General features: G+C 40.8%; 9 protein-coding genes across 28 annotated transcripts in view; 6 read left to right on the top strand and 3 right to left on the bottom strand.

The window, feature by feature from the left end:
* Nucleotides 1-3,730, bottom strand: part of cdca4 (cell division cycle associated 4) — a 6,338-nt gene extending 2,608 nt beyond the window's left edge. Inside the window, exons 1-3 of one of the 2 annotated variants that reach the window (XM_040042097.1) lie at nt 3,449-3,730; nt 342-479; nt 1-5 (exon numbers count right to left, since the gene is read on the bottom strand). The exon at nt 1-5 is cut by the window's left edge and continues 2,608 nt beyond it. The gene's annotated coding sequence lies outside the window, so the exon portion shown is untranslated. The remainder of the gene's footprint in view (nt 6-341; nt 480-3,448) is intronic. The other variant, XM_040042096.1, reaches the window with a different exon arrangement.
* Nucleotides 3,731-10,169: 6,439 nt separating this feature from the next.
* ahsa1b (AHA1, activator of heat shock protein ATPase homolog 1b) lies at nt 10,170-17,560 on the top strand. The gene is made up of 9 exons (XM_040042528.1): nt 10,170-10,415; nt 13,185-13,375; nt 13,771-13,853; nt 13,948-14,065; nt 15,300-15,391; nt 15,775-15,903; nt 16,020-16,121; nt 16,247-16,298; nt 16,614-17,560. Exons 1-9 carry the CDS (start codon nt 10,336-10,338, stop codon nt 16,784-16,786), a joined length of 1,020 nt encoding a protein of 339 aa, XP_039898462.1. The 5' UTR covers nt 10,170-10,335; the 3' UTR covers nt 16,787-17,560.
* Nucleotides 17,508-23,166, bottom strand: LOC120740283 (dr1-associated corepressor). Of its 2 annotated transcripts, none has more exons than XR_005697347.1 (6): nt 22,134-23,165; nt 21,526-21,598; nt 21,020-21,113; nt 18,985-19,098; nt 18,774-18,874; nt 17,508-18,400 (listed from the first exon to the last, which is right to left on the bottom strand). XR_005697347.1 is itself a non-coding variant. In XM_040042529.1 (6 exons), the coding sequence occupies exons 1-6, from the start codon at nt 22,173-22,175 to the stop codon at nt 18,374-18,376; spliced, it is 432 nt and encodes a 143-aa protein (XP_039898463.1). In that variant the 5' UTR covers nt 22,176-23,166; the 3' UTR covers nt 17,508-18,373. The 2 variants fall into 2 exon arrangements, 1 of the variants encoding a protein (XP_039898463.1); XM_040042529.1 differs by having other exon boundaries at nt 19,004-19,098; nt 22,134-23,166.
* A 3,999-nt stretch (nt 23,167-27,165) lies between these two features.
* larp1b (La ribonucleoprotein 1B) lies at nt 27,166-55,380 on the top strand. 5 transcript variants are annotated; one of them, XM_040041837.1, is made up of 20 exons: nt 27,166-27,984; nt 30,297-30,358; nt 31,767-31,823; nt 34,097-34,322; nt 36,187-36,360; nt 37,077-37,202; nt 37,358-37,526; nt 39,332-39,476; nt 39,790-39,967; nt 40,733-40,920; nt 41,222-41,296; nt 41,768-42,127; nt 46,054-46,165; nt 46,402-46,571; nt 46,941-47,047; nt 47,974-48,134; nt 48,289-48,433; nt 49,170-49,279; nt 51,622-51,749; nt 52,058-55,380. In XM_040041837.1, exons 1-20 carry the CDS (start codon nt 27,612-27,614, stop codon nt 52,328-52,330), a joined length of 3,339 nt encoding a protein of 1,112 aa, XP_039897771.1. In that variant the 5' UTR covers nt 27,166-27,611; the 3' UTR covers nt 52,331-55,380. The 5 variants fall into 5 exon arrangements, with proteins under 5 accessions (XP_039897771.1, XP_039897769.1, XP_039897768.1 ...); XM_040041835.1 differs by having other exon boundaries at nt 46,051-46,165; nt 46,405-46,571; XM_040041834.1 differs by having other exon boundaries at nt 46,051-46,165.
* Nucleotides 55,381-56,301: 921 nt separating this feature from the next.
* Nucleotides 56,302-62,980, top strand: pgrmc2 (progesterone receptor membrane component 2). The gene is made up of 3 exons (XM_040041548.1): nt 56,302-56,760; nt 59,227-59,382; nt 61,225-62,980. Exons 1-3 carry the CDS (start codon nt 56,418-56,420, stop codon nt 61,320-61,322), a joined length of 597 nt encoding a protein of 198 aa, XP_039897482.1. The 5' UTR covers nt 56,302-56,417; the 3' UTR covers nt 61,323-62,980.
* Nucleotides 62,981-64,558: 1,578 nt separating this feature from the next.
* Nucleotides 64,559-72,335, top strand: asmt2 (acetylserotonin O-methyltransferase 2). 2 transcript variants are annotated; one of them, XM_040041547.1, is made up of 9 exons: nt 64,560-65,343; nt 65,438-65,528; nt 65,727-65,901; nt 66,294-66,423; nt 66,590-66,658; nt 66,739-66,857; nt 67,629-67,766; nt 68,250-68,372; nt 69,300-72,335. In XM_040041547.1, exons 2-9 carry the CDS (start codon nt 65,448-65,450, stop codon nt 69,509-69,511), a joined length of 1,047 nt encoding a protein of 348 aa, XP_039897481.1. In that variant the 5' UTR covers nt 64,560-65,343; nt 65,438-65,447; the 3' UTR covers nt 69,512-72,335. The 2 variants fall into 2 exon arrangements, with proteins under 2 accessions (XP_039897480.1, XP_039897481.1); XM_040041546.1 differs by having other exon boundaries at nt 64,559-65,528.
* A 548-nt stretch (nt 72,336-72,883) lies between these two features.
* On the top strand, nt 72,884-86,213 carry jade1 (jade family PHD finger 1). Of its 9 annotated transcripts, none has more exons than XM_040041536.1 (12): nt 72,884-73,033; nt 74,663-74,745; nt 75,024-75,218; nt 75,746-75,813; nt 76,493-76,650; nt 77,927-78,111; nt 79,004-79,215; nt 79,696-79,863; nt 80,143-80,259; nt 81,322-81,915; nt 83,517-83,634; nt 84,318-86,213. In XM_040041536.1, the coding sequence occupies exons 2-12, from the start codon at nt 74,670-74,672 to the stop codon at nt 85,361-85,363; spliced, it is 2,937 nt and encodes a 978-aa protein (XP_039897470.1). In that variant the 5' UTR covers nt 72,884-73,033; nt 74,663-74,669; the 3' UTR covers nt 85,364-86,213. The 9 variants fall into 9 exon arrangements, with proteins under 9 accessions (XP_039897470.1, XP_039897474.1, XP_039897475.1 ...); XM_040041540.1 differs by having other exon boundaries at nt 72,885-73,033; nt 75,024-75,161; XM_040041538.1 differs by lacking the exon at nt 72,884-73,033 and adding an exon at nt 73,043-73,221.
* A 1,576-nt stretch (nt 86,214-87,789) lies between these two features.
* nsd2 (nuclear receptor binding SET domain protein 2) lies at nt 87,790-101,995 on the bottom strand. Of its 3 annotated transcripts, none has more exons than XM_040041533.1 (22): nt 101,808-101,995; nt 99,682-100,322; nt 99,300-99,468; nt 99,041-99,204; nt 98,416-98,649; nt 97,956-98,175; nt 97,450-97,556; nt 97,154-97,268; nt 96,903-97,018; nt 96,581-96,670; nt 96,358-96,484; nt 96,049-96,249; nt 95,325-95,504; nt 93,940-94,096; nt 93,634-93,836; nt 93,140-93,243; nt 92,456-92,725; nt 92,115-92,231; nt 91,654-91,795; nt 91,448-91,554; nt 91,145-91,343; nt 87,790-90,696 (listed from the first exon to the last, which is right to left on the bottom strand). In XM_040041533.1, the coding sequence occupies exons 2-22, from the start codon at nt 100,291-100,293 to the stop codon at nt 90,392-90,394; spliced, it is 3,939 nt and encodes a 1,312-aa protein (XP_039897467.1). In that variant the 5' UTR covers nt 100,294-100,322; nt 101,808-101,995; the 3' UTR covers nt 87,790-90,391. The 3 variants fall into 3 exon arrangements, with proteins under 3 accessions (XP_039897467.1, XP_039897469.1, XP_039897468.1); XM_040041535.1 differs by lacking the exon at nt 101,808-101,995 and adding an exon at nt 100,787-101,092; XM_040041534.1 differs by lacking the exon at nt 101,808-101,995 and adding an exon at nt 100,498-100,634.
* A 3,018-nt stretch (nt 101,996-105,013) lies between these two features.
* letm1 (leucine zipper-EF-hand containing transmembrane protein 1) lies at nt 105,014-129,354 on the top strand. 3 transcript variants are annotated; one of them, XM_040041737.1, is made up of 15 exons: nt 105,014-105,371; nt 109,630-109,687; nt 109,918-110,410; nt 114,448-114,591; nt 115,348-115,485; nt 115,789-115,992; nt 116,120-116,239; nt 116,412-116,543; nt 116,662-116,820; nt 117,257-117,385; nt 118,645-118,779; nt 118,980-119,173; nt 121,333-121,365; nt 121,946-122,102; nt 124,393-129,354. In XM_040041737.1, exons 1-15 carry the CDS (start codon nt 105,287-105,289, stop codon nt 124,543-124,545), a joined length of 2,334 nt encoding a protein of 777 aa, XP_039897671.1. In that variant the 5' UTR covers nt 105,014-105,286; the 3' UTR covers nt 124,546-129,354. The 3 variants fall into 3 exon arrangements, with proteins under 3 accessions (XP_039897671.1, XP_039897674.1, XP_039897673.1); XM_040041740.1 differs by lacking the exon at nt 121,333-121,365 and having other exon boundaries at nt 105,015-105,371; nt 121,964-122,102; XM_040041739.1 differs by lacking the exon at nt 121,333-121,365 and having other exon boundaries at nt 105,016-105,371.
* Nucleotides 129,355-140,475: the final 11,121 nt, after the last annotated feature.

Raw genomic sequence — 140,475 nt, 5'->3', positions numbered from 1 at the left:
TCTCTCTTTTGTGAAGGCGAGGAGACAAAAAAGAAAAAAAATCAGTGAGAAACACAATGGCACCACTTGCTTAAATATTAAGAAATGTGCCACACAGACAAACACAAAATGTGTACTGCTGTCAATGTCACTAGCTAAAATAGTTAAAAAGATTAAGTGCCATGTAATTAATTATGTAAATGTGTGATGTCATGAGGCTATGTGGTGTAACATTTGTGTGGACATGAGGGAGCTAGGGCTACAATCTGCTGAACTGCAGCTGTGACTTTACAAATAAACTACAGGCTTACTCTACAGTAAACAAATAATTGTTGTAGTTTTTTTCTTAAAGTTTGCTATACCTTTCCTGTTGAGAGGCACAGGCAATAGCAATGCAGCTTGGTCCCGGCTGCAACGCTTCAAGTACTTTTGTACGAGCGACAAGCAGCTTTTGTTCAGCACCATTTCTGCCCATTTTAGGCCAGTCTGAGGCAAGACTCCTGCTGGGCGGAACAACCACACTTTTAACAGACCACTGAGCCACCGAAAATAGCATGGTTACCGACTAAATGCGGACACTGCATCAAAGTAAGCACAGACTACAGAGACCTCTGTCAGAAAACAAAAACAGCACTCAAGTTAATTAGTGCATTTATTTTCTTTCCCCCACTGCCACCTGTGATCAAGAAAATCAAAAAGATATCCTAATCAATAAGGGTGCTTTTCAAGGGGGTAAAAGTGACAAGGATATGGAAAGTAACAGCATTTACAATTCACAGTACAATGTACCACCATGAGCCACTAATATTTACAAGGGATATCAGGTTTCCAGGTCTACGCACGCGACGCTTCAAAAACTAGCAGAACAAGATTTTCACTTTCTCTTCACTGAGGAGGGGAAGAAAAGCACAGTCAACTTCCTCATTAAATACCACTTCAACACACACATGTCTTACAGGAACAAAACAATACTCCCGCTAATGTTAAAAGGCCCCTCTGACTCCCAAAAATAAATGGGATGCAAGTGAATAGGAGACTGAGCTCCAAACAGCAGCCTGTGGCATTTAATTTTCCATCAGACAGAAAAACAGTATGCGCAGTGTCCGGCTGTCTCCTCTGTGTTAAACCTGTGGGCAGGGCATTTGGGTCAATGATTCCAGTTGCTTCAAATTTCTATTTGTGATATACATTTTTTTAAAAGGGAAAAAAAGAAAACACAAAATTTTAAAAATCAGTACAATGAAAAACAACACTGATTCATGTTTAGCGTTAGGATTCACAGGGCACAATTCACAGAGAGGGTTGGATCACTTTACAGAAATTTCCTGTTTTTCAGGAACTAGGAATCAAAAAGAAACTACCATGCCCAAGACACTGCTGTTACTGTCATAAATCATCTCTACACCAAATTATCATTTTTATTTTAGGATGCCAGGCCAAACTAAGGCCCATAATCTGTGCAAATTACATATTTTAACATTGACACAGTGTGTAGTCAGGGGTGTTGTGCAATAGCATACTGACAAAAACTAGTAAAACAACAACCTTGTGAGTTCACATTTAATAGAAAAGTATACATCTAAATTGCTGATCAATCAGATCACCACATTTTCAAAAAGTTACAATCCATGCCAAAAGGAAAAAATAAAGAGAAGTGGCTCGTAAGTACAATTAAAGGCTTGGGAGCCTGGAGGTCTTTGAGTCCTCGTAATCATAGAATAACATTTCCTGACAGTGGACAGAATAAAGGGGGGAAAAGGTAATTTATGAAGATACCCGGAGATCTAAAATGAAAAGGGTGAGAAAACGATTACGGACGTATGTTGTCTTCTTATGTGGTGCAATAATACTGGCCCCTGTTAAATAAGAGACACTAGAGAGAACTACCTCCTTAAAGAAAAAAAAAAAAAGTAGAAAAATAAAAGGAAAAAAAAGACATTAAATAGAAACAGGAAGAACTACAACCTGAGAGACGGATCACTGCACACAGAAGAGAAAACAGTTTTGGACATGACAACTTTTTTTTTTTTTTTTAACATTTATACTGATAATTGTTTTCGAACACCCTATAGTTTAGCATTTTTAGAGCTTAAGGATTCTACTCTGAAATTAGAATTACATTCCTGAAAACAATAAGAAAAACAGCCATTCATATATAGGTCATATGTAAAATAAGACTGAAAGCGAGTTATGTCCTAACCAGTCTGATCAGTCATCTGTAGCAGGCAACATACACAGTGCGTTGTGTTTTTCCACTGTGGGACATGTAAACAACTACAATCTCATACAATCAATTCCCTAAATGTTCTTACATTTTAACCACTTAAAACACTTTCAATCAAGATAATATTGACAGATAACCTAACATGAGCACTAAATAACAACCAAACTCCTGATAATAACATCTCGATCTGCAAGTGAACATTTTTTAAAAAGATTTACTTACTTTACCAATAAGAATGTATTGATTTTAAAACCCAAAGTGATCTGCTACAGACGCTTAATTTTAATGACTGATATCGAGCTCATACTCAGTTAAATAGTATTCATTTACACCTGCACATTAATGTTGATGTATTTCAGAGCATTAAACTTAGTCGCACATTTTTTAACACGATTTCACAAAAATGCTGACATATGTGGTGTTCAAAAACTTCTCACATATCAGGAAATAAGTGCGGGGGGGGGGAGACAATCACCTCGTGTAAATCAGTACTTTATTCTGATGCTGACATTACAGTTGTATTTACGTCAGACAGACAATGTCACTAAACTGGATTTAAAACAGTTTAAATACATTCACTAAACTAAGTGTTTTCTACTTTGCTAGGAAGCAGAAGCCAAACAAAATTCAGCCCCGTTTTACGTCAATGGTTCTTAGCATGGCCCATCCCCCACCACTTTCACAGCCTGCTGTACTAAATGAATAAACACATTTTTAAAAAGCACTGCTTACATTTTTCCCACTTCCCTCTCAAATACATAGTGCTACCACTGCCAGTCGCCAAATTAAAACCGCTAGAATAGCTGTAAAAAGCGACGGAGAGTTTCTGGCCGTGACTACCGCATGCTTTTGTCTTTTCAGCATCAGAGCTACCGAGCGACAATGAGGCCATTTTGCGCTAGTAGCTAACAGTTAGCCGGCCGGCTATGCTACAGACGGAATTTACACTTCTGGGTTGCCGCTAGCTAGCATAAAATGTTCCGTGAAAAAAAATGCCTCCAAGGAGGCACAAAACCCTCGGCATTCGTTTGGAAACTTCCTCTTACATAAAACGAATGCTAGCGAACGTAAAGCTAATTAGCTAAAAGCGCCCACCCACCCACAGTCCGCGGTCCTTCCTCCTTTCTAGCCAAAAACAAGAGTTTTCGCCACGGCGGGGCTGTTAAGTTCCCCAAAAACAACACACGGTCACCCGGGTGGCTGGTTAAAAACACTATCGTCGGGTGCTTGAGTAGCCGTACTCACCTCGTGTTTGTGTTAATTTAATTCCCGTCTCGGTCATAGGATCGACAGCAGAGAAAGCGGAGATCAGGTTCAGATGAGATCATTCATGCCACGGCTTCAAAAACTGAACTACCTCTGTCCTGCTGCTGCTGCGGAGCGGACGACAGGAGGGGAAGGAAGGGAGGGGGAGGGGAGCCGACAAAAGCCAGCCATATGCCTGGGATTCCTCTCTAATGATTTCTCCCTGCTTTTCTCTCCTACTAATGCTTTAACAAACAAGCCAAAGCCCGATGCTGGCTTCAAGAACAAGATGTAGAAGATCTGATGATGTTCTGGTTACTCTTTGTGTATTGACGCTGCGTTTACCGCTGGCCTTTTTAACAAGAAAAGCAATCTGTGGTGAGGGGAATTATACCCAGTCATGGAAAGTGACTAAGAAACACGAATTTACTCCGATACGTGCCTAGTAACTAGTATGTATGAGGTTGTCGTGACATTTAGGTGTTATGCCTTTTGTTTATAGCCAACTATTTTACTTCTGATTTCACTGTCTTTATCTGACAGTTGCAACTACCAGTTTACTGAAACATATAAAAGGCTGGCGACAAACCTTTTGGCTTTTATTGTGCAGGAACTTAGAAATCACATATGATCTTAAGTTGTTTAACTGAATTAGTTTAATACTTTAAGAGGTAAAATGACATAATACTTATTCAAACAAACATAAATTAGAACGAAATCCCTACAAGAGAATGCAATATTGTTTAGCAAAACATCATTTTTCTGTGTTTGTACTTTGTTAATTATCTTATAACCTTTTTACTCACTGTATGAATTATGAGCACTTACACTGTGGATTCAACCTCCAGTAATACTACAGTTCTACACTTACACAAATATCAAAACGCAACCCAGTTTATTAATAAATAATAAAAATAGAAAATGCTTAATAGAAAATTGTAACAAGAAACCGATTATTCTATTTATATAATATTAAAAAATAGTCTTTAACCACTCCTAATTTCTTTATATTTTGTTAGGGAAATGGGAAATAGGTGACATGAGTTATTGAAAATTGTGCAAATACAAATATAGCTCATACAACAAAAACTGAATGTGAACAATCCTAATCAACTTAGAAGTCAATATTTGGTAAGACCACTTTTATTCTTCAGCACAGCCTAAAATCTCTTAGGCAAACTTTCTTGTGATTTCATTAAGTAGGAATGAGAATAATCAGGAATAGTTCTCTAGGCTTCTTCAAGGGTACTCAAAGCTCTTCTTTGGCTGCCTATCGTTCTGTTTCCTGTAAAGATGATCCCACACTGCTTCAACAATGTTGAAGCCAATCCAGCACTGATAGTGTTCCACAGTGCGTTGCCACCGATTTTCAATTATTCTGTAAATTGTCATACGTTAGCCCTTTCTTCCTGTTTCCTTCCTTAAGAATGGCTTCATGATTGTCACCCTACCATTGAGACCGTTTCTGATGAGGCTTTGGCAAACTGTAGACGGATCAACTAAAGTGCCAGATATGTTTCTCAGGTCCTTTGTCATGTCTTTGCTGATTTTTTCCCATTTCTTTCAATCTGACACTTCTTTTTTTGTTTTCATATTCCACTTGTCTAGTTTCCTCAAATATTTTAATGTCACTTCTTTGATATGCCACCTTTTTAGCTAAAACTGCTTTTTTAATGCCTGTGATACTGTATGATACTATGGCATTTTACACTTAAAGCTGCAATGTAAAATTGGTTATGTGTATAGAAAACAGTGGCTGAGCCCATCAGTTAGATGGGTTTATATGTTTGAATTGTCGGTTTTCTTGTCAAATAATAAGTCAGGTGTTAAGCACCTTAACAAGGAATAAAACATTCTTCTGAAAATAGTCAGGTACAAGGAGCGGACTGAAAATGAAAGAAGAATTTGCTTCAGAAAGTCAGAAGAACTATTGCTCAAGACCAGTTTATGAAAATAACAAGAATGTCTGGCTTCTTGGAAGTGAAATGAGGGGTGGCTCAATACTGTTGCACAGTACTGTATTTATTTATTTTTAAATGAAATAATTCTTCTTTTTTAATTTGATGCCACTGAAAAAAGCTGTGAAACAGCCACTAAAGGCACCTGGTGGAACATCTCTCTATACTAATTAGGTTTGTTGGCAGCGGGTCAGTAACATGACTGGGTTTAAAAACACTGCCACACATGCAGACTGAGCCTCTGGTAGTTGTGGTCAGAACTAACACACCACATTTTGGGTAATAGTGCGTGGATCTTACCCAGTGAGGTGTAAACATGGTTTATACATGTTATGTCTGTTGAGACCGCAATAATAAAATCATTTTGCTCAACCCCGAACAGTTACTCTGCTTTATTTTGAATGGCACTGGTCCATTATGAGTCAAATTTGAATAAAGCCTTTGAATAAAGTTCAAATGGTGTCAACTGATTTAGATAGTAAAATAACAGAAACCATAGTTTTACACTTAATACATGGCAAAAAAGGTTTATACTTGTTGAGTCCCTGCATGCTCTGTTTTCAACAAGTCAAACAAACAAAATTCATCTAAGCTTTTTCCTTTTGGTGGTGAGGGGCACAAAAGGACTTGCTTTTGCTTATGCTCGTATTTTCTTAAAATGGTAAAGAAACCATTCTGGTGGGGTAACAAGAAGTCAGCTGGTTTCAGTAGCTGATCGAACCGCTTTTAACCCTTTGTAGTTGGGTCTAATTTAACTCAGTGCAACATTTTTTCTTATTTTCACCTTTTCTGTCTTGTTTATGCGGACAGACACTTAAAAGAAATGTCTTTGGTAATATATTGTATTGATAACCTGTGGAAAATTTTCCATTCACTGGAAATTGTAATGCAATGACAGACAAATGCAAAGAACACTGAGTTTTATACTTTCCCTGTGTACTAAAGAAATCAGAGATCTGATTACAAACTGCGACAGACTGGCGACCTGTCCAGGGTGTACCCCGCCTCTCGCCCTATGACAGCTGGGATAGGCTCCAGCACCCCCTGCGACCCTGAAAAGGATAAGCGGAAGCGAATGGATGGATGATTACAAATCCATAATAAGTCCAGAAAAAGACAATAAAGTCAAGTTCAAATATGATCACATGTGATTTTCCATCTCACTAGAGATCACTTTGATAAGAACGCTGCATGAACAGTCTTTTAGAATTGTGTATTTTGCTCATTGAGGGTTGTTTTTTAAGCTTCTAAACTGCAGGTTTAATAAGAAGTTAAACTGCACTTTGTTTATATCTTCCCAAATCAGTAGCAGCCACATTGGGAGGCTTTTCATTAGTGTTTTTTAAGACCCTTTAATTCTGATTGGTGTAATTACCAGTAATTATCATCGCTAATGATGCTTATTACCTCTGCCTCTGGATGTTTTCATTTGCAGCAATGGTAATTAGTTTATCTACGTCCCTGTTACCAGTACCTAGACAGACTTTTAAATCCTCGAGCCTCCAACATCTAGCTACTGATCTGTAACCTTTTTGGAACAATTATTAGACTTGACACAAAAAACAGAAGGTGGGGCTACTTTTTGGATAAGACAGATAATAAGAGTTAATTTAACTTATTAGAGGATATAACTTATTATTAAGTTACATACCAAACGCCAACTTTAGCAAGGTACACCTTGCTAGTCCCAGGTTAGCCCACTTTTGCTATAAAAACTGTTTTAATTCTTCGTGGCACTAATCCAAAATGGTGCTGGAAAATTTCCTCTGAGATATTGGTGCATATTGAAGTGACAGTATCACACAGTTGCTGTTCATTTATCGGCTGCGTGTCACCACAACTACCTCTCAAAGGTGCCCTATTATCACAATTTTTGGAAGAATATTATTAACCAAAATGGATAGTTTATCTAGATTTATATATCCAGCTTACTCTTTATCAATATCAAATAAAGTTATTAAAACAATTAATAGCTTGAATTTTAATTTTATTTGGAGGAATAAGTGCCATTATATATCTAAAGATGATTTGGTTAAACCATACATTGAACGTGGTGGAAATGCAATTGACTTTGATATAATGAATGGTGTTTTGAAACTTATATGGTTAAAATCCTTCCTAAATAATCCACACTCCATTTGGTTTTTTATACCAAGTAAGGTCTTTAACACATTGGGGGGTATCGATTTTCTCCTAAAGTGTGACTTTGAAATTACTAAGCTACCTGTTAAACTCTCTGAATTCCATAAACAGGTCCTTCTTTATTGGAAAATGTTATTTAAACATAATTTCACTCCACATAATAGCCCAATTTGGAACAATTGATATATACTGACAAATAGAAAATCTATTTTTATTCAAGATTGGTTATCAAAAGGTGTTTGGGCAATTGCCCATTTTGTAGATGAGGAAGGACATGTTCTAGGACATCAAGATTTTTGCCAAAAATTTAATATCCAATGTTCTAAAAGTAAATTTAATCGGGTTATAAAATCCATTCCATTGTCACTTAAAAACATAGTTGTAAATTATATAATATATTCTGACATCTCCCCCAAGTTAAGGCAATTATATATAGATGGTTTTCGGTTTTGTGATGTTAAATGCAATAATAAGTTTCTAAGATCTTCATTAAGGAGTCTTTATTCTCCAAATTTACTTAGACGTAATTACATATTTAAAAGATTTCCAAAGGGAAGAAATTGAAAGAATAAGAACTGATTATATCACCTTCCCTATCCCTCCCAAAGGGAAAGAAGTCCAATTTAAAATTTTGAATAAAATTTACCTGACAAATAGACTCCTTGGTGATAGATTCAAAATAGAAACTGGTAATTGTGTATTTTGTAAAACAGAAGAGGAGGATTTGGACCATCTATTCTTTTTATGCAATTTTATAAAAATATTTTGGTTGGATTTTCATACCTGGCTTTATTCCAGTGGGATTCAAATTACCCCATTTACCTTAAATATGATAATGTTTGGAGTGTTTTTGAAAGAAAAGAAAGCTAATTATGGTGTTAATGTGTTATTAATCTTGTGCAAACAATTTATACATAAATGTCGTTTTTTAAGACCAAACCAACACTAGCTTACTGGAAAAACAACTTAAACCTGTTGGTTAAATCTTTGACTTTAGGTAAAAAGAAAAAGGCTGCTTTTTTGTTTCCTTTGTGGAAGATTTTGACTTAGTGAGTTAATAATCTGTTAAATTATGTGACCCTATCTTTATATTTTCTTTTTCCTATATATTAAAGTTGCTAATATGTAAGGAATGTCTATTCTCTGAATGTGTAATATATGGTGCATTTTGTTTGTATGTTAATTTTACTAATATAAAAAAAAAAAGGTGCCCTATCGGATTTGGTCACTGTGGAAGCCGTTTGAGTACAGTGAACTCACTTTCACGTACAAAAAAAACCTGTTTGAGATGAGTTTTGCAACATGGTTCATGATCCTGGTGGATGCTGCCGCCAGAAGCGGTCATAGAGTGAGGAACATGGTCAACAATACTCAGGTAGGCTGTGACTTTTACATTATGCTCAGCTGATATTAAGAGGCCCAAAGTGTGCCAATAAGTTATGCACCATGCCATTAGACCTCCAAGACGGATCCATGTATTCATGTTGTTTCTGAAAGTTGCAGCAGAAATCGAGACTCATCGGACCAGGCAGGATTTTTCCAATCTTTAATTGTGCATTGTTGATGCGCCTGTGTGAACTGTAGCCTGAGTTTGCTGTTCTTGCTGCTATGAAATTTATGAAATATTCAGTCTGTGTCTACATGCCTAAATGCATTGAGTTGCTATGTGATTAGATAGCCATGTTACTGAGCAGCTGAATGGTAAATGGCCTGTATTTATATAGCGCTTTTCTAGTCCCTAAGGACCACAAAGCGCTTTACACATCCAGTCATCCACCCATTCACACACACATTCACACACTGGTGATGGCAAGCTACATTGTAGCCACAGCCACCCTGGGGCGCACTGACAGAGGCGAGGCTGCCGGACACTGGCGCCACCGGGCCCTCTGACCACCACCAGTAGGCAACGGGTGAAGTGTCTGGTGAGTGGACACCAGCCATTTCTTTTTAACTCACAGCAAAGGGAACATACCTAAATAAAAGCTCATGCTATACTCACTCAAACTCTAGGTGAGAATCTGCTGACATGGACTTAATCCCTCACGGTCTTCCACTCATTTTTATAATCACTGTCTAATATCACAGGTTTTTACTTCAAGATATGTAAAATGTTTAGGCCATGCCATCAGAAGTTTCACTAAGAGTTGTTTTCATAATTAATCAGTTATTTTGTCCAAAAATTGCCCCATAGCTGTGAAAAGTCTCCATTTTCATAAACCTGAGGGTGAGGCCTTAATTTGTCTTCCCCTTGCAAACAGCCAAGAACAGACAAAAGAAGTACATCCTTAAAATTAAAAACAAAAACAATGGAACATTTACAAATTTTGTGTGGTTGGTTTAAAAAAAAATGCTTGTAAAAGTAATTTGTATGAGTAGTTCATGTGAGCCTGGCAGAATGAAGCGTTTCTTTAGGAAAAAACAAACATTTGAAATGGAAAATAAAAACAAGGCTTTTCGAAGTTCATCTATCTGTGTATGTATTTACTTAGTTATTTGCTTACCTACTTATTTTATTTTTGTAGTTCCAGAAGTCTGCATTCCTAACGCGGAACTATTCTTCAGACTTCCGGCAAAGGGGGGGACATTTTTTTACCTCCTTCCACAACGTTCCGTTTCCAGCATTTTCTGTGCTCGGCGAGTAAACGCAGGAGCACCGCTTGAGAGCCCGCAGCAGCCAGAGGCTTCTAGAAACAGCGTGCGCATCGGTGGATAGTCACCGGCAGACACCTGCTCTCTGCTTTTAACCTTACACAGTTAAACGTTTCTTATTATTTATTCAACAAAATGGCGAAGTGGGGAGAAGGAGACCCTCGTTGGATTGTAGAGGAGAGAGCTGATGCGACTAATGTCAACAATTGGCATTGGTAAGATCTAATGAAAGGACATTGGTTTTTAGCTGTTAGCCTAATGCTAACACGACACACCGAGCTCCTGTTAGTATCAAACTGTAGTTTATATGTTTAGATTTGGATCAAGTAAGGTTAGGTCATTATTTTGTCTGTAGCCGGCCTCAAGTATTGAGGTATATAAAAGTTTGAAACAATTAGGCGAGCTAACATTGCAGGCGTTCTTAAGTTAGCTTCGCCTGTAGCTAGCCGCTGAAGCTTCAAATGCATGTGTAACGGCTTTTAACATCAGTAGCGTTAAAATGCAGCATGACTAATTGTATCTACTGCAGTATTCTGGTGTAGTAACAAGCTTTATAGTCTCTCGCATTTGGTAAGTTTACGGTTACCAATGTTTCATCGGTTACACCAGAACACGTGTGGTAGCCCCAATTACAACGTGACTGCACTTTTTATAACTGCCCTACGCAAAATAATACGAATGAATTCATAGTTTGTAAATATGGCATTTGTTCGTCTTCTGTAATGATCCCGGAGCATTTGATTACAGGCTTTTCTCTGTAGCAGCCATACTCATTACTAGCAAGGGGCGCTGTCACCAGTCAACTAGAATGTGGTTCTGAGATTTGTCACTTAAGCCGGTCTGTGCCCACCTTCCCAGCTGTGGTGACCTCCAAAAATACATTTGTATCTAGCAGAGGATTAGAAAGCTGATGTCAGAGGCCATCTGACTGGGTGATCCAATTGTGACGTCCTGAGTAGTTACCAGTAATGTACACTTTACAACTGTACACAACAACTGTACACAGTTGTTGTTGTTGTTTTTTGTTTGATCTCCCCCTTTTGTGTTATGAAGATAAAGAACCCTTCCCACTATATATTGTTTTTAACACATTCAACTAGTGCATAATGAGTGGCCATATAGGGTGAATCTGATTCAGTCATGTGAGGAGAGGTTCCAGTAGGAAAGGCATCTGGTGTAAAGCCTCTGCCAAATTAAACATGTGGAGCTTCCCGCTGTGGCAACTCCTTGTGAATAAGAGAGCAGATCCAAGTACCATGATCTTCCTCTTGTTAGTTTACAATTGATGTGACTGAGCAGGTAAATCTTGGCCAGTCTAGCCTCACATTTGCCAAACGACCAGTGTCAAACAGACATATGTTTGATGACATGTCAGTGCATCTCATGTTTGGGATTCAGAAAACAAATTTCCCAGTTGAGTATGACTGCAAACACTTTGAAAATACATTGGGAAGAAGTAGAGCTGGGCGATATGAGATTTTTTCATATCACGATATGTTTTTTTCATTTCAGACGATAACGATATCTATCACGATATAAGCCAAATAACTATATTTGTAAGATTTAAATGTGCCGTTGCTCACAAGTAAAATGTGAAATAATCAGCAGCTTGTTTTTATTTAAATATTTATTTCCCATGATAAGTTCATCCATTAAGCGGACGCGAATGGATGGATGAAGTTCAACAGGGTAGATGTACTTAAGGAACATGAGACTTTTTCAGATAAATAAAGGCAAATATTGCAAACTACACAAAAGGCAGCCGCTAAAGTGTTTAAGTTTCAAAATAGAACAAACGAAACAGACTAAATTGTCAATTCCACTTAGAAACAAAATATTAATTCTAAAAATAAATCTTAGTTTGTTTTATAGAAGAACAGACAAAACTGACTAACTTTTGTCAATATCAAATAAACTGAGAACTAAAAGGAAATTCTCAATCTCTCCTTGTTGTATAGCTTAGCTTTTCAAACAGTTTTAACAGTTACTTTAGTCTGACAAAAGCCGAATGACGAATTAGCGCTTCCAGTCAGAGACTGAGGCTACGTCCACACGTACACGGGTATTTTTGAAAACGGAGATTTTCCGTTTTCGTTTTAAAAAATAATCCCGTCCACACATAAAAGCAGAAATGAAGGAAAACGCTGCTATGAACATGCCAAAGCAGCAGGTGGCGCTAGATTCCTAACCGTGCAGAAATGTTGGCCAATCAGAAGTCTAGAAGCCTCGGTGGGAAAAAGTAAACAAAGCTGGGGCATAGAAGCAGAACCGAGTCGTATGTGTGGAGGGACAGTAACTGTGTGTATATGTAAGCATTTAAACACTGCAGAGAGTAGAATTAACAGTACTGTAGAAATTCATTTCACCGAAACAATAACGTGGCGCACAGTGTGACGCATGCACCAGTTTATTGTATTTCCAGACTTGCTTTCGGCACAATTTACAGTGCACGCTACTCTGTTTTTTGTCAGACTTGAAATAGCCGAAATACCTTCACACTAGGAACGTCTATGGTTCTTCCGTTCGACAATCTCTCCGGCATTGAAACCATCATCTGTTTTCTCTTCGGTAACCTTCGGTCACGCTCGGTTGATTTTTCTAGTCGACACACTCATTTCCTCCATTATCCGGGCGGCACGGCGGCTGGCTGCTTCCCAAACAAATACACATGTGCGGCTTGGCACTTGTGCTGTACGTAACAAGTCACGCGACGTGACGCTGCGGCTGTGATTGGTTCGGCTCTGCGCTACTTAATTTGGATTGGCTGACCTTTTTTAAGAGGACAAGAGCGGCGAGGTCTATCGCGATAGTTTAATTTCTCTATCGAGTAAAAGTTATATCGCGATACATATCGTTATCGTTCTATCGCCCAGCTCTAGGAAGAAGGCTTGTAAAGTGCACAATCCTTAGTTAAGGTGTTGGGGTTTTTTGTTCCCTGTTCGGATGTGCTCCCTTATCTTTGTGGTCTCTGCTGGACTTTGCAGGACGGAAAGAGATGCAACAAACTGGTCATCAGATAAGTTAAAATCTCTGCTTCTTGGATTGAGCGTGGAGAATGAGGAGGGAACGTGTGAAGTGACAGAAGTCAGCAAGGTGGAAGGAGAGGCCTCGATTAATAACCGCAAAGGGAAACTTATTTTCTTTTATGAGTGGAACGTGAAAGCTACTTGGACTGGTAAGTAGAAAACTAGCATTATTGTTTGTTTCATTTAAGGCAGTAGTTTGGTTTTAATTGTATCTCTGAAACTGGTCGTTTGGCTGCTAACAGTGGCAGTTACCGTCATTGCTTCCAGACTATAATTTAGCAGGCACTGAGACTTAATCAGCATTGTGCCAGCTTGTTTGCAAACATCTTGAATGCAGGGCATGATCTCTTATATGGTGAAGTTTTGCAGCTCAGCCTTAACAGGTAGATTTTTATATCTAATAGGGGGAAAAAGCTTCAGTGGCTTATAGAGAAGAGTGACTGAGCTAATATGTTGCATTTTTATTATCGTTACTAAAATAGGAGGCAGGTTTGAAGAGGCTTTGAATCTTTGCTGACATGTTTATTCTTTTTTGTTTGAACAGGAAAGTCAAAAGCAGGAGTCGAGTATAAAGGAACAATTGAAGTTCCAAACCTGTCTGATGAAAATGACATGGAGGATCTTGATGTAAGTTTCACCAAAGCACATGTGCACACTGATTCAGGCTGGCTGGAAGGTGGAGGAAGAGTTTACAGAGTTTACTTTCCTGTGTCGTGTCCAGATTTCTGTATCGTTGAACAAAGATGAACCCGACACGCTGCTGATGAACCTGATGAAAACGAAAGGAGTGGATAAATTCCGCGACGCATTGCAGAGCTACGTTGGGTTCTTAAAAACAGGTGAGCTAACGAACAGCAAATTTCTCCCAGAGCCTAATTGCTGAACACATTGAGATTATGCGTGATTGTAAATCATTAAACTCTTTTTGGGTAGAATTTGCGTTAAGAGTTTGCCAGATTCAGTTTAGGTTAAAGAAAAGGGTCAAATGCTTACCGTATTTTCCGGACTACAAAGCGCACCTGAATATTAGCCGCACAAGCTAAAATCAGGGGAAAATCCTGTTTTGTACATACATTAGCCGCACCTGACTTAAAGCCGCAGGTGTTTCAATGTTGACTTATCATGTCAGAGAATATGCACAAAGGGAATTGTCAGGAAAGAGACGGCTGTTTGGAGACACACCCCTTTTATTAATATTTTGAAAAACAAGTTATGGGTACATATTTGCATAACTTTTTAGGTATATGTACAAGTACCGGTAATTACAAGTACGAAACATGTACTGTGCTTCATAAACGAGTAACAAATGTAGTACATAACAATAACCTACAGCACACCAGAAAAATAGATTCAGCCTACGTTTTAGGCTCAGGTGCAGCGACACGGCTTTAACAAGAAGAAAAGTCAGTCATTCACCACCATCTTTCTCTTCTTCCTGCGCACTAAAACCACCAAAGTCCTCTTCTCCAGTGTCGGATACGAACAGGCTCAGGATGACTTCGTCATCCACTCTCAGCTTCTTTCCTTCGTTGTCACTTTCAAAACCAAACAAATCCTCGTTGTCAGTGTCAGAGTCGAACACCCTCAGAAGGGCCGTGGCGGTGTCCTCCTCTCCATCATGCAGCAGTCCAGCCCTTCGAAATCCGTTGGTGATCATGGATGTTTTCACACTTTTCCACGCTGTCAGAATCCACTGGTGGATGGTTGCTTTTCGCAAGTTTATCGCCGCTCGTCATCCACGCCTCGCGTAGCACTACTTTGAAGTTTGTTTTTCGTGCTACTTCGTACGGCACTACGTTGCCTGCGGATGGACATGTGACCAACATACCACTCTTGAACCCCGATACTGTGTGTCTGATCACATGCCCTTCCGCCAGGCAACGTAGTGCCGTACAAGAGCGGAACAAACAAAACAAATCGTCTTACGATATCACAAAAATCATGGACAATCCATAGAAAAGCCGCACCTGACTAAAAGCCGCAGGGTTCAAAGCTTGTGCAAAAAGTAGCGGCTTATAGCCCGAAAATTGCGGTATATTTATACAAATTCTTCTTTCTTTTTTTTAATTGCAGAATTCACACAGGGGATGATCCTACCCACAGCCAATGGTGTGGCCAAACCACAGTCCACATCACAGTCCAAAGCTAAGCTGGATAAAACTGAGGTTGGTGCACATCAATCACATAGTAAAGATTTTGGACTTTGACACTCACTTTGTCCCCATTTTATTTACTCTGATACCCGAAGCAGTGTTAAGCCTGCTTTCTGTGGTTAAATTCCCACCATTCAGTTGTTGTTCATGTCAGATTACGTGGAAGGTTTAAAGCAGTTTCTAGTTACTAGAGGTGGGAATCACCATACATTGTAACAAAATATCGATTTCTGCTGTCCCTGTATCGATACATTATTAGCAAACAAAATATCACGTCAAAAAGTTACGTCAAAAATTATGACGTTTCTGCAGAAGTCTAAACCAGGCTTTAGTTATGGCACATAAACTGATAAACTGATCCGTGCTCACCAGACTTCTATGCTTGTGTGGAACAGATTTCCTCCTCTGCCAGCACAGCCACTCCCGTCAACACCGGCGTCAAGATCCCCACCTGTAAATTTACACTGAAAGAAACGTTTCTCACCTCACCAGCTGAACTCTACAGGGTCTTTCTGAACAAAGAGGTGAGCCTCAGCTGTGTGTTTGATTGGAAACCCAGGCTGTGGTTGTGTCTTGTTAAGTCTTTCAGTAAAAATGGACTTTGCTTCTTTTGATTTTGGGGCTTCTTGTCAATAAACAGATGGTTCAGGCGTTCACGCGCGGTTCAGCCACAGTGGATGGAGAGAAGGGCGGAAAGTTTCGTCTGCTAGATGGAAATATTCTGGGCGAGTTCACAGAGCTGGTGAGTCTGATCTATGACATTTAAAAATAAGCATTTGTGTATATGAATCATTTACTTGACTGTACTGCACCACATTAACGTCACTTTACCTGAGTAAATTCTAACACAAGTCCTCTTGCTTTCAGGTTCCAGATGAGAAAATAGTTATGAAGTGGCGGTATAACACCTGGCCCTGTGGTAGGTTTCTTTCTATTTTTCAGTATGTGGGAACAGTGCTTACTATCATACAACAAATTGGACCATTTAAATTCAAATTTGAAAAAAATGTACTAGTATAGATTAATTCAAACACATAAACTGTGAAATAATAATTGCACAGCAGTGGTTTGTGTTATGGCTCAATAAAAAGGTCAGCTTTTCATTCACCTACTATAATTTTATCCTCATCTGTAGCTCACTTCAGGGTCAAAAATTATCTCCTCGGATCGCTCTTCCTTTTATGCTATCGTGCTTTTATAGTTAAAAGTATGGATTTATTTTTTTTTGCCACAGAGCACTACGCCACGATCACAATGACGTTCTTGGACCGGAGCAGCGAGACAGAGCTGAAGGTGGAGTATCGAGGCGTCCCAAACAGCCAGGAGGAGCAGACGAAAGAGGGCTGGAAGAGATACTACTTCGAATCTATTAAACAGACATTTGGCTACGGAGCACGGCTCTTCTGAAAACTGTGTACTGTAGTGCTGTTTTGTTTTGGTTTTCTTTCCTGTTTTGGATTTTTAATCTTTTGTCCTTCGATCTCTGGCACATCCGACTGTAAACTCAGAGCACGACTTAACAGAAGAGACAGCATAAGTGAGGCCAATCCATCACCTCTCTGTGTGTAAATGTTTTCTTTTCTGAGCATATTTAAAATCAATCTTTGTTTTTGTTCCCCCTCCTTCAGTATTTGGATCAGTTGTTCAAAGGAGAATGAATGGACCGTGCCTTTGGGACTCGGGATAAATAATGGATTGAATAAAACAAAGGGATCTATCGCACCACTACTTCAAATTGGCCTCCACGTCTATAAATATGTAATTATTGCAGGAGATAAACAGAAATGTTTTCTTTTATTTGAAAAACAATGTTTAAAAAATGAATGTTTATTTTTTACTTGTATTGCTCATTTTGAGTCATTGTAGTGAAGATGCATGTTTTCATTTCAAACTGCCCCCCATGTGGAAGAATGACGTCCGATCACCTGCAGCGGAGCAGGACTGTACTCCAGCTTGTTCCTCTGAGACTAGATTTGATGCTCATTACAAGTGTAGCGTCTGTCAGCGTGGATCAGCAGGAGGAACATTAGCGAACCTCATCAGTGCTGGGACATGGAAACCGTCTCACCTCCTCATGCAGGTCACTGCGTAGCAACTGAAGAGAGATGTTTTTGCTTTATTTGGTTTCAAAATGTTTAAAAAAAAAAAAAAAAAATCCAGTAAAAATAACCTTTCAGAACAGAGTGCATCTATTTATTCCTCATTTCACGCCATCACAGTGTAAAAAGGTTAGTTTACTGGAATAAACCAATCCCTATATGCTTGCGACTTGTTTTTATTCAACTTCTTTACATTCGAACTATCTGGAGATTCCAATTATTTATTTACATAAGTTATTTATTTTCATATATGCAAAAATCTTTAAAACTTTTAATTTACAAGTGCTCTAAAAATAGACACCACAAAGGCCACTATTTCTTAAAATAAGCACTTAGTTTGGTTTTAAAGATTGCTGCACATCCTACCGGAAAACAAAAACAAGCAAAAAATAAAGTAATACACGGTGAAAGCATCTAATTCGTATCAAAGAATATACATCTTCAAAATACAGTAAAAAAAAAAAAAAAAAAAAGAGCTGCACACTGTCTAAAAGTGTTCCAGAATAATCTCAAAACTCAATATTGTAATCTAAATAGCATCATTATTCAAGCATGTACTGCTCTACAAACACAATTTCCTAATCAGCAAGAAGAAGGAAAAAAAATCTACAACTCAGTGCAAACTTCCACAAAAGATTCAAGTGATCCTAAAATATATCTGCTCCAAACAAAGATCCCTTATCCTCCCAAGAAAAGGAACTCTTTATTTACCCAAAAGCTGGACTTGAGCTAACGAAACAACTTGTACGTAGACGTCAGCTGAAGTATTGTGATTACTTAGCCTCACTTATTTGTGACCAAGATCCAGGACAGCAGAGACAAAAGACAAATGTAAGGAGACATAATGAAATGAGGCGCTGCTGTGACTCCACAGCGGCTTCCGCTGGTTGCACAGTCATAAGCAGATGTAGAGCTCCGACTCCTGGAAGGAGGAGAGGAAATGATTGACTAACTGAAACAAGAAGGGGTATTAACATGTCCGCAAAGTTCATAAGCTCTTAGTAACCAAGGTAACTGATAAGAATTTGTTCTCCGTCTTCACCCTTTCACCCACGGATCACCACAACCGTTCTCTAGACAAGACAAACACTGCTGAGGTAAGAAGTACTCTACACTTTTTCAGAGTAAAATTATCACTATGGCCTCAAGGGGGCGCTGCTGCAGCTTTTAGCATGCAACACAAAAGTGTCCACTACTGCCTGAGTGTCAGAAACACAAGTACACACATTCTGAGAGCTGATTGGTTCGGTTTGCATGTTAGTTGGAGTAAGATTTTGTTTTTAGTTACTACGTACGCTGGCATTCGAGTCGTTGTCAAGTGAGTCGAGGCTACCTTGCGGAGCCATTTCCTCCACTTCAGGTGGTTTTTTTAACAGAAACTTCATGCTGTTTGTTCCTTGAAACAAAGAAAAGGTCAATTATCATAAGAATTTAATAATGTTGAGGGCATTTGGAGGCTTTTTAAGAAGGAATTAGTTACATTGACATTAAAGGTACACTCTCTACCTGTATAAAGGCCACATACTCATGCTTCTGTTGTCCTTCTGGCTTGTAGGCGTGGTTTGTGCTACCAAGTCTTTGAGAAAATGGAAGAGCTTTTCTGACTCTATGCATTGCTTCCTATAAAAGCACAAAATGTAATACATTATATGCCAACTTTTCATATACATGCATCTAAACGACATGCTAAAGAGAAAAAAAGCAAACAAACTGACAGTATATTGATTTAATTTTTTTTTTTTTGTTAAATATTCAATTTATTTTATTGGGGATAACTAATGTTAACAGCCTAGGAACTGTTTTAAAAACAACAGCATACAGTATTCTTGATTCTTGAGCCACCGCTGGTTCTTTATATTAAAAAAAACAGACTTTCTTATAATTTCTTATAAAATGGTCCAGAACAATAACTCCCCAAGCTTTCTGAAGGTCTTTCAAAGTTTTTCTTCAAACATTGGCCTCTTTTTCACTAACTTTCAGTCCAGTCCTTGTACCTGAATATTTTTATAGGAATGGTTTTTGTTTATGCTACTTAACATTGACCTATGAACCTTAAAAGGCCACCTAACTAAAGTAAGACGACCCATTTTTGTCTCATCCTTAACAAATAGGGTGGTGGGGGTGGGGGTCATTAAAGACCTGGCACAGGACCTAAAAGATGCATGTGAACCTTCAGCTGATCCATCTCTGTTTTGCTCAAGCCTCATCAGAAATGATCTCAGTGGAATGGTGGCTGTCAAGAAGCCATTAGTAAGGAAGGGAAACAGAGGAAAAAGGCTGAGGTATGCCAAAATATACAAAAACGCGACTGAAAATCTGGCAACAATGGCAAAGTGACACAACATTTGAAATTTTTGGTTCAAATTGTTGTCAAGCAGTATGGAAGAGTTCAGGAGAAAGGCACAACATGTCTGTTTGCAGCCATCTGTAAAACATGGTAGAGGTTCTGCCAAGTTTGAAAAGCAATGCCCGCATCACTGGCTGCAGGATCATGTGATCCCCAGCATCACTGGCTACCAACACGTGAAGCTACCATCAGATTTTGATCCACCATGCAAAAACAAAGTATCTAATTGGCAGAATTTCATTTGTCAGCATGACCATACACACTTCCAATGCAGTAAAAGCATACCTGGACAGAAAAACACACAGTGGGACAATATCAGTCATGGATTGGCCTCCCAAGACTCTGGACCTCAAAATCAGTGAAGCAATCTTGGATTGTCATCACAGAGATCACAACAAAAGGCAGCCAACATCGAAAGAAGAGCTTTGAATGTCCTTCAAAAATCCTGGAGAACTATTCCCACTTAATGAAATGACAGAGATTTCAGGCTGTGTTGAAGAATGAAGGTCCTCGTACCAAATATCGATTTTCACGGTTGTTAAAAATGTACAAACTCTATGTTTTATAAGTATTTCGGTGCATGTTTCAATAAATCGCTGCATCTGTTTTCCATTTTCCTAGCAAAGTATAAAGAAGTAAGAGGTGGATCAAGATTGTTGCACAGTACTGTAACCTGTTCAGTCATTTTTTTAGTTGAAATTTGTGAGGAACCTCGTGCATAGTAAGTCTGAATGAATGCTGTCATATTCAGTCAGATATGAACAAGATTATAATTGCACGTATGTCTTCTTCATCTTCACAAAAGACAGTTTGCACGCCTGCAGCAGTCGAAGGTGCGCATAGATCTCGTGAAAATATCTGCCTCACTTACACTCATAATATTTCTCTTCCAGTGTGAAGACCTAAAGCACTGCTTTCAGAGATGAGGACAGAAAGTGAAACAGGTCATGTGAACCAGACTCACTGACAATAGGAGCTGGCTTTAGTTTATTGCTTCCAGCTGTTTTTGGAAGTCTTTCATCTAAATGTTCTTCTGTTAGCATAGAGTGTTGCATGCATTTATGCACAGGGCACAACACTGGTGATTTCATTAATTACGTCTACATATACCATCATTTTAGCATCATGGATGGATTAGTCTTGATTAATTCATAATCTCATATACTTGAGCTCAAATAACAAAGTCTTACTTACATGTGAGCCACAGACACAACAGCGCTGAGCTTGGACTCTGTAATCACGCAGGTTTTGATCAGCAGAGACTTCAGGAATATCTCTAAGGCCCGAGCTTATTGATGCAGTATGGGATTTCACAGCTCTACAACACTTTCAGCATGTATTTACATACTTGCTTTACATAATACAGTTACCATTTAACACTAGCTAACATCAAATATCCACACCATCACAGCAGAAAACAGTTCCTATCACCTGGAGGGATGAATCTTAGTGCAATAAACGGAACAATTTATTGTTGAGCCATTGTGTGTATTCGCTTTAATCAGCCTAAATTAATGTTTAATTCAGCCTACCCAATATCCAATACCTAAAACAACAAGATTCATTAGGACAGTTTATTTATTTTGCTAAGCGATTGGCACTTGAACGCAACTGACTTTAACTCCCAGCAAGTGCCTCAGGAGAAGCTGGAAGAAGATGCTGCTTCGGCAAAGCGCTGAGCTTTGACTCATAAAGGATACATATGATTACAGGAACTGCCATCGCCATCCGGCCCACCTCAGCGTCCTTCTGCATGATTTTTTTGATGCGCCTCTGGCAACAATATCAAAGAGTTTACAGCTGTTCAAGCAATTGGAAGTTACGGTGCATTGAGGAGCACTGAGTAAACTGCATGTAACTGATGAAATAACTGTTAATAGCAGCTGAAGGTGTTTTTTTTAATGGTTCATATGTGAAAAACAATGTGTGACATGTATGTACCAACTATTTATACTACAAAATAGGCCTACATACATTTCATTAAAAAGGAAAACAAGTTTCCCAACCACAACATAAAAAAATGGAAGGAACAGAAAGCACAAAGTCCTGCAAACTCGTATTCATTGAAAAAACATCGAAACACCTTCTATAATGGTACCGTTTTTTGTTGTTGTTTTTTTAACGAGTAAGTAATTTAGCCTAGTAGAGCTAAAGCATTTTTATTAACATATCTCCTAGTTTGCTAGGCTAGCTCGCTAATAAACATGATTTCCAGCAGTCTTTGAATGCAACAGTTGTCACACGACTACAGTTACCCGTTAGCTCGTTTGGCAGCTTTAATTTTCCACATTATTCCACATTTACTCACAGCAGGGAAGCGTACGTTATATCTTCTCTTCTGTCCGGACATTTTCGTCGCTTTAATCCGCGCCGCTCGAACACAGTTTTCATATTTTTACCGCAAATCGCTGCTTCGTCCATATGTTTACCTTCAGCAGGAAGAACCCCGCAAAAAAATGCCCCAGAAAAGAAAAAACACACACCTGAGGTCAACCTGTCCTGACCCCGACAATGACGTCATCACACTGGCGCGTTAACAAATATGCTAAAAATGGTTTTAAAAAAATTCAAAACGTTAACTATTTAGGACTTTAAATACCATTGATGTCAGTTCAAATGTATTTATATAGTACCAGTTCACAACAACATTCTCAGCAAGACGCTTTACGTTGTCAGGTAAAGACCTTACAATATTAGAAACAAAGTCCAATAATCAGATGGCCCCCTATGAGCAAGCTCTTGGCGACAGTGGGAAGGAAAAACTCATTTTTAAAAGCACAAAACCTCCAGCAGAACCAGGTTTAGGGGTTGGGGTGATTGGAAAGAGATAAGAACAGCGTGAGACAGGACAAAACACACACATGGGAGAAAAAGCCCGAGTTTAATCATCGCTAATGATCAAATTCAATCGAGTTGGATAAACACTTGGAGAGGGAAGAAAGACAAATAAAGTAGAAACACTCAATCCATGGGATATGGGAAGGCCTCAGCAGCCTAGGCCTATTCCAGTATAATCAAGAGATGGTTCAGGGTCACCTTATCCAACACTAATTATAATCTTTATCAAAAACCAAAATTTTAAGCCTAACCTTAAAAGTAGAGAGGGTGTCCAAAAAGTCCAAACTGGAAGCTGGTTCAACAGAAGAGGGCCTGAAAGCTGCCTCTGTCAGGATAATGGGACAAATGTATAATGGGACAAATGACGCCTAAAGGACATATCCTGTCAGCAATAACTCCAACATTCCTCACAATGTTACTGTTACTTAACATAGCCATTATTTGATTTATATTGGAATTCATCTATTTATTCATTAATATTACCTACAGCTAACATGACAAATTAAAAAATAAAAGCATGTCCTGTAGGCTGCTTTTCAGATTTTGCAGCATTTAGGCCATATATAGGGCCCTCCCCTGCACCACTATGTGCGATTAAGAAAATGAGTGGATGTATGAATTTTGCATTTACTATATTACTGCATGAAAACATCCACATTAATCATGTTAAGTACACAAATAAAGAAATACATATTATTAAATAAGAAGATTTCAAGTTTTTCTGTTGTGGCCACAGGATATTTTTAACACTGAAAGTCCTCTTACATAAGTTCACATTTTAAAGCTGGCCATTTTGCTTTTTTAATACTTCACACAGTTTTTGTTTGCATTCACGCACCATCTGCTGGACTGAAGACCACCCGGAAAACACGGATGTTTTCATTTGCTTGCGGTGACATATTGATCTTCAGCAGAGTATCACTCTGCCTGGACCACTCTGGCTTCACTAATGACTGCAAAGGTTAATCAGATAAGGTTAATCAGTACTCACTGAAAAAGATTATGTAAGACTAATAAAGCATCGACACCAGCAGGACAACTGTTATCTTTACTTTATGCATGCATGTTCTTTTTTTAAACATATTTGTGCCAACTGGTGGTAATTGGTGCATTTTTCATTAACACTTCTAGTCTCAACTAGTTTAGATTTTAACCATTTATAACCTGGGACATTTTTTTTCATGTAGCACCTTTATGGAAAAGGAGAAAAATATAACCAGCCATTATTTCAATTCAAATATATCAACAGGATTTTGGAATAAAAGCATCTTTCTGCTTCTAAGCATTTTATTTGTAGTACTTTTCTTACATACAATTTTAGATCATAAAATATAAAGGTTAAGTAAGGGATGTCAAACTCATTTTAGATCGTGGGCCACACACAGTACAGTCAGCCCACTTTGAGTTTGAACGACTGAAACTCACCTTTCTGACAATGTAAAGAAGTTTAAATGCACGTTTAATCCCTGACATAGATTATATAAGAAAAAGTGCAATTTCAGCTGTAAATCTAAGTGCTATCGAAATGACAAAGAAATGCTGCTGAAGTAAATGAAAGAAATTACACAACTCTTTTGCAAAATTACAGAAACTTCATGGTAGCTCATTGCCCAGAAAGATTTTTTTAATGTAAACTCATTGTAAATAAGAAAAAAGAAAAGAAAAAAGAATTGTAGGTATTGAAAAAACAGGAATGTTGTTTATTTATTACTTTGGTATATTATGAATTGCCATGTGTGAGATCTTTATCAGAGAAAAAGTTGTAAAAGGTATGAAAATACAGTTAAAAGTCCAAAGTTTATGCCCTCCTTTACAGTTTTTGACTCTATCCAATGGGCCAGATTCCTGAGCCAATTCTGGCCCTCGGGCCTTATGTTTCACACCCCTGGTTTAGGCCGTCTGCAGTCAAACAAATAAATCCAATTTTCTGCTGATGTGACTGCCTCGCCATTAATGAGTGAACTAAAAAAAAACTTAAAATAATATTCACTGCATCTTGATGCATTCTCGATCATCCAGGTAAGTAAATCTCCAAAAGCTGATTCTGTTCATCTGGACGTAGCGTGCAGATAACGCTACGTCCAGATGAACAGAATCAACTTTTGGAGAATATTCACTGCATTCTTATAAAATAACATTGCCCCTCAGCCCATAAAATGCCCTGCAACCTGGCATGTTGCAGACCTGGGATTGATTTTCTGCTGAGATGTGCAGATAAATATCTCAACCCTAATTCAGGAAGTGTGGCCTAACAACATTAAAATCAGTTACACTGCCTGATAAAGGTGCATGCCATTGAATATTTATGTGTGGTGGTTGCGGGGAGAGCAAACAAAACAGCCTCCAGTGTGTTTGAGGGTTGAACTTAAGAATCTTGCAGGTGGGGATCTGAGTTTTTGTTTCCCCTCAAGGAATCAACTTGAGTCTTTCCACAGAGAGGAATTTACAGCCACTGTAACTGTAACACTGACTATACAAGAGAGGGAAAAGAAGAGAAATAAACCCAGCCCTGCCAGGACCATGACAAATAGTAATATCTGGCATATTTAGCCAGCTTAGAGTGCTGAGTTCATTATACATTCATAGCACATCATAACAGAATGGAAAAAGTAGTGTTATGTAACGCCACCTGGTGGACAGCTTTTGTGTAGAATAAAGACTCAACAGAGGGATTGGAATCCCACAACTCTGAGTTTTGTTCACTTGAAAAGTTGTAGTACTCGAGACACAAACGAGAGAAATTTAAAAAAAAAAAGCCTTCTGTGTTGGTTTGCAGGACCCTGACACGTGGAGCTCAGTCAGTGCATCTTGGAGCATCAGGCCAGTCTACCCGGCCCATTCAGAGGTGGCTATCTTAGTCCTTTCACATTTCTCAGATTGCCCATACTGGATTCCTCTCCTTGACTCCTATCCTTAACCCCCTTTGTACTTCCCACCAGTGATGCAGGCAGAGGAGAGAGGAGTGGAGTCAGCAGGCCTTTGACAAAATAAGAGCACCTCTCTTCAACGCTTCATTTTAAAGCAATTTCAGTTAAATATGATCTTTGGCTCAACTGCATTATAGCTTATTGTCGTTGTTTTTTATTTTATTAGCCCAACTACATCTGCATTTTATGATGTAGCAATGTTAATAGGGTGTTATATTTTCTGGGCAACTTTCAATTCAATTCACAGCACAGTGCAATTAGAAAAGACATGACACTTTTTATTAATGCACACAGAAACAGTGAAGGGCAGACAGATTGGTCATGCTACATAATTGAAACAACATCTGTGTGCTACACTTCGTTCATACACTGAAGGTGAAAACGCTTCTGAAGAGAGTGCATTCATACGTCCTGTGTTACAGCTCCTCCTGCATCGTCTTTTTCCTCTTTCCAGGTGATGAGTATGCAAAAATCAGGAAATGTGAACGCAAGGCCTTAAGTTTTGCTCACTTTCAATCCACCAAGATCTGTGTTAGCAGTTCAGTTGGTTTCCCCACCACACTGATGTAGTAATGCATAGTAAAGCAGCCCCAACCAAAGATTATGTGTTTGCAGAAGAGCATCTCTGAATGTACAACATGTAAAACCTTGAAGCAGATGGCCTACAGCAGCAGCAGAAGACCACACCAGAAACCACTCCTGTCACACAAGAACAAGTTTTGACTTCTGCTGCAATATTCACATGGTAGGCTCAGAAATTAGGCATTTACAGCATTTCATCCTGCAGCTGTGGTTCTGACTGATGGTGATATGGTGGTGTGTGCATTTTTGGGCTCCTTAGTACCAACTGGACATTGCTTAAGTGCCACAGCCCAAGTTTTGCTGCTGAGCATTTCCGTCCCTTTATGACCACAGTGTCTCATCTTCTGATGCCTGCTTCCAGCATGTTAATATGCCATATCACAAAGCCCAGATGATTTCAAAGGGGTTTCTTGATCATGACAATGAGTTTACTGTAATCAAATGGCCTCCACAGTCACCTGATCAATAGAAAACAATCACCCAAACTTTATTTATGAAGCACATTTCATACAAGTTGGAACATGGACAGGAAGTTTAATGCCCACCGAGCTACAGAAACGATCCAATAATTAAAAATTTATGAGTTGTTGTAAAATGATTGGCAAAAAATAAAGACACCAAATCACTCAAAATAAAGAGATTGAACAAAACCTGCTATACAGTTTATGTCAGAACAGTAAAGTACGGGAATGCCGGTGAGCGAAAGAAAGAAATTATACAGTTTTCCTAAAGATATAATACCTACTTTCATTTTACCTTCATGTTCTTTTTGATAAATATTTGAACAAGTGTGTCAAGTGTAGATTCTTTTCACTGAAAAAAAACAACTAAATCCATCACTGCTATTTTGTGACATAGTTGCCCTTGATGGTTTGATTTAATAGATCAAACCAACAACATTTCACATTTATTCCATATTATATAGTTTTTAAAGTGACATAAATTAATGATAAAAAATTTGCTGCATTACCAGTACGTAGCCGCTGGGGGCACCAGAGTCACTGTTTACAGCGTAGCTCCACGAGCTCCTGGCTGGTAGCGTGGAGTTGGAACCAGAGAGGAGGTCGCTGTAGTAGTTTTGTTTTAAAGAAAAAGTTACAGAAACTCGTTGGAGACAGAATAGAGTGTGAGTGGTTTACATGGTGACAAACTACAAACTCAGAGGTAATTATTTGTTCATACGAAACAGTCAATTAGAGTGAAAAACAACAACGTTTAGTTCGGGCTCGCTGACTTCTGCATGGTCGCTAGCTAGCTAGGACTTAGCTCCAAGAGCTACTTGGCTAGCTGGCTAGCGAGGTCCAGCCCAGAAGTTGTTTACTTCAACTTGTGGATGTGGTCACCCCTTGAGCTTTTCACGACTTTTCTTGGGGATAAGAGAGCAAGGACTAACAATTCACACTGGATTTAACACTGTGCGCTGTTAGGAAACTAGCAGGATGTCCACAGAGGTTGAGTGTGCTCAGGTTGACTCGGGTTTGACAGCGGCCAACCCGAGCGGAGTGGTGGAGAAGAACCAAAACACGTCCCAGGATGCTCACTTGGACAAAGGACAAGATCAGGGGCAGAAAGTCTTAGAAAAACAACTAGCGGACAGCCACGACTCCGGGGCTCCCAAGAGCCCAGCGGATATAGAAAAGGAAAGCAAAGAAAACTGTAAAGAAAACGACCAAAGTAGTAACGCTGACTCGGCTGTTGAGACGGTGAAGAAGAAAGTTGTTGAAGCGCCTCCGCCGAAAGTCAACCCGTGGACTAAAAGGACCACGGGCAGAGTGCCGGTCAGCAGCACCAACTCTAGCTCTCAAGACAAAGGTGAGACGGATTTGGAAAAAAATCATGTATTAAGACAGATTCAACATTGCAATATGGTAACAGCTGGCCACACAGCTCCCTCTGCAGCCGCAGCTATTAAACACGTTTTTTGCTTTGCAGCATTTTAGCAGCTTCACTGCAGAGAAATCAACATTAATCTTTGCTGCACATCCCTGACATATCTCATTTAGGCTCATTTAGAGTTGAATGGAGTGCATAACTTAAATGTCAGAGCGGTCGAGAGATGTTGATGGGAGCATACTGCCCCATCCCCCTCTGTGCTCGGATTGCTCCGTAGCACCACGTGTTGATTGCTGACAACTGCTACTTCTTTTAGCCACCACCAGCTAACTCTCGTGCTGCTTTCCCCCTCTTGATCGAGGGTCAGAGCTGGTGTCTGTGAAGTGAAAGCACACGAAAACCTGAATGTGGGACGTAATCATTCTTAATGTCGCGCATACATGCTTGACACTGTAAAAACAAACAAATAAATAAGTAAGCGCCAAGACAGCCTGGCTAACTGTTCCTGCTGCTCTACAGCACGTTTTGCATGTCCAATGGCCTGGCTGTCTGCAGTTCCTCCCACCGGCCAGCCAGCTCCTCACTGTCACTAGTAAAAGTATCAGAATAAAGTGGCTGAACAGGTGATAAGATAAAACGGGACAGGGTTGTAATCTAATGATTGTATTTAATTTTTGAAACAATCGAACAATTATGAGTGATACCAGTATCACTGGTATTGTTTTAGTAAAAAAGAAATTGACTTAATAAGTCACTTGAGCCAAGTCTGGAAATCATTGATAAGCTTCAAGTATTTTTGATATTAAAAAATAATAGATAAAAAAAAGTGAGGTTTGCAAATGGAGCTACATTTAATTTGTCAATTGATTAAAAAAAATCTAAACATTCCTTCATTCCTATTCATTTCAAAGTGACACAAATGGGTCATTTTTTGTGTCATGAATTTTTTTGCCTGATTGCTGATCATTTCTTAAAATCTATTTCGTATTTATTATTTAATTTACTCATGTAATGTGGCAACCATAACAAGTACACATAACTGTACACAGCACAGGGCACACAAAAACAATGAGAAGAAAGAAAACCCATACTCAGGCAAAATACAGAATCAAATAACACCCTAAAAATGCACAGAAGAGTTTAAGCTTTATAAGACAGTGATCTTTTTGTGCATTTAAAGCTACAGCTAAAAGGCATTTAGTTGACGAATAACAATACTGAAGTAGCAGGCCACTGATGGTACACATAAGGTTTAACTGATTCCTCTTAGTGTTAGTAATAAATTAACCTGAAGACATCAACTTTGATGCTGAAAGCTTGTATTAAAAATGGGTGTGGGTGGGGGTAGTAAAGCTTAAGATATTTGGAGGTTTAGAAGGTAGGAAAAGTTTAGTTGAAAGAAGCCATCAAGGCGTTGTGGGGTATGTAGGGTTCATGGCCGGCAATGAGGAGTAAAATTAAACACAAGTCTGTCTGTAATCTGTTTTCTAGCTCTGCTTCTGTTAATCAGATATCACAACTGAATGCATTACCTTTCTATCTATAACATACAATCAGTTGATCATTTCAGTATCAACAGTTCATTTGATTGACTCATGAGGCTGCTGATTGGTCACTGAGTGATTGCATTTATTTTATCGTACTCGTGACAGTCGACTCTGAAATACAGCTTTCTTGAGTTCAGACCGTTCAGCTAAATTTGAGTTGTGAATGTGTGTCAGAGCGCAGAGCAACCAGGAGGGAGCTATATTTTAAGCGCACGACTCTTGCAAGACCACAGGCATCATTTTACAGCGTCACTGTACAACCAGTCTCGTGGGTGGATGTCTGAAGGCTCATTCAGGCATACACCCATTCATATGGAAGCCTCGTCCCTGTTTCTCTTATCAATCTGACCATCCACTGTCGAGCTGATAGGAGCTGTCAGGCTGCAGTGGGCCACTCCCAGGACACAGCAGCCTGCAGAGACGCAGCCACATACCGCTGGTGCTGCCTGTGCACAAAACACCCTCAACAAGTCGTGTCACTTAGTCCGTTGGGGGGAGCACATTTATTCTTTCTGTACTGACAGAAATATCCGATGGTGTTCAAACACAGCAGAGCAGCGCATGCAAGAGTAGATAACTTGACTTTTTAACTGCAGTGTTGAGCAACCTTTCTCAATCGGAAACTTCCTCAAAGCTCTTCTTAAATTCAGAGAGTTGAAAAGGACTGAACCCCTTTGGATCTAGCCCTGTCCTGTCTCTCAAACATAATGACCTCACTCTCGGTTATTGATTGTGTATCCGCAGATCAGCAAAATGCTCCGAAAGTCGTCCGCGCCACCAAGCCCAGAACGAGAAAAATCAGCAAGGTAATCCTTTTTTTTTTACGTTTCTATCCTTTTCTTTAATGTCCATAGTTGCTCACATCTTACTAATTATTTCCACAGCAAAGTAACCACAAAGTGTTGTTGAATGTCTCGGCTAATATAAAGAGTGATGTTTTTGCTTGTAGTCTTTTCTTCCTGGCAAATAAACCACTATAAAATGATTACATGTTCACATTGCGTTGCCTGTGGATTTTCGTAGGTACTGACATTTAGAATGGGAAATAACCATCTGCTGATAGCCTGACCGTTAGCCGGTTTAAGCTGCTGACCTGTGGTTTTTGTTTGCTTTTCCAACCAGTTTTCCCACTGCAGTTACTTGAAGTTCACATTTAGAAGGGATTTAGATTATATGAAGATAATATCATATATAAAATGGTCATGTTTATTGACCAAAAAAAATACATATTATGATTGTTAAGCAGGGGAAGCGTTTAGTAGTGCATCCGCCCAGTGGATCTTTAATTCCACTGAGGATTGATACACTGTGTTTTTAATACCCAGTTTATGTGCTTAAAGTGTGACATACTATCTTATCTAGTCATGCTTTTGCCACATATTGTGGGCTTTTATGTAACCTGGGGAATTATAATGCAACCTGCAGACCTTTCCTCATCAGGGTCATAGTCACAGTTCTACAGGACCCCATATTATCATTACTACACAGTTACTGAATGTTGTCTGGTAGTCATGCACATAATAAGCAAACTGATGTTAAATACATCGAATCACCGAGCCTGGTCCCTTCATATGTGTTTAGAAAAATGTAACAAGTAGTTTCATAACTTTAAATAGTATTTCTCGCACGCTCGGTTTCTGTGTTCACCACTCTTTACATATGAATAGAGTTCTGTGTTTTGTTTTTGCTCTGCTTATGATCTGTTACCTCTAATGACTGCTACTCCTTTTGTCGTATCGTGTCTGAAAAACAATAATTTGGGATGAACTGGAACAGAAGCTTTTTCGGTCAGTACTCATGCATTAGAGCAGGGGTTGTTTAAAAGCCTGAATCCCTTTAGGATAAAGTTAGTTGACTTTCTGTTTGATGCGCTTCATATCGTAGAATGGCTATGGTTAGAGAAATCAGCATTTGAGTTTGTGTTTATTTTTTCTGCCCACCATACTCATCACTTCTGGAGTGTGTACCCTTTGTCTGCCTAACCTTGATCCCATATCAGTTTCCCCAAATTTATGGAATTTTCAGCAGTGGAAATTGACTCACTATGTTTATCACGGTTGTTTGCAGTTTTTCCCCGCACACACAGAGCACTGACCCCCTTTTTCTCTATGCTGGGCACTTCAGTGCTACCTGCTCACCCAAAAAGCAAATGAAAACATTCCTGATCATTATATCATCCTTTGAAACCTGACAGTCTTTCTTCCTCTTTCACAGTCAAGTGACTTCAGTGACATCACTAACTGGCCTACGCCTGGAGAACTGGCCAAAGAGGTATGATATGTGTGAATGCAACTTCTTTTACAAGCAATGAAAGCTTGTTTTCTGGTGCTTCTACTAGCCGCGTCAAAGATGGATTTATTTTTCTAATTTCTGCTCACTAGGTGGAGCGCTAGAAGCATTCTGAAGTGTTCAGGGTGTAGCTTTGCAGAGGGCTGGTGCAGGTTTTTAAAAAGGGGCTGTCTTATAAAATGTAAAAAGGTATTCTGGTTTTGATCTCACATGGTCAGATGTGTGATGGTGGGGATTATTTAGAACCTGATAAAGCTGAAACAGGTCTTCAGCTGACTGTGAAAATTTTTAAACTCACCTCAGGTTTAGAGCTGGGCGATATGAGATTTTTTCATATCACGATATGTTTTTTTCATTTCAGACGATAACGATATCTATCACGATATAAGCCAAATAACTATATTTGTAAGATTTAAATGTGCCGTTGCTCACAAGTAAAATGTGAAATAATCAGCAGCTTGTTTTTATTTAAATATTTATTTCCCATAATAAGTTCATCCATTAAGCGGACGCGAATGGATGGATGAAGTTCAACAGGGTAGATGTACTTAAGGAACATGAGACTTTTTCAGATAAATAAAGGCAAATATTGCAAACTACACAAAAGGCAGCCGCTAAAGTGTTTAAGTTTCAAAATAGAACAAACGAAACAGACTAAATTGTCAATTCCACTTAGAAACAAAATATTAATTCTAAAAATAAATCTTAGTTTGTTTTATAGAAGAACAGACAAAACTTTGTCAATATCAAATAAACTGAGAACTAAAAGGAAATTCTCAATCTCTCCTTGTTGTATAGCTTAGCTTTTCAAACAGTTTTAACAGTTACTTTAGTCTGACAAAAGCCGAATGACGAATTAGCGCTTCCAGTCAGAGACTGAGGCTACGTCCACACGTACACGGGTATTTTTGAAAACGGAGATTTTCCGTTTTCGTTTTAAAAAATAATCCCGTCCACACATAAAAGCAGAAATGAAGGAAAACGCTGCTATGAACATGCCAAAGCAGCAGGTGGCGCTAGATTCCTAACCGTGCAGAAATGTTGGCCAATCAGAAGTCTAGAAGCCTCGGTGGGAAAAAGTAAACAAAGCTGGGGCATAGAAGCAGAACCGAGTCGTATGTGTGGAGGGACAGTAACTGTGTGTATATGTAAGCATTTAAACACTGCAGAGAGTAGAATTAACAGTACTGTAGAAATTCATTTCACCGAAACAATAACGTGGCGCACAGTGTGACGCATGCACCAGTTTATTGTATTTCCAGACTTGCTTTCGGCACAATTTACAGTGCACGCTACTCTGTTTTTTGTCAGACTTGAAATAGCCGAAATACCTTCACACTACGGAACTTCTCTGGCTCTTCCGTTCGACAATCTCTCCGGCATTGAAACCATCATCTGTTTTCTCTTCGGTAACCTTCGGTCACGCTCGGTTGATTTTTCTAGTCGGCACACTCATTTCCTCCATTACCCGGGCGGCACGGCGGCTGGCTGCTTCCCAAACAAATACACATGTGCGGCTTGGCACTTGTGCTGTACGTAACAAGTCACGCGACGTGACGCTGCGGCTGTGATTGGTTCGGCTCTGCGCTACTTAATTTGGATTGGCTGACCTTTTTTTTTTTTTTTTTTTTTTTTTTTTTTTTAAGAGGACAAGAGCGGCGAGGTCTATCGCGATAGTTTAATTTCTCTATCGAGTAAAAGTTATATCGCGATACATATCGTTATCGTTCTATCGCCCAGCTCTACTCAGGTTCTTCTAACAACTACTTCAGGTTTTGTAAGGTACAGGCGACAGCGGTGAAAATATAACTAACTAAAGGGACTCTAGATTTTTCCTTTTCCTCAATCTCTGCTGATTCTCCAGCACTTAATCTTCAGTATAGTTCAAGATCTGATGAATTCAGAAAACTTAAAAATATCAGGAAATATTTAAAAATCTTCAAATGTAAAGTTTGATTAACTGGAGAAGCACCTGATGTGTTTTTCATCACGAAGAATATTTAAGTTATTAAAAATGTTGTCATTGTCACAGTGTTGGAAATGAGGTGCTTGTTTCTGCCAGTTGTGTAGTTTTTTTTTTAAGCCTTAAGATTAAACTTGATCTGCATCTAAAATAATGCATTGTATATTTTCTTACTTGTGCAAAGAATTCAAGTCCACAGAGCAGGAAACATAGTAGTAAAAGCCCACAAAATTGAAATTGTTCTATAAAGGTGTGACTAACAGCTGGTATTTTCCCCCCTTTAAAATTTTAGCAACAACAAAATGTCCTCAACAACAATGGAAAGAAGCCTCCCTCTTTGCGCAGAGATAAGGAGAAGAAAAGAGAGCGACCGGAGAGAAAATCTGAGAGCAGCCATGATGGAGGTGAGAGCAAAGAGAACCAGGAGGCTCAGGTGGAGCCGATGGGAGAGCTGACCAAAGACGAAGAGTCAAAAGCAGGACAGGACGCCAAGAGTGCCAACCTGAGGAAGAGAGGAGGTATGGGAGAGCAAGTCGTTGATGAGATGAAGCTTTGTCTCTCTCTCTTTCTCTCTCTCTTAAATGGTTTGGATAAGGCTAATGACAGCGGCTACAATCCTGATTGATTCTGATTCACACACATTTCATCACCGTCTTGTGAAGTTATTCATCTCCAGAATGTGGTTTTTTTTCATACAGATGTTTCTTGAGTTCCAAATTTGGAGATGCATATTTTTCACTCGACTGTGATGATTTGTATTTTTTAGCATGTCTGTAACTGTATTAACTGTGATTGCTGGCTGGTGAAGACTGGTGCATGCTCTGCTGTGATTATCTTACGTGTTTCTCTTCCAATGATCCACTCCTACATTGTAAACATCACAGGCACCAATCTTTGTGGAAGCCATTCAGAGATAAGCACCTTCATTAACTCCTCGATGTCTAAACTAGAAGCGAAAAGTTTTGTTTCTAAATAAAAGAAAAGACATTTTTAAACTATGTTTTGACCTAATATAGCGTTTAAATCAGCTGCCAAACTTTAATAATTTAAAATTTGAAGTGTAGTGTAGGAGTGAACATTAAACAAAATGCCTGAATCACATTGTTAATAAGAACTTTACAAGACTATGTAGAAGTAATTGACACAAATGTTCTATAGAGATGCAAAAAGCTGCTAAATGAAGCAACAAAATCTCAGACCTAGAGACAAACCAGTGACTGTGTGGCAACCACCAGTTGCAAGGGAAACAGTTTTTCCCCCATCCAGTTGACAAGAGCTTGCTGGAGATTGATGACAGTTGCCATTGTTGTGAAATCGATTTGCTAAAGCACCAGTCACACAGGCCTAGAGACCAAATACCTACTCCATGAACAGCTATAGTTGAAATTTCTCTAAAATCCTAAACTTTATAATTTCTTGCATGCACATAATCTGCAAGAGTTGTTCTTCATATTGGATGATTGATAACCACCGGTCACAAGGGAATAATGTGGATTCTCCGATCCAATGGTGAGTGGTCCTTGGAGTTTCCTGGCAGTCACTAGGTCAAATCGGTTAACACCCTAATAACACCCAAAACCTAACTCTGATTACTTTGATCAGTAGTCCATAGTTTGCATGCTGGTCTGTAAAAACTCGCTAACCCATCAGTAGTAAAATTTGAAAAAGTGCAACGCAAATCAGAAACAGAAAACCTCGTCGAAGCTGTGCCTTTTGAACCCTGTTGGTTGAAGCACTGAGGCGCAACTTAAACTCTGAAGGCAAACGCTCTCTGTTCCCGGTTTGTGTTGCACTTTTGTGTTCCACAGTTAGAAAGTAATTGGCAGGTGGGGATCATACTTTCTGCGTCTGCGTGTCCGCTACAGTTTACTTGAGTCCCAGTAACCTAAATGTCATTATCAGGCAGTCAGTGTGACGGTCTGTGTGGATGGGCTATGCCTGCCTGGTTTTTTGGGGGGTTTTTGCAACCACACGTACTTGGAGAATTGACATTACAGCCACAACGTCACAACTGGACACGACTAGTCTCTAGGCCTGTGTGACTGAGGCATTATTCACTGAAGCTACAGCGTCTCACATCCAAAATGGCAAACAAGTTAATGTCACATGGTTTGCAGTTATGTGGCTACAAAACCTGAATACAGAGCATTAGTACAAAAACCCTAGAAGCTATGGGTACATGAGAATAAAGACTTTTAAGTCCTTTATTTGCTAAACAAACCTGGAATATGATTAAGTAGTCATTCATTGCTATGATGAAAGGTTTACGCTGCAGTTTTAGTCACCATGCAGCTTTATTTCTGGATTTGATCTTTTTTATTTCCCCCCCCCCCTTGGACCAAAACTCTACAAGCTTTGTTTTCGGTGTGCAATCATCGTTAGGTAACAAACGTAAGTGGGTTTCTCTGCCGCTGGAGGAAGTGTCCCGGGATGATGATGCCAAGACGCCCGGCAGGGGCCCAGCACGCTCAGACACAGAGCCCATCGATGACTCATCTGACCTCACGTCGCCTAATCAAACGCTCCATAATAACAGGGCGCATGATAGCACCAGGAGTAAGTGGCCACGAGCTCACTGTTTACTGTTCACGCCTTCAGTCTTTTTCTTTCTTCCTCTCTTCGCTGGGCTGGCTTTGCTCTTTATTTCTCTGGTATCTTTTTAACATTTGCTCAGCAAGCTGCCATCTGTCTTTAGTGTCCACATGGCTTTTTTCCTACTGCATGGCTCAATGAAAGCATGACTTTTTTTTTTAATTTGGCGAATATCTTGCATCAGATGGATGATTTAAAGCTTCTTTGACATTTATTCTCATACAAATTGCCAACAAAACCAAATGTTTGTAATTTTTCCTGCAAATAAAAACAAATATTTCAAACCTTCAAAGGTTTCAGATCTCTGCAACGAGAACAGGCTGCTGCTGCTTGTCATAAAGCTGTTGAGCTAACTGGATGTTGGTGGACATTTTTATGTTTTTATTATCTGTGCTGACAGTAGTCCTTCTAGTTTAGATGATCTGGCTGTTATTAGGGTTTATTTACAACTTGTTTTTATATTGAAGCTTTAGACAGTTACAAAATATTATTGATTACAATCCTTTAAATTTACTTACAGACGAGTACGATTTAAATAAAAAAGCAGTTTACTTACTTTGAGTTTCTTGTTCAACTCAACTTCTTAGTAGTTTTAAATCGAAAAGTTTAATAATGCCCTTCAGCGGTACATGGAAGAAGTTGTAGGCTTTGATCATGAGTGTATGTTTTCCTGTTCATAGGTTGGCGAAGAGAGCCGCGGGACTATGGCGACGATGCTACAAGCATTCGGAGCGACGGTGGGAGTGTTCGTGGAGGAATACGAGGAAGAGGGAAGGGACGTGGACGCGGAAGAGGTCGTGGGCGAGGTGCAGACTAGTGTTTTTCATTCATTGCCACACATAAATTGGAAGCAGAATCATCAGCAATGCAATTTCTGTCAAAGACAAGAAAATCCAGCTTTTTGAAGTGTTCTCTCTCCTTGATATGCCATTATTTGTTCCTTCTGTTCTTTTGTTTTTAGGACGATATGAATACCCGCTCAACTTTGGAGACTCTCAGTCATCTGATGGTTCTGCTCAGGCCCCCGCAGAGTTTGGCACCAACATGGTTTACTACTACAATGATGGCAACAAATTCCAGATGTACACGGTGGATGAAAAGCTTCTTAAGGAATACATCAAACGGCAAATGTAAGAATTTAATACCTGGAAAAAATATTGTCCTATCTTATGGAGGCTCTTATTACTTTTTACTATTAATAGCTCGATGTTCCAGCTTCATGAAGCATACTTCAAATTAAAAAAAAAAAATTGGTTATTTTAAGCAATGACATATTTTTTTCCGGATTAAGTAGAAGGTTGTAAAAATCAGGTCATTTTGTAGTTTGCATTTCTCAAACAAATACCAGAGCAGGTCCAAATATGCAGCACAATCCATTCGCCAATTTTAGCACCCCAACCTGAGACATGTTAGTTGAACTAATAGTATTCCTTCAAGATGGGAATGCAACATGGAGTGTGGCAAAAGATGTTTGCTGCCTCTAAAATTTGGAACAGCTACAAACAAAATGGGTAGGTTACATGAGGAACACGCATGGGTAGATCATAGTGAAATCCAAAGCATCAGGACGGAAAACGCAGAAAAATGCACAACAACAAAAAAATGGATAGAAATACGAGGCAGTGTTTGTGGCAGAACTGAAAGGAATGTGCTGAACGAAACGGAAAAGCCAAAAAGAAAACCAGTGCAAGCACCTAAACGGAAGAAAACAATATGACAGGAGGTTTAACGAGAATGAACTGTGGACGATGGGACGAAAGTGATGATCTGCTGCTGAGATGATGCTAAACTTCTGTCTGCTGCTGTTCCAGTGAAACGCATCCAGATGATTGAAGAAAATATTCCATACAGATACATTTTCCTTTTCAGTTTGTCTCTCTTTATATGAATAATCACATTTTCATAGTCAGTAATGACATTTAGGCACCGTTAAAGCTAAATTTCCTGTTCTTCCTTCCCTTGTGTAACATAGTAAGTGAAGTGTTTTCTGATTTTGTTGTTCTCTTATTTCCTCAAAACATTTCCTCGAGTATCCTTTTAAAAGTCACTCAGTTTAAGACCATAAATTCATTAAGGTCTGTCTTTATTTCTGTAGTGCATTTTTCATACCAGTGTAATCAAAAATAACGTCTGAAAGAGATGAGATAGAAACGGCTATAGAAGAGGGGTGAGGATGTCTCAGTACATGTATGATAGGCAGTGATCTGGGTTCAGGGTGGCCTGCAGGGGGCAGTGTCCACTGCTTGTCTGCCTGACACTTTTGGCCTCATTGCTGTTCAGACTGGAGGGTGAGGTGAAATGCTAAATATAGTCTGAGTGATTTGAAGGGGACAGGAGATGAATTATACCCAGGAGTGACCGGGGAAAAAACTGTTAGAGGGTGAGAAGGGGAGGAAGAAGGGGTGAGGGAGGATAGAGAGGCCACTCTTGTCTTCTCCTTTCTCATCTCACTCAGCGTTATTCAGGCTGCTCACTCAGCCGACGTTACTCTGGCTGCTTGCCGCCCGCAGGGTGGGCACTAAAGTGTGCCATGGTGATTTCAAATAGTGTGACAGGCAGTCAGCAGGGAGCTCTTCCAGTCTAGATATGGTGCTAAAGTCAGACTATGTCTTTTTTTTGGTAAGGATTATAAAAGAAATTATGATTTCTTAATATATATTTTTTTATACTTCTTTGTATTGGTGACTTACAGGTTTCTACCTCAATACTAGACTGAAATGTTTCTGTAACACAGAGTATTGTAAATTCTTTGGGAATAGTTCCTGATTCCTGAAATCAATGGAGCCTCAGGGACACAGGCACAAATTTGCCAGCTTCACTATAATACTTCAAAATGGGCAATCTGCTCCTTTACGGATCTCCTTTATGGACTGTTAAACAACTTTGTTTCGTTTGTGCTGGTGATTAAATGTATTATGTTGTCCTTCCTTTTCAGTGAGTACTACTTTAGCCTCCACAATCTGGAGCGAGACTTCTTCCTGAGGAGAAAAATGGACGCGCAGGGTTTCCTCCCCATCTCCCTCATCGCCAGCTTCCACAGAGTGCAGGCCCTCACCACTGACGTCAGCCTCATCATTGAGGTAGCATCACATCATCAGTGTAAATGCTGCGTGTGCTCAGGCTGTAAAGCTTGTTTCTTGTCACATCAGTGTTTGTTTTGTCGGTTAGTTTTTAACTTCTAATCGTGCTAAGTTTGACATTTGTAGAGATGGTAGCAGTGAAGGACTATGAGAAGTCATGGAGTGCTACTTTTCATGACAAATGAAATGTTTTAAAAATAAGTGTGTGTGTAATTATTTATTTTTTATCAATGCTAAACTAAAAGTTCTTATATTCTTAACTACATGCCTTGACTTTAATGCTTGGCTCTGGTATCTATCTTGCATTTTGAAGGCTCTGAAGAGCAGCACAGAGGTGGAGCTGGTTGATGAAAGGATCCGCTGTAAAACGGACCCTGAGCGTTGGCCGATTCCCACCCCTACCACCGTTGGTTCCCCTCGCACCGACTTCTCCCAGCTCATTAACTGTCCTGAGTTTGTTCCTCGACAGACCCTCAATGCCACAAACTCCGGTCAGTATCCTAATGATATCCTCTCAGCAAATCTCATGATGTAGATGCATAATGTGTATCCAAAACCCCATATATATAGAATGTTAGCGCTTTGGGCTGTCGTGTCCCTTTGCTATACAAAAATTAAGTTCTATTTAAAGAGCACCGCTAAGCGGCCCCTTTGACACTGGGTGAACTATGAACACACAGTTTATTTTGACTCGGTTTTCGCCAACCTACTGCCCCAAATATTCAGTTGAGCAGCAAATGTGGATTAAACGCAGCTGGAAGGCACCACAAACATGACATTGCTGGAACATTTTACTAAATGAGCCTACATATTTGGGAGCAATGGCTGCAGAAGCACAAAATCACAGTGGATAGAGAGACAGTAGACAGACTGGCTTTGAAATCATGAGATTTGTTGACGGTGTAAAAAAAGGATCATCTGCATGCTTGAATGATTAATTCAGTCTAATTATTTTTATTTTATTTTTCCATGCTAAATTAAACATCCATATTTATGATTTTTTTTTTTTTTTTTAAATTTAATAATTAAGATGATGCTGTCTGGAAGTCATAAAAACTGGATTTGATGGACACTTTGTAAACAAGCTGACAAAGCTGCCATTAGTCATCAAAAACAGTTCAGTTTCTCTAACATCAGTTATTGTTGAGTTGTTGGTATTGAGATTAAACGCACGGTTTTATGTTGCGTTGAGCTTTTTGGTTTTTTACTCTGTACAAGGTTGACTGAGTGTCTGTGTTATGTGTCGGGGTTTTCAGCTTCATCACCTGTGAAGGCGGCTCCTCCTGATCCCGTGCAGCCTCAGGACTCCCCTGACCCTGGCTCCTCCAGCCAGGAATCTCTACCGGCCACAGATGACTCCAAAGATGCCCTCGCCCCCAAGCCCGACCCTGACGCTTGGATCCAGGTTGAGAAACGTCATAGGCAGCCCTCTGCAAAAGCAAAGGTAGTGAGTGCACAAAGGTGAAACGGGCCACTCCCCTCATGCCTGGGGTTGCTTTAATTTTGAGTATGTTATTATGGTAACTGGTAGAAATTATGGCCATAACAATCAGAACTAGAAGGGCACACGCATGCTTCACTCCTTCATCAGGTTTCATTAAATTAAAAGTTTTCAAACATATTTTCCATCTTTCATCCCTTCCATTGTCTCTCATTTGTTACTACGTCATAATGCTTGTCTTCTCCTTTCCTCTGTGTTTACTGTCAACACCTTTCGCCCATCTCCTCCATCTTTTTCCTGGCAGTATGTCAGTGATGAAGTGTGCATTGCCGGCTCTTCTCTCTCCACATCGCTCCAGCCTCACTGCCTTTCCTCTGCAGTTGAGTATTTCCTCCAGCACTCACTCATCCAAGCTTGTCCTCTGCCATTTCTTCCATGTGCTTCTTTTTTACTTAAATATTGCATGTCTGTTTCTTTACTTCACAAATGAACTCGATAGGGGATTAGTTATACCGTGTTACAGCTAAGTCCTTCACAAAGTTATAATTCTGATTTTATGCTTTAGAGAGACGGTGGCGATGAACCTTGTGGTTGTTTTTGGAGTGTGCAGTGGGTGATGCTGATGAACCGAATTGGATTATTCACAGATGTATTTCTGTTATTTATTATAACATTAATAATAGAAATGCGTGTAAGAAACATTGTATTAATGATGGATCAGTATAACTCTGGACTGTTTGTTGGACTGTAATTGGATGGCTTAATCACATTTATTATGTGTTTACACCTCGTTTCCAGCAGGTCTTGTCTGTTCCTTTGTTAATGGCTGTGTATTCACTGTGTTGTCTAGGGGGATAGTAAAACGCCTCCTCCCAGCCAGCAGCCTCCTCCACAGGCAGAGCCCGACCAGGAGGAGCTGGACTTCATGTTCGATGAGGAAATGGAGCAGATGGCGGCCAGGAAGAACAAGTTCACAGACTGTTTAGATGAGGACGACTCGGACTATGAGCTGGATGACCAGGATGTGAACAAGATCCTCATCGTCACCCAGACTCCACCCTACATCCGTAAGCATCCTGGTGGGGATCGGACAGGTAACCATGAGTCCCGAGCTAAAATTACTGCCGACCTGGCCAAAGCCATCAACGACGGGCTGTACTACTACGAACAGGACCTGTGGAAGGGGGAGGAGCCAATCGAGTGCATCAAGGTAAGATGAATGTGAAAATCATACTGTACGCGTTACGTTAATGGTGGATTTTAAAGTCTTAAAGGCTAGACTGTAATACACTCGTATAGCATCAGTGAGCGCTGTATATTTTATCAATTTTAAAAGTTTATAGATGACTGAAATACCACACCAAATACTCAAACTCCCTTTTTTAAAAAAAATCAAAATAAAGTCATTATCTTCTAGAAGATGATGTATGGATCAAATATAGGGAAAATTATTTTTACCTGCTGGACATACAGACGGCCTTTATTTTTAGATCAGTACGCAGCCTTTTCTGCTTGGAACTGACAGCTAATAAAAAAGTCTTACACTCATCATGTAGCGTGTTGGAGCAGGTCTGCCAGAGAGCGGTTAAAAAAAAAAACTGCACTGACACTAGAAAAGAAACACCCAGTACAGACGTGCACATACAGCACACAGCGTGGCAAATCATGCCTGAACAAACCAGCCTTTGCATCTCGCTGCTATTCACAGAATATTGCTCAAGTTTCGTATGTGTTTGCATATTTCAGTTCTAACGTAACATCCATGGAAACATTGACTCTAACTTGATTTTAGACGTTGAAACTGCTTTGCAGTTATTAGGCAATACTCTGGATCATGCTAAGTTAGCTGTCTCATTATCATTCCAGGATTTGTGCTAAGCCTGTTTTGGTGTTGCATGGATGAATTCTTCTGAATTTCTCTGGTGTAGTGGGCTTTATATGGTGATCACATTTAAACTTTATAGTCTGAAATTATTTAGACTTAACACTCGAGTCCAAAAGGTCTAATTGGACTTTGTAATGAGGTTGTTACCAAAACTGAGAATTAATTAAATAAGAACTTTAATTGTAATATTTACAAATTTTAAAGGGTAAGAAAACCTGGTGTGCATCAAGCCATCACCATCCCATCCAGTTATTCAGTCACCATCGCTGTCACAATGTTTGATGGCTTGGAATTCGACATATTTATGCATTATTGAAGGCTATCCAAGTGCGCCCACCCTGCTCTGTGGAATAGGAGGGTCTTTGAGAAGTTAATACAGATCAGGCTATACTACGTATGCACACCCAGTGGGTAGAAACGATAGACTCAGCAAACCTGGAGCCCAGACTTCTTTGATATAAACTGTTAGGTAGTTGGAGCAAAAATACCCCGAAAGGCACAAACAACTGTGTCAGCATCCTTCTGTTAACTTCCAGCCTTTATATTTTTTAAATAGGTGAGGAGTTGTCAAAGAAGAAATAAGTGTTTTTATTGGTCCAAAGTGCTGACTTAGAAAGTCACCATAAACGTTTGTATTATCAGCGAATCCTCCGTTTCCGCCAGATTTGATTTTGAAGAATTTATCCAGGAGAGTTTTCTTGTGTTTCCACAGCTCACAAGTCCTGCTTTAACTTTTGCGTTTTATGCATTGTGTTCTAATTCTAGCAGTTATAACAGTGTTATAGCCACACCTGACATATGGCACAATATACATGTACCATATTGTTCTTTTAAATTGTGTTTTAAATTGTATTGTGATCAGACCACTGATATGGAAATCACTAACAAATTAACTAGATGACACAGCAGACTGCCACATGATGGATCAGAAATCTAATGCTGGGCTGAAAAATGAGTCTGTGTATGTTTGCATTGTAACCATTTGACCAGGGTCCTTAAAACCACACAAAGCACTCTGCTATGGTTGCATTAGGGCTCATATCTCATAACCATTACTGTCTGCACCACCTCTTCAGTGATGATCATTGTGAAGTTGCATTGTCTTACATTTCTTTCTTATACAGCAGGAAACACAATTGCACATACTAGAGTGGATATATAGACGGTATATGATTGAATGATGCTGCGGAGCATTGGGGTAGCCCTTGGTTGCTTTCAACTGTAGGTTTCCTTTAAAGCGTAAGCACTACTGGCACTCATGCCACTTTGACATGAAGACATTGTGACAGAGCTGTTAAACCTCACACCGTGCAGAGGAGGGACAAAAATAAATGCACCATTTACTGTCCACTATACAAGCCTCCAGACTACAGTTGCTTCCAGAGCTCAGCGACCTCCTTTTCTGCTGCCTCTTCTGTGGATACAGTGCATGTACAAACTCTTGACTATAGGTCACACAGCATTATGCAAGCCTTACATTAGAACAGAACTATAGCACAGCACCAGTGTATATTCAGGTTTTACAACACTACAGCATCGTATAATGTTGATGGCCAAACGTCAGTAGCAGGTCACCATAAATCACATCATCAGTTTAAATCACTTTGATCCCATTGATCAGCATAGATGATGTAACCTTCAGTTACATGGAAGTGGATCAGTAGGTGAAAAGAAACTTTTATGGATTCAGAACAGAAATGTCTGCTTGTTTTTTACCAGCATATGAAGGGTGTTCTCGTAGTGGAAGAAAAAACAGAAGCAGACTTAAATCATTTGAAGATGTTTAATGTGGAAACACATTAAAAAATCTTAATTAATAGCTTAGAAGTGCGATTGTTTTCTTAAATCCATATAAAATGCATGCTGGCCAAAGTAATTTAGTTTGTAATTTGCAAGAAGTAGGCTTGTTAATGTTATTTTGGTGAACTGATACATTTCTTGATAGCATGTTTTGCCTATTAAGAGACACGGCCACTTTCCTAGAGCGTAAGGGGGGTTTGAAAGGCTTATTTTATCAGGTCAACTGTTCCAAATAAATTTGAGGTGCATGTTAGAAAGTGGGTCTATGATTTGCGTGCATGCGTATGTAAAATTTGAATTAAATGAGCATTAAATTATCATTGACTTTTCTGTAATCACTTACAAGAAAAACTGATGTCAACATTTCTATTAGTGGAGAAAAGTCTCTGTAGTATTAGTAACAGGACAGAAGGAGCACGATGAGGAGTTGATGCACGGGCTGTGGAGAAGTGTTGGGTCAGAAGGTCTACAAAGGGGAACTGAAAGGAGAAAGTAGGAGTCATTAGTTGACCTTTAATACCAAACAGTTTAGAGCAGCAGGTTAAACATCAAGAACTCTCACACACTGCCACCTCATCACTGGCAGCGTCAGAGCCGTCCACAACTCACAAAGACAAAAACATATCTGTTACACTCAGCAAGAATCATTTAATCCTGCATCTGTCAACAAACTGGGGCTGTAAAATCAGAGCAGAAGTGAAAGCTTGCTGGTATAACGGTGACCAAAATGACAAATGAAGCCAACCACAAAAGCAGAATCAACTATAAGAATCTTTATTCAAGCTGCTCTGTGAAGACGTTTTCAACGGGGTCAGCTCATTCATGGGCTCAAGGGCTGGTCAATAAATAAAGCATGTGGGAAATGTTTTGCCTGAGCACACATGCACCAAGGCCACCTGCATATTTTTCTTCCCCCTCTGTCTGGTGCTGACGTGTAAAGTACAAAGTCTGCGACACATGTGCTGTGTGTCACACAGGCCTGCATGGCTGCAGCTGCTGGTGTGTGAGTGTTTTTTACCACCATAGTGAAGTGTTATCAGTTTAAACAGCCTGTAACGGCCAAATGTAGTATCTGAGGGGAAGTGCAGAAATCCTTTTATTGATTAATTTGACTTAAAATTGAGATTTGTCACTAGGAAATCAACTAAATAAGAAGATTGTTTTCAGGGCTGCAGTGAATTGCTTTGTGTTGGATCAGTAATTATATTACTTTGTTTAAGAGCTTAAAAAATATCAGCCTCCAGCTCATCTCTTATGCTTTTTGTTACCTTATCAACAGGATCATTTGTTTTATCTGTGTTCGGTTCAAAGTGCAGCATTTATTGTTGTTTTTCTGCTTGGATAAAAGATGATGATCTCAAGGCCGTGTTAAAGGAGTGTAAATGGTGATGATCAGTGGTCATCTAACTCTTCTTTTTTTCCCCTTTTGTCACATTTCTGCTCCCCAGCAGGAAGTGGAGAACTTCAAGAAGCTGAACGTCATCAGTAAAGATGAGTTCGACACTCTCACCCCCAAAGCGCCCGTTGACCCAAACCAGGAAGTCCCATCTCTTCCCATGCCAGGTGGGGTTTGTAGAGTTGTGGTGAAGCAGGTTTCATATGAGCGAGCATCTTGTGTGCTACCTTCTGCAGTTTAAACCACACCCCTCTCACACTGCGGTGCTAGTGTAGGATGTGATTTTGTTTGTATTATGGGCTTTTTTTTGTGCATTGTAGACATAAAGATGGTAGATATTCAGATAATTACCTGACAGTAAATATAAATTGATAACTTTTTGGGGGAATGATGGGCTTCTCAGCAGACAGTGGAGCAGAGTTGGCTCGTTCTGTGCCCACAACGGTCCCACAGTCGCCCAGAGCTCACCAACCCCGGACCCCCAGAACCCCTCGCACCCCCGGACGCCAGGACCCCAACAAGACACCACGTTTCTACCCCGTGATGAAGGAGACCGGCACCATCGATGGACAGGTAAGCTCTCGGTGTCCGTACATACAAGGAGTAGCAAAGCTCCTCTTTATCTGCCAGACTACAGATCAACAGATGGATTGATGTCTGTCAGCAGGCCTGCTGGTGAAACTTTTCCTTTCCCTTGTTTGTTTGTTTGTCCTCACTCTTTTTTTCACATGTGCATAACGGTAAGAGTGTGGCCACTCCTACAAATACAAACAGTGGCTGCCGGTTTTCTATTTGTGGTATCACATTGGTTTAAAAGATCAAATATGTAAATACTGAATGAATATATCATTCATGAAACATACAAAGTAAACTAAAAATGTCAGGCAGCACAGCCGCCCTGTGCCTCATTTAACCAGTGTCCTGTCCTGATGTTTGTTCCAGACGCCCAGGAAGAAGAAGACCAGCCACAGTTCGAACCCTCCCCAGGAGGCTCACATAGGCTGGGTGATGGACTCTCGCGAACACCGACCGCGCTCTGCGTCCATCAGGTCTGACTTTTTCATTTGAGTGTAATTTGGTTTTTTGCTCATTTGGCCGACGGACCAGTTAGCATCCCAGTACAAGGACCGCTGCTCCTCCTACGGTCAGAGTTGAGTCAAACGTGGGGTGGCTGTGGCTCAGGTGGTAGAGCAGATCAGCTACTGATCGGAAGGTCGGTGGTTCGATCCTTGGCTTCCCCAGTCTGCATGCCAAATATCCTTGGGCAAGTTACTAACCCCAGGTTGCCCTCCGATGCGTTCATCGGAGTATGAATGTAGTTTAGTTTGCACTTGTGTTTAGAAGTGCTTGTATGAGTGGGTGTGAATAGGTGAATGTGGCATGTTGTATAGAGCGCTTTGAGTACTCCGGGAGAGTAGAAAAGCGCTATATAAGAATCAGTCAATTTACCATTTACAATCGCCACCTGATGAGTCTCCAGGTCAAAGTCACGTTTGTTGTTTTGTGGGAACTAAATAGAGAAGTGTTTCATGAGCCGGATGAGCTGCCATGTCAGTGACATTTTCTTTGTTATGGCTGCATTGATGGTGTCTCACAGGTGACGAGCAAAAAGTAGAACCCACAAGGAGCGCTTCCTCATTTCGCCCTGCCAGTCATTCTCCATTATATGTCAAGCAGTTGTTCTGCTTGACATATAATCCTTTTTATGAAAAGAAGTTGGTGCTAATGTGATTTACACAAAGTTTTTTAAAAAAATCAACTTTTGGTGGGGAACGTTCGAGCCTAATTCCACACTTTGTTTTGGGGGTTTTGTTGTCATTGGCTCATTATCACTTCAAACAGAAATGAGACAAAAATCCTGCTTTTTGTTTTGTTAGTCTAGATTTGTTTTTGTAAGGTTTATCTAATAAACTGGCAGCTAAATGTTTCCCCGTTGCCTCTCAAACATCTTTTTTTTTCCTCCATCCTTCCACAGCAGCTCCAATGCCTCTCCATCAGAAGGAGCCCCGCTATCAGGAAGTTACGGCTGTACCCCTCAGTCATTGCCCAAATTTTGGCATCCATCCCATGAGCTGCTGAGGGACAATGGCTTCACTCAACAGGGATACCACAAGTACCGCCGACGGTGCCTTAATGGTACAGAGACCTCTAAAAACCTCCACAAATACTGCTTCTAAGTACTCCTCAGCTCTAGTACACCATCACGTACTCAAAGCTTTGAGAAAGCAAGATGAAAACAAGATGAAATGGTCACCTTCTCTGTTTCCTGTTCTTGAATTTTTCCCTTCAGAGCGAAAACGGTTGGGGATCGGCCAATCTCAGGAGATGAACACTCTGTTCAGGTTCTGGTCCTTCTTCCTCAGGGACAACTTCAACAGGAAGATGTATGAGGAGTTCAAACAGTATGCTGTAGAAGATGCCAAAGACAACTACAGGTGAGGCGGACATTTAAATCCTGAGCTCTGTGTCTGTGCCCTAGGGATAAGAAGTAAATGTCATTCATTAATGAAGCAAACAGCAAACACAGACTGCTTTGTTTGTGTCACTTATCCACAATTACAACCACACCCTAAAAAACGCCCTGAAGTGTTTTTTGTGTTTGTGTCTCACATAGTGGTGATAGTGACTCTGGAATAACAAGCCACTTCCACAGATTGAAAGACTTATTGATGTTATTCAAGAATTGGAGCGCCTGCAGGTTTAAGCAGTGTCATTGTTCGATAGCATGAGGTTAAAGGTGAACACTGCTTCTGTTGTGACTCTAGAGGGCTTTTTATACACCAGTCAAACCTAAATTCTTGTTTAAAGACGTGGGTAGCTCAGCCCTGCCTGTTGAAGTGAAAGTGCCTGTAGTGTAAGAGTGTAGCAGCCTCAATGTCTCTTCCTGCTGGAGCTCACCCTGTCTGAACCAGAAACCAGTATACTTGTCTGTCTGGTTCCTCTGACAGCTTCAATTACAGCTGTAAATAAATCACAAGAGAATGGAATCCATTGTTGTGAAATGTTGGAGATGCAACTGCTTCGCTGTCAGCGCTGCATTTTCACCCAGCCATTTTCTCACAGTGCATCATTATGTGCACACACTAACGTCTATAAGCAAGGTTTGAAGCTCGGTGATATTTGTTTGCATGTAACTCAGAGTGAAAGGAAGTGTTTGTTGTGTCCCTGCAGGTACGGATTGGAGTGTCTGTTCAGATACTACAGCTACGGTTTGGAGAAGAGATTCAGATTAGATCTCTTCAAAGACTTTCAAGAAGAGACCCTCAGAGACTTTGAGAAAGGTAATAAACATGAAATGTAAACAGGCTCTCCCAAATGTCAGCTGCTGCTTTCACTAATGTAGCAGATTCTTCTGAATAAATCCCATATTCAGTGATCGAGTGTATGAGTGTGGGAAGTTAACTCTCTGGGGTCCAGAGAGTCTTGTTTGGTATCTTTTTTTTTTTTTTCAGCACAACCTCAAATACCTGAAATTTTAGTTATTTTTTCATTTTGGCATACTATATTAGCACAATTGATCTAAATTCAGACAAAAAATTTAAAATTTAAGTAGAAAAAAGTTATTTTTTACTGTAAAACCCACAAACATGTTTAACGAATCATTTTCATAACTTGAAATGCAAATAGAAATTGTACATTTCTAAAAATTATGCACAAGTTTTGCAAACAACAAAGTTATATGGTACTATTTACCTAAAAATGCAGCCAAGGCCTCAGGCGTTTTTATATAACCATTTAAATCTATTTACAGAACAATCAGGTGTTCTACAACAAATAAGAAGACACACAAATTATTTGTGCCAGTCCAAAAAATAGTTTTTGTTAAGTATAAGACAGAGGAGAACACCACAGGCCTAAACCCTGCAGGTCTGACAGCAGGAGGTGCATCAGTCCAGTTTTCCATGTGGGAACAGCGTTTACACTGGAATCTGCCTTTAGTGGCTTTTTTGGAGCAAATGTGACATTCAGCAGTATAACTGACACACAATACAAAATAATAACTACACAACACACTAACTCTAGCCTCCAAACACGCTAAACATCACTAATGTCTCCCATATGAAAACTCGCTCTCTCTCTTTCTTTCGCTCCCCGTCCCCTTCTCCCTAAACAACCAAGTGCCACATGTTGCTATATCATTTTTTTGATTGGCTGACATTATAAACTTCAACACCAATAGGGAAGGGGTGTTTTTTCTTTTTCTTTTTTCACTCTTTTTTTCTTCCCGCTGTAAACCCCCAGCGGGTTAATAAATGCTTCATAAAAACACCAAAATTCTAAACATTCTATTAATATATTCAGTATTTACATATAATTAAATATAAAAATGCTAAAGAAGGCCAACATGTGACTTAGCTTTGGTTCACTTGACCCTCTCAGTTTAATGTGGAATTGTGTAAAGAGAAGAGGGCATTAATGTAGTTCTCTCAGTCCATTTCAACACTGACTCAGTGAAGCAAACAAACTGTGGTTGTTTTTGTTTAGACTCAACCAATCTTTATAAAACATTCTGCTACAGTACATGTGGCGTGTATTCCCTCTTACCTAACCCCTAATAGTATTTGTTATATTAATTTTATGAAAATGCAAGTAGCCGGTATTAGCAGACTAAATGAAAAGAGCTGGCTTTCAGATCAAAGTAGATCTGAGCTGTTTAAATCGGCTAGTTTGGATTCCGATTCTTGCAAGCACTCAAGATTGACTTCAGTTTTACTCAAAGACTTTTAGAGTCTTTTAGAGAGTTTTTAATTTTTAATGTGATTACAGATAAGTTTACCTGCAGCATGTTTCCAACACATTTAATGAGAGAAGCCCTTGTTTAAAAAGCTACACTGAGCGTGCAAGCATGTCTGCATACCGACAGATACAGAATGAAAATCTAAAACCTACATGCAGTCTTTACCCAACAAATATCTGATGGAACCACATAGCAAGGAGGTTAAAGACCCAACTGATATCTCACTGTTAAGTCTGTTTTTGCTCCCCCTCCATTTCCTGTGACTGCTCTACTCACAGTGTAGCAGTAAACGCTATACATAGCGTTAGAATAGGGCTCCAATTCTTAAGCCCCTTTTGCATTAGTACCTACTCAGATCGCCTCACCACAGTTCACCACAGTTTTTTAAGGGTTTTGCATTAGGTCATAGTACCTGGTACTTCTTTAGTACCTGCTCAGCCAAGCGATCCAAGCAGGAGGACTGCATGTCACCAATTGGCTGGTCAGTGGCATCATGAGAGCGCCTCGTTCATGAAACTCAAAACTGCCATTTTTCCAGCGTGGTCCTCGATTCTGATGAAAAGCCCCAGACACAGAGTATATATACAGATACATCCTTGCCTCGACGTTCACTTTTATTGTAGCACTAACGTTGCATTTAATTATGTCACAGGACACTCGGACGCATTGCTATGACAATGACCATGCACATTAGGAGGTACAAAATTGGAATGGAAAAGCAGTTAATCCAGTGGTTCCCAAACTTTTTTTTTGGCTAGGCCCCCCTTTGTTTTTCTTCTTTTGATACAAGTTGACTAGAAAAATGTCCCCTACATTTAGGCATTTGAATTTTACCTAGAATTCAACACTGAATGAAACTGCTCTTCCTTGCATTTCCCTTTCCAGGCCAGCTGTATGGACTAGAGAAGTTCTGGGCCTTTTTGAAATATTCAAAGATAAAGAACCAGCCTATTGATCCGAAGCTGCAGGAACACCTCTCGCAGTTCAAGAACTTGGAGGACTTCAGGGTGGTGGTGAGTGTCTGCTGGCTACAAGTTTGAAAGGATGCTTCATGTTATCTCCACACTAGAGTGCTCTTTACCTGCAAGTTTTATTGGTCTAAATGAATTATTAACGAAAAGAGAAGCTAGCATATCCTCATATAAAATTATTCTAACATCATTATTTCATACTGAAACACTAACAGACTCGGAGCTGCTCAGTCTGCGCCTGCAGTCATAGAACTGTATCATCTGGTCTCAGCAAAAATGAACAATTCTCGTGAGTGATCTATTGTCCCACGCGTAGTTACGCTTTGTTTTCTTGTGGTGACTCTCTGCAGCCCCCGATAGGAGACGATGGCAGCAGGAGGAGGCGTACCTCGTCCTCGGCTGGGGATGAAGGGAGGCGTCGGAGACATCCTTCCAACACTACCTCAAAGCCCGCGCAGGCCTCCAAATCCTCCAGCACTTCAGCTGAGTCTGCCTCAGCCTCCGCCGCTGCACAGACCACACCCAAAGACAAAGCCCAGAAAGCAGCAGCGACAACATCTGCACAGGGCAAGAAGACAGAAGCCAGAGCCGGGAAGAAGGAAAGTGGTGCACCAAATAAATGAAGCTCCCCTCCCGTAAGCGTGGGTTTGAAAAGAAGCAAAGTGGGGCGGCTGCAGCGCTCATTCATTTCAGAGGCAAACTGCTTGGGTGTGAAGAGAGACTGAGCGTGGTTGATCCAATTTGATTGTTTTTATCAGTGCATTTCATTTAAAAGCAAGCATAGGCAGCGAGCTTGAATGTGTTCACCTGACAGCTCATAACGTTTACAAAAATAAATGCATTCCCTGCATTTTGCCTTTTCAGATGCCAAACTATTCAACAAATACTTTGATTTCAACAATATGTAAGCCGCGCTGGTCTATATAGGGCTGTTAAACTGTGATTCTAAGTTGCCAAGATAACAGACACTGCACACAGTGTGACTAATCTGATACAGCAGGATGTCGGACGTTTTCTCATTAAGTAAAATAGTCCACATTCTGCTTTTTTAAAAGTCTTCCTAATTGATTATTTGGGATTCAGATGTGTTTAAAAATGAAAACAGTTGCAGGTTTGTTTGTTTCTTTTATTTTCTGAGGATGTAAACTTCTGTTTTTATCATGACAATCAAAGTTGAGTCTTAAAGTGCCCATATTATCATTTTATTTTGGGGGGTCTGCTAGATTAGGTTTACATGTTTTACCCCATTCTGTCCATTATTGCAGCACCGTCTGTCTGTAAGGCTCTGCTTTTAGCTCCTTTCTGTCCGGAAAAGCACAGTCTCTTGGAATTTGGCTCCATTAATGCAGTACATGTGATCATGGAGAGTTAAAGAAACAAGCGTGATCGTAACATACACCATGCTAACACTAAACCATAGACAGTATAAGAGAAGGATGCAACTTTTAGCTCTAAAGAGTGAAGCCAGTGTGGAAGTGTTTTATCTCTTTAACCCTTTAAAGCCTACTAGAAGTAACCCTTGATGCTCATGTCGGAGCCGAGTGGTTCCTATCGTATTTCATGCCTGCTTATAGAACAAGATGACTGGGTGAGCAATAGACGGTAGTGAGGTTGGTCTCTGCTTATGCAGCTACCCTCGGAGAAACCCGCAAACTATTGTAATGGTCGTCAAACCACGTCTTTATTGATATGTACTGAGGTATCAGACCTCAAATGTTGTCTTTATGAGGAAAAGAGCAAAAACTATTTGTTTTAAATAGTCACCAGGGGGCGATACCTGTGGCTGCAAAAACATATGGTCCTATAGAAGTCTAATGGAAAAGAGCCCTTGGATTTGACCAGTGAAAACACTTTCCTCAATCACCCGGTTAAAGAAATCCCAGAAGGTTGAATGTGTTCATCTGGAGGTAGCATTTTTTCTGTGGGAAAAATGTCTCATCCCTCATCCAGGATGGAGAAAGTCACTTGGATGAATGAAGATAATCAACTTTCTAGGACTTTCCTGACGAACTCACAGTGTCAGTTGTTTATTTTGGGTCATGTTGAATACAAAATTAGGTGATAAAGTTATTCACTCATTCACAAGGTGTCACCACAGCGGGTCGTTCCACATGTTTGATTTGACAGATTTTTACACCGGGTGCCGTTCCTGAAGCGACCGCAAAGAGATTTGTGTCTCCTCTCAGAATTGAAACTGAGATCTTCCACTTATTAGTTAAATGAGGTAAACCACTGTTGTAAATTTTGGTCGTGCTACGTTTCAGAAAGGAGGATTATCCAGGGTTTGCTCACTTGTAGGTGACATCACAGTGCACATAGTAATATTGCTTGCTTCATCAGGCTGTTAGTCATTCACACTCAGGTCCCCTTAGAATTCTTTTCTTCTGGCTTCCTTGATACTCTTCCACAACAATGACAAAAGAGCCACATTAAACCTGCTAAAAAGAACTGTTGCTTTTCTGGGGAGATGTTTAGCAAAGTGTAACCATACTTGTGAATGTTCAGCTCTGTCTTTCATTGGCATCAGTCTGTGTTTGTGCTGCATGGTGCTGCTGAGAGAGCTCGTACCGCTCCCACACAGGCTCTTCATCATGGAGAAATGTTTATTGTTATTGCAATTTAGAAAGGGAGTGGCTGAGATCAAATATTGTTGTGTTCATGCTATTGCCGTTTAGGGCATTGACTGTGAGCTCAGTGACTCACAAAGATGCACTAACGCCGTGCACAGTCATAACCTGTGCGTGCCTGTCCGTTAAAAGTGACCGCTACTCATGTGTGGTCACATTACGCCTGTAAGATTTTAGTCTGAGATTTTACTGAGAAGTGAAAAGGTGCTCTTTCACACATGAAGCTAACATGTTCAGATACTGTCAGATTAATGGAAACTGGGGGGGGATGGTTGACTGACTACAGCTACAAGGTGGACATTGTTACAAGTCATGGAAAAAAGCCTAGACTGTAAAAGAGGCATTTCAAGTAGTTCATCAGGAGTGAGGACTATTACAGACTAAAGTATAGAGGACAAACCAAAAAAAAAAAAAACATAATAGGGGCACTTAAAATTAGTGAAGGACTCGCACCAAAGCTGCTGCTCCATAACAATGTTTTTACTCTCTGACAGACATTGCAGCTAAACTACAATGTTTTAGTTTTTGTTTAATTTACAGCCTGCAAAAATTCATTTGGGACACTTGACGTCCCATTTTACAACCAGAAGTAGTATAATTTATTTTTATTTTTCCATGTATTTGATGGATGGAATAGTCTTAGGTAAGCATTGCAGTTCTTAATTGCTTTTTGCTATTGAATAAAATAAAAATGTTTTAAAAAAAAAAAAAAGTTTCTGCTGGAATAATGGGTGTGAGCTAGCATCATAAAACTACAGTATATTTTAGCTTGAAGTTTATATTTTGTTTGAGGCTTGGTGCTCTAGAGCACTTTAATGATTAACTTTCCTTTTATTTCACCAATGAACTTAAAATGTGTTTTAGAGCTGACTTTAACGGGGAAAAAATGTAAATACTATAAAAAATCATTTTGCCATTATTCATTTGATTTTTGAGAAGTGATTTGTTTTATTGGTAGTGTGGTGTTGAGTGTGTTTTTAGGGTAAAGCAGTGCATGTTGATGAATTGTAAAATGCAAAAAAATATAAAATACTGATTGTACAAAATTGTGTTTGTGTGATCTGTCCTACTTTATCTCTCCGACTCCCCTACCTCTATTGGGTTTGTGCTTTTTTTTTTTTTTTTCACTGCCAAGTCGCCTATCCTGATAAGCTAGTTTTTGTTGTCAAATCACAGCTCACACCTTTTAACAGCCTAAAGAAGCAATTCATACTGAAAAGTGTGTGCATGAGTTCGGGAAAAAGCAAAAACAGAACAGCTCCAAAGGAATCCAAAGACACCCTGTGACTTAACGTCAGAAAGTCCAATATTGAGGAATTGTCAGAAATCATTTCCCATGCAGTTTTGACTGCTAACAGTCATGGATTGGCCTCCCCACAGTCTGGATCTCTAGCTTATTGACTATTGACATACAGCATTTAAATATGAGCTTTGAATGTTCTTCAAGAAGCCAGGAGAACTATTCCTGAAGACTACTTAAAGAAATGACAAGAAAGCTGCCTAAGAGAGAATTGACCTCACAGCCCATTGTTCATTCAGTGGGCTGGTTTCAATCATTGTGCAAAGGTACTGTTTAAAAGGTTGGGGAAACCTGCAGTTGGCTGGGACTGAAGAAGTCACTTAGAAGAGTGATAAGACGTTTTTCCCACTGAAAACGCTACGTCCAGATGAACAGAATCAACTTTTTGGGGGTGCCTAAGAGAGTTCAGGCTATACTGAAAAATAAAGGTGATTATAACAAATATTCACTTTCAAGCTCATTAAAATTGTACAAACTCTGCTGTTGCCTTATAATTTGTGTGTGTGTGTGTGTGTGTGTGTATATATATATATATATATATATATATATATATATATATATATATATATATATATATATATATATATATTTGTACTATTTTCAAACATTTTCTATCCGCTGACACAAGGACACTGAAGATCTTGGGGCTCCTGTGGAGCAGTCGCTTTCATTTTTGCCTAGCCGTAGCAGCAGCAGCAACGCTGAACCCTCGCTCAACTAGTGGTTCCCGACAGGACGTGAACGCGGCATTGGCCAGGGGCGGGTAGGCGCTAACCGTGCAGTATGGCGGACGATGGAGACAGTTCGAGCGGACCAGTTGACACAAGCGGTGGGCAGGGGGCAGCGGAGGAGTCGGACGGGCTTGGCCTCGGAGGGATGTTGCTGAATATCAGTATTTTAGTTCTAGTAGCGGTGGTCTGTCTGGTGGTCTACCGACGGTGGGGCAAACGGCTATACTCATACGCGGCCCAGGGCGACGAGGCCTCGGCGCTTCCCAAGATGAGGAGACGGGACTTCACTCTGGAGCAGCTGCGGGAGTACGACGGTATCCAGAACCCCCGCATCCTGATGGCCGTCAACATGAAAGTTTTCGACGTGACCAGCGGGAAAAAGTTTTACGGTAAAGGTGAGTGAGCAGTGGGAAAACGACAATCTTTACGATTGGGTGAGTAAGCTGAGGTGTCCCTGCTTGGGGTGAGTTGTCCCGAACCAAAATTTGGGCGCAAACCGTCGGGGTTAGCCTAGCTCTTCGGCTTTGTCTATGTTTTTGAATGGAGTGCTAGCTGTTAGCTAGCCGCTAGCACGACTTTTCTTTTGGGGTTGTGACTGCAACTGAAGTTGCAGAGGTTTGAACCTTATATATATATATATATTAATGTACCGTAAACCTGCGACACTTTCTGGTTAAAGTTATGCAGCCGGGAGATGATTATTACATTTTAGCATGCTAGTCTGCTAACGCTAGCCTGTTAGCTTGTCGACGTGCACAATGTGCGAGTGTCTGGACTGGACCCGTCGCTTGTTTACAGTGATGGGACTCACAATGCATCAATTCTGGACAGTTTGCATGAATATTTTCACCTCAAATGACCTCAGCACTACTGTACTCGTACTGTATGTTTATTTGCGATTGGGAAAAGCAAGTTTGGGCGCCACTGTGTGAAGTTAAATGGAGTTATAGGGACGAGACTGGCAAAACACGAAAAGAAGATATGACACGTCTTTCACTTAGACAAAACGAATGTGACGGGCCCACAGCCGTCTAACGTGCTACTCTGCATTTTCTCTGGCTAGGCTGAGTCAGCCGTCAACTCTGCAATAAACTATAATTATTCAAACAGCAGTCTCATGTGTCAGTCTGCTACTTCACACTGAGAGGACCGAGCCAAGCAGGCCCTGAATCTGTCCACCTCACCAAGTTATGACACACTACCAGAGGCTCAGTGGAGCTGGCAGGACCGTGACATAAACCGTAGTGTATATTAGTCACACTGGATTTAATGCTGGAGAAACAGTTGATAGAAAAGTAAAACAAGGCATAAACTAAATAAATTAAAATGAATAAAGATGTGCAACTTGGTAATGGTGGTGTTTTCTGCTGTTCCATCACCACCTTCCTTGTCAGATCTGATGCATTTGTCATTAATTGTGGCATTAAATAGATCCACCCTTTAATCAGAAATTATATTGAGTCACTTGTATCCCTGCAGTTGTAGCTGTCACTCACAGCTGTTGCTCTGTCTTTCAGGCCTTATTCAGGCACTAATGTGGTCCAGTGAGCGTTTCTTTTTTGTTACACATCAAGTCAACATGAAAAAAACAGCATGATTCAAATTTAGTAAATGTCTATGTTGCACACTGAAGTTTCGTGTGAAGTGCAGGCTGGAGTTTTATCTCTAATTCTCGTGGTTGGTTGTGAAAGGTAAAGAGTACTCCTTATCTTTGAGCTGATTAGCTCTGCTTCATAAACTCTTAAGCAGTGCCAGAGTGAGCATTGATCTGTGTTGGGTTGCACCGTTATATGAGCCTGCAGAGTTTTCACATGCAAGTCAGATGATTGTCCTCTTGGAAGATGATGAAGGATTCAAAACGTGGAGAAAAACTTCAGGAGTTTTATGAGACTGTATATCACTGGTCCCTTTCGAGTGATAATAAACTCAGATATCAGAAGCAGAAGTCCCTTAGTGTAACACATGTCCTTATAAAAATTAATCTTGCTGGCAGATGTTACAAGACTGGGCTGTAACAAAGGTAGGAAAATACTGGATGTGATCTGATTAGATTACAATGTTTGTTTGACTAAAGCCCTCAGTGCTAATAATGTGGTGAGTTTTGTTGCAGGTCGGGTTTAGAGTAACAAATTGTCATAGGTGACAACAGAGACCTGTCATTTCTGTGACATTTCTACAGGACAAAAAATTTGTTCTTTTTCTAACAACTGCCTATTCATTGCAACTCTGAAGATTTGCATGATTGATTTTTCTTTCTAATCAGAAGAGTTTGAAGGACTCATTCCTTTTGAGTGGTGTGAACGGGTGAATGTTTGGCATTTCTGCTTGAAAGGTGCCTGTTGACATGATTAAATTTCTGCTTGAGTAACTGTTTAATTGACAAGAGTGTTGCAGCCCCAGTTAAACTCTTGTGCAACTCAGGAAATGTACTCCTTAGGTTGCTGATATTGAGTTTCAGATTACAATATGATCATACTAATCTATCTCCAGACTCTAATAAAAACATCAGTAGTGCTCATTCAGCATCTACAATGTGGATGATTTTAAAAACAAACTATTTTTAATGTATTTATTTAGCAGCTTAATGAACACGTTCATGCGTATTTACTGTTCTTGAAAACGTTTAATGTGAAGCAGCTGCTATAGTCACAAGATGCAAGTCTGAGTTAATCATAAAAGGTTAACTTGTTGCTTTACTGCAACTTCATCTGTATACTTTCCCTTATTGTCAGTAAAACCATGTGATGCTTTTGCGCTGCACACACAGTGGAGCGCAAACACTTTGTTGGTTATTTGATTAGTCAAAGGAGATATGAAAGTACTTTAACTCTTACTCATTCTTGCTGTTGTTTGTTTCTCAGATGGTCCTTATGGCATTTTCGCTGGCCGGGATGCTTCGAGAGGCCTGGCCACCTTCTGCCTGGAGAAAGACATCCTGAGGGACGAGTACGACGACTTGTCAGATCTCAGTGCTGTACAGATGGAGAGTGTTAGAGAGTGGGAGATGCAATTCATGGGTACGCTTATGAAGAGAAAATACACTCGTATTGATTTAGCTCAGATTTCACAACAGCACCCATCATATTAAGTGAGGATCCAAATAGCTAGACAGCACTGACTGAGTTTTAATCTTCTGTTTGTATTGATTTCAAGTTTACTTCACTGTCCAAAAAAGCAAGGTTTTTTTGTTTTTTTTTTGCTTTGTTTGTTTTTCCTCGAGTGGACCCTCAGGCCTGTCATTTTGGGGGGGAAAAAACACTACTTGCAGTCATTATGTAAGTAGACCCTCACTAAATACTCGTTAGTGACTTATTAGGCTTTTAAAGGTGAGTCAGTGGTGGAAAAACCATCAGTGGACCAAATGGGTCAGCAGCTTCAGTTTGCCCCTTCTTGTAGAAAATATGAAGAAGCAGCTGTAGCTAAGAGCTCTTTTCATAACTCATTAATCTGCTAATGAAGTGACCTACTGTTTATGCCATATGGGCATTTTTTTTTTTGCTTTTTGCCGTACACCTACGGTGATGCCATAAAGTGTCTTATTTACTCTGGAAACAGACAAATTACTGTGTGTGATATAAAGATCAGAAGTAGTACACTGTCAAATTATATCAGCAGTTATATTCACTATGGACTATTTGCAGTCTGTAGTTAAAAACCTGCAGTTAATTAAAATATTTTTTTAAGAAAGGGAGGTGTTGAAGGATTTGAAGCTACAAAATTATTTATACTATTGTTAATCATTGATTATCCATAGACTTGAAGTCATTTCAGCTCTGAATGTTTGTTGGTTGTCTGGAGTTGAAAGAAACTTTGGAGTGAACTTGAAAGAGACATGCAAAAAAACAAAAACATAAAAAACCCTGAAAATATCTCCCGCCACCACATCTTCAGCAGAGCAGTTAACAACAGGAAGCACTGAAACTGGAAGGAAACAAAGGCCTTCATTTTCTGACACGTCATAATCCAAGGATTATTCTGTGCTCGCTGTACATGCAGCACAGTGTTGGATCCTGTTACAGTCTGTCATTTTAAAACTTTCCTCGTGTGATTTACCTCAGATCTACTGTATTAGTGTCTAATTTTGGACTGGAACTCGTCTGAAGTACTGCCGGGCTTCTGCTTGCTTAAATAACACTTTAAAGCAGGACTGAGCAGCTTTGGCTGAGTTGGTGAATCCCAAACTGCAGTTGATTGACTCTTATAAGAGGATGACAGCATGTCATTTACGCTCAGCGCTGTTCCAGCCCAAAGTTGTATCTTGACATCGAGGGCAAATGTATTCGCTTAAGTATTGAGAGAGAGGTTTGGGAGCTTAAATCACGAGTTGATTAATTTACTGACATAAAACAAATTAAAATGTAATAATTTTGGTTCCAGCCTCAAACACTTAAGCCTTCCCAAACTAAGCCTAAAAACTGAGCATCTTTGATTTTTGGACTGTTGCTGATTGTGTCACACATGGGTCAGATGTCTTGTTTTTACCAGCCAAAACCAGTCTGCTGATTCAGCCTCGGGGGTTCAACGGTCACTTTTTGTGTGTGTGGCTTTTAGGGCAGCCAGCAGACATGCAGGTCCAGATTTCTGTTTCTGCCCTACAGTCATTTATAAATCCAGAGAAAATTAGCGAAGCAAATCAAAGCCAAATCTTTATCAGACATGCAATCCCTTATCTCCAAAATGTATTGACCACGTAAGGCAATTGAATGTACCCTGACCAGCTGTCTGACATTTTACTTGGAAACCCAGCCAAACAATTTTTCCATTGTCCGGTTACTTGTAGGTTAGCCGTCTGTCAGGTGATTTTATTGATCACTCAGCCGTTTGTTTGAGCTTTAAATCTGTTCTGCACTTTCTTCCAGAAAAATATGACTACGTCGGAAGGTTACTGAAGCCGGGCGACGAGCCGTCAGAGTACACAGACGAGGAGGACATCAAGGACCACCTGAAACACGACTGAGAGGTTCCATCACTCCGACCAAAGCCAGGAGCCCCAAACAGCTGTGACAGGGCCCCCCCAGGCCCCCCTAGACCACTTCCTCCATTTCCTCCTGCCCTATTGGCCTACCTGCCACTCCCTTCTCCTGCCCCACTGGCCAAAATCTTCACTCCTGATTCTGCCCGGTGACATGGCTGCTCTGGAAGGGCAGAATTCAAGTGTAAACACCCAGACCTCCCTCTTCTCTCCATCCCACAGAGATCACCACCAACAGAAAGCGATTGACCGCAAAAACCTTCGAGGAGCTTTTTTTTTATCGACAGCAAACACATCTGGGGGCGGCGAGAGGCCTCGTGACATTAGATGTATCTGAAACAAAAACCCTAAAATATTTTAATCATTTGTCTGGGGGAGGGGGAAAGTGTGGTCGTCATGGTCGCCGCAGGGCACGGGTGGAGGCTGGTCCGAGGTAGTCAGAGAAACACATTGGTCTGAGATGATCAGTGGACTGGGATGGGGAAGCGGATTTCTCTCTCTTTTTATCTTTGGTTTAGTCACATTGCAACTGAAACTGCTTCAGCTTCGGACAGCTTATCAATCAATCATTTGATTTATTTTTTTTCTTTTGTTTTTTGTGTTTAAGTCATTGTCTCCCCTTGTTCAGAGGGCAGTGCTGTGGCCTAACCAAAGGCAATTGGCAGGGCGTCGCATTTTCCTGTTGTTTGTAGTGTATGCACTACTAGTTTTCTTTGTTTGTCACCATGTGATTGTATTTGTTGAGTAGCATAGAGGGAGGGCAGGGCGGGAGGGCAAATTTTTGTTTTGTTTTCTCTTTTTTTGTTTCCTTTTTATTTTGGATAGGAGGGGGTGGAGGGGTCAGAGGTCCTCGCCATATGAAACTTGTTTTGAATCACATCAGACGGACTGAATCAGTGATCGGGAATACAAAGGGAAGATGACAGGGCAGTCCTAATCAATCGACTCAATTGTTTACATGCCTCACAAGCCAGCTGCAAGTCTGTAGATTCCCCTGAAAATGGTCCAAGTATTAATTGTGCCTTATTTTGTTTGTTGTGTCAGTCCTGACCGGTCTAACAGAGGAGGCAAGCAGAAGGATGGAGGTGTAGGCTTTTCCTAGACTCGGTCCCCCAGACTTTTAAGAAGGCATATGTTCTATCAGTCGTCCATGCACAGACTGTAATATTTCCCCACTTCACAAACTTTGTAAATAGTCCGTATGAATTACTCAGTGTTACTGCCATATTTATGTAGTTGATGAACTCCATATACGTATAATGCTATGTCGTATTGGCCAAACCCCCCCCTCCATTGTTTGTTTTTTTTGTTTGTTTTTTTGTATTTCCTTCTTTGCGTTCTAAAATTCTTTTTAAATGTGGATGAATTTCCAAACGGGGGGAAAACAAAATACAAGGAGCGTTGCAGTGTGCTGCAGGGTGGGACCGGGAGCTGTTATTGCAGAAAAATTTTTTCAGAGCCGTTGCTTATCCTGTAAATATATCTATCATTTTATTAAAGCATGTGCAACAACAAAGTGAGCTATGCTGAATTCCCACCACATCATGTATTTAAATGTTGGGCGTGTGTGTGTGCGTGTCTGCGTGACAGAAGCAGGAAGGGATTTGTTCATGCATAATAAATCAATTTGGTTAATAATTGAAGATGTCTGGAATTTATTTGAGATGCGTGATTGGATCGCTAGCAGGAACACAGTTTTCCCGTGTTTTATCACTCTCTTTCCATCAGTCCTGTTTGCTTTCTTCTGACAGCGATGGTGGGGGAACAGTCATGCTGGGTGGCACACGCATGCAGTAATTAGAAGTTCTGTAATGTAACTAAGAAGGAAAAAAAACGTGCTAAGAGTTTGACAAAATGTGAAGCTGCCTCTAGTTTAAGAGTAAAAACCTTTGTGTTTAACTAGGAATTAAACTTACTGTTCGATACTGCAATAATTTTAAAAAATCTATGTTGTAGGAAATACTTAGGGTGTCGTTAATAATGAGCAAATAACAGAATATTTTTTACTTCATAGGATTTGAATGAATCACTCAGCCTCATCAGGACAGGTTTGATTTGCTTGCGTAAGACAACCCATACATAAGATATCCTAAGTAGTTAAAACGTGTTTGCATAAAACTGAAACATGACTTGGGTTAACAACACTAATATTTGGATACCGTAGCTCGCTGGTACATTAGCATCAACGTTTATAACATGCAAATCTTTGCAAAAGCTGAAATTCGGCCTCCCATTGCTGCACCCTCTGCACATACTGGAAATCTACGCATATATAAACATACTGGATTAATAGTCTTGTGTATGCAAACATTTGCAGTACTGAGCAAAAGTTTTGAAACATCCTTTGGATCCTGTATCGGAGGAAAAACAGTTTGTACATTTCTAATGAGCTTTGAAAGTCTGTGTTTTGCATGAGGACCTTTTTTCTTCAACAGAGGCTGAAATCTCTTAGACAAGCTTTCTTGTGATTTCATTAAGCACGAATAGGAATAGTCAGGAATAATTCTCCAGGCTTTTTGAAGGACTTTCAAAGCTCTTCTTTGGATGTTGGATGCATATCGTTCTGATCTCTATCAAGCTGATCCCACACTGCTTCAATAATGTTGAGGTCCAGGCTCTGGGCAGGCCAATCCATGAATGAGTGTTTTTAGTGATTTTTTACTCCACTTCTTGTATAATTTCCCTATTTCAGCCTTTTCTTCCTATTTCCCTTCTCTAAAAACGCCTTCCTGACATTAACCCCTCCATAGAGAATATTTCTGATTGTCTTTAGCAAACAGCTGATTGATCATCTAATGGTCCAGATGCACTTATCATGATTTTTCCAGTTTCTTACAGACTAAGATACTGTCCGTTTGTCAAAGATCATTTTTAGGTCTGCCACGTCTTTTCTCCTCCACTTCTTTATTTTAATTTATTTCTTAAGGACACATTGCACGTCATGCTGAGACATGCCAAGGTTACAGCTGATAGCTCTTTTGGAATCACCTTGTTTTTACCAAAAACCTGTCAAACTGAATTTTTTATTCAACATTCAAGAAGTTTATTGTCATATACACCACAAAACACAAGTGGATACGCAGAGCAATTAAATTTTTACTTTGCAGGTTCCCTTCACATTAAATAAACAAATAACTAAAATAAAGAATAGACTTAACTCTGAGCACAGAAAATAATAAAGTAAACAAGTGCTTATGTAGCTTATGTGTGGGTAGTGTAAGAATTTAAGGTGCAAGTAGTTGCAACACTGTCACAGTGGTAATATATACAGAATATGTAATATTAAAATTGTTTATATTGTATGACGTTGTATTATGTTGTATATAAATGTGCAAAATTGCAAATTTACAGGTCAAAGAATTCGACAGCTCGACAATTAGTGAGTTTTCATAGGTTCAAGACAAGAAATCGGAACAAGTGTTGTGTTTTTGTGACAGCCTGGTTGTAACAAGGTAACACTTTGTCCCCCCTCTTGTCCTTCATAGCCACGAAGAATGAGTAAATATTATTTGTGCTTGCTAATTAATTTCTCCCGGGTTCGCTGTCATATCCAGACACACTGGAACATTTTAGGTACATGTACCAATAATAAACATTAATCCATATTTCAGAGCTGCATTTATTCATTCACGTGGAGCGTAAATCTCTGACATCAACAACTCAACTGCGCCTCCCTCCGCCGCTGATTGATTCGGGAACTTCATCACAACGTGTGTGAGTGAGTGTGAGTTTGATGTTGGCTGTTGTGGCTCATGCACTGTCGCCGTTGTGTAAAGCCAAAGCGGGTTTCTCCTAATGCTTTCAGCAAGATCACGGATCACGGATGCATCTTAGCTGATTCTCTGCCGACCATTTCCCAGCAGCAGCTCCATCACACACCGCCGACATTTTGGCTGTTTTATCTAAAACCCAAACTAACCGTGCTGCACTTACACCCTCTAAAACCATCATCATAATAATCATCCGCCTTCACCAGACTCGGATCCTTCTGGCTGCTTTCCGGACGGTAAGTGGTGATCCCGTGGAGAGTGTTTGTCCACGTTAAGCGCGAGTTTTTCCTCCGGCTGTGAGGGCGTTGTGTCGGTATGTTTCCCCACCAGGAGCGCAGTAATGGCAGAGCATATGTCCCAGAGTGAGCTGGATTACCCGTTCAAACTTCTGGAGTATTTTAACGGCTTCAGAGTGTCCAAGGTAAACATTTCACGGTTTATCTTCGGGAAGTGTAAGTCTGATTTAATGTGTGTCGATTCAGATTTTCTCCACTATATGCAGGAACTGTTGAAATATTACAAACTGGACTGAGGTGGTGGATCTGCCTATAGTTATAGTTTTTTAACTAAAAGTCTGCCTACCAGTGCAAAGTTGTTAACTTGACAGGTCTTTCCACAGGTGATATTTTCAGCCTGTGAGCTTGGAGTATTTGACCTGCTGCTCAGGTCCCAGGAGCCTTTGAGTGCCCAGCATGTTGCTCAGGAGCTGGGCACCAGCTTGGATGGGATGGAGAGGCTGCTGGACGCGCTGGTGGGCATTGAGATCCTGGAGGTTGAGAAGACAGATGGAACAGGTGAGGAATAGGAGGAGGCGGGTATAGTGTAGCAAGCAAAAGATCCCTGATTTGTTTCTGGGAGGAGATGCAAACCCCTCGGGGTTGTGTCAGGAAGGGCACAAGGGGTGGAAATCTGTAGAGCTACCCGCTGTGGTGACCGAAAGTAGTTTTTGATGTACAGAGAGAAGGAAACTACAAAAATATGATGGTTTCTCCCTGGGCATGAAAATGATCTCCAGTGTGATCATTCCAAAAAGCCAACATGTCAAATTTAAGCTACATCAGGTAATAATATTATAATAAAAAAAAAAGGTATAATTAAATTGTATGTAATTGTGTAACAGTTACATTTAGCTGCTCTTCTAAGGCTTTCATTTTAATTTATTGCTCATTCTCTTCTATTAAAACAGCTTTGTACAGCAGCACCGACGTGGCAAATCTTTATCTGGCCAAAGGCAGCGCCAAATCTCTCCATGATATGATCGTCTACCAATCCCAAACCATCTACCCACTGTGGAACAACTTGGTGGATGCTGTCAGGTCTGTGTATTCACATGGGACCACATCAGGCTAAAATACCACACAAAACGAGCTGATTTAACAGGGCTTTTAGAAATGTTTGCAAACGTAAAGCAACCGTTCTCTTTCGCTTTGTGTTGTTTTCATGAGCACAAAGAATTGTTCCTTATCCTCTGTCATCATGCAGGGAGGGGAAGAATCAGAATGAAAAGACATTCGGCCTTCCAGCAGAGGAGGTCTTCCAAGCCATTTACAGGTTGGTGTTGATCCCGCTGCTTCAAGTGTGGCTTTGAGCTTGTTAGGATTCAGTATATGAACCTAAACTGTACCGCACAGATCAGAAGAGGACATGCTGAAATTCATGGGTCTGATGAACTCGTCATGGGTTCTGGATGGACATGACGTTGTGACAGCGTTCAATCTCTCCGGCTTCCAGAACGTAGTAGATCTTGGAGGTAAGAGGCTGTCAGGGATGCTCTGACATCTGAGAGGGCCTGTTATTCTTCCCAAGAAGGCAAATAGATATACACACACCTATCAGACATAACATTATGTCCACCTTTAAGTCGTTTAAGTTGCGAGGTGGGGCCTCCATGAATCGGGGCTGTTTGTCCAGTACATCCCACACATGCTCAATTGGATTGAGCTCTGGGGAAACCGGAGACAAGTTAACATCTCAGTCTCGTTGTTGTGCTCCTTGAACCATTTTTGCTTTGTGGCAGGGCACATTATCCAGCCTTCACTCCCCCACATGCATCAGTGTCTCTTGGTCACTCATCCTGTTGCTGGCTCACCACTGCTCCTTCGTTCGACCACTTTTGACAGATACCGACCTCTGCAGACTGGGAACACCCCACAAGAGCTGCAGTTTTGGAGATGCTCTGACCCAGTCGTCTAGCTATCACAATTTGGTCCTCGTCAGACTCGTTCATCTTCTAAAACTCACCCATTTTTCCTGCTTCTAACACATCAACTTTGAGGACAAATGTCCACTTGGTCCCAGATATATCTCGCCCAAATAGGTGCCATGAAGAGGAGATAATCAGTGTTATTCACTTCACCTGTCAGTGCTCGTAACGTTATACCTGATTGGTGTAGATACCTCAAATTCATGTATACCAAAAATGAACATTTTGAAGGATTGTTGTTCCGAACAGGACCAACGTGGCTTCCTTGTATCGTTTCCCTCTGATAAATGTTGATCGCTGTTTATGAACGATTGCTAGGTTGCACTGGTGCTTTGGCCCGCGAGATGGCAAAGGCGTATCCCTCATCCACCGTCACAGTGTTTGATTTCCAGCAGGTCGTGGAAGCGGCTCAGAAGCATTTCTCTCAGGAGAATGATGCTATTGTATTTCAGTCCGGTAAGTCTGCTATGGATGATTTAAAACACCTTAAATGTTTAAGAAAAAACATACATGGGGGTGGCTGTAAGTCACCTACTAATCAGAAGGTTGGTAGGTTCATGATCCTCTGCTACTAACCCCAGGTTGCTCTCCAATGCTTGCGTCTGAGTATGAATGTGTGTGAATGTTAGATAGAAAGTACTTCCCTAGAAAGAGCATAGAAAAATGTTCAAAACCTCCTGTTTGCAAGGTGCAGCCAATCAGAAAAAAGCTGGGTTAAAAAAGAGGAGGAAAGGAGCTTAAACATCTTGTTTTGGTTATTTTGAAATCTGAATCATGCATAGCTACTGTTTTATAGACCAATGATAAAAAGATGACATTGGAAGTAGATATAATAGGTCCCCTATGAGATTAGTTAGGAAAAAAGCATTTTCTTTTTCTTCACTGTAACCAATAAACTGGTAAATACGTCTTTATTAATGCTGCGCCCTCTACGTGCAGGAGATTTCTTCACTGGTGAAATCCCCACTGCGGACTTGTACGTTCTGGCCAGAATCATTCATGACTGGCCTGAAGAGAAGTGCCTGACGCTGCTGAAGAAGATCTATGACATGTGTGCACCAGGTCAGTACACCAGGTACATGTGGGGGTTTGTTGTTTTAGCGACAAACCACTGAATGTGAGCTCTGTCAAGTCTGGGAAAGTAGAGAAGTAACAGCTTCAAAAACGGACAAGTTATGTTCAGTTTGTGTCAAAATGAGACATTTTCTTACCAGAGTTAGTGGCCAGCTTGAAAATAGCCACTGTTATTACATTTCACATTGCTAATGAGCTTCATCAAAAGAGTAAGAATAATATGAGTATATTATTGAGCGATCAAGTTTGAAATTGACATTTCCGAGCTCCCAGTTGGAATTTTCATCTGGAACGTCTCCTCAACTCAGAGTCAGAGCAACCCCACCAATCCTGAGGTAATCACAATCACAGCCATAGATGGTGGCTGTGATGTAAACAGTAGTAAAACTGCAAAACTTGTCATCTGTACTGCCATTGTTGTGTATTTGTAACTCAGCCCACTCATCAGGCTCTATCTTTGAATGCCCTGCAGCAGTGTTTTTAAGCACGAAAAACAAGTATTACATTGTTTTTCTAGTGACACATGAATAGCTCGACCTTGGTAATAATGAAAACAAATCCCATTTTTCTTCGCTTTTGCAACTTTACTGCCGACACTCCCAAGTTCCGACTTTCGTGGTATCTGGAGCACAGCATAAATAACAGTTTTAGTAATTGTTTCCATTTGTTAATGATTTGACCTGTATTTTATCTGCTGCACTGTAAGATGTTCACAAACCTGCTGGCCAACACTAGTTTACTCCACCAAGTACTAAATCATGTGTTTCGAGGGGATCAAACACTTATTTCACTCAGTAGAGTACACATTGTTGCTATATTTTCTCAACTTTTCATTTGATTATTATACTTATAGCAGTTTTCGTTTCTATTTGAAACGAAAACTGCTTTCAGTATCTTTGTTTGTCCTCCTGCCAGGCGGCGGCGTCCTGCTGGTAGAAGCGATGCTGTTTGAGAACAGACGAGGGCCCATCATGACTCAGCTTTTCTCCCTCAACATGCTGGCGCAGACGAAGGGCAGGGAGCGCCCACCGTCCGAGTACACACACATGTTCAACAAGACCGGCTTCAAGAACATTCAGGTCTGCCGCACGGGCAAATCTTATGATGCCATATTGGCCATCAGATGAGCTCAGACAGAGAGCGGGATGCTTAGAAAGCATCTGTCAAAAGTCTGGGAAATTAGAGAAAGGTTAAGTGGAAACTTCAAGGCCTCGATAAGGAACAGATGTCAACATCAAACTGTAAACTGTGGGGAGAAAAAAAAAAGTTGTCCACATGGATCTCCAGTTTATGTTATCGTCAACACCAATTATTTATTATTTTTTAAAAAATTTTCTTACAGTTCACCTTGTCTTTCGACCACACCTCTAGATAGAGGTTGCTGCTGTGATAGATAATATCTTTTAGTCATACTTGCGTCTATAAGTAATGTTCTCACCTTACACCAAGCAAAATAAGATTCAAGAATGGGTTCAGATTAAAAAACAAATTTAACATTTGATGAAGATTTTCTCTCTTGATACCACTCTTGTGGTTGTATGCTAAATATGAAGCTACTACTACCACCAGAAGCTTGTTAACTTAACATTAAGCTAAGCTAAGCTAACAAGTAACTGTTTAGCATAGTTAGCATAAAGACAAAAGTAGGTTAACCTGCAGATATGTTTAATTTACCTTAACTAAATAAATACACTAAGCTAATAAGCAACTGGTTAGCTCAGTGTTGAGGCTCTGATATGAATTCATTGCTCAAGAGTTGTTCACCATATTGAAGATGACACAACAAGTGTTTGCATGGGAAATGTGTGTTCCCCAATGGGATGGCTCTCGCTGGGTGAAAATGGTTGCAAAATATGTGCAGGACCAAAATCATCCTAGTGATTGCTTTGGTTGCTAGCACATTGCTTGTAGTTTTTCGTGGTTGTCTGCAAATACTCATCTAGCTGAGAACTAGTACATTTTTACAATTTGTAAAAATTTGTACAATTTGTAAAAATGTTACGCAAAGTGGAAATGGAGAAGCCGTGCCTTACCACTGGAGGCAAGCATGTTTCACAAGTTGCAACTTTTACTTTGAAGGTGACGAGTCTTTATTTCTAGCTTGTGTTGGACTTTTTGCAGTTTGACTAAAGTTCGGAGAGTGGCTGGGAAGTGTTTGTAGTCAACTCTGTCACTTCCAGTCAAACTAGGACAGCAGCAACATGCTAGCAACCAAAGCAATGACAGAGAGTTTTTCACCAGTTGGTTGAACTGGTACCTATGGCATTTAGAAGCTCCTTGTCTACGTCCCAGCGACTACTATCAACTTCAAGAAACTGGTTGGGGTATACTCACTTCCCTCAGAGTCAGTGGTTGCCAAATGATCACAGGCCATTTGACTGGCTTGTGTGACTGGGGCTTTATTTACTTGATCCTACATTATCACTGTGATCATCACACATCCAAATTGGTGGACGAGTTAATGTCAACACTGACGCTCGCTTCTCTACGCTTCTCTTCTATGACTATTTTTTATGCCTATTCAACCAGAATATTAGACCAGTATATCATAGTGGGCACTGCATATGCACCCCAAAACCTTTTTAAACATTTTTGCACAAAGTTATTTTTATAATTTTGAATTAACATCCAGACTTCAGATATAATCTGATCATAAACAGTTTTTAACCAGATAAAGAAAAAAGTCATTTTCACACTGTTGGGAAAACTGAGCCTATAATATTTGTTCATGCAAAAATCAGACTGTAAACCTGCTGCCATCATTGCTTTCATTGTTCTACACAATATTTTCTCAGTTGTGTCTATCTTGCAATGTGTCATTTCTCAGTCTCTGTAGAAAAGTCAGTTTTGTCTGTCTTGTAGATCTTCCCAAGTCTGTGCTAGATGTGTGTGTCTTCATGTATTTAATGATTCTGTTTCACTCACAGGAAGACACATCAGACTAATAAAGTTCAAATAGGAAAAATACTGACCTTTAAACTTAAAAAAAGTGATGTGATGTATGTGAACGTGCGCGTGTTCCCAGCTTTCCTGTTCACTGTGACGAGTGGAAGATGAGACTCAACTGTATTTAACCCTTTATGATCACCTCTGTTTACCTTCATCATTCCTCTGCTGCTATTATGAAGTTCTCACTGTGTTGGCTGGTTGAAGAAAAAAGAATCACTCGGGTGCTGTTTAAAAAACCCTCTTTGTCGATGTCTGGTGCATTTTGTTGTTTTATATGTTTTATTTTTTTATGATGTTAGTTAGCGAGGCTTCAGGAACTGAAGCTCTTGTTCACACCAGAAGCCGACTCGCATCAAATCGGCTCCTCATAGCTGCTGATAAGTTCACACGTGAATTAAAACGTGTGTTAATGGAGCTGTGAGATTATGTTTTATTAGCATGTGTGTCACTGATGACATGTAAATGTAGAATAACAACATGTGCAATAGAAATGGAGCATTTGAGTCACCGGACCCTCCTCCTCCTGCTCATTCCTGTAAGCATGCATCCTTCAAACACACATCTTGGATATTCTGTACAAAAAGTTCATTTGAACAAAAAATATTATGTTTATAATTTTTTGTATTAAAAGTATTGCATGTAAACACAGCCACAGGGTGTTGGGAGTTTGTCCTTGTAGCTGATACTGTGACAGTTCTTTAGTCTTAAATATTTATTAGTTGATGTTTTTACAGCCTCCCTGAATTTTTGCCTGGACTTTACACAGTTTACACATTAGTTATTGAATTACTATTGTGTTAAATTGTTCTTTGTTACCAAAGCAGCAATTTTAAGAAGTCATATCCAATATGTAATGTGATCATTTGTCTCGGTTTCTCCTGGCAAAAATTACGAGGATCCAAGAATTATAGATAATGAGTCTTACAGTTTTTTTTTTATTTATAATATGGTGTATCCATGATCAAACTATGCAAAGTATAATAAAATACTTCATTTCACTGAGATATTTTCTTTTGCCTTTTATTCAGCTATTCTGCGTTAACGGGACTATTTTATTAAAGGCTATTTTCAGTGTTTTGCTTGCTGTAACTTGCAAGTTTCCTAGCTTCTGGGATAAATATTCAGATATTATCAAACTGCTTTCTTAAATGAGCTGATACAGTATGTTGTAAATAATATCGAAGAGCACAGAAAGAAACACAAAAAGGGGCGTATCAGTAAAGAAAGTGATTATATTGATCTAGGAAATCTTTACGAAGGGAAGAAAATGTGTCCTTTTCTCACTAAATGTTTGTTTTTATGTTGCTGATGGTCTGTCCCTGTAGTGTGTGGTGTCCTTGACAGAAAGCAGAGACTTTGTTGTCAGTAGAAACCCTCCGTCGTACACACTTGGGAAAGAATTATGCACACATTATTATGGTTTGTTGACACTGAAACTGGCAACCGGGCAACGTGGGTTGTTACTGAGGCTGTGGAAACTTCTTGTTTTTTCCTGCAGTGATCTGTCGGATTAGTGCTACCAGTTTCGGTTTTGCTGCCCTCTAGCGGCCGATGCACATAGCTGCGTGTGTGCAGAGTAATCTCCTCCCCAGCCGCCACTGTGTTTGTGTATGTGGAATGCGGGTCAAGCGGAACTCAAGGCAAAAACTGCGCTTCGCTTCAAACTCAAAACAGCGGCTCGCATCGGCCTGACGTGCTCTGTACGTACTATGCAATTTATTTAAACTCTACGCTGTTTTAATTCAGGTGCATATGTACCAGAATTATTTTATCTAGACATTTGAGCGAGTTTATATTTCTAGTATGGACGTACTAGCAGTCCGCTAGGAAAACGCGACATCGTCATTTAAAATGGCGCCAAAGATTAACCTCAACCAGTGGACCGCTGGTAAACCTACCACACTGTGCCCTGCTGGTTAGCTGCATAGTAGCGAAAAGGCAGTGTTGTATTAACGATGAGTTTAAATTCACGTGTTGTTTTTGATTTGGTGTAGTTTGTTTTGCACAAGAATTGACCCTTAACCTTTGACAGCGCGCTGTCTGTGCCGTGGGATTTAGTGAGTGGCACCGTAGAACCCTGTGTTATGTTAGCAACATCGGCTAATAATGCTAAACACAATCTACATTACGTGTAGCCTCCAGCTAACTAGTTAGCCGGTGTGCTAACCAACAACGTCAGCGAAACATAAGGTGTACAATGACTTTAGACAACAAAATTAAATATTCGTGATACGAATTAGTATCCATATGTTCTGTTTATTAAGTTAACTTATTTGTATATAGCGAATGTTGTTGCTAACTTAAAAAAATATAAACATGCCAATTTGAGGCACCGGTTAGGGATGGGCCTTCTGTTACATAACGGAAATAGGAGATTAGCAACCAGGCTAACATTAGCCATGTAGAGTTGCAATGTGACTTAAAAAAATGCAACGCTCCGTGGTCTGCTTAGAACTTGCATCCGCATTCTTATAACACAAGGCTGCCAGAATAGCACCGGGGAGCAGTTGTTTTGATCAGCTGGTGGCTTGAGCTAGTTTCTCGTAATTTAGCTCGTACTTTCTGCAGCCTGCTTGCTGGAAGGAGGGGCGTCGCACAGACCCTGGCTAGCCTGCTTTTAGCCTAGCCAGCTAAATTAGGGTTAGCACCTTTCTCCCTATGCGGGTTGGCGGCGGATTCTGAGAAATTTTCTCCTGTGCTCTTGGGAGTTGAGACTCCGTGCACGGGCAGCCTGATCTTATAACAGTGTTGCTTCCTGTCAGTGCAGCATGCGGTAACTTCTTCTCGAGCAGTGACTGGTGCGTGCGTGTGTGTTTATACAGCCATGCTGGCTGATCAGGACGGAAACCGGTGGGATAGTGACAAGTTCTTGGACTGTTGTTGTGCTTCGTTCTCATATGGTAGAAGTGATAATTTAGCACTAGCATGGCAGTGATGTAAATATTGATTGATCCACTTTTGCCCCCCCCCCCCCCTACTGTTGGGAACATATTTCACCACAACATGATCGTTTTCTCAGATTTTGCATAATCAATACATCATACCACCGTGTTTAGCTGCAGTGAATTGCAGCTAATTGATAATACCCAGAAGAATATTTTTGGTCATTATATTTGCTTTTGGTAATGGTGTAACTGAGCATGATTTGGTTACAGCATTGTGCAAAGCCACTCACCAAAAGTAGCATTTACTAACTGACTCGACTTTCTTTGTGTGAGAGGTTTTAAGGCAGCCTATTAATCTTACTACCAAATCTTTTCCACAGTTGTTTATCGTGTACCTTTTCATCCTCCCATTCTGTATCTCCACCTCATTTCTTGTTTGTGAAGTGCCCTTATGCCGGAGCTCCGCAGACAGGTGACAATGAAGAGAAGCAGACACCCCAGCAGCAGCGATGACTCGGACAATGGAAGTAAGCAAAAATATTGTCTCTGCTGACTCATTCATACCAAGTCCACATATAGATGGGAACGAGGGTTGGCACAACCCTGCCAGCACAAGTGCCAAGCACCGAGATAAGTTCAGACAAAGCGAATGACTTCATGAAGTCTGGCTATTTTTAGAAGTAAAAGTAAAGTCTTTTGACAGCTTCCTTGATAACCATGACACTTTTGCTTTGCAGTTAGACTTGAAAATGTATCTCTAATGTTATTGGTGTCAGTGTGAGTAAGTCTGTACTTCCATGTTCAGGAAAGAAGAAAAGAAAGAGAAACAAGTGCAGTAGATGGACAAACATAAAGGAAAAGCAAAAGAAGTCCTGTAGTCCGAGAAACAGGAGACAGAGTAGGGACAGGAGGCATGTTTGGACCTTTAAAGACATCCTGGCAGGTCAGGCAGATGGTCTCAAATCTGGGAACAGCTTGCAGTTGTTGGTTTCTCTCAGAGGTTGGACTTTTACCACATTGTTTAAAATGCTGCCCGGAGCTGTAAATTACAGAAAGCAAACTACATGCTTCATTATGACTGAGCATTCGTATCATTTTGCCATCTGTTATAAAAACAGCTAAATTGCTTTTAGCCTGGTCTGTTTTAGGGTTTTATGAGACAGACGAGTTAAAATATTTAATGCCATAAAGCACACCACAATGATCAAGCACTTTTTATTGTGGTTCTTGCAGTTGATTAAAAAATCAGAACTAAAAAAAACCCCATTTTGATCATCAATTTCATACCTGGCCCAAAGTCAAATTGGCGACTCTAGCTGATAAAATGAAATTGAAAACAGAAAATGTCAGTTGCCCCAGTTTGACTATCCAAATGAGCCAGGCGTTTCTCTCAAGTTTCCCCTCATTGGGGGAAATCCAGACGTATTTAATGGTGTGAAGTTGTTTATTAGAAAATCAGCAGACTTGGGCTGATGCTCAAAGAAGAAATGTGGGTCTGTACAACAGTTTGTGGCGTTTCTGTTTCAGGTAATTCCACCTGCTGGTCCCAGCATTCATCGCAGCACAGGAGGTGGACTGGGCAGAAACCCTCTGAGGTACGCATTTGGTCTCAAACTATTTATTGTGGTTTTTAAAAGGTTGCTGTAAAACTTGAAATGTGTAGATTATAATTAATCGCCCTTCTTTTTTGTCAGTCTTGTACTCTGAGATCGTACTTTAGATTTTAACTAAAGACGTGTATATGTGGCTGACAAATGAATGTGAAAATGAAAGGACCAGCTGGCAGCACATCTGTAAAATAAATGTTTATGTGGTTGTTTATACATGTAAGAAAAGACGTGCTATCTTGGACCCACACTCCAAGTGTGTCCTTGAGATGAAAGCACGTTTGCTGTTATCTACTGTACAGTCTGTGGACTTGGTCCCTGCAGTCCACTGTGTCCTCCCTTTCACTAGAGAGCCAATCAAATTAAAGCAAAACAATGACTTGAGCCAATGCAGGATCCTAATTTGCTGTCTTTAGCTGTGAGGGTCAATGTGGTCGATTATTTTTCCCTTTCTTTTTTTTAACCTGTTCAAACAGTGATATACGTTTTCATACATTCTATATTTATTTATCAGTTGCTTTGCAAAAATGTAATTTAGCGAACCTTCAGCTTTCTTCTTTAAGCTGATTGAAGTTCTTGACGCTGTTGCAGAGACGAGCTTTGTTTTGCAGCAGTTTTCTCTGAAATCTCATTATACACTTAGCAATGTTCATGTTATGTACTGCAGGTTTTCAGGACGGACCTGATCACGGCCATGAAAGTGCACGACTCGTATCAGCTGAACACCGAGGACTACTACGTCCTAGCTGACCCATGGAGGCAGGAGTGGGAGAAGGGCGTCCAGGTCCCCGTCAGCCCCCACTCCATCCCACAGCCTGTTGTGAGGTAGGAAATAAAAGTAACACATTCAATCTCACTCATAGTTCACTTCGGTGAATAAGAGGCAGCGTAGCTGACGGAGACTTTGACACTTCTAGCCCTTTCCCACTTGTACCCACTTGGGTTGGCTCGACTGGCCTCGGTTTTTATGGTTTTCGATTAGGTGGTAGAGCCTGAAACTGTGTACTTAAAAAAAAAAAATGTTTTAAATACCTACTCGACTGGGCTTCTGAGCAGTGCAAAAATGTGATGTCAATTGGCTAGTCAGTGGTGTAACTCAATGAGTCATGAGAGCACGCCTTTACGAAAATCAAAACTGCCATTTTTGAAACCGAGCAACAAATGAAATGGCTACACAAAAAAACCACAGTGGTCCCAGAGTGACAAAAAGCTATACACCGAGCAGCAGGTATGCCATCACCTTGACGTTCTCCATTGCTTTGGTGTTTGTGTGATGTACAATGAAGTCACGAGACCACGTTGCTATAACAACCCAGCATTAGGTGATACTCGGCTGTAACGGAAAACGTCTGAAACCGAGTCGAGTCAAGTGATTTAGCACAGCCTGTGTAGAGGTAGATCAAAATATCAAGCTGATGGTGCTAAAATATCACCTTGGAAACCTGTATTGTTTTATCTGTCGACCACTGAGTGCTGAAGGGTTTTCGTGGTTCAGAATTTGCCTTTAGGGGATGTCAGTGAGCAAACACAGTCCGTGTATGATAAAGGCAGTGAGTCTGTATCATCCTGCCTAACAGACATTGATGCATTTCAAGAAAATATGAGTAAACAAAACCCTTATTAACAAAACATTTTTAGAATGCTGGTGAGTTTCTGGTTAAAGCCTCTTTGAGGGGACACCAGAAATCCCGCCGTGTAGGAAATACCCTTCTAACAAAATTACAGCAGAGAAATGTTACAGTGTTACTAATTTAGTAACAGTGTTTCCATTCATTTGTATGACCATGAAAGATAATCTTTTACCATCCTGTCTACTGTTCATCAGTATCAGAATTGTAAATATTACATGTTTTATAAATTTGAGGGCTGTTTAAGTGCAAACCAGGAAATCGCATCCTTTTTGAAAGTGTCATTGAAAAGGAAAGTCCTTGAATGCCTTAAAAAGTCCAGAGGTGTTTTTGGGTCGGCTAGGAGCTACTGTAAAGCCTGCCGTACATATTAGACCACCAGTTGTTGGTTAATAATGTATAGTTCGATTAAACATGCTACCATATTGTACTGCATGTGCACGATAGTGAATGTGAAGGTCTCGGTTGTGCAGGGTGCTGTCCGAGAAAGGAAAGGAGACGATGTTTGGTAGGCCAAAGAAGTTGATCCGGACATCAGGAACAGAAGCGCTCGGCTACGTGGACATCCGCACGCTGGCGGAGGGGATGTGTCGCTACGACCTGAACGAGGAAGACGTGGCCTGGCTGCAGGTCATAAATGAAGAGTTTACAGAGATGGGTGAGTCACTGAGTACATATTTGTTCTGTAGCTGCTTGTTTGATGGTTAAATCTGTAAGTTATTTTTAGGCTCAGGAACTGAATATAGTTGTTTCTTTTGTTTTTTTGTTGTATCAAATGTATCAAATGAAATGAAACAGAGCAGATGAAAGCGTTTTAAAGCTGTGTCCACAGCTGCAAGGTCTGAGATGTTGACATCAAGCTTTACACTCTGTCAGCCTGCTTGTTTGCCATCAGTATTCAGTGAAGTTCATTGAAAGATTACTATTATTATGTATGTATTTATTATAGATCCTTGTTGTATAAACAGACGTGCAGTACAGGTTTGCAGTCACAAAGCTATTTTCTTCAGAAGGAGCGTGAGCTGAGAGACGCAGAGAGCCAGCGAAATCTGTCCTGTTCATCTTTCTTGTCCTTGACACCCTCATAACTTCTCCTGTGCTCCTTCAGCTGCAAGCTGTGTTTATATACAGACTTGGTTTTTGGGTCCAGTTTGTATTTTGAGTAAAGAGTCCGGCTTTTTTTTAGGCTTCTTGTGTTACTGCACTGCTGTTTCCAGTTTCTTTTTGATAACTCTCAGTGTTGTATGTGTTATTGAGCATTTTGTGTCTTCTGTCTGCTTTTAGATGGATGGAAAATGTAGGTGTAATTACAAATTAAAAGCCAAACAAAAAGGGCATTTACTCAGTCCACAGAGAAATATTGATGCTTAAATTGTAGTGAAATTGAAGATGATAAAACCCAGACTCTCCTGCAGGAGGCAGATTTTTTTTTTTTTTTCATCACTGCAGTCTGATCATATTGTCTAATCAAAAGTGTAAGAGAGCATCAACAAATAAGGTAACTTTATAATAGATCAGGACATCTTTATTCATGTATATTTTTTCCCCAGCTATTCCGCCACTGGATGAAATCACCATGGAGCGTGTGATGGAAGAGTTTGAGCGCTGCTGCCACGAAAACATGACGCACGCCATGGAGACCGAGGAGGGGTTAGGCATCGAGTATGACGAGGATGTGGTGTGCGATGTTTGCCAGTCACCTGACGGGGAGGACAACAACGAGATGGTGTTCTGTGACAAGTGCAACATCTGCGTTCACCAGGTCAGCCATCATCTCCCTTTAAAATGAGAAAAAAATACAGCAGACAGAGGACAAATCTGTCATCAGCCACAGAATATTGTTCTAAATCTGTTAATGTGCGATATGAAGTCAAATCTGTTTTCTTTTGTCAGTTTTAAACTTTTCCCTGTCTAGTAAAAATATATGAAGTCACTCCCATTGAATAAACTGGCTGCGTATTGCTAACGTCAACACAGTTATTTAGCTTTTTGTACATGAAAGGACTCAAAATAAAATTCTTCCCGTTTTAATGTTTCCTGTAGGGGAAAAAGATGGATTTTGTTAACTTGTTCAAAGAAAAAAGAAAGTTGCAAGACTTTAGAGATTCGTCTCACTGAGGCAAAAAAAGCGACTTGTCTTACATTTTCGGTTTGCTTTTCATGTGACACACCTACTTCCTGTCTGCGTCGTCATTTCTGCTTGCTTTCTGGAAACTGAGCCGCTGTTTGGGTTTCTTTTCAGGCGTGTTACGGCATCCAGAAAGTCCCTAAGGGCAGCTGGTTGTGTCGGATCTGTGCCCTCGGCATCCTGCCAAAGTGCCAGTTGTGTCCCAAAAAGGGCGGAGCCATGAAGCCCACTCGAAGTGGAACTAAGTGGGTCCACGTCAGCTGTGCCTTGTGGATTCCAGAGGTGAAGATCAGTCATAATTTCTGTTTTTTAATCAAATTGTCATTGTGGGACTCTAGTAGCCTCCACTCTTCTTCTGATTGGCTGCTCCTGACAGTTGCTTGTCTTGTTAAGAGTCGGAGGTTTTGATCCCACTTGTTTAAAATGTTGGTAACCATTTTGACACACATGGCAGTGACACTGTGTCTAAGACCACTCTGCATGTGCTTGCATTTGTCAACACCATGTGCGCTGACGTTTGAGCAACTCGTGTCCTCTTTGTGTGTTAAACCCTCTGTGCAGGTGAGCATTGGGAATCCAGAGAAGATGGAGCCGATCACCAATGTGTCCCATATTCCCAGCAACAGATGGGCTCTGATCTGCTGCCTCTGCAAAGAGAAGACTGGCGCATGCATTCAGGTTATTAACGTTACACGGTTCATTTAATGTGAAAAGCTCATCCAGCACGTGTCAGTAACTCAGACTACGGGAGGAGATTTCCACAGTGTGGGCATTATTGATCCACACCGAGTGAAAGGATGCGTCAGTGTTCTTCAGTTTACATGTACTGGAAATCAAGGCAGTGACTTCACACCTCAGCAGGGTGGAGGAGTAAAGGCACAGCAGATCATCCAGCAGTGAAATTTTTAGTGTGTGGTTTTAGATTTTGTGTTAAACATGTTAAATTCACAACAGTAACAACATAAAAGTAAGGCAGGAAGACAATTTGACACACAGCAGATCTGGACTGAGTGATATGGAGAAAGAAATGATCTCTGTGTATATTTAGGCTGAATGTTGGTGCATGATATATGTTGGTAGTGTGAGATATCAGCGCTGTGTGGATGGGCATCCGCCCTAAAAACTGTGTCAAATCAAATATGCGGATCCACCCGCTGCGGCAACCCCTTAGGAAATACGAGGGCAGCTGAAAGTGCATCACACTGTGAGATAGCACAATCATCAAAATTCTTTCTGATACAATTTTCAGAAACCTTAGTGATGTCATTCATGACATTTTGATATATTTGACTACGATGACCTGGATGACTGAGAACCTTCACAGAGATATATTTGACTGTTTTCACTTCTTATTAAGCTGAAGGTACTTCTGTTTCTTTGAAGTCGGTTTGTATGAGAGCCTGAGTCACAGCAAGTAGAGGGCTGGAGTGTTACTTTGGTATTTGATTGGTTTATTTTGATCAATTAAATACCTGTATGTTGTTTTTGCTGCCCCCAAATGGCAAAATACAGAATTGCAGGTTTAAAGAAGAACTAGAGAAGAAATTTGATGTTTCTGATGCTAGAGATTCTTTTTGGTTTGTGTCTCAGGCTGTGCTTTGGTGAATTTGACAGCATTTCAGTTTTGGCATTTTTAAGTAATAAGTTTTTTATTTTTTTTTAAAATTATGTTATATTTCCTGTAGGAATGGGGGACAAAAAAACTAATTTTAGTAAACATTTTTCTGTTTGTTTCTTTAGTGTTCAGCAAAAAATTGCCGGACTGCCTTCCACGTGACGTGCGGCCTCCACGCCAACCTTGAAATGAACACTATCCTCACAGATGACGATGAGGTCAAGTTCAAGTCTTACTGCCCCAAACATTCTGGGCTTGAGGGTGACGAGTCCAGGGACCGCGACTCGGGTGACGAGGAGAAGGAGAGTGCCAGAGACAAGAAGGGCAGGAGGAGAGTGAAGGTGTTAGAGGAGGAAGATGCTGCCTCCCCCTCTTCATCTTCCTGTGTGGCCCCTCAGCTCATCGATAGAGCACTGACCAACCCAGAGGCACTCAGCAAGGAAGAGAAGAGAGTCAACCTCCGCAAACTGAAGCTGCAAGAGATGGAGGAAGAGTTCTACCAGTTTGTAGACGTGGAGGAGGTAACTAGTAACTTGAAGCTGGTGCCTGAGGTGGTGGACTTTCTCTATCAGTACTGGAAACTGAAACGCAAAGCCAACTTCAACCAGCCGCTTCTCACGCCCAAAAAAGACGAAGAGGAGAGCCTGGCACGGCGCGAGCAGGAGGTGCTGCTGCGCCGCCTGCAGCTCTTCACACACCTCCGACAAGATCTGGAGCGGGTAGGTTTTGACTCCACCTGCAGCAGGACTCACAGGCGCAAAGACAACAGCGGAGGCAAGAAGAGAAATGTTATGAAGAGCAGGGGATGACGAGAGAAACGCTTAAATGCAGTTCAATAAATTCTCAGTGCAACATAAAAGTCTGCTGCTTATAGAGGAGAGGAGGGCTGCTGGTCATTTATTTATTTAAAAACCAAAACAAACAGGCTTGATAAAGTCCACAGAGGGCCTTTCAGTAGTACAGCAGACATAACTGCTTGTATAGGTACATTTATTCTAACATAACCATCTTTTAAAAGCTGGACAAAACTCTTCTAAGATGACTGATTTTATATAGAATGGACCTTTGGCACTGTGAGCCAGCTCTGTGGTAAAAAACATGGAACAACAATCTTTACCATGCGCTGCATGAAACTACACGATCACTAGCGGTTTATAATGCTTCTTCAATATCTAATCAGCAGGTTTGCCTACTGACTGTGATCCACAGTATTGCTGTATGAGGCTTTAAATGAAGAAATGTGCTCTCGGTGCTGAGTTTGGTTGTGAGAGCTGCCATCTTTACCACGTTTGGTGGTGAAATATTCCAGCCCTAAATCGACCTCCTGCAGGTCTCCAAACATTGAAGCATTAATTTTTAGAAAACCAAATACAATCACTAAGCTGATGGATGTAATTATCCTGCTGTATTTCAAATCCAGCCTGACAGAGTAAGTCACACTAAAGAGTAAAAACAAACAGTTCAAGTGTCATGACTTAAAATAGTTTATCTTCAGTTGCTCTGCTGATATCTGTCCTCTTATATTTTCTGAACACAGCAGGCTAAATCCTTCTCACCCTCTTGCCCTCTGCTGTTGAGACGTTTGGACTGGCTAGTGTTACATTAGCCCAGCCAGTAGTGCTGAGCCTAAAAACTGTCCTGGTAGACACACACAAGCTAGTTGCTGTTTGACCTTGAAACAAAGACAAGTTTAAGTGAGACATTCAAGAAGTTTATGCTCTCTGTGGGCCAGGTGAGGCCCAGGTGAGACATTAGTACTTTTCTGCAGGGGTACTCAGTTGTGTCAGGGAAAGGAAAGATGGTTATGGCTCCAGTGTTTATATTGACAGTCTGTCTGGTTAGTTAGCTGTGTGCTGTGAGGTTGATCCCAGATTACATTATCACAAACACAAAACATCTGGTTCAACACATCTTAGGTTACATTACAAATACCAGAGTCTCTGTTACAGAGTGCTGTGGATGAGTCACTCTGTCGGGAAACCTGTTTACACAAACGACCAGGTTGACGTCTCCATAAAGTATATTTAACTGGTTAATCCCATCATTCTAAAACGGATTAAAAATCTATTTTGTGTTACTATCACATAACTTGACTGAACTTGGTCAAGTTTCCTGTTTTTGTTTTCCTCTTTTTCTGTAATTGTGAAATCTTATCCAGGTTTCTGAAATTGGGATATCAGGTTTGTTTGTAGAAATGCAGAAATGAGGCACTTGCTCACGACAATTAAGTCAGCAGAAGTGAAAAGACAGCACGAGCCGTAGTTGTTGTAGGATGCAATCTGATAAAAGCGTGACTAAAGAAGCTGCTAATGCTCCACAGGTTCGTAACCTGACCTACATGGTGACTCGGAGAGAGAAGATGAAGCGGTCGTTGTGGAAAGTCCAGGAGCAGATCTTCCAGCACCAGGTCCGATTGCTTGACCACGAGCTGCTCAGCGGTGAGTCCATGAGATGAACAAACTGTAATAGGTTTGCATGTGGTAGCTTCCACATGAACTTTGCATTCATGTTAGTAAACCTAGCTAGTAGACGGTGTGTCCCATCAGCTTTCTGCAGGTGAGAAAGCTGCACGTTACAAACTGCAACCGCCTGCAGTTTGTAACGTGTTGAGATATTTTGTATTGAATTATAAAACTGTGTTTCTGCACACACGACTTCTGATGTGGGGTTTGGTCATTTCTGTATATTTGCACCCAGCAACTATTTGCTGAGCTGATTGAAAGGCCATCAGTAGGTGACGTGTTACAGGCTACGTCAAGTAGATCTTTCTGGATTTCCTTGATGGCGTCGCTGATCGCACGTGGAAACTTTAGCGAGAGAAGGGCAGAAATTAAGATGTGACTTGCACACAGGTCATGTTCCTCATCCTATTCCCAGGTCTGATTCGTGCTCAGTAATAAGTCAGCACAATGTTAAAGCTACTTCCTGTATCAAAAGACTACAAATGTTTGCTACATACTAAAAAAATTGAACTGGTGCTCACAGCAAAGCCCTGCGTTCTGCTGTTGGCCTTTACATGAGGATAGAAATATTAGAAAAAGCAACTAATTTGGCTGGTTGATAATTACAGATAGTTACCTCTCATGTTTTAATAAACCTGTATGTTTTTTCTGTGTTTCAGGCGATCCTTCAGCAAAGGATCTGGAAAAGCTGTTCTCTCTGGGCTGGTTATCGTCTCAGGGCTCCCAGTCTAGCTCCTCCTGGAGCCCCTCTGGACTGAAGACCAAACGAAAGGAAAAAAGGAAAAGCAGCGAGAGAAAAAGCCTGCCCAACTCACCGCACACTCAAAAGAAAGACAATCTGAGCAAGGCATCGGAGACGAGGGATAGCAAAAGTTCCCAGATCAAAGAGGCCGCAGCCATGGAGGCCAGAATCCAACACATCAGCCAGGAGACACCGTTTAAAAAACTCCCAAAGCCAGAGGTCATTCAGGAACCAGCCGTCGTCAAACTGCCCAAGCATGAGAGCCGGAAAGGCCCGAGAAGGGAGGCTGCGGAGCCCGAACTGGAAGCGAGACGAAAACGGGATATTGAGCATGAGCAGGAGGAGAGGAGGAGGAAAAAGGGGAATGATTCCACAGAAAGCTTCACCAGCCAGGGGAAGAACAGGTTTGGGTCAAAGCATCTGGAGAAAACGGTGTCCATCAGACTGGTAGACATCAGAAACTCTGACTCAGACAACTACTTCATAGATGAAGGGATCAAAAGAAGCCCGGTCTCTCCGGATGTGACGAGCAACACTAAATGTAACAAAGCCAGCACGGTGTCGGACACCGCTCCCAGCGCCAAGACCAACGGCTGGCTGAGGAGAGCCTCGGCCGACAGCTCCCACGCATCTAACGGGCCCGAGGCTGCACAGCTGAGAAGCTGGGGGAAGTTCAGGATCCCAAAGAGGAGCGAGAAACCCGCAAGTATAACGGAGCAAAAGCAGGCGGAGCTACACAAGCCCCTGCTCAGGCCACTGACCAACACGCCCAAGCCGTCGTACCCCAGGACCCGACTGCGCACGGGGACGGAAAACGAGGACTACACGTCTGACTCCAAGGCGAGCGACGGCGAGCTGGAGCCCTGCCTGAAACGATGCCACTCACACCAGCTGAGAGGCGACTCGTCACTCAGCCGCCGCTACGTCTCTGACATCATTCGCCGGGGCGTCCTGGCGTCCTGATGACGGAACAACTCTTAGAAATTAAGCTGCACTGTGTTGTTCGGAGAAGAACGACAGCCGCTCTTTGTACCTTTATTTTTCTCTAAATCCTAAACAAAACAAAAAAGGCTAGAGTAAAAACAGAGCTGATATTTATTTTTTATTTGTAACATATGTAAAACTGGGAAATATTTTATTTTATTTTGTGCTAGTTCTTTTTTTTTTTCCTTTCCTCAGAATAGAAAGATGTCAAGTTGCCACTTAATCGCTCGCTCAGATATAAACAAGCAATAGCATCAAAGTTGGGATTGTTGCTTGGGACCATAAGCTTGCTATGTCTTTTCTTTTCGTCTCTAGTATTAAACTCGGCCATGAGTCAGTTGCACTTAGTAGAAGAATCAGAAGCAGGTAATCCTCAGTCATACTGTCAGTGATCAGGACTGCGTAGGTCTTCTTTTTAATTAATCAGGCTTCATCGGACCTCGACCGCTTCAAAGAGGAAGTCAAACTGCCCTTTTAACGCTGTTTAAACGGAGTACTTCTTCAGTCTGTGGTTGTCCTACGCGATGACGCCGGGTGGGGGTGGGTTGGCAAACTGAAACAGGAATTCAGAATGTTTTACTCGTCATCAGCACTTAAGTGTAATTTGAACTGCGATCGTATCCATCATGTGCCTAACTTTTATTTGAAGCGTTTGCACTACGAGAGGACGGCACAGGTGTGAGTAGAGTTATTTTTACACTGAATAATTAAAACAAACAAAAAAAGAAAGCGTTTTGTACCCTTGGCCGCTGCTGTACTACTGTTATGCAAAATATTATTTTTTTGTTGTTGTCTTAAAGAGGAATAAAAACTCTGCTGGACTGAAAAATGGTTTCTGTGTCTCATTGATGAGTTGTAGAGATACAGTAACTCAGTCATTTGAAGTATATGTTAAAATGCTCTCATCTTGAAGATCTTATAAAAAAAATACATTAACTTTTTTCCTGGTGTGAGTAGTTGGTTCATGTGTGAGGAGGATCTGCGTGCATGTCTGACTCCATGAGGGCCTGTTGCCCTGCAGAGGGACTTCTACTCGCTTTGCAGCTTGACTGAGAACATCAGGAGTGCCAGGTCCACCTATGGGTGCCCTGAATGCAGGTTACAGGTGTGGAAGAGTCTGTAGACACTGGCAAATGTTAGGCCGCCTTCAAACGTCCTCCAGTGTGACTGGTCAGAGCTGGTTTTAGGAGGATGTCCTTGTAGGGTCACACAGAACCCTGTGTGGTACAGCTCAGACTCTACAGGTCTCAGCATGTTAAATGTTAAAGTTTATGACAATACCATTAAAGACTGAGGGCTGCTGAGCTTTATGTTTGCAAAGCTGCATCTAACACACCACGAGACTTCTGGAACAACGTCCCCTGAACAGGTGACCAAAGAGGAGATGTTTGGTAATGAGTCAGCGCCACGTTTGGTGAAAACCAATCACTTCCACATCAGCACAAACACGTCATGATGGCTGTTGAGGGAGAGGTGACGATTAGGATCTTAGAGCTGTGCGTAACCTCAGTGAACTGAAGCAAGAAGAGTGGGACAAAAATTCCCCCACAATGATGTAAGAAACTGACAAAGTCACTGAAAAACATGTCAAGTTATTGCTGCTAAAGGTGCTTCATTAGTTTCAAAGTGACAGCTGATTTCAAAGAGGAGCATCAAAGGCATCTCATCTTCATTTTGGTGGAGGGAGAAAACTAAGCCAGTAATCAGATTACTTCTCATCTCTTGGTCCACAGACTACAGTGGAGTTCAGTGCGATTCTGTGAATGAAGGTCAACATGGTCCATGTAGTCATCAGAGGCTTGTTAATGCAAATCATCTTGCAGCACTGGGATGTAGCATTGTAGTACCTGGATGTTGTAAAGATTCTTTTCTCCTCACTATCCCTCACCTGATTCACCTGGTTTCCTTTTCCTCACCTTTGATTGGCTTTGGAGTTTGCCCTTAATCGCATTCACCTGTCACATGTTACATAAGGACTGCACTTACTCTTTTTACTCCCACATAGGGCGGCAGCTGAGAGTTAGCAGCCCACATGTGTCCTTTACAGCAACAGATAGATGACTGTTCATTCACATTCTGACTGGATGAGCCCATGATGACCTCAAGATTCCTTTGAACCTCCTCGTTAACACTGGACACTGAGGAAATTTGACTCATCTTGTTGGCAGCTTAAAAAAAAAAAAAAAAAAAATTCCATCACAACTAGAAAATTCCAAAGATGATTTGTGATTTGAACGTCTTTATTAAAAACAAAACCACAACTGACTCTATGCTGTATAAAGCAAATCTTCTGGCTCCTGACTGAATTATGCGGAGGCGTGCCATCTCACACTGGTGTCTCGGTGAAAACAGACGTACATTTATTTCTCTCAGTTACACAGGAAAAAAAAAAAGCAGACGGTGGATACATGTTCAACCACTTTTTATTGCACGATTCAGCTGACGTGAGATCCTGCACAAAAGTGTTTCAGCACTGCATCAAGGGGAGGAAGAAAAAAAACCAAAAAGGACAAACTTGTATATTTACAATAAATGCATCACTATTACCACTTATACATTATGTACATATTAGTCTGGTTTACTATGACAGTAGTTACAGAATGAAACCCCTACACGCATTACACTTCAGCTCTACAGGGAATTACAGTGCTTTCAAAATAAAAAATAAAAAAGGGACTGGTTGGACTACATTCACTCAACAGAACAATAAATCAAGGTTAGGATGAAGATAATTAACATAGGAAGTCAAAAATACTCGCTGAACATTTGGACACGTCCCAGTCACATGCCCTGGGGAAAAACTTTACACAAAAAAAAAAAAGTGCAGTTATTAAAAAACAAAAAACAAGAGAACAGCCTCCTGATGGATGTATACAAGTAAAATCTGCTTCTGAGTCTTTTTTAAGAGATTAAAAAAAAATAAAGTTGCTGAAACAAGCGACCTGTTTGGAAGAGAGAATTTAAACAGTCAGACAAATGTGAAGTTAAAGGCACAAGCAAATGTCTGCAGCCTCGTGACCGACTCAAAGAGAGCAGCAGCAGCGAGACCTAAAAATGTCAAATCCGCTCAGGAAGCATAATCAGCACTTTTCAGGCAAAAACTGGCAAAAGTGTGAAGGTGTCACATGATTACAGCAACCTGATTGTGCTCTTCCCTCGACAGGTGTGTGTGCTTTTCAGAAGCAGTGGTTTCAGAGCTCTATATTGTCAGACTTGGCTCAGCTCAGCACTTTAAATAAAAGAAAATCATTACATACATGAAGATACACCTGTGGGAACGCTGTTTTAACACCTTCAGGGGAAAAAAAATTAAAATTGGGTGGGGTGAGGGTGTTGGTGGCTTGGCTGATGCTTTCCGGTGCAGAAGGTAAATGCAGAGACTCCCCCCTGCACAAATATCAGGACTTGCTTTTAGGCATTCTAGTGAAATGCTGCACAATCGAACAGAAGCACTGAGCTCCCTCACTCTGTGACCTCAGCAAATGTTGATGTTCTTGTATCGGAACATCAACATTTTGAAAAACCCCTCAGCTTCAGGCCTCGTTTTGGGACTAGGGGGACATGGTGGCTGTGCCCATCCTTACACCGTCTGCAGGGTGAGGTTATGAAACTTGCATCAGCCAAACACGGGCAAAGTATTTTAGCAGTTTTATGCTCAGCCAAGTGTCTGACACGTAGCCCTCGGGGCTCATCGTTAAATGCGACAAAAGTACACGTCAAATATTAAGATGCATTACGTTAGCCAGTGTGCTGTCGTCTGCCAGTGCGTGAGTGTTAAATAATAACCGGACTGCAGTTCTGAGACAAAAACCTCCGGAGGATTTAAAAAAAGAACGATTTTTTTTTAATCTCAGATTACGTCGATAAAAAGCCCGGCTTTCAGACAGCATTATTATATCTCCAGCCTAAAATCTGCGGAGATCAGATATCAGACACTACAGTGGATATTTAAAAAAAGACAGAGAGAGAGCACCTTAAGGACTCTGAACTGACCCGAAAAGTCACCGTCATTCCTTCGAGAATGTGGCTCATCATCGAACAGAGTATTTAAGACCTGGAAATCCTCCAAGTAGTGTTTTTTTGTTGTTGTTTTTTTTCAAGTCACAGGGCAGTTTTCAGACTGCTCTCGTTTTTAATACCTTCTGTAATCCCTCGTTTACTGGACATGCTTCACACTGTTCAACATCTTTGTTTCACAAATAAACTCAAATAAAAAAAAAGAAATCATAAAATTATTTAAAAAAAAAAAAGTTCAAACTGAGCTACAACAAAAACAACAGCACACGTCTACAGTTACAGGTCATCTATGGCTACAAAAACAAAAGAGGTCATCTGACGCCTATCCATAGTGTCTTGGTGTTCCATATTACATCTGGCATATATATATACTATATATAAAAATAAAAACAATCCATTTGGCAACCTGTGTGATGTCTTACACTACTCCAGTAATTATACTTTTGGTCTTCGATATACACATATAGATATAAGCTATAAAACTCTGCTGTTCAAGATAATCCGTGTTGAGTGAGAGGAGGGGGCCCGACTGAGGTTCAAGTTAGACGGTGACACTGGCACTTGGTTTCAGTCCTGGCTGGATCAGCGTTAATGCAGACGCCAGCTCATTTCTTCTGTTATATACACGAGGAAAAACGAACCAACAAGCTGACAGTAAGATGAGAGGCTGTTTGGTTTCTGGAGGAATGTGTCCGGACCTGTGCTTGCTCTGCTGATTTGTGCTTCACCACAGATGGTTCGCCTCAATGCAGACGAGACGGGGGGAGAGGGGGAAAAAAACAAACAAAACAAAAAAAGCCTGAAAATTTCAAAGGTAAAAAACAAAAAGACTCTTGAGCGATGAGCCATTGCTGAGCATGTGAGAGATCAGCAGCTTTCCCTGATAACAACGATGTACAGTGCCTTGGTTCCTGTGAAAACACTATATGTGGATGGGGAAGAAGGGGGCCCGAGTCTGGTTTGGTGTTTTTGGCTCTGTGAAAGGTCACTTCAGGTGTCTGCGGCTTTTCTCTTGGAGCCCTTTGTTTTGCCCTCTGCTCCCTCCGCCTTCTTGGAGCTTTTAGAGGAACGACTGACGGCGGCGGCCGTTTTCGTCTCCGAGTCGATATCCTGGGTGTGGCTGTCGCCTCCCTCCAGCTCTTCGTGCTCCATACAACACAGCTGTCCTGTGGGGGGCCAGGGACGCAGCGCCCCCTCCTGGTGAGCCTTGCAGAAAGAGTTGGGGCAGAGTTGGCAGAAGGCTTCAGAGTTTTTCCCACAGACGTCACAGTGATGCCAGGGGCAGTCCCAGCGGCCTGTGGAGAGCCACGACACTTTCACTAGAGCTCAGTCAGTTACATCTCATCAAAGAACAGCCTCACGGTGCCCATGTGGGGCCTTAACATTGCGAGAGGCATCAATTTTGATTAAAAAAAACAAAACACATTATTGTAAAAACAGCTAAAAACAAATGAAAAAGAAGGATTAAAGAAATAGGCAGCCGAAGCCCGTTTCTCCTTTTATGCTGGAAGCAGTGAAGCTCTCCATTTCCATCTCCACTGCAAACTTAGTGATTAGTCACCAGGTGCAGCAACTTTCCTGGGGGTAAACAGACTCCCTCCTCTCTGAAAGCCTGGTTTTGACTCATTTAGTTCAGACTCGTTTGATGTGAAGTTTGCTTGCTGCCATGTAATTTGTGAGTAATAATAACAGGGAGTTAACATAGCATAAACAGATGCATTCAGACTGTCTGTGGAGTCTTACCGAACGGTCTCTTGGTGAGGTTCAGGCAGGACAGGTGATAAGCTTTGGTGCAGGTCTTCTTGTCGCAGAGCACCAGCTGCCCTCCGTCTCCACAGCGGAAACACTCGTCCTCAGATTTTTTCTTTCCCTCCGATTTCCTCTTTTTATACTTTCTCTTCAACCTCTTTCCTTTTGGCTCAGCTGTTTGGCCATTTGAGTTCTACAGAGGAAATGCAGAGGTGAGCAAACTTATGGAACTTCACCAAAGCAGTTTAGTTCTCCTCAATCGATTTGCACTGAATTTGTTTGGATTTGGAGGCTCACCTTCGGTCGGTCACCAAGAAATCCGCTGCAGTTGGGCGCGCCGCAGCGGCACACGGTCTTCTCGTTGCCGAGACAATCCAGGTTGTAGTTAAAAGTCAACTCTGTGCCTGTGATAGAGAAAAAACAAAAACAGATTAAAGAATATACTATAAGAGCATATTTATTGCTTCCATTTAAGACTAAACTTGCAGTCAAATGTCTCTCACCTGCTGGGATGTCGCAGACGGCGAACAGGCCGACACGCGTGTCACCATTCACTGTCCACTTCTGTGTCTCACAGTTGGGCTGACAGCTGTGGTTCATGAAGCGAGAGTAGTTTCCTTTCGGGCCAGCGTCGATGATTCGGTCCTTACCGTCACAAACAGATGGCCACAGTCAGTCATTTGCAGCACCTGAACAGTTTATAACTGATGCACATCCACAACCCAGCTACACTTCCATTTCCCATTTAACAAATTTTGCAGTCGAGTTCCATTTGTAGTATTTGTAGTATTGACTACTGTAATGTTACAGCTGTCTGTCATGCAACATTCCCAATGCAATACCAATCTGTTGATCTAGCTCCCCGTGGAAATGGCACCGCTACTGAGAAGTCGGCACCCTAACACTGTGAGGAGCGCGAACAACCCAGCGTGCTGGGCTTTCTCGATAAGCGGTCGGTACCAACCTTGTCGATGGTGAGCATGTAGAAGTCGGTTATGTTGTTTTCATGGGCGTATTTGATTCTCGCCCTGCACTCCTCCTCGTCGATCAGCTCTCCAATGTACTCGTTCACAAACTCACCCTGTTCGAGAAACGATCAGAAACCAATCAGACCAGAAACCAGAGATATCGTGTTACTTGTGTAATCTGGGCGGGTCTGCGGAGCTACGACGTGAGTATTTTTGGGCAACGTCATGATGAATACAGGCCCTGAGCTTTCACGGGCAGCATCTTTAAGCAGTTTTAATGAAATGGACAAATGAGATACTTCAAGCAAGAACACGTCAATGCAAGAAAGCTTCTCACCTTCTTGATGTCGCGCAGGCAGATCAGGCCCCAACCTTTGCCGGGGGTCTTGATAATCTTGGTCTCTGGATACAGACGTTTGGTGAAGTCCTGGTTACAGCAGCGCTCCCCACTGGGACACACCTGAGGGTGGCACTCGTATTGCAGCATGCGGTTCAAGCACTCCGACTCAAACCCACACGGCCGCTCGCCAGATGGCTTGCAGTTACATTTGGGGATCTCAGAAATGTCTGCGGTGTACACCTGAACCTTGCCGACAGGTTTGTTGACCTAAAAGGGGGGGGGGGGGGGAAATAACATTTTTTTTTATAACAAAATAAAATGTGAAAGAACATGCTTCATACCCCATTATGGAAAAGCAAAGTTCATCATTCACTCATTTTTAAGATGCAGCACACCTTACACGCACGGGTGCATTTAAGCTACATCAACTCATAAACAGCCATTCTTTTTGTTTTTAAATGGAGAAATTTTCTGCTTTTATTTTGAAAGATCTCTAACAACATGACAATGTAAAACTGACACCAATCAGCAGTCTACAAACAAAATCAAACGCGGCAAGACGAACATTTGAATTTTCCTTGTCCACATGAAAACACACAAACTGTTTATGAAAATCCTAAAACTCCATTCATGTAACTCTGTACTTGTGGACAGGTGCTTAGACATAAAGACATTTCACACCTTGATAAATTTATATGGGGGAGGTTTACGGCTGTTCTCCTGCGCTTCCTTAGCCTCTCGCTTTATCTTTATCTCCTTAAATCGAGTTTCGGCCTCCAGCAGAGCTGAGGAAGACAAAACAGAACAGAGTATGAGCTCATCGAGCTAAAAATACACATTGTGTTTGTTGTAATTATGACAGCATCTGTTACATTACAAAAATCCAGAAAATGGCTTTCATGTCCAGTTGACCTTGTCTGTGTTTTTATAAAGCATTAAAACCTGAAGACGTTAATGTGGAAGCTGCAGTTTTTGGCAAAAACCCACCATTTAATTACTTCTGTTAACACAAAGCTTGAAAAGAGAAGCTTTTTTTATAATGATGAATGGCTTGAAACCAAATCTGATTGGTATGATGGCCTTTAAGTTGTTTTTTTTTTTTTTTTTTTTAAACTGAGTAATTACTTAATTAGGGAAAACGTTTAAAGCATGCAGACAGTAGAGGAGATCTTCACCATTCTTGAAGACTTTGCCAATTCCATTCCTCTGATGTTTGCTTCCCCTGTCGCCTTCCATGTAGGGAAATACTCTGCCCTGGTGAGTCCAGAAATAATCCTTGGAGCCAAAGAAGAAGACTGGAAACTCTCCGATCTCGTGTCGAAGATGCTGGATGTTGGTGGGAATGTTTCTTGGGTGGTGGATCTCTGCTGGCCACCATCTCAGGAGGACAAGAGAAAGATAGAAGCAACAAATGTATAACTTACCGATTTAGCTCAAAGATATGAAAGGTAAAAAGATACCCTTGCATCCAGTTCCCTTACCGGTATGTTCCCAGTTTGACCCAGATGATGTCCCTGTACTTGGGTTTCTTTCCAGCTCGGCAGTCGTTGCAGAACCAGCTCCCATCCGGCATAGCGATATTCAGGCAGTCAGGGTGAAAAGCTGCCGGGCAGGACTCACAGCACAACAGCTGTCCCCCTGCAACACAAGGACACCTTTAGATGGGCGACCAGTCCTTTAGATGCTTACTTACAAATTCAATTACATTTTATTTATGTACTGCCAGTTCACAGCAGTGGCCTCAAGGTGCAATAAATTGTAGGATGACAAGCCCAACCTTACTGCAGCATATTTAAAGGATGGTTTAGAGTCACCTGATCAAAAAGGAAAGTTTGAATCCATAAAGTTGAGAAGGTTTCTGTCCCCTGAATCCAAACTGGGAGCTGGTTCCACAGAAGAGGGAACCAGAGCTGAAGCCGGCGCCCCCCATTCTAGTTTTAAATTATTCAAGACCTTTTACGTGAGGTGAAGGAGCCAATGAAGAGAAGCCAGCTCTCGCTTTCTAGCCCCGTCAGTACTCTCGCTGCAGCATTTTGAACTGAAGTCGTTTTTCCACCATCGCTTTGAGAAAGCATGTTTCCAACTGCACAAATACTTTTCCCACATATCTGTTTAATGAGCATGGGGAAGGACACATCCTGACCAACAATTATTTCAATTATGCAGGCTTAAGTGATTAAGTATCTGGTTAGACAGTAATTCTAAGGATTTTTAAGGCTGGGTACAAATAACCTGTTTTATCTGAATTTAGAAGCAGGAAAGTCAAAATCATCCAGGTCTTTAACACTGTAAAAAAAAGTCTCAAAGTATAATCTGTACTGTGCTGATTTATAAAAAACGCACATTAAAACCAATGTTTAGCTTGACTCTCAGCTAAAGAAAGCTCCTACGTACACACTTGTTAATATAGCCTAAAACAGAGCATATAGCTTCATTTCTGTTTGGGTTGTGAAACTGAGATATGTGAAAAGAGCTAGTGAGACTTTTCTGCAGGATATAATATTGTAGCTAATAAAGACAAACTTTCTTTCTGTTTCAGTCCGCTCATCTCACACACTCCCACACAACAACACGTCAAAACTGGCTGAGGGAAAGGGAAGGGGAAAAAACACTTGAGCTGCTGCAGTTCAACATTTTCTGATTTTCAGTAATAGCAGCCTGGGAGATTAATGGCTCCACATTTGACATTTGAAGTTTAAGAGAGGTTTAGTGAGCTATAAATATGTCATTCAGTACTGAAAAGTAGCTTTATATAAAACTGACTAGTACGATGTTTAATTTTAAGTGCATACAAGTCTCTTAAAACCAATCAGTCTGGAGCTTTTAGTAACAGCCGTGTGTGAAGAGGTGAGCAGCTGCTGCGAACCTTTGGAGCAGACGAAGCACCAGCTGACATTGACATGGCTGTGGTGGCTGTAGCCCTTCTTGGCGTTGAAGTGGTTGGTGCAGATGATGGCAGTGTTGGTGATCATCTCACTTCCTGCAGCCACACACTGATCGCCGATGTGGTACGCTACTGGGCATCGAAGGCATCGCATCAACCTGCCTGCAGCGCAGAGAGCGGGACCAGGTTACACAAACATACGGCGAAGTCAGTGAACTCAGTGACCCAAAGCGCCAGAAGGGCACAAACGAAACCCTGAATGGATACCTTTGTAAACACGCACAAGGACTCTACTGATAACCGATGACCTCAAACAGAAGTGGCAGGTATTCACTTACTTGTTTATTCCTGTGAAAGGTTAGTCATAAACCATTTGACATGAAACTGCAATTTTAAATAAAGTGATAAATGTTACATACTGGAGATAACTGGGCTTCTACAAATAAGCAAGGCAAAGTCTTACATTTAAGACTTTCTTAATGACACTGTTATAACACTTTAATTCAACGTAAGACCAAACCTGCAACAGAAATCAATCAATTGTACTAATATCAACTTTCCAAGTAACACAGTAATACTAGTTAATTAACTGGTACGAGGTTCAGAATCAAGGAAACCAACAATTTATAACTGCCTTCACATACAAATTTTACAAAATACACCAAGCTCCGCCTCCGTGAGCTAAAATGTCCTGATGAGAGCCTACCTTTGTTGGACTTGTGCTTTGTGCGGCAGCCGTAGTGGCAGCTCAGGCAGGTGTGTAGCGGGCACCGGAAGCCCTTGTTGTCAAACACCGTGAGAGTGTTGAGGCGGACACACGCTTCGTGGTAAAATTTGCCGCAGTGTGGGACGTGGCAGCGCCGGACCTCACCCTCCAACTTCTTACAAATGAAACACGAGTGAATTCCTAAAGAGAAGAAACAGAAGAAAGAATCGGCAACGGGAACAGAATTATTGTGTTACCATAAACTGTCTCCTTCTGCTCCACTATTAACGCCGCCTCTGTTCCGCTCACCTGTGCTACACTCCTGACACAACAGCTTGTCGTCAGGTTTGAGAGTCTGATCGAGACAGTGGAGGTGGAACATCCCGCAGCACTGACCCTCACAGGGCACCAGGTCCTCACCAGCCTGCTCACACATCTAGAGGAAAAACACACGCACACAGATTTAAACTACAGCTGAGTGAACTGAGTGAGCTTTAATACCGACTCGTTTCGAAACAAACAGCAGACGTACCTGACAGACAAACTCTTTTTTGCGTTCACCCTTCTTTGTCCCGTCTAAGCTGTCACTCGGAGATTCAGGGCGTCCTTCACTCCCAGAACCCTGCAGCAAACAACGTGTGATGAACTCTGAATAAGACAATGCCAGTTAGCTACAGTTGTACCATTCACACTAAAGCCTCTAAATTTGCTTCTCATCTGACTAACGAGCTAAACTAATTGCCAACATGGCTGACCTCTCTATAAAGACAAAAAGAAACGTCAATCATGAAAACAACTTGAATTACTGGAGAAACCTTTTCACATTAGTACGATCAGCGGTTACATCCCCTCACCTCGGGATCAGGACACGGGGAGGAACGCCTCTTCTTTGCCTTGGAGGGTGTGGCCTGATTCATTCCATCCTGTTTCCTTTTTCTCTTGCGCTTTGGTTTCTCTGCCTCTTGGTCATCTGTGTACCATCAAATGATCTGGACTTTAACTTTAAGACTCAAAGCAGCTAAGACGCCACAAATCCACAAAGATGTGAATTTAAAAGAGCAGTCAAACAAATATAGAGTAATATAATTTTTTATTTTTTTTTTACCAGTCAGGGGACTTTTTGACTTCTTCAGATGTTTCCTGGGTTCTTTTGCATCCTTTACGTCGGTTTTCTTTGTCCACCTTCTCCGCTTTTTCACCGGTCCTTCTGAAGTTGAAGCCTGAAAAAGGCAAACGTTTGCTCAGTATGCTGTTTATCACAAAGCGCTTGATGTCCATGTTAGATACAAAACATGTTGCGTTTTCAGCATTCAAACATGCCAAGAGAATAATTCAGTTTCTCCAGGGAAAAGTTTCTTCTGAACAAAGTGTTAAAAAATTGGGACTGACAAAGAAACCCACCTGTTTTTGAGCATCTTTGCTTGGTTTGGATCTCTTTTTAGACTGCTGATCCTCGTCTGCCACAGCATCTGTTAACAGCCTTTTCTTCTTCTTTCGCTCCTTTTTCACTAAAAAGAAAAAGAAAATGAATGTCAGCTTGGTTGGCTTCCTTCCAATGACTCGTTTTACATTTTATTAATTTAAAATGAATTTAGGAATAATACAGAAGCTGCCTTGACCTTTGCTACATGCACGACTGTTGTGGTCATTTTAGCGCTAGCATACTTTCAGTCCCTGTAACATCAGTGGCTCCTGCTAAAAACTTTGCAGTGTTTTTAAGCTTCAGCCTCCTGATGATAAACGGGTTGCCATAAACCAGCCACTCTGCTTTTCTATTAGTCACAAGAAGCAGTTTAAAGCATGACACTCCACAGCTTTGGTAATTATACGCCAGCTAAGGTCAAATTCGGCCAAAACTCAATTAGTGGTCAGTTAATCTGCTGCGAGGTCTTCAACTTTCAACCAACCTGGAACTGAAACTGGAAGTGAGGCCACTTCTGAAACATCATTTGTTGAAGAGACCTCCTTTGTTTTCCCCTTCTTCACGGGCTCAGAAGTGTTGTCCGCTGCAGACGTTTTCTTTCTCCTCGCTGTCTTGGTGGGAGAGTGACCCTGTTTGGATATTCTCTTTTCCTTCTGAGGTACAACTGGTTTACCTTGTTTACCTGATACAGATTTTGAGGAATTCTGCAGAAAACAAATGTTGTTTAATGCATGATTACAGTATTACACATCTTAAGAACATGCGCTTAAAACAGCATTTCTAAGAACTTACAGTTAAAATACTGAGTAATCACAGATCAGCACAGCTCTGTTTTAGGTTTCAACAATCTGATGATTCAGGTTTATCATTTCTTTTACACCAGCATAAAAATTGAGCTTTTGTATTGTTTGTGGAACAAATTGTGACAGAGTGGCAGTACCCACCGGTTGGAGGGGGAGATCTGGGCTAAGCCTATTCTCTGCTTTCTGGTTCAGCTTGTTGCTTTGTTCCGGCTTTAACTTCTCCAAGATGTGGAGGTTCAGATGAGGCCCGTCGTCGTCATACAGAAATCCAAAGTTGGCCATGCGAGCATCCAGGGACATGTCGAGTGCCTCCTTGGCCTGAATGATGCCCATGTTCCACTGAGCCTGGAGTTTACGCGGCACAGAGGGAGTTGTCTGTGGGACAAGTAGAGGAATGAGCCAAGTTACAGGTGACACATTACAGCAGTGATATTCAACCTTACAACTCTGAGGAGAAAAAAAAAAAGCCTCTTCCCACAAACTTATGAGATGCAGACATAATTTCTTTGTTAGCATTTTGTTTGTGAGAAAAAGAGCTCTAAGTGGAATTAAGACTGGTTTTGTAATGAAGTGATAAAAGATTTTCTAAACCCCAAACCTGAATAAAGTGAAACTAACAAAACAGTTTGAGGAAATTCAGGGTTTCAAAATTGCGTCAAAGTAACATGTTTCTCATAACGGCACACCACATTTGCTACACAGCCAACACACAGAGACGGCACATAGAGGGGAAAAAACCAAAAGACGGCGGCAGCAGCAGACATACCTTTTTATGGTTGATACGGGAGGCCGGCTGTTTGTTGCTCCGACTAAGCTCTTGGTATTGATCCTCACCAGTGAAGGACACCATGTTCTTCTCAAAGATGTAGCCTCTCTCTGGGGCATCTCCAAAATACTGCACGTGGTAAAGGAGACCTGACCTCCCATTGGCTGTTGAAAAACAAAATAAATGGACAAATCAATAAAACCATAAATCAATTTTCCAGGACATGTTAAAATCGTGCAGGTGGCCGTGAGTTTCTCACTTTTCTGTTTCTGTTTAAAGTGATGGTTCAGTTCTGGGTCTGTGGTCACCATGCAGGGCCACCAGGGGTATCCTGACACCTTTGTCCAAACCAGATCCCCAACGGAGAAGCGGCTCAGCACAGGAGCCGGTTCCTTTACTTCCTCTTTCAACTCTGACCTGTTCTCAGGCTGCACAAGAGAAAGAAAGACAGTTACTCAATAAATACAAACTTTTGTAAGAAATCATCATTTTCCCAACACATCGTTAATAGCTGAAAATGTTCTACTTTTAATGTAATACAGTCTGTTAAATTAACTGTACCATCTCTCAGCATATTGCAGTATACTACACTGCACAAAGGGGTTAAGCAGCACTTAAAAAGGTAAGAATAAAAGTAAAACCTCATCTGTCTCTTCAGTTCCCTCCACAATGTTTGTGTGGCCAGGAGGCTCCACTTGGATGTCAGAGGGATTTAAGTTTGTTTGAGGATTTGGTTTGACAGTTCGCCCCCTCCTTTTCTTTATATCCTGCCTCTCATCGGTTCCAGATATAGTACCTTCAGCGGCTGTGGCCAAACTGGTCCCATTGGCACAACATGGCTCAAATAACGGCTGCGTGACTACTTGGGGTATCGTTACTGTTAGTTCAGCTTCAGTGTGAGGAGTACAGTTGTGCTGATGGGTGCCATTTGTGGCAGGCGCTTCGGCACCCCTGAACATAGGTGGCTCAGGGGTACAAAGCTCGGGCAGTGAGTCTTGGTCACCGTTGAGCATGCGGGAGGTGAGGTCTTTGAGCCTGTCGTGACTGTGGTTGTTATGGCCAGCCATCTTCTGAAGAACGCTGTCTTGTAGTGTGGCAGCCAGCTGTGCAGCAGCTTTGTCCATTAGCATAGCCGGGTCACTACTCATATCCCCTCGACCTTTCCGTACACTGAGGGACTCCGGTGGTTGCTTCATGCTGATCGGATTGGCTGGTTCGGGCATTGAAGGCAGGGAGCTACCTTTGCTATCCATCACTTCTAACCCCCTCCAGGGTCACTGAGCTACAAGAGAACAAGTGACACATAAAAACGTCTTATTCCACAGGTTGAATCAGAAAACAATATTATCCAGTATTTGTGTGTGGGTATGCTTCTGATTCTTTCAATTTGCTAAACTGCATTCTGAGACATGACTCCAATAAGCATAACGTTACACATTTTACAAAATGGCACTCACTTGCTCCAGCGAGCTTGAATAGAAAGCTGGGAGGGGACACAGAATACTGCACCTGTCACGGAATGTTCTAGCCTTGTAGTTTCGGATGCTTTTACAAGAAAGTAGAGCGACTCGATTGACCAGAAGCCTGAAGCAGCAATAACTGTGTTTAATGAAACGATATCTATATATTTATCTATTCATCCTCCACCCAATAACAACTACTGAGAGTGAGGTCAGGTCAAGCCTATCCTTGATTATAGCCATGCATGCGAACGAAACCCACTTGGCGGCATGAAAACCCTCTTACCGCGATAATTTTAAGTTGGCTTTCTCCTGGAAAATGACTCGCTAGCTGCTAGCTGCTAGCTGCAGACTGTGGCAAAGTAGTATGGAGAATCAGCCTGCAGGCTCCACCGCATGCAGCGAGTGTCCAATGAGCGGACGGCTGGCTGTGCCGCGTAACGACCGCATTACCGGCTAGAAAAGCCGCGGAAATGGAAGCAGCTGACATACAGAGCAATGCAACTGGGAGTGCGAATAATTGCTGGAATTTAATCCATACCACCCTTTGTACAAAGCTAAACCATATTGTCTATTGCCCTACACTGTGACAGTAATGTGCTCGTTCGTTGCAGTGTAACTGCAGGACGACTGAAGCTGTCTTAACGTTAACGCAAGCGGTTTTAACGAGCGCTCCGTCTGTACGTTAAACATTAGCGTTACGTTAAAGTGTTCCGCCGGCGAGCGTAGGCTACCTATTTTGCCAAGCGGACTTCTCTATAATGTCATGCAAGAAAAAGGCCCTGGCTATTTCCTGAAGCGGAAGCCACGATGAGGGAATCTCATGGATCACATCCATGGACAGGCGGTCAAGCATTTTCATACAGCGTACAACCGCATCTCTGTCATCACTACAGTCAGCCATTACACCGGATTCCAGCAAATAGACAAAGCCGCCATCAAGACGCTTAAGCCATCATCTTACTTGCTATCCGATTAAACCAAATAGGCAAATACCTACGTGGCGGCATAGTTGCACATTGGCGGTAAATCGTTTAAAATGTTCTGCTTTTGTTTCACTTCTAAATTTATTTTGCAGGCGCCATGACAGCTTGTTTCAAAAAGCTAACAGTGCTAGCCAAAGCTAGCCCCAGTGAACCATTGAAGCCAATTCAAACTGCACATTTAACGTTAGCATAGATGGCTAACTAGCAAGTCATCTCTTGCTAAAATGGATGGTCGACCCGGATAACTGCACTAGCAAAAACGCAACCAGCTTGATTTTCCCGGATTGACAATAACATGAAAGACAGCATCTTTCTAGTTACCTGCTGAATCTCCTCTCGGTGGTTAAAGGGAAAGAATACCCGTATTCATCATGTAAAGCGAAGGATTTCATTCAAGTCGAATCAAAAGCTTGCGGGAAACTCAAACTCTCAGGCCAACCAGCGCGAAAAATACTAACTTCCGATTGGTCGGCTGCAGAGCGAGGATCCAACCGGTCCTTTCAAAAAAACAACCGTAGGAAGTAGCTGACCCCGGAGTCTCCCGTCTGTTTTTTTTAATGACATTTCACATTTCCCCGTCCCTTTTTATCTTTACAGCATATATTCAGGATAAGTCTTTGTTTGCTTTATGAACAGTGGTGTAGTGTTCAACATTATACCTAGTGTTTGATACTTAAATACAAATTTCAAAGATTTCCCTCGAAAATGTGTCAAATATGGACAATAACAGTGACAGAGTGGCTGAAGTGCTCAAGCTAATATGAGATGACTATACAGGCAAAACCTAGAATAGCAGGTATGAGGTGGCTATGATGGCTGTGAAATAACTGCACATTGTCTCGCTGGACTCTAATCATAGGGGTGGCTTAAAATCGTCAAACGCTTCACGTTAATCGAGAAAAAGTTTATTCTAAATATCAAAATTAGTTTGGTTCCTAAAAAAGAGAAAGAATCAAAATCACAGACTTGCAAGAAAAGTTGTGTGGTTCCTTTGTAAGAAGGGTTTTTGCAGCCACATCACTGTGATTCTGCTTAATGGGAAACTCTCCGCTCACATTCAATTTTTGTCCAAATTCCTTATCAGTGCTTTATGATAACCAATACCAACACGGCAGAGCATAGGCCCGACGCTTACTTGCGCCTCATGCTGTAAATTCAAGCATAAAAAATGCAGTACCAGCAGCGCGTGCTAAGGGGCGCGAAACTTACAGTAATCTATTTAACAACAAGAACGGCCCTTCAAAATAAAACTATATATATATATATGTGTGTGTGTGTGTGTGTGTGTGTGTGTGTGTGTGTGTGTGTGTGTGTGTGTGTATTATAGTGCTGATTACACATAACTTAAACGAGAAATTCAGAATAACCATTTTGTTGGTTTGATGGTTTCTTTAGGTAATTCTCTGGGTTAAATCTAGTATGTAGATAGGAAAGATGTCACAGGTCGTCTCTGAGCTGAAGTCCTGGTCAGGATTAAGCTTTGTAACATTTTACGACAAGGCGAACACAGATCAAGTGAGAGAAAGGCATCATAACACTGGCATACAGGGCACTTTAATTACTTAAAACAGAAGACAAATTCTCCCCTTCTGTCACTCAGCAGCAGCTGCAAAACTGTTAAGCAACATTTAACGATACTCCACAAATGGAGGAATTCTAAAATATTTTTACTCAAATATTTAGCAACTAAATATGTAAAAAAATATGTATATATGTATCAGTTAGATTCCATTTGTCATACCAGTAAGCCACCTCTTCTTTTAATGTGCTACATGGCAATTGACTACTGTTTTTATCAAACACGCTATAGGTCCCATCAATCTATATAGAATAAGGTTCTGAGAAAAACATCATATTTGTCATTAACTTTTAAGTACGGGCTGCTCTGGAGGATTTAAATGTCATCATCAGTGAAATTCTGTCCTGTCTCTCTTTGTTCAGCTTTTCTTTTTAGATGTCCTCTGTATACATATATAAAATGAACTGAGCAAGCGGTATGATGCAGACTTTTGTTCTGTTATAATTTTATCTAAAATTAACTAACTGGAATAAAAAACACTAAATTAAACTACCTCACGAAGGTCACTGGGTTATTTTGAACTGAACCAACTAGGGTAATCCCATAATTTGGACAGCATGCAGGTCACCGGGTTACTGACTCTCTGGCTGTCACAGACAACAGTGTAATTAAGTGTCCACTGACTGCTGAACGAACAAGCTTGCTTGACTAAAAAATGAATTGATGCTTAGCCATGATAATCTTTGAAATGTGGGAGAGTCTCCTACTATTTCATGTATGCCAACATAGTTACTGATTGTCTTCTCACCACCCCTTCCACCCCACCCTTTCTTTACCAGTACTGGCATCTCCTTACTTTACTTAAATATTTATGTAACTAAATACGTATAAATATGTCTATGCATTTATTTAATTTATTTACACATCACACTCATTTACATCCTAATATACCCCTGTATATTCGTTTAATACTAGTTTGCCTTATTTCCAGTGTTGGGAAGGTTACTTTTAAAATGTATTCCATTACAGATTACAGAATACATGCCCCAAAATGTATTCTGTAACGTATTCCGTTACGTTACTCAATGAGAGTAACGTATTCTGAATACTTTGGATTACTTAATATATTATCATGCTTTTTACAACTACGTGAATGTACTATTGCTGTGATTTATGACTGTTACTGAAGGTCCGCGGCTCCGAACCATATTAAAGGGACCTCTGGCTAATATGTCAGGCTCCGAGTTGGGCTCATAGCCGAAAAATAGCTTTACTTCGTTGTCTGGGTCAACTTTGCTAGCGAGAGACAGAGAGAGGCGTTGAAAGGCTGCTCCAGCGGAACTTATTGTTTTGGAGGAAAACACGAACACAGCGTAATAGCTTACTTACAACTGGGCTCGTCAGAATAGCATTCTGCTTAGCACAACAACAACAAAAAGCCGCTCTCTCACCCAGGAAACTCACAGAGAAAGAGCGTCACCCCGTAACCATGGCAACCGTAACGCTGCCACCTGGAACAACAGACCGTAGCTGTCAAACAAAACCCAAACAGTCCTGACCCGCCACAATATGAAACAGGAAAGTACCACCGTGTAATCCATTTATTTCAACAAAGTAACTGTATTGTAAATACCACCTTTTTAAACGGTAACTGTAACGGAATACAGTTACTCATATTTTGTATTTTAAATACGTAACGGCGGTACATGTATTCCGTTACTCCCCAACACTGCTTATTTCTGAATGATGTACAGTCATGGCCTGTACATTTTCCTGTCAAAAAAAAGAATAAAAAAAACTTGTGAAACAGACAAATCTGTCATATCTGTGGTTCCTTATATATTTAGATTATATCTATACGCAAATTCATGCTACACGTCTTATAAAATTATATATATATATATAATTATTCGCATTTGTGGTATCATAAACCGGTCGGATACTACTTCGTCTCTCACTTCTACTCTGAAATGGAGGCTTTTATTTGATAAAGTCACCGGAAGCTGCTTTTTTTAATCGCTGCCGCACGGTTTGACGTCATTATGGAACCCTGGCCCGGCTAGCTGTCATATGCGTAACAGGGAAGGCATGACATGGAGCTAAATTTTCCCATCTGCAGTTATATATGCGGCCTGGCTTGTTAAATCGATCTAAGGAATTGTCAGTTATATGTACCAAGTTAGAGGCCTTTCCGTTTCGACTTCTCGAAAAAGCAGTAGCTCGCTAACCCGATAGCTACCTTCTAACTTAAGGTGAAGATAACCACTTGCATACTGAAAGCATGGCGTTAATCCTGTTTACAAGATCTCGGGCACCTTTAATGAAAACGTCTCGATCCCTAAAGAATGAATTCAGGAAAGGCAAAGGTAAGGTTTCTGTGTTGGTTTGTTACTGCCTAGCTTGCTGTTTACTCTGCTAGTGTTGACCAAATAACGCTAACAATTAGCTTGTTGATATTAGCATCTAGAAGGGTCCTTTACATAGGGTAGGTGGTCCTGGCCCCGGTTTCAGGAATAAACACCTGACGACTCATCACACTCCGGGCGCTCATTCATTCTTTTAAGCTACCGATTTGAAACGAGTCTGTAAGAATAAATTGCACCGAGAGTGTATCACGGCGATGGAAGTATCGGAGTGATACACTCGAAGCGAAGCGTAACCAAGGGTTTAGGTTATCTGAGGACAACCTGGCAATATAATTTTTTTTAACTTGGTTATCTGAAGGCAACCTGGTTACACACACACACACACACACACACACACACACACACACACACACACACACACACACACACACACACACACACACACACACACACACACACGTTTGAGCAGATGCTCGTTGCTATGGTACCCTAGTTCCCTAGTGATTAGTCAGCACCTAGGAAGAACAAAAGAAGTAGGATCTGTGGATACATGAGACTATATTTCCGTTGTGTGTTATGCTGATTTCACGTAGTTGATTCAAGTGTCTTGCTTTACTTTCACGATTGAGGCCAGTTTGTTTTAGCCTTGCTCAATATTTCACAACTTTGAAGCCGCAGAGTGATTTGGCAGATGAAAATAGCAAATAGTCAGTTTTATACAGCTGATTATGAGTAAAATCAGCATTGACTAGTTTTCTGTGGTTGATTAATTTGAGGTGGGTAATATGACGATTGCATTTTCTGTTTGGGATAGATTTTGCTATAATCGATTATGTCATTCTAGCTCTCCTTTTTTAATCTTTTTGAATATAAAATCCAAGGCATCGTGACTGTTTAGCTATAATGGTTTTTTTTTTTACAGTATAGAGGACACTAATGCCCCAATACTGCAATATGCAAAATGCAATGTCCCCTTAAAGTTGCAAGAAAAAAAACTGTGACCCCTTCAGAATTACCAAGACTTTTGTCATGATCAATTATGAAATGTGGTCTGATGTTTCTCCTAGTGAAATGATACACAAACACAGTCTGGCAAACTAATAACACACACACAGTTTAGCTTTCCCGTGTATTTCCATGAATAAACACTCAAGAGGCAGACTGGTGGACACAAGTGAACTTTTGACCTTTTAGTAGTAGCAACAACCTTCCTGTAGTTGGTGTTTCAGTTCATCAGCGTTTCTGGGATTTCTTGATTCAACTGCGAAATGTTGGCATTTGTCAATGTTTTGTCTGGTATTTCCAGGGAGCGTGGTCTCTGGTTTGTTGTAGAATAATAATCAGGTCCTAAAGCATTTTTTAAAGCAAGTTTGCAAAGCGATGTCTGCAGAGAGCAGAGACCGTCTGCTGCTGCAGTTTTAATCTCACATCCTCAAATCGCAGATGTTTCTAGCATACTGGTTTACTTCCTTTTCCCAGCCTGTGCTCTGTGATTCTAAATGTATTCAACAAAGACATGAAAAGTGCACCAATTAGTGTACTGAGACTTAGTCACATAGATGCTTCTAAAATAAGATATTTCATCTCACAAGTTTATAAATTAAAGAAATTCAATGTAATGAAATCGCTTTTAGGACTAATATAATATTAAAGGAATCATAGCAGCTGATATGTCTGTGTGCTTGTGGCTTTAAAGTTAATAGGTGTACCACAGCAGGCATTAGAGATGTTACAGGTTTATGCTACAGAATCAATATCATGTCTGAAGTTAAGGTGATGTTTTTCCTCATTGCACTGAGCCTGGGGGTATAAATAGATGAGGGGGTCATAATGGGGATTTGCCTGTCTGCGATGGACTGACTGAGACTGTGCTCTTGGCTTTAGGCCCAGATTATCAGACAAATTGTTTTCCATGAAGAAAGGTCAGTGCCTTTTATAACCTCACCTGAGACAACTGATATTCCTGTCTAATCATGTGTGAAAATGAGTACAGGAGTATTCCTGTAGTATGGTTGAATCTACGTATTAATAAGTAGAGTTCTGAAAATCTTTCAAGTTTAAGATCTGTAGTAATAGTGACCTGGAGCTGCAGATTGAGCTTTCTGTCGTGCTGTGATGGCTGAGCATTGACCAGCCTGCAGTCCTTTGTGACCGTCATAGACAAAGATAGTGAGGTACACGTACACTGTTATTGATTTACACATTTACACAATGCCAGTGTTCATTATCTCTGCACTAGCATTCACTGTGATTGAATATTTACATTTTTGTGGGTACTGTATAATCAGAGGGTCGAGCATTTCAACTCTATGTTTCAAACTTCGGTTTTGTTTGCACACAGTCTGCTGTCGCTCTAAAGAATGACAGCAGACTCCTGTTCTCTAAATGTGCATTAAGATTTAGTTTCAGATTTGTTTGAGCATGTATCTTTCAGTTCTTCACAGCAGTTGTTGGATTGGTTGTCTCAGCAACATGTGCATAAAGGGGGGGGGGGGGTGTATTCAGTGTAAACAAAATTAGATGGATGGACTTAAACAGTGTTGACTAACCATGGCTGTGGCCTTTTGGTGGGGGGAACCGGTTGGGATTGGTGCAATTTGTTTCTGTCTTGCTGCGCTTGTGTTGCTTCTATAGCATCTCTGTAAAGTTCTTATATGTGTGAAAAGCTTTGTGGCCTCCCATTTGTCATCACTCCAATCAGAGTTTCTGGTCATGGTTTCCGGTATCGATATATTTGTTAATTCGCTAATTATCCTTTGGCTTTGAAACTGAATGAGCCGGATCAATGTGGCCAGGATTAGTCTCTAAGCATCGTCCTTGGAATATAGAGGCGGTGATGTAAATCTTCTTATAGTTTCCCTGATTTTTCTTTTCGGACGATCCAGTTGGTAAACCAGTCAACCAATCAGTTGGCCTCACACCTTTTGATTGAACAAATCAATATTCAATATATTGTTATTCCCAGGTTATGGTTTCATGATTGGTTACTTTAGTGTAACATGTCCTAACATGTCCTAACTTCACCATATTCTATTCATTTTAACTAACAGCCCAGGCTTAATGAAGGTTTATTCCTACAGTTAATGCAGGAAAGCTTCTATCAGCAGTTTTCTTACTTCTGCTTTAATAAGGATTTTACAGTATGCAGCTATGCAACTGTCTGCGATCACATCACCACAAAAACAAAAATGAAAGGAAAAAGCAAATTATCTGAAAGTACACAATTTCATATCGTCATCATAAGTAAGAGAAACCTGGAATAGAAAGCTCTGTTTGTGTCTTTTTATTTCTTTCGACTAATTTTTGGAGAATGAATTTCATTGTATTTGCAGTGTTTGAATGTGAAACCAAAACCATAAAACCCCCAGGGGGATTCGAACACGGAAAAGACAGCAGTGCTGTGTAGCCTGGGGACATGCTGGAGAGTTGAGTTGTCCACTGTATTTCCAGGGTTTTCTCTCTGTGCTACTGTAGATGACTGCTAAGCCACAAAGGTGAAACTGTTCCAGTAAACTCTCTGTCCTCCTGGCTGCAGGCCACAGCCTCATGTTCAGCTGGGCCATGCTGGGCTCACTCCAGCCGGCCATGTGAGAGCTAGAAAAGGGGCGTGACCGAGCCCTCGGCTCTGGTGTGATTGGTTAGAAGTGTCTCACCACTCCACCTTCTAGCTGCATGCATATCACTGTAGTGGTCTGTGAACCCTGCTGTGGGCCTCGCTGAGGGTGTGAATAATTAGCCACCCAAGAAAGATCAGTGGAAAGATATTTACAGAAGACTGAGCGACTTCAAGGCGGTTCTGTACAGACAAATACATAAGAGCAGAATATTTCAAAACAAAACAAAACATGTGGCCATAGCAAAAACTAACTTTTTATGTATATACTAAAGCGTCCCCCAAAATAATAAAAGGGCAACCTCAAGGTGAATTGACTTTTATGGGTATTCCTGAACAGGCGATTGCAAAGGACACAACGTTTGATGATTGATGTTATTGCATGACTAGTTTTAAGCACAGTGTGTTTTTGCTAGTATGATTATCAGTTTATTAAGAAAATCTGCATAAATGCGTTGGAGCTACAGATAACTGCCGATGAGCAGGTGCTGATTTGCTTCTGGGACGTTCATAAAACCAATATACACTGTGTGTGCGTGTGTGTGTCTGTGCGTGTGTGTGTCTGTGCGTGTGTGTGTCCGTCCGAAGGCTTTTTTCCCCCCCAAGGACACACCTGCTTTAATCGTATTTTCTTCTTTCTTACAGGGAAATTACAGGAGGGTTCCTATTTCAGCTGCACAGCCTTCACACTTTCCAGTCAAAAGTAAGGCAATTAAACCAAATGATCCAAAATGTGTTGTATGATATGCAAATTAAGATCTGTCAGCATGTTCAGGTGAAATTCTATTTTAATTTTGTTTTTTTTGTGCCTCCCTGTAAATTACACTCTATTCCTTTTTTATAGGAAGTCATCCATTTCAAATGCTGCTTTATATTTTGTCCAAGACTTGATATAAACTTTGGGTCCTGAAACTCTTTGCTCTGTGTCCTCAGACCTGATGGGCTCCGACTCGGCAGCTTGGCTCAGGTCTCTTCGTTCGGTCCTTCCTTGCCCGTGTCAGATGAATTTGTGGGTCCCTGTCAGAGCTCAGACACACAGCGGCTCTACTGCGCTTTTGCGTCGGGGGCTTCCTCTTCACTGTACCCTGCGGTCGGAGCGGGGCCCCAATGGACGATAGCACGACCGCGAGACATCGCTGGTGTCAGGTGGATACATACCACGAGGAGGAGATGGGATGACTCCAAGGTGGAGAAGTCGCTGCGTTCGTTAAAGGATAAGAAGAAGAAGCTGGAGGAAGGAGGGCCGGTGTACAGCCCGACACTGGACGCAGAGCCTGTCCGAAGGACGCTCCGACAGCGGGTTGTAGATGAAATCAAGCACTACTACCATGGCTTCAGGCTGCTTTGGATCGATACCACCATTGCTGGGCGGATGTTCTGGAGGGTGCTGAACGGACATCCCCTGTCTCGCCGTGAGAGGAGACAGGTGAGTGTTGCACAGTGTGGCTGCAAGACATTGTCATTTCTGTAGAAGCTACGTTGTGGAGAGATTGTTACTGCTTTGGGTGCTGCCAGGCTTTGTCTGCTGCAGCGTCTGGTGCTGGTTGGGGTTTACATTTTTAAATTAGACATTTTTTTAATGTATCTGTCCCGAATTACAGATCCTGATTTAGTTTAATGGTAAGAAAGGGCAGCGAACATTTAATCTTTAATAGTTTTTCAGGAATGAATGTTCTTTTAAAACCTTGCAAAAGATTTCAGTGTGATCATTGGAAATAGTTTGAAAGTGGGCTCACTGACCTTTTTTTTTTTTTTTTTTTTTTTCTCAAACATTCACATAAAGCATGTAATTCTTTCGCGGTCATGCAGAAATGTAAAAACCTGCTGATTTCTGCTGGAATGAGCAGATTTAATGCCTGGAATGTATGCCATATGTCACAGATATGAGAAGACATTACCAAATCTATAAAAGTGAAGTGAAGATTACATTTGTACTACACAGTCATACCAGAATCCCAGAGCAGGCTATACTTTGTTTCAGTTAGTGAACAAAAATGTAGGTGAAAGGAAGGGTTTTCCCTGGTGATTGCTCTCTCTGTCTCTGCACTGGTAACACACACACACACCTCTGTGTGTGTGTGTGTGTGTGTGTGTGTGTGTGTGTGTGTGTGTGTGTGTGTGTGTGTGTGGGCTGCTGCAGTTTAGTTTCCAGCCCCTGAGAGTAAATATTTAAGCCTAAGATCTTTTTAATTTATACCAAACTCAGAGTAGCACAAAAGTGTGTTTATTAAATGAAAAATTGTTTGTAGAAGCTACAAGATCCAGCATTTCCACATTGAAATATGCCTTCTTTCTGTAGCCCAGAGCAAGAATTAATGCCAACCTCCAGTCAGCAAACAGTTTCCTTTTTTCACCTGGAACAAGCTTTAGCTTGTCTTTAACACAGTAATGTCAGTTTCAAGAATGTGAATTGAGCCCACTAACACAGCTAATGTAAGCTTATTTAGATAATGCTAAAAAGAGGCTCGTGTTTTAAAGGTTTCTCCTGCCTCATGATCAGGTGTATCAGTAGTAACAGAGCTACAGAGCTCAGGATCATTAACAGCAGAATATGAAGAAGCGTTCAAACGTTGCTCAGTAACAAGTAAATGAAAGTTTTTAGTGCTTCCAGTGAAAGGAAACGATTCTTTTTCTAGTCCGGCTCAGAGTTTCCACTGAGGATAACCGACGTGAGTTTAAGAGATCAGCGACGACTGAGCAGCGATTCAAGCCTGACAGCTCAGACATCTTGTTCTATACCGTTTTATCCATAGCCTCTCAATCCTAATGGGATCAATTATGGAAACGGGCCGCACGCTGTGTTTACTCATCAGGCGCCGGGGAGATTGTGCCTTTTCATTAAAGCTCTTCAGGAAGAAGCTTTACCTCGCGTACCAGATTCATCCCATCTCTGCACTCAGCCTACATCTCTCATTTTGTTGTGACTTTCACAACAAATTCCTAACGCAGCTGTTGTTGATAAATTCTCTGCAACAGGACATGGTATTAAAAATATGATAAATTTGATTATTTACACAGTTTTGTTTTAATACAGAATATATTCCAGTTATTAAAATGACTTCACGAGTATACTGCATGAAAAATGTAGGATTTGTGTGAAGTAATGCAAATACTTGCATATTTCTGATGAGACAAGCTGCTCGGAATCCACGGCAGCGCGATTCGCTGTCTGGACTGAAGCCCGGTTCGGTAATCTGCCAAAGGTTCTGGCACACACAGGTGTCATTTCAAGGAAGGTGGGCAGGTCAGCTCAGTTCACACTTATGTACTGTTACCTCCAATCCAGCAGCACAGGATGGTGCAGATTTAGGTGACACAATTGGCGAGTTGCAAATGCTTCTTAGTGACTGATTTAGACTTCTGCAGGGAATCTTTGTAGAGCAACGTAGCCTACGCAAGTGGCCGACGGCGACCCAGCTCTTTGTTGCGGTCAGGCAAACGTATTTTCTTCAGGTTTTTCCACTCTGTGTATTCCTTCACGTTCAGTTTGATAGCTTTGGCTATGTTCCCCCAGGAATTTGCTGACATCCATGAAATGTGGTGATTGTTATTCTCTCACTGATTAATTCAAAAACGGGAATCAAACGTAGGCCAATCACAAAAGTTGCGGCCTGTGTTATGAGATGTGTTGATACATTTCCAGGGAGGTGCACATCGGGTAACAGCAGAGGCTATGTGGCAGGGTATTAGAGGGGTTTGTGGTTACAACACACCTAGACATAGATTTGATACAAAGGTATTAACTGTGATGTAATGAGATCTTGTCTGGGAATCCTTCCATGTTCTTATTTTAATATCTGGCCAAATTCACATTTCACTCACTGCTTTATGTCCAACTTAAAAGAAACCCTTAAACTGATATTTGGGAATCTGCCATTATACATTTATTTTAATTTTGTTGAAAATTCCCATTTAAAAAAACGAAATGACCCATTTGCCTTGTTACACTTGATTGTAAATTCAGATGAAACTGTGACTCAGATTCATTATTATTTGATTATTCGTGTTAAAGCGTGCTGGAGAAAGTTATGGACATGCAGAGATTTTACAGCCGTCGCTGCAGAGTCATTTTACGACATGTTTCTCAATATCCACTTACACAGAAGTTCAGTAGGGTGTGTCATTCTGTGAAATGATGTGATGTAACCTGTTTTACAAAACTCTTAAGTGAAGACCAATCTTTTTTTTTTTTTAAGTCGCTTCTTTAATATTCAAATTCAGAGATATGTATGCGTCATACACCGTAGCACTGAGCCCTACAGTATACACATTCATTAACTGACTTCATTGTGATTATGTTAAAGCAGCTGGGATATAAAGCCTCAGTGGAATGCTAATGGTCGCAGGTCAGTGCAGAGGATGACCGCAGCTTCCCCCCATTAAGCCCACACTATGACCCCATCTGCACCTTTTCAAATGGAGCAGGCTCCCTCAGAGTTCACGTCCCAAACCCGTCTACATGCCATTCATCTAACCTGGACTGGCTTTGCCTCCTTAATCTCCTCCTTTCATATTCCCTTACAATACCCAGGCCTCCCATTTAAGGCTCCCTCCATTTGAACGTGTCTCACCCCCTCCTCCCTTCTTTGATGTGGAACTCTGGGAGATGATATACATGTCAATGGGCCTGCAGACAAAGGCCTTTTCACTCGGGCTGGCCTAAATCCTTCACCCTACTGGCCCACTGACATGCAGGTGGGAAGAGCGGAGAAAGGAGGACTCGTGTTTTTGGCCTTTTCCCCTCTGTGCTGTTTCTGTAGACGGCTCGCTGGAATTGTGTCCTGGATGGTCAGCGAGCCACGTTTGGACAGCCGTACAATGAAGTCAGCCAGTGTTGGCCAAGTGCTTCTGTGCTCTCGGGATTGTTCGGGTCTGCGCTGAACAAATGTGCTTCCTGTTGGATCAAATGGACAGTTTTAGAGCCTTGTGAGGCCAAATGTTCCCTTTGCTCTATGGCTCCATGCAAATACTGTGTGAGTGAATTCGGTGGACGGGGGATGTATAGAGGAAGTGCTGACTTTTGAAACTTATTAGAGGGGCGATTGTAAGGAGAGAATAAAAGATGAAATCAACATTTTCACAGTTTGTGCATTGCTGCTGCCCTCTGCTGGTGGCAGATATGAACTACAATGGTGGGAATGAATGGCACTTTTTTTCCTGTACCCATCCATGTTTAAAAAAAAAAAAAAGAAAAGAAAAGAAAGAAAAAGCTTAAAAAAATATGAGAACACTTTAAAAACACATCAAATCTCAATGGTAAAAAAATCATGCATGCATCATTGCAGCAACACAAAATGATACTATGGGCTCCCACGTGGATCCTAATGAGACAACGGCTCTTTTTTGAAAATCCAAACGGGAGTGCTAACATAGATGCTCATAGTCTCACTTAAAGATTCCATCAGTTTACACAGATCTGTCCCATTTGCTGATATTATTTCCTTTTTTTAAATTTCCTTTCAGTTTCTCAGAACATGTGCTGATGTCTTCAGACTTCTTCCCTTCCTGGTGTTTATCATCGTTCCCTTCATGGAGTTCCTGCTTCCTGTGGCTCTGAAACTCTTCCCCAACATGCTGCCGTCCACCTTTGAGACACAGACAAAGAAGGTAAGTAGAAATGGGTGGTTGATTATTTATTTATTGTATTTATTTTTAGCTCCACGATGCTGGGTTTGCTAAATATTGTGATTGGAACTGTATGTCATATGTAGTTGTATTATTCAGGAATATTATACATGTACTTAAGTTGTTATTTAGACGGTTATCTAATCTAGACTATGACAGTAACAGTCTTAAATAGCCCTATATGACATTTTTATCACTTTGACCAATCTGTTGAGCTTGACCAGGTCTTGACTTGATATTTTAAGTCTTTATAAAGTAGTTTCTATATGTTGGCAATAAAAACCACTGGTAAGGATCACAGTGTCTAAGTTATGAGACAATTTTCCCCTAATGAATCATTAGTTGACAGTGAACACCTGGGTGGATGTGAGCTACCTCTACAAAGTTTTATCACAATCCATTCAAAACTTTTCAAGTTTGTTCACAGACAGTAAAACCCACACTTACAAAAACATGACCTCCTTGGTGGAGGTACCCTGCGTTCTGTCCTGTGTGATAAAGAAAACTTTTCTTTTAGAAGCTGTTTCCAGTCATCAAAATTGTATTTGACAAAAAAACGTTTGAAACAGTTTGTCTGCTGTGGATTCAACTATCCGTTCCAGCCTTGAACGCAAGCGGACTGTAGAGATTCAGACTGTGTTGGTCCTCATATGTCTCACCATCAGTGCTAACATCATTTGAGTGGGATTTACTGTAGTGCTTTTAAGCAAACTGAATTTGTAACCTCTTGCTTTTTAGGAGGAGAGGTTGAAAAAGGAGCTGAGGGTCAAACTGGAGATGGCCAAGTTCTTGCAGGACACCATTGAGGAGATCGCTCTGAGGAATAAGGCAGCAAAAGGCGACGTGACGGAGGAATTCTCCACCTTCTTCCAAAAGGTCGGCTTTCTAACACCGAGCGGTGTGAAATGAGGAGAATAAAAAGCTCATTGCTGCTCTCTGGTGGTGAAAATATTAATTTATTTTTATTTAAAACAGAGTTGTGACCAGTTGATTACCATTAAGAGCGTTTATAGTGGAAATTTAAGTATTTCTTCCGTATTTTCTTGTTACTACATGCTTTCACTGACTATATTCATTTCATGGATTATTCTTTGCACGGGAGAACAGCAGTACATCTTTTGCATGTAAACCTGGTCTCATTTAAACTTCATACAAGCCCTGATCTTCTCATTACTATAGATCCGGGACTCTGGGGAGCGTCCCAGTAATGAGCAGATCATAAAGTTCTCCAAACTGTTTGAGGACGAGTTGACGCTGGACAACCTGACTCGACCTCAGCTCGTGGCGCTCTGTCGTCTCCTGGAGCTCCAGTCAATTGGGACCAACAACTTCCTCCGCTTCCAGCTCATCATGAAGCTGAGGGCCATCCGCGCAGACGACAAGGTACGAATCTCTGTGGTTAAAAGGAAAAATAAACCTGTTGTTTTATGTCTGAGCACACGGCAGCACCCGGGTGAATGCAGTGACACTGGCCGCTGACTCTGTGTGACCTTTTCTCTGTGTTTATCAGCTGATAGCAGAGGAGGGGGTGGAAAGCCTGAATGTGAACGAAGTGCAGGCAGCGTGTCGTGTCAGAGGGATGAGATCTCTGGGAGTCACAGAAGAACGACTAAGAGAACAACTCGGCCAGGTAACGACAACAGCAGACAGATGGGGGCATTTTTCATTATTCACTGTAAAAATAAAGTAGAGGTTTGACCGTCTGGAGACTTCAGGAATGGCATCAGGGGTGAAACTCTTAAGATGTATGTTTGACTGCATATTTGTAACAACCTCTGTAATGTTGTGTTTGACTCTGGTAGTGGTTGGAGCTGCATCTCAACCAGCAGATCCCCACCTCTCTGCTGCTTTTGTCTCGAGCCATGTACCTCCCAGATACCCTGTCTCCTGCAGACCAGCTGAAAACCACGCTGCAAACACTTCCTGAAATGGTGGTATGTAAACAGTACAGAGCTGGGATATAAAGTTGCAGGCAGTACTTTAAGCTCAACACGCAGCCTCGGTCAATACTGGAATACAGGCGAATATCCTGCCCTCTGCTTGCTTTTCCAGACCAAAGAGGCCCAGTTAATGGCGGCGGAGTTGGAGCTCTCCAAAGTGGATAACAAGACCAAACTGGAGACCATGCTTCAGGAGGAGGCAGCCATACGGCAGGACAACAAGGACCGAGAGATGGAGAGGCTGGCTGATGCTGCAGAGAAGGCTGCCAGGGTACTGACTCTGTATGATGTCTGTTCAGTGTTTAGGCCAGGTGCTATTTAAGTCTTTGATACCAGTGCCAACAAACTGACAGACTTTATGAGCCAGTTTAAGATAAAGTTATTATTACCAAAAGACCTTAAAAGAGTCTGACCAAGCCTTAGAGGCCATGCTTTTGCTACACAGTCGTGAGTTTTCAGGTAGAATGATGTGCTCTTTGTTTTTCATTGAAGCTTCAGCTTAGAGAAATCAAAAGGTTTCTGTATTATTCCACATGATTGGATTAACTCTAAATCTGCAAGTTTCTCACAAGAAAAACTAACTGCCTAACCCTAACTACTGCAACAAGGACACATCTCCCTTAAAGCTGAAGGCTTCCTGCAGTCGTTTGTAGTGTTGTTTCTGTAGGTGTTGCTATAGGGTTTGAACCATGCTCTGTTTTCTGCAGGAGGGTGAACCAGAGCTTCAAGCAGAGAGGATGAAGCGCAGTGAGGCAGAGCCAGCTTCATCTAAAGCCGAAAAGGCAGCCGATTCAGAGACACTGAAGGACACCGCACCCATTATAGAGGGACTCAAGGTAAAGTTAGTAATAGATGATAACATTTATTTTATTTATTCTGTTACATGTTTAATATTTTTATGCATTTATATAATATTTGACTTAAAGTCAGAATTCTAATAAAGCTTTTCAGTTTAACCCTCTAAACCTGCCTCATGTGCTGCACACATCCAGTTTTCTACTACACGTAATATCATGTTGTATAGTTTCCTTTACCTGGAGCTTTAATTTCAGACAACAGAAGAGATTTACATTGATTGTATCATATCCTGATGTTTTTTTTTTTTTTTTTTTTTTTTTTTTTTCACTCACTTGCTGCTGCCTTTTCATTCTGTACCATGCAGTTTGAGCAGTGGCAGAGGTTTCTGCGTTTCCAGGTTGGCTTTATTAACACCTCCTCCCAAATGATCCCTGATACTTGTTCTATCCCTGAACCTATGGTGTCTGGTCTTCCTCTGAGCAGATCCAGATGTGGGTTAAACAGCACTAGCATGTTTTTTTCCCCCAAGACTGAGAACATAATCAGAGTTAGAGGAAGTACCCTCCAAATTCATGACAACATTGATGCTGACATAAACCAGTAACTGCTTAGTGCTTGCAGATGAGAGCAACAACAATGTAGCGAGGGCAGGTTCAGCTTTGGGATGAAAATCGTACAGATTCCAGTTTCAGACCTGTTATAAAGACTCGGAGGAAGTTGTATTTTCTGAATGTGAAATTTATTTTTTCTTTTCTTTTAAACAAAATTTAAAGCAGCAAATACAAACGTCCATATATTTAGGCCAAATTGCGCTAATAACCTGTGGTGAGTATTTGTCAGCACTTTCTAACTTATAGAAATTCCCACTCATTACTTTTATTTTTGAAATTTCTTAAAGAGATGCTGTTTGGCCCACGTCTACACGGACCTCCCCTCGTCAGTCCTTCAAGCCGTGTAACATTTCCATCCTTAACTAACAACCTTTGTAGTGCCACAGTTGTTTTTTTATGTGGAGTATCCCACTATGCCTGCCAGCTTCCCTCTTTTACCACTTATATTTAGTTGTTTTAGGGTTTGTTTTGTATCAAATCCACATGTTATACGTGCTAAGTGAAGACAGTGTTTGACCTGGTTCATGTAGTGGTATACACCCATCTTGCTCCCATCTACCACGTGGCTGTGGTAATAATTCACAATCTAAAAAAGTAACTTTTTTGTGAACTTCAGATTAGGTTGTCTTGATTTAAAAGAACATATGTTTATATTTTCTTCTTTTCTTTTTTTTTATAACTTCCAGGCAGAGGAGATCACCAAGGAAGAGATTGACCTGCTGAGTGATGCCTGCTCAAAGCTGAAGGAGCAGAAGAAACTGCTGACTCTGGAGAAGGAGGAGCTGGAAGAGCTGAAGGATGATGTCCAGGAGTACAATGAGGTGCCTTATTTTGGCTTCAATGGACAAATTTAATGATTTATTGCCAATCAGGCCTAATTTTTTTTAAGCAGTTTTACCTCAAAATAGAGTATTAATTTGTAATGCTCCAACTTCTTTGGCTTTTCATGAGTTGTTTTATGTGGTTGTTTCGGCGTTTTTTTTTGTGTGTGCAAAATTTGCATCTGTGCCCTGTTTTCCAGGATCTGGAGGAGATAAAAAAGGAGCTCTCCAAGACTGGTCAGGAGAAGGCCATAGAGGAGTCAAAGGCCAGCCAGCGGCTTTCCAAGAGGGTGAACCGTATGATCGGTCGCATTGACAAGATCATCCTGGAGCTGGAGAAGGACAAGGTCATCCTGGATGGACAGATGGACAGTGGATCCACCCCACCTGTTGGGTAAGAAAACAGCAGCCATAACAGCTTCAGTGAGAGAAGCTGCCGTATAGCATTAGACAGAATTGGATCTGTCACGTGTAACTGCTTTCACTGGGGGACTCTTTGATTTCAGGGAACTTGGCGTCATGATAGTTTTGCCCTGCAGATGAATAATTCAACATCTAAGAAATTTATTTACCTGCTTTGTTACTAAGCACCCATTTTAAATTCCGGCTTAATGCCGAAGTTCAAAATAACAATTTTACTAATGACTAATACTTATATTTTTTCAGTTTATTTATTTTGTTTCTATAATTGTTTTTCATTTTGGTGTCTTATTGTGCAGAACGCTCCCTCAGTCTTGTCCTCAGATGCCTCTACATGCTTTTACATGGTGGGCCACATACAGCCCACTTTGATCTTGATCCACGGTGTCTATTTTTTATTTTTTGTTGCAGTAAACTCACTGTAAAAATCCAAAATTTCTATAGTACATAGTGAAAATGGTAACTTTGTGTCATTTCATGTTCATCTATCTCTGATTTACTGTAGTTTAGTAGTGTAGTATGAATGGCAGGGGGCGTGGTCTATATCAGTAGAAAATGCCACAAAACTTGTGAAAATACAGTTAAACGTCCAAAATTTACCCCTCCCTTCACATTTTCCAGAGACATCTATTGGGCCAGATTGGCGTCTTTGGTGGGCCGATTACATTTGACACCCTTGCTCTACATCATTAGTTCAGCCAGTATAGACTGGCAGCTGTGACACTTGCGTCAAATAACAACCATCCTGTTCCCTTTGACACATTTTGTCTTTCATTCAAATTCTTCTTGCTAACCTGAGTGCTAGCTTAATGCGCTACCTGAGCAAGCTAACACCTTGGTCACTGGCTCACATCTTCCTAACAGACTAGACTTTGCCATAGAGTTAGGCTTTGGAGCGTGTTAGCTGCCACCTTGTACCTAGCACAATAGCTAGCTGGCCAAGCTAACTGCATTATTGCCACATGGCTCAGTAGCATAAGAGCTAACCACTACACTAGCAAGATCACTCTAGCTCTCACCACAGCTGCCTGACCCAGTTTATCTATTGTAGGTTGCTCAGGTAGGCTGAATGAATGAGAAATGATTTAATTTGTTTTTAAAAAAAGAGGGCTGCCCCTGCTGGAGTGTTGATAGAAGCTTCTAAGGACAATGCTGACCGAGCGTTCCCCACAGTGAGACGCCTCAGTCGTATTAACAGCCAACAGGGCTTATGAAATGAATAACTTTAAGTTATTTATTCCCACTTGTGGTTTGGTTAAATAGATAAATCATAGTAAAATGTTATTTTACCATTCTATAGAAAGACTATAAGTCTTTCAGCTCTTCATCACTCTTTGAATATTTTATATTCAGAGCAAACAAAAGCTCTTGATACAACACAAAGATTGGCTACTGACATCTGTATCCATCCTTTTATATGCAAAATATCAGTTAGCGAGGCTAAAGTGATCGATGTGCTCCAACTGCTGTTGAACTAGACCGCTCGATGGTTTTGCAGCTGCGTGTGTGTGCTTGTCTGTAAAAGCCATGAAGCTTTTGAAAGTGAAGGATCCACAAGCAACCTTTTAATGAAGAGCGCCGTTCGCGTTGGCTTGTGACTGCATAGACAGACTCACTGTTAGCATATATCTGATGGGATAGAGTACATCTTTCCTGTTTGTAAAAGTTAAACAAGTTGATTTTAGTAGAGTCCGCATCAGTTAAATCAAGCTAAACAAATTAAGCTGCACAGTCTGGCCTTTAGTACTTTGATCTTCTTCAGATTACATTTCCTTGATTTTTAAAGCAACACTTGTAACATGTTTATACTTTATATCAGCAGGTAAACACAATGACAACAGGATGAAAACATCAAAATGTTGCTTATGCATCATTGACTCAAACGCTTCATGACATGTATCAGTGTATCTAACATAGCTTGTCTTTGTAATTGATAACTTTATCATCTTCATCGTCATCATCACCATCTTCATCTTCATCTTCATCATCATCATTAGTGTTACTGTAAAATGGTGGTGGAGATAACAAAGGGAACAAAAGGTTTCCCCCCTCAAACGTGAATAATACCTTTTTTAATGTCGTTTTCGGTCGTTTTGACTAAATTGAGTCCCTAATTCATTTGAAATTTTACAGATTATTCTTTGCTAAATATAGCGGTGCCAAGAGGTAAGCAAAACTGGGGTAAACCGCCATTTGCTTGCTTGTAACATGCTAGCATGGTTTTTCAGATGCTGAAACAGTGCAATAAAGGATCAAACACTGCTCTCATCTTATTCTCTCTCAGCTTCCATTTCTGCTCGCTACATGTGGTTGCTGTGCTTCAGACGTGCTAAATGTTGTTGTTTTTTTTGTTTTCTTTTTTAACCTATTTAATGAATTAAATCACATTTAATTAAAATAAAATGATTGGAAATGTTTGATGTTTGTTCAGACTGTACGAAAGTCTCCAAAATCTTAAAAAAAAGGATGTATTGGACATTATTTGGCATGTAAGCTTCTGTTTCTATCATAGGGCAGCTTAAAGAAATTAGTTTAAAACAAATATGCTGCATTCAGCATGAATAAATGCGTTTAACTAAATCAAATTCAATTAATCCTGCCGTTATGACAAATTGCACCAATTTTTTTTTGATTGGTGTGTTTTTTTTGCTGATTTTTTGGGAACCTTGAATGCAGCATGTTGACCCTAGACTTCTCCACCACATTTTACGTCCCGTCAAACCTGGTAACCGTTTCCTGTATACAGTCTGTTCTATACCTTTAGGGAGAACCTGGTCAGCATCGACGAGCTCATCAACATCATGCGACAGATCCAGAACATTCCCGAGCACAAGCTGCAGAGCATCGCCGAGGCTCTCGATGACAACAAGGACGGGAAGATTGACATCGACGACGTCATTAAAGTGAGTTGATCTGCTATGAGGAACGTTGTTAGGGATGGGAAATGATAAGAATTTAGCAATTTCGATTTCATTATCAATATCATATCAATAATATTACATACATGCAAAATGCTGAGTGCTGAAATGTTTGTGTATGTTGGAGGTATGTCCCGTCTTTGTTGTGATCAGTGTTGGGGTCATTACTCAAAAAATAATTATTGCACAGAACACTTTTCTTTAAAGTAATGCAGTACGATACTGAATCACACCCAGGTTAAAGACACTCGTTATGTTCATGTCATGTTACTCTGTAAAATGATCTGAAACTGTCTCATAATTACTATTTAACAATATAAGCCTGCAGGCTAGAGTTCCAGATCCTAGTATAAACACAAAGCCAACAACACAAATACAAGATTAAAACCAACACAAAGAGACTTTAAAGCGATCGTCACGGTGATTCTACTGTAGACACATGAACAGGTAGAAACGGAGGCTGCAGCCTGAATGCTCATCACTTTGTTACCCGTTGAAGTTCAGCAGCGGCTGATTTCACAGCAAATGACGGCTCACCTTATCATGCGGTGGGTTGGGGTCAGTTCTCTGATTCCAAAGTTCAAATCCAAATCCAGTTTATTCATATAGCACATTTAAAAACAGAAAGTTTGCCCAAAGTGCTGTACAGAAACAAAGGGATTAAAAAAAACACTGACACTCACATAAACACATAATAAACATATCAACTCACACCAGTCTAAACGCTATAGAAAAAAGGTGAGTTTTCAAAATTTAAAAACAGGAAGCAAAGATGCCGGTCTAATATTTAAAGGCAGCGTATTCCAAAGTTTAGGAGCCATAATTGAAAAGGCTCGTTCTCCTCCATGTTTTAGCCTAGATTTTGGGACAATCAACAGCAGCTGGTTGGCTGACCTAAGGGTCCGGGAATATAAGGCTGAAGTAACTGGGAAAGGTATGGGGGGAGCAAGACCATTTATAAACCAGCGTTAGGACTTTGAAATTAATTCTGTTATGAACAGGAAGCCAGTGGAGAGAGGACAGTTCATGCCAGTTAAGAGGCTGGCAGCAGCATTTTGAACGAGCTGAAGACGTGCAAGAGATCCTTGGCTGACTCCAACATACAGTGCTTACAGTAGTCGAGCCGAATTGAAATAAAAGCATGTGTTAGTAAAGTTGGTCCAACACTTTCTAATCATACAGGAGCAGTTTGTTGACAAACTGCATTTTTCAGCATTATCTAACACGGTGTAAGAACAACTGTACAGTACCCTGTTTTGGTAACTATTGTCCAGGATGTAAATATGTAAAAATTGTGTGTGTTTCTGTTTTGTGTCCTGTTCTGTTTCTGTATGTTTTTTTTTTTTGGTTTTTTTTTTTTTTTTTTTTTTTTGCTGCTGTTACAACCAAATTTCCCCATGTGGGACAATTAAAGGATTCTATTCTATTCCAAGCTAAATTGCTAAGAGATTATTGAATTAGCATTTTGGATCCATGGCCAGGTAACTCCCTGATCAGTCCTTAAGCGCAGGTGTGATCGACTTTGATCACTGGCAGGAGGAAAATGGGTCATCATCGATCCGATTTTGGCCTTGGAGCTGCTATCCAGCATGCCACAAGGAACTGCAGTTTTTATAAAATAAACAAACAAAAAAAACAGATTCATCTGATTCCTAAATTATACCAACCTCTAGTGGCCATTTGAAGAACTGCACTCTTTGGTATCTACTGTTGGCTTGATTTTTCAGCGCCTGCAGTTTCTGTTTGGAGGGATTTTTTTTTTTAACATTACTGTGGTCATGTTGCCAACTTGACTGCCAAATACATATGTTTTATACACAGTTTTTACTTTTGCTTTTAAAAAACATACCACAGTCTTAATGTGTTTCTAGAGGTTTGATATGCTTTAAAATGAACAAACTCAAAGAGTCTCGCTTGTTAAAAACATTTCAAATGTATGGCATGTTTCTGTTTAACCTAAAATATCTCCAGCCCATTTCATCATACAAGCCTTTAAAAGATGTAATGGAAACTAATGGGAGGCTATAAACCAGGACAGGATGGAGGCGTCCAAAATAGTGTCAACATACAAAAACATAGTATCCTGTAATTTCTACATCCAAAATACTTCCCTTTGTTTGAGTCTCACCAAAACGTTCTGGTCTTTCCCATAAGTACAAAAGCGCTTTATAAGCATCATCAAAAGTTGAGGGTATTGTTATGTGCATGTATATCCTCCACTTCAGTTGTCTTCTATTCTGTGGTTTTAAACAAAAAATGTTGGGTTTTTTTTCAGGTAGTGGAACTGATCGATAAGGAGGACATCGACATCTCCACCTCACAGGTGGCCGACATCATGGTGATGCTTCAGAAAGAGGAGAAGCTGATGGGGAAGGAAAAGGCCAAAGAGAAGGCAGAGAAGGAACAGGCAGCCACACTCAAAAGTTAACTCATTTTGCTTCAGAGACACGAGTGTTTGTAAAAAATGAGCACTCTCCATTGTGACTGGTATCTGGTCATAGAGGACTCTGGACACCAGGTTGATCTGGAGAGGTCGAGAACCGCAAGGTAACAGCTGCCTTCTTCTGAAAATGTAATTCTGCTATAAATTGAGCTCCTAAAAATAAAAAATAAGAAATCTTCAGAGAAGGCTTGTTGCCTTTTAAAATGTACAAATTCAACAAGAAACTAAATTTCTGTCATGTTAAAAAATTAAGTAAGATGTGTGGTAGTTTTACTTCAGTATTTATCAGTGCAGGGAGCACAGTGACATGGAATTGAAAGCTAATCGGAAAAATGGTTTGGGAAATGTGTTATCAGACGTGTTATTTAAAGTTGTAGGTGAACCGTCTTGCCTTTCAGTTCGTTCATGTCATCATCTCGGAGAAATGAGCGATCATTTCCGAACTTTGCACAGTCAACATTGTCATTTCTGTCATTCCGCTCACTTTATTTCCTCTTATATTTTATTTATCCACCTCATACCTGTTTGTAAAGTTTTTTTTAAAGTTGTACTTGGGCAGGTAGCTTATCGCTGGCTATAACGGTGGCTGCAACCAAAGATGTTATTGGTATTGGAAACAACATAAAAATACTCAAAACATGTTGAAATTACAGGTTTAAAACAATCCATTTTAAAAAGGGGCTACTAGCGATTATATGCTAAAAACTATTTAGGTTTTTCTTAGATAGGACATCAAACTTTTTCCATAAAAACCAAAACTATAGTACTGCAATTTCTTTACATTTTGCACTCACAAATGGGGAAAAAGTACATTTAGTGCAGCTCTTCATAGATCTTCACTCGTAGCTCTTTATTTAATGCCAAAGTTGCACTGAGATGCATTAATAGCACATTCGAGGTACTCCTAAAGTCATCAGACAAAACAGCAAAGATGGATTTAAACTGTGTAGGATCAGTGTAGGGACAGAAGCCACCAATTAAATGCGTCTGATGCTGCTGTGACAAGTCAGTCGGGCTGTCCCCGAATGGTCCTTCGTTGGGTTCGTGTTCGCCCTTCAGTTTGGATATTGAGATGTTGTTGTTGTTGTTGTTGTTGTTGTAGCGTTTTAGCAGCTATGATGTTTTGCTTGTTCGCTCTCTCAGAGCAGCCTTCGTTATCCGTCGCTAAGGCTTTAAATGTTCCTTGTTGATTTCTACCGAAGCACGCAAACCCAACAAACGATACTGGGGACGGCAAAGTTTAGGAAAGTAAGAGATTCATTTTGCAGTAATTAGTCTGGAAATCGTCCGCTCAGGCGATAGATGAGTTCATGAGTTGTGTCGTGGTTGTCATCGTTTAAATGCAAAGTGGCCTTCTTATCACACAAATTTTATGGTTCTTATAACACTGCATATTTATTTCTGAGGATTTTTAAGAATTTAACGGAGTTGTGACGTTTTCGATTTGCCGTATAATTTAATTCTGAACAAATTTGGATGAATTTTAAATTTTAGTCCTGTCTGTTTTTTTCCTTTTTTGTTCTTTGCACTGTAGCCATGAATGTACGTAGTATGTAAACAAGATTCCTCAGGGCTGTGTGATGATTTTAGATGATTAAATATGTCCTGCTACCTATCCACATATCCCATTCTGTGTTCACACTGCATCAGCTTTTCAATGAAATTTGAAACGATGCTAACTGCACATTTCGATCAGGGGTGCAGTTAATTATTATTTTGCTCATTGGTGCTTCCTAAAAACTTAAAATAGAGTGAGGAAAATGCCCCCTAGAAGACTCCAACCTCATGTTTCCAGTTCGCTAATCCCTCTAATAAATGAATGGAAAACAAATAATGACATTTGATTCCCTAACCATTAATGGTGCTGACAGTATTCGATAAATATTTTTTTCTGTCTAATTATCATTATTATGCAGCATTTTGAAGACACGTTGACATTTCTGACATCTAAATGATGTGAAAGGTAATCTTAATGAACTGATTCATGGGGGAAAAGGGATCAAATAGAAGAATTTCAGACAGATGTATCTAATAACCTCAGATAAAAACTCTTGGTAGTGATGAAATCCAAAAATCTGATTGCTTCTTTGGTGAATTTCTCACATAACTGGCTTCCTGTCCAGCCACATGCGGGTGCCGCGTGAACCTACCGTAACGCCTCCAGCCGCCTCTGTCTGATGAGCTGACCTAGTTTACGGTCTTTGCCACCGCTCTGGTGTTCCTCCTGCATAATCAGAGAAGAACTCGGGTGTAAACGAGGGTGACGGAGTGGTACTTAAGATAATGCTGAGTGGACAACGCTTCATTTAATCCATTCCCAGAATCCGCCGTCCTACACGTGGAAGTTTAAGAGCTTGTTCATCTTCCATCGGGCATCGTCCCAGCTCTCATCCAGTGCTGCCTGGCGGAGCAAAAGCTCTGCTTCGCCTGGGACCAGTCAGACTGATGGGTGCGGGGTAAACACTCGTCCCATACATGGGCCAAAGCCAGCTCCACTGGAGGGTTGTGTTTAGGTTAGAGACGCTCAGGCGGGACATGGCACGCCGTGCGCTGCATAAATCCGCAGCCAGTGTAAACACTTTAAAAGAACGTTGTGACAACGTCTCGTTTACACTCGGCAGGAGAGCGTGGTGTTTGTGTCACCCCTCCCGCCTGACAAGGTTGAACTCTGAGGAGCACTTTGTATATCAGCACGACTGGCCCTGTTTGGGACAGAGGGTCAAAGGTCAGAGAAGGGGAAAGAGACGAATACCAGAGTGTAAGACTGATGGAGATCAATACACAGGGTTCCTGTGCAGGTCCAGAAAGGGTTGAAATCGACAGGGACCTTTAATGCGTTGCAGTCTTTGCTGAAATGCAGATTGATGTCAGTAATGTGCAGTTGCACAGAGAGCTCCTGAGAGCTTATTTTTACCTTTAACATGATTTTTGCCATGTTTTACTAAATGCACGGAGCTTCAGTTTAGCCAAAGAGACCCGACTAGTCAACAAGCAGATAATCAGCCACGTTTCCCTTTCTTTTGATGTGCAAACAGCTAAAAACAAACTGGTTCCACCTTCACCAGTGGGAAGATTTGATCATATTCTTTATACTCAATTGGAGCAAACTGGATATCTACCAGTCTAGCCAACTCTAAAATTCCAAGATGATGGAAAAGGGTGAAAAAAATACGTTTGTTTTTAACTTCCAAAACATCTCAAAACCTACATATTACCACAAAATGATTACAATATATGAAAACTGGTCAAAACTTCAAATAAATTCAAGAAAACTCAAACTTCCCTCAAACTAACACTTCCCCAACTGATTGTATGTCCTTGTCTGTGGCTGCTGTGCTGTTTAAACTGCAGTCTTGGAGAAAGAAGGAGGTGTAGAGATACAGTTGGCAGCGAAAGCAGTTTGACTCGAGGCTTGTGTCAGCAAATTTTCATTGCCAACCAGGCCGAGGCTCATTTCTTACCTTTTATTCCTTCATTTAGTTCCCTCATGATATTTTAGAAGAAAGTGACTCAGGAGAAATAAAAAGGTGAGCCGATTTTTAGCACACTGTCACTAACGTTGACTGTTCTCTGCACAGTATTGCCACAGTGTAAATGCACTATTCTTTTTTTTTTTTTAAGCAGTTGGTATGTGTTGACTGGCCGTCTCTGTGTGAATGTCTACAATACAAACCGTCCTCTCAGACTCCTGCTCAGTTGTGGGTGTTGGGTTTAGAAGAACAAACGCTTAAAGGATAATTTTTTTCTTTTCTCCCATTTTGAGGTGGAACAAGTGGCTTCAGCTTGTTAGCAGTACGCTGTAAATCTTTAATTTAAAGTCATCCGTGCTGATGAACTGGGAAGCCGACCTTAAACCTTAATGACTGAACACTTGCTCTTTAGCCTAAGCTGATTCCACCAGTTTAGTTTTTCTTGTCAATTTCTGACAAAAATCTACATATTTTGTGCTATCAGGTAGAGTAGCTAAAAAGCTTTGTGGACTTGGCTTCTTTTGATGATATAATCGTATTACTCTTCCTGTTTGGGGTTTGATGAGCTTGTAGTAACACCTCCCCCCACTTCTTTTTTTGCACCAGTCTTTTTTTTAATTATTAGCGATATGCTGCTTTTTGTAAAATATAATCGAGTTTTCTCTTGTGCTGGATGTAAGAGTACAGTCTGTGTAAAGAGGGAAAGGGCAGCTGAAATGGGTAAAGCAGTGGGGATGTGCTCTGTCTGTATTTTCAGTTGAAAAGTAGAAAACGTGTTTCACTATATTTTAAATCATAGTGCAGCCAGACCCATTAACCCGGTAAAGACTGAACCTTGAAGTAGTTGCCAGAAAATTCAAAGTTTTTGAAACTGGAGTGTTTATGAAACTTCTGGTATAAGGGTTAGGGTTGTAATAAAGCTAAACTCGCATATGAGTTTTAATTTGTATCAATCATGAATTTATTTAAGTTTTTTGGGTGGAAAAAAATCACACTGATGATGTCGAGGGTTAAAAATTGTTCTAAAGCTGTGTTCAAGAAGAAGGCGAAGTGCCTCCCCTTTTAAGATCAAACTTTATTGATAATTTATTGATATTGATATTGCTTTGGGATCGTTTGTGTCCGAAACGGCAATCTTTCAGCACAGACTCTAACTGAGGATGCCAAGGCAAATTCACAGCTTTGTCGCCTCCAAAATGCACTTTGGCTTCTTTATGAACACACAGACACACAAAAAAACCGAGTCCAGAATTCATCTTCGATGTGTTTTAAAGCATCAGAAAGGCCACAATCTGCTTACACGATATTAAACCTCAGAGAGGGGGAAAAAAACAAAACCCAAAGAACTTTATGAAATCTAGTTGTAAAAAAGAAAACCAAATAAAAAAGACAGAAATCAGAGACGTTGCAGTAAAATTGCAGTGTAAAATCTTACCCGGTGACACGGTGTTTTTGATATGTTAAAGATAATCCACGTATAGCCTGCTGCAGTTTGCTTGAAAACATTTCTGTTATTTATTTATTGAATCAAAGTTTCCTTTTTTTCACGACTGGGTATTTGATTTTAGTTGAATTTCAAATGTATGACAACGCTTTGTAACTGAGATCTTGTGTTTATGTAAAGAATGAATCACAAGTTTTGAATAAATTATGATTTCTCATTTTTGTTTGATTCCTTTATTGTTTCGTTTTACATCTCATTATCTTTTCTAAGTCATCCACACCAACATGTTAGCCATTGTGTGTCATCTGTAAAGCTCAGTGAAGCCTTTTTTTGTTATTTCTCACCCCAAACCATCATGTTACATACATTTATTTTAAAGGGATTTTAGACTGAGCCACATGTTCTCATGTGAAATCTTATTTTTACTTGCAAGATGTGAAATATAACCTTGAGTTCTGTATCATTTAATGCTAAGCTATGCACTTATACTGTTAGCTTTTATCTTTGCTGTCAGCCCCATTTTATTCAGAGCGTGATGGTGAAATCCCAACACTGCAACCCGAGCTACATTATCCTCATAACGAGCCAGTTAAACAAAATATGTCCAGTGAGTTACGTCAGAGGTCGCACATGTCCGTCCTGTGACCGTGGCTTATGCAGTATGGCCTACAGAGAAACACAAATCTGGACATTGTGTGTATTTTTGTACAGACTTTCTGGGAGTGGGTTGCTCTCTATCTTGTGGATGCTTTCAGCATTGGTTTCATTCCCCAGGCTGTGATCTCTGATATTATAAATGACTAAAGCCCAGGGCAAATGTGTGGTAATTTGCTGTGAATTTCCCATTACAATCTGCATGCCGAAGTGTTAGGGAAACACCCTGGATTTGGTGTCACCTCTGTGGTGACAGGCTGTTTAGTGCTGAAACACTTCCTGACCTCGCTGTGAGCTCGTCCAGGCGCTGTGACAGATTTCAGATTGGCTTTATTTAACTGTGCACTTTAGAGAAAGGTTTGAGAAGCGGGATGAGCGGTATCCAATGAGAGGGCAACAGGATAATTGTGGCAGGGAAGAAGGGAGGCACTTGACACACATAGAGTCAGTACAGCTCACCATGTTCCACAGGAGCAATAAGGCCGTTCTAATCCCCTACCTTATTAAAGCTTTCTTGTTTGCATTCAATTTAGAAAAGAAGAAAACCGGCTTTAAGTTGAGTACTTGAGTGCAGCTTAATTCACGGTGAGACTTTATAGATAGCAGCTGATGTAACAGCGCTACAACTGTTACTTTACAGACTGGCAGCTCTATCGACAGTTTATAAGCATAAATTGTATAAAAATACTATAAATCTCTAAGTATAAAAACTCTAATGCTGCTGTATTTAACATTTTAACAAACTTTTAACAAAATCAGGTCTACGGCAAAAATGCTTTTAAAAATAAATCTAGTCAGACTTTATAATAATACCGGAGAATGAAACACATTTCGACTTTTACATTTAGGTATCGTGATCAGATGGCCACTTTAAATAGTCACCCTATTTTGGTGAAAGGCTTAAATGAAATAAGAAAAGTAACATTTCAAATCTTATATCAACTCTCTTTGACCTTGGATTTGACCTTCCTAATAGCAGGGACATGTTGAAATACTGCGACTCATGCAGCCTGCACCGGTGAAATGCATAAAGTATAACCTTCGCCTTTCCTCTCCGCTGTTAAATAATTAAAGACGTTTGGTTGTGGAGACGTGTATAGACAGACGTGTAGCTGAGTGATGAAACCGGCACGTCTACATGTCATTTAATGTTTCCTATTAAGTCTTACCTATACAGAGCTTTTTCTGATTATTTTTAACTGTTACATAACAAAGAATGGAGACATTTAAGACATAAGGTTATGAGTATGTATGAATAAAACTCATCTAAACAATGCAGTGAAGCGTAAAATGTTTTAAAACGAACGGAAATATCATGCAAACAGTAACCAATCAGCGACTTTAATTGTCATATGTGGATTCGGACCTTTTATCTCTGAAACAGGCAACTTGTGAACAGCTGATTAATGGCTGTAGTGGTTTCTGTGGCCCATTACGAGCCACGTGAACAATGAGATGCCGACTCTAGTAACAAAACACAGAACAGCTTGCTGTTTATCTTTTTTTTTCTCAACTTTTTAGCTGTTTTCAAAAATAACGGTACATTACTGTAGAAAATGTGTTTCTGATGGCGCGGTGTGACAAAAGTCCGTCCATCTCATCTAACACCACACTGTGTAGTCTAGGCTCCTTGTTTGACAGAAACATTTTCTATTTCATGCAGGAGGAGAGGATTTCTAGGCCGAACATGACTCCTCTAATTTGCTGCCCGGTTGCGATCCGGGTTGTGTCACAGACAAAATACGAGACAGTGCTCCACTTTAAATTAGTCGCAGAAAAATCCCCCAGCTGTGAGGAAGAAGCTTTCAGACACAGTCCAACAGTGACACGTATTTTTTCGTGTCACTGTTTTGTTCAAAAGAATTTTGCAATAGCATGTCTCTGAATATTTGATGTAAAACTGGGAATACTCAGGGCCCTATGCATCCAGTCCGGCTGCTTTATTCACATTCACATTGTTCCTCGGTGTATGACATGCTTTCGTGCAAGCTTTAAAATGCTGAAAATGAAACCCAGTCATGCGAAATGTGTGTGGCCCAATGTAAACACCTGCTAACGGAGCACTAAAACCAGAAGAGCTGAACTTGCTGAAAGCAACAGACACCCTGTAACAGTCAAGTTAAATGTTTTCCCTCTTTGTTCCTGCGCTCCGCTTCCATCCTTCATCACATCCCCGCGGAGAACAAAAGATATTTACACCTCAGTCGGTTCAGCAGGTAGGTGTCAGGAGTTTGTCTGGGCTGCCTGTCAGGAAAAGGGGAAGCGCATCTCTAAACCAGCTCACGGCGACGGCGTTTCGGGCCTGCAGCCAGTAGCTGAAGAAATCGCATTGATCTCAGGAAGCGCGAGGTGTCTGCTTCAGGGAGTTTTTGTTTATGGAGGAACAATATTCTAATGAGGTGGTGTTGATTACAGAGGCGCCTGGGAGGTTTTGAGAGGCTTCAGCAACGCAAAGATGATGATGCTGACAGTTCTGTGCATGCAGTTTGTAATCGGGTTCATGGAGACAAAGACAAGACTGAATGGTAGAAGCGTGCAATGCTGAAACCGCCTGTTGCCCTCGGGATTGTTGAGCGTTAGCTGTAACACACGGCAAATGGAAAATGCATCTTTGGAATTCAGGGTGAAAGGCTAATGAGTATAAACTACCTATTTTAGATGTCTGGGTCACTCTAGATTGCTGGGAGTGAATATCAGAGCGGTACAATGTTTGTATGTGCTTTGCAAATAGACTATTTAGTTTTTATTTTATGTATAGAGTCAAATAATGGATATATAGATATATATAAGTTATTAATCCCAGAACGCTTGATTTTATCCCCCTCACAAACATTACTTCCAGGATGTTATTTAAGATGATCCACCTTTCCATCTGTTAGAGGGATTTGGGTGGTTGCCAGTTTGGTACCTGCTGCTGAAGGCTGCAAAATTAAACGCAGAAGCAGATCTCAAATGCTACGATCAGCTGTATGAAAATAACAGACTTGAGAGTTTCCATGAAGTGTGCACTTAAAACAGTTGATGGCTCATTTTGAGGTCTTAACTGCAGTATGAGCTGTGTTCTTTAACACGTGGTTTAAATGTAAATATGTCACGTGGCAGTAGCTGATCCCTGACTGTCGTACCTGAGCGCGGTTTGTAAACGCAGCTTTGTGAGGAATCCTCCTGTTGTGTTGGATCTGCTGCTGAAAAACTGTCATCCTGTATATTTCACGCTCTCCTCACAGCTCCCGCAGCGAGCTGTGAGATTTTCTCAAATATGTGATCTGACTGGGCCAGTCTGACTCTGGGGAGGAAAAAAAAAACATTCAGCCGGGGAATGTGTGGCACGCTTCGGCCCTTCATGTACTCTTAAAACAAGAGAAAGAGGAAGTGACTTGTTTATGACACGCAGATGATGTCTTTTCGTCTCTTCACAGGTGCTTCATGCTGCTGTACTGTAACATTTTTATTTATTTCTTTTTAAGCTTTGGGTCTCCCACAGCAGAGGCTTAGTTCATTAATGACCGTGTGTAAAAATCAGTGCCTGGGGATCACTGCAGCTCAGCTTTCACACATGTCCTTGTTTTTAGTGTCTTGTTATGGTTACAGTGCTTAAAATGAAGCCGTTATTTGGAGCTTCTATTGTTGTAAACACATTAATCATTAACATCTTGTTTACAAAGGGGATTGTGGCTGCTGTGAACTTTTATGATTATCTCTCATTTCCTACAGAACAGAAATTATGGGGGGTTTTGGGTCTTTTTTTTTTTTTTTAGTCCTGAGGGCATATGAAAAAAAATATTCATCACCATGTGCAGTTGTGCATCATTATATTTGTAAAGCCAGAACGTAAACTTTAAAGTTTATGAGGGAGTGCAGTTTAAAAAATGCGGGTTCAATTAAAAAATTATGATATCTTGAATCAATTAAGGCAATAAGACACAAAGATTAGAACATTTTTTTCCCACAACACCAGAAACAAAGAAAATAAGCTGAGGCCACTTGTATAGCACCTTTTACACACAAAAGCAAAGTTAGTCATGTAAAGGAAAAAAATAATAAAGGGGGGGGGCTCCATTAAAACATAGTTTAGAAACATAACTAAGAGCACAGGAGCACTATTCTAGAAATCACAATTAGTAAACATAAAAAAGCCACAGTTTTACATCTGATTACTTCTCATCTGTTCTTGAGTTGACTGGCCTATTGGACCTTTTCTAAGTGGTGGAGTTTAATCTTGCATTGCACTGTTTACATATGTATCTCCTGGAAAACTGCATTTATTAAAACAATCAAACAATCTCCTTACAGTATAATGACTCTGACGTTTTGGATTGAAGTACATTGCCTGTTTATGCAACTTACTTCAACTGTAGGATTTACGCCCACCTGGTGAAATAAAGTAAGATGTATCTCTATTTTTAGCTCAGTGTTTGGTCTCCACCACCTCCTTAGGGGGGAAAAAAAGTGTCTTTACCAGCTGTTTCTATACATTCCCAGCTAGTCTCAAAGCAGTTATAAATCACTGTTTTATAAAGCGACAGCTTTATACTTTGATTTTTTTTTTTTAAGTTTGGGCACAGAAAGAACTGGAGAGACTGCAGTTTGTGTTAAGTGTAGATGATAGCGAAGGTTTTGAAAGCTCATCTTTGGAGTTCGCCTTCAGTCAGCTATTATTTGACCGATTGTAGATTTTTTTCTTTTCTTTTAATCTCATGTTGCTTTGAAAACACTCAAAGTTAACATGTCAAGATACTGCAGACAAAAAAACAACACCTCACAAACCACAGTGGTGCTAAATGTTAATGTAACACCTGGCAGGTGAGGTCTATGAAAACTTCCTGTTATGTCACACACTAAGAAAATCTGCTGTTACATGGTTACCTTTTAGTTCACAATTATGAACATAAAGATGCAAAGAAAAAAAGTACAAACCCTGATATACTCAGTTACTCTGATGACCTCTGAATTGCTTTTGTATCATTTTCAGAGTTCTGCATTATGCTTCAGCAAATTATTTGCTTTGGGTTTCATCATTTTCCTGTGGTTGTAGTTCAAAGCCATTCATTTAAAGATTCATGGTCACTGCTGTTATTCCATCAGTCACGACAGCTGAATGTTCAGTCTCTGTACAGAGGCTCCTGAACCGCTTTGGAAAGCTGGGAGAGGACATAAAGAGAAACAAGAACTCCCGCAGCTGCAAACAACCTGAAAGAAACGCTCACGTCACATTTTACACTGAGATGCTCATTTGTTGTGGAAGAAGTCGAAATACGCCGCAGTCAAAACATGAATGTTTATGGAATGAGAAACTGATCCCTGTTTAGGCTGAAAACTGTTTACTGCTGATAGCGAAACCGCACCGCTGCTTTGTAGTCTGACGTACTGCAAACTGCTCCTAAACGAAGCAGAGCTGACACATCTGCATTGTTCTGAAGGTGCTGTGATCACTTTGCTTGAAACTCACTGCAATAAATCTCTCATCACGTCTTCTGTCTGTGGTTCTGTCTTCTGTTTTACTGGATACAAACCATACTGATCAGAGCTCGTGACGTACAACTATTTCATGTTTAAAAGATTTATTTAGTCTTTTAATTGTATGCAAATGAAATCACCATTTTAAAGTTTTATTCATTTTTTTTTATTAATTAAAATCATGGACTTGATACCAGAGGAAAAAAACGCTTTTGTGCTAAATAGGTTTGGGGTGTCTTGCTCATTTCACAGGTTTTGCCACTCAGGTCTTTTGCAGTCTGGCCACCAGATGGCAGGGCGTGACAGTGTTTTGGTGGCCTGGATGAATAAATACCCCCACTGGAAACCCGTGACTGCTTGTGTTTTTGTGAGTCCTAAATGAGCAGAGTTGTGACTGAAAGAAAATAATTAAATAATGTAGGGTTAGGTGGGAGGGGTTTTACTGTCCCGGGGAAATCATTGTTGCCATGTAAGCTGCTGATCCCTTAAAAGAGCCAATGAGTCGACTTTTAAAGACTGTGATTTTGCAGCCTTTGTGGTTTCATTGCATTTTATTACAGGAAAAAAAACTATAAAAGTGTTTGTTACTAATGTCCTTAGCAGCACAGCGATTAGGCAAAATAGAAAATGGGTGTTGAAAGTGTTGAAACTGAAATGTTGTTTTCTGAAGATGGTTTTAGATCAGCTGAGACTGCTTGCCCTTCGTTGTTGTTGTTTTTAAGATGATTGTTATCCAGCAAAATTTTAAAGCCTTTTGTTCAACTAACATTTGTTTTTGTCATCGTTTTCTTATGAATTGCTCAAAGAAAAAGTAGTTGCATACATTCATGTCTATCAGAATTCATATTTAGTAGATTTAGATACAGATTTCTTTAATGACCAAACTACACTCAGTAGACACTTTTACATCTACAGACACGGTCAAGATGACCTGCTAAAGTTAAAAGAGCATCAGATTTGCGAAGAAAGGTGATTTTAGTGTGGTTGTTGGTGCCAGATGGTCTGGGCTCAGTAAGTCAGACACTGGTGAAACTTACTGGGATTTCCCCACACCATCCGTGGAGTTCTGGAAATCAGGCAGACAGGCAGTTGTCTGGGTGAATGGGAGCAGTGAGTCAAATAACCACTTGTCATACATACAGGGATAGCTTAGTAGGTAGCGTGGTCGCCCCATGATCGGTTCGAATCCACTGAACGGCTACCCTGAGGTACCCCTGAGCAAGGTACCGTCCCTACACACTGCTCCCGGGCGCCTTATTAGTGGCTGCCCACTGCTTTACTGAGTGAATGGATGAAATGCAGACAGAGTAATTTCCCCACAGGAATCAATAAAGTATGCATTATGATTATTATTAAACCAGGGTATGCAGAAGAGTGTCTGTGAAGATACAGTGTATCAGACATTTAAGCAGATTTGCTATAGCAGCACAAAATTGCACAATAGAAGACTGGAAAGATGTTCACTGGCCTGATGAGTCTCGATTTCTGCAGCAACATTCAGACGGTAGGATCAGAATTTGGCATAAACAACATGTAAGCATAGATCCATCGTGGCAAAAATACTCAGGCTGCTGCTGCTGGCAGTGCGATGGTGTGTGGGGCGTTTACTTTGAGCATTTCGGGTTCCTTGCAACCAGCTGAACATTGTTCGAAAAGCACAGTCTACATGAGTATTGCTCATCCTCATGTTATGTCACAAAGCTGAAATAATCTCAAGCTGGTTTCTGGGTTCACTGGACTCAATTGGCCTCCACAGCCACCAACGACACTTAAGTTTGAAATGGCGACTCAAGCGAGGACAGTACCGTGGTTCGTATACCTTAGTCCCACCCAGCACTTTATGACCCAACATCAGTCCTGGACCTCACAGCTTTTTTGTGCCTGAAAGGGACAAAATCTCTGCAGCTATAATCTGGAAAAAAGTTCGAACCGACTGGAGTAAAGACTGATATGGCAGCAAATTAATGCCATGGTTTTCAGATGAAATGTTGAAACAGTTGCATGTGGGTGTAATTTAATGGTGTCCACCTACTTTTTAAAAATATACTGTACATGATTAGGTAGTCCTGTAAAAGCAGAAGGTTTTGTTGTTGCCAGCTCTCTAGAAATAATTACAGTACCCAAGTAAATTTGAGGTATATGTTAATTTTACAGCTCTGGGCTGCTCTGTTGAATGGCTCAGTTAAGTTTTATGTGTGTGTTTGAGGACACGCTGCACTGAGCTCAGAAGGAGAGCTAGAGAGTCTCCAGGCCTGTCTCCCCTCCAGACCAAACACACATCCATCTGCAGTGACCTCTGCGATCTGGCATCGAGTTAACCTTCACTCTGGCGTCCATAAACAGCCTGGCTCATCACAGAAGGCCACCCAGCGTCTGTGGTCACTCACAGGAATCAGTATTAGTGGGAGATGATGAACACGTCTAAGCAACAAACCTCGCAGTCAGAGAACGTACATACAGACTTTTCTTTTTAATATGCAACAAAAAGTCTCACAGCAGTGCTGCTCTTGTTCTCTGCTTGAGCTACATGGACAGAAGTGAGTTTTATTAAAGTTTTGTGCTGCATTCAGACTGGGAAACCACCACGACTGTTTCAAGTTGCAAATCAGTTCTGTTATGTTTTTAAGACTTGCATCAATTTCCTATTTGCTAATGTTAGTTAATGCTTAAATTACATCATCAAATTAGAGAAGATGTGACAGCTAACTTAACAGTTAAACTTTTCCTGTTGATTAAGTGGTGTATCCTATACTTAAAAAAATAGTAAGAAGCTGAGGCAGCTGTAACCAAGGTGATAACAGCCATCCATCAATGCTTTGTCCTTAGACTGTCAGGGGGGCTAGACCCAAACTCAGCTTACATCCTGGACTGTTTGATGGTTCACATCAGGACTACCTCAAAGAAATTCATAAACACGCATTCTGACACTCAGAAGATATTTTACATGACATTGAAACGTAATAGCCTATCAAAATATCATTAATATTGCACGTTTTAGACAATCTATGACATGTATGTTCAGAAATATAAACTGTGTAATGTTCAACTCTTTTGCCATATTAACCAACTTTAGATGAGTTCAGCGGTTTCTCTCAGGTTAAGGTATGTGGGATTGCCATGTGTTTCCCTGCAACTGCTCCAGTTGTCTGAAATTCTCACAAAATGCTAATATTTCCTTCCAAAGTTAGTTGGGACCATAAAAAGAAAACAACTGTTAATTGTGTATGAATGCTTAATGCTTTGTCTGCTCAGTGTGTAAATAGGAAACTGTTTGCCAACTTAATACATTTTTTAATTTAAATTTAAATTTCGTGGTGTGTAGCATACCATGTCGCTTCACTGGCTAATGCTACTATGATGCACCGTTTACGAAAAAAAAAAGAAACATTCATCCGCTTCTCCTTTTCAAGGTGGCAGGGGGCGCTGGAGCCTATCCGAGCGCCCCCTGGGCGAGAAGCAGGGTCCACCCTGGACAGGTCGCCAGTCTGTCGCAGGGCTAACACATATACAGAGACAACCAATCCAGTCACATTTACTCCCGCGTTCACATGGGTGTTTAGTGTTTCCAATAAACCTGTCCCCACTAACTACATGGACAGAAGTGAGTTTTATTAAAGTTTTGTGCTGCATTCAGACTGGGAAACCACCACGACTGTTTCAAGTTGCAAATCAGTTCTGTTATGTTTTTAAGACTTGCATCAATTTCCAATTTGCTAATGTTAGTTAATGCTTAAATTACATCATCAAATTAGAGAAGATGTGACAGCTAACTTAACAGTTGAACTTTTCCTGTTGATTAAGAATCCATGCAAACATGCATGTTATAATACATGCAAACTCCACAAGCTGATGGTGGAATTGAACTCAGGACCTTCTTGCTGTGCCGACCACCGTGCCAACCAAGGACATGAAGCGAATACACAGAAATACAGGTCCAGTTCAGTCAGTCAAGATAGCAGAGGTGAGACAAACAGACAGCTATTAGTACACCTAAATCAATTACAGAATGACATCTGGCAACTGCAAGTCATGAGTGAAATAACTGTTGGCAACACAAAGCAGGCGGGACACAAGATTCCCAGGTGAGCGACTGAAGCAACAACCAATGACAATGCAGGATACTGCCGCTTGATATATTACCTGGTAGTAAATATGTTACCTAGACAACCATAACTTTGAATATCCAGCCTGCAGCATCAAAGTTATGCGCAACAACCAAAGCTTCAGCAAAATTCAAACATGAATCCAAATATTTATTATGAAGGGGGAAACTAGCTTTAAAGACCAAAACAATCTGTAAGCATGTTCATTTCATCAGTGAACTTGGATATTGGAGTCATCTATGGGAATGTTGGGGGTAGGCTCAAGTGGCCGCTGGAGGAGCAATCTATGTATTTTAATCCCAGTCAACAATAGATTTCACCACAATCTTCACCACATTTACTGCCGTGAACGCAAATCCTCTAAACGAAACACTCTGAACCTCCGGAGTAAAAATGGGCCACGGACTTTGATTTAAATGCAGATGACGTTTTCAGGTGACTGGAGGCCAAGTTCACAGTTTATTGCAGAGAGATGGAGGGAGAGGGGGAGGGGGGGGACCAGCATTGTCTGGCAGGTGGTAAGGCTGCTGCAGGTTTGCAGTGTTAGCTTGTCTGGAAGGGAACCGTGCAAGGAGCAGCAATGAAACGATTTTCAAACAGGGGTTTCCTGGCTGCTGTGCAGCCGGCCGTTCCTCAGAGACTCATTAAGACTTCCAGTGGGTCTCGGTGTCTGGTGGCATCATTGGGTGGAATAGACGAACCACCAGAGAAACAAAGCAAACCCTCCACTACTGCTCCACCCGGCTGCTGCTCCTTTATTGTTTTTCTACTTTTGTGATCAGCTGCT

The sequence above is a fragment of the Simochromis diagramma genome, unplaced genomic scaffold (genome assembly GCF_900408965.1).
Source record: "Simochromis diagramma unplaced genomic scaffold, fSimDia1.1 OVJJ01000304.1, whole genome shotgun sequence".
Classification (NCBI taxonomy): domain Eukaryota; kingdom Metazoa; phylum Chordata; class Actinopteri; order Cichliformes; family Cichlidae; genus Simochromis; species Simochromis diagramma.
This window is presented reverse-complemented; position numbering and strand designations above follow the sequence as displayed.

Excerpts from the sequence above, each read along its gene's own strand:
- ahsa1b (XM_040042528.1), top strand. The coding sequence starts at position 10,336 with ATGGCGAAGTGGGGAGAAGGAGACCCTCGTTGGATTGTAGAGGAGAGA. Across the intron at positions 10,416-13,184 it reads AATGTCAACAATTGGCATTG|GACGGAAAGAGATGCAACAA; the intron begins GTAAGATCTAAT and ends TGGACTTTGCAG. Across the intron at positions 15,904-16,019 it reads GGGTCTTTCTGAACAAAGAG|ATGGTTCAGGCGTTCACGCG; the intron begins GTGAGCCTCAGC and ends GTCAATAAACAG.
- LOC120740283 (XM_040042529.1), bottom strand. The coding sequence starts at position 22,175 with ATGTCCGGACAGAAGAGAAGATATAACGTACGCTTCCCTGCT. Across the intron at positions 21,599-22,133 it reads ATAACGTACGCTTCCCTGCT|AGGCGCATCAAAAAAATCAT; the intron begins GTGAGTAAATGT and ends TATTGTTGCCAG. Across the intron at positions 18,401-18,773 it reads ACAACGACTCGAATGCCAGC|GAGTCGGAGCTCTACATCTG; the intron begins GTACGTAGTAAC and ends TCCTCCTTCCAG.
- larp1b (XM_040041834.1), top strand. The coding sequence starts at position 27,612 with ATGTCCACAGAGGTTGAGTGTGCTCAGGTTGACTCGGGTTTGACAGCG. Across the intron at positions 31,824-34,096 it reads CTGGAGAACTGGCCAAAGAG|CAACAACAAAATGTCCTCAA; the intron begins GTATGATATGTG and ends TTAAAATTTTAG. Across the intron at positions 47,048-47,973 it reads CCGCGCTCTGCGTCCATCAG|CAGCTCCAATGCCTCTCCAT; the intron begins GTCTGACTTTTT and ends ATCCTTCCACAG.
- pgrmc2 (XM_040041548.1), top strand. The coding sequence starts at position 56,418 with ATGGCGGACGATGGAGACAGTTCGAGCGGACCAGTTGACACAAGCGGT. Across the intron at positions 56,761-59,226 it reads GAAAAAGTTTTACGGTAAAG|ATGGTCCTTATGGCATTTTC; the intron begins GTGAGTGAGCAG and ends TTTGTTTCTCAG. Across the intron at positions 59,383-61,224 it reads GTGGGAGATGCAATTCATGG|AAAAATATGACTACGTCGGA; the intron begins GTACGCTTATGA and ends ACTTTCTTCCAG.
- asmt2 (XM_040041546.1), top strand. The coding sequence starts at position 65,448 with ATGGCAGAGCATATGTCCCAGAGTGAGCTGGATTACCCGTTCAAACTT. Across the intron at positions 66,659-66,738 it reads GTCTTCCAAGCCATTTACAG|ATCAGAAGAGGACATGCTGA; the intron begins GTTGGTGTTGAT and ends TGTACCGCACAG. Across the intron at positions 66,858-67,628 it reads GAACGTAGTAGATCTTGGAG|GTTGCACTGGTGCTTTGGCC; the intron begins GTAAGAGGCTGT and ends AACGATTGCTAG.
- jade1 (XM_040041536.1), top strand. The coding sequence starts at position 74,670 with ATGCCGGAGCTCCGCAGACAGGTGACAATGAAGAGAAGCAGACACCCC. Across the intron at positions 74,746-75,023 it reads CGATGACTCGGACAATGGAA|GAAAGAAGAAAAGAAAGAGA; the intron begins GTAAGCAAAAAT and ends TTCCATGTTCAG. Across the intron at positions 76,651-77,926 it reads ATCCCACAGCCTGTTGTGAG|GGTGCTGTCCGAGAAAGGAA; the intron begins GTAGGAAATAAA and ends TCGGTTGTGCAG.
- nsd2 (XM_040041533.1), bottom strand. The coding sequence starts at position 100,293 with ATGGATAGCAAAGGTAGCTCCCTGCCTTCAATGCCCGAACCAGCCAAT. Across the intron at positions 97,019-97,153 it reads GTCAAAAAGTCCCCTGACTG|ATGACCAAGAGGCAGAGAAA; the intron begins GTAAAAAAAAAA and ends GATGGTACACAG. Across the intron at positions 90,697-91,144 it reads CCTCACCAAGAGACCGTTCG|GCCGCTGGGACTGCCCCTGG; the intron begins GTAAGACTCCAC and ends GGCTCTCCACAG.
- letm1 (XM_040041737.1), top strand. The coding sequence starts at position 105,287 with ATGGCGTTAATCCTGTTTACAAGATCTCGGGCACCTTTAATGAAAACG. Across the intron at positions 110,411-114,447 it reads CTCGCCGTGAGAGGAGACAG|TTTCTCAGAACATGTGCTGA; the intron begins GTGAGTGTTGCA and ends ATTTCCTTTCAG. Across the intron at positions 118,780-118,979 it reads ATGTCCAGGAGTACAATGAG|GATCTGGAGGAGATAAAAAA; the intron begins GTGCCTTATTTT and ends CCTGTTTTCCAG.